Here is a 113,674-nt window from a genome sequence, read left to right on the forward strand (position 1 = left end):
AATTCCTAACTAACTCCAGTTGGCCAGGATGGATCACAAACTCCAGGCTATTTACAGTTGTTCAGAAGGCATTCCAATGGGACAGTATTGGGCCAGTGCATGTTCTGGCCAAATCCAGTCAGCTGGGTTAAATTCCCAGTTGATGATGATGACCTGGGACACCTACCATCCACAATATAGTGGGCCAGCACAGGTCCAGGGCTGGTGGCAGTTTTTTGGCATCAATTCTGAACCAACTCCAGTTGGCCAGGATGGATGACACCCTCCAGACTATTTACAGTGGTTCAGAAGGCACTCCAGTGGGATTCTATTGGGCCAGTACATGTTCTGGCCAAGTCCAGTCAGCCCATGTATTATGATCACCAATCCATGTGGTCTGGCACATATGCCATGGTCTCATGCACAACAAGCAAGCAATTTCCCAGTGTGCCATCTGACTGGATTCAGCTCAAGTTGAAGTGTTCTGCCAATTATGGGCCAGCCATAGTCAATATTTGGGAGAGGTATATGGAAAATAACTTGGCTTGGGATGGCATATAATACCTATAGAACTACCTTTACATGGACCCCCTATTGGATAAGTGTAGGTTATATGGAATGTCCCAGCAGACCTGCAGGCATCAACCAAGTCTGGACATTCTGAACTCTCATCAATCCCCACAGGGTATCCCTATCCAATTGTGTATGTTGTCCCTCATGTAGTAGGCAAACCAACATCAGTTCCCACCCACAGAACTAACCCCATTTCAAAGAAGCTGGCCAGAAAATGCAACTACAGTGCTGGGGTTGTAAAGGAACTGAAGGCCAAGTGTGGGGATACCCAATACACAATCTTCATAATTGCCAACCATGACCAGCATGTCATACCAATCAGACCATGAGTGTGGGTCCCAGTGAAAGGGTGTGGTCTGGTTAGAAATTACAGAGACATTAGTAAAAACCAATGGCCAGTGCTGCAAGGCATCCTGCATATCTTGGTTATGCTGACTTGACCATCAGGAAGAGGTTACTGTCCTCAAGTGGGAGAATGCTGACATGAGGTGGGAGATAGAAGTAACCCATACTGAGCTTCCCACTCTCCATCAGGTGGTAGATGCTATCTGTAATCACCTATTCCTGGCCACAGAGGTGCTTAACCATCCTCTGGTCCCATTTCACACTACTTCCAACCCTACACCAGTACCTCACATGCCAGTCATGGTGGAACTTGGCACTGCCACCAGTGTTGTAGAGGTTCAATCATCCTGAAGCAGCTTAAGACAGGAGTCCACTGAACCCCCCTGGCTTCATTCAAGGGAGGTGCTGGCTTGGAAGTACCTCCTTTGAATGTTGAACCTGTGCATGGACCTGCTGGAGGTTTGGCAATCTCTATTACTCCACCACCACCAGCAGTGAGATTAGTGCCTGGACAGGAAGGTAGGATGGAGGTCAACTAACATTACTGTGCATGTCATTTTGCAATCCATTCATGTTTTTTTGTCTTTGTACTTCTACTTTGTTAGATGCAGCAATATATTCTATATTGTCAAAATGTGATCTCCAGGAAGAAGTAGCTACCCCTGCTGATAGTTGTTATTGTATGATTCAGATACTGGAAAACCAATCTGGTACAGTGATGTCTGTACCAAGGCCATGGTATTACAAGCACTAAGGGCCAATGGAGTCATGGTTCACCTAGATGATTGAATGATGACTGGTCAGCATAACTCAATTGTTTTTGCTGTATAGCATGATGGTGACTTTCATGGTATTGTTCTGGCTTGCTGGAGGCTGTAAGGCATTGAATTCACAGTTTAAACGTACTGGGTAGTTGGCTAGTCTTCTGGTCATTACCAGAGCCACCATTGTGGTAATACATGCATCTCCAGCATGGTACTGGTACCAGTACATACATACACTGTGGACCTGCTCCTGGGAGGTCAGGCAGGTCAGGCATGGTATGGTATAATTTCTGGGTGGGCCTCCATGGCATTGGCACTGGGATTGTGTTCATGGCATTGGTGCTGGGACAGCTTGACTGATGGCCTCATGGCATTGGGGATGTGCTGGAACTCATTACAATGGTGCTGTGACAGCCTGCATAATGGCCTCATGGCATTGGGGATGTGCTAGGACAGCTTCCACAGCATTGGTGTTGTGCTGGAACACATTACAATGGTGCTAGGATGGCTTGCATGATGGTCTCATGGCATTGGGGATATGCCAGAATACATGGAACTGGTGCCAGGGCAGCTTCCATGGCATTGGTGATGTGCCAGAACACATTACAATGGCATAGGTGCCGGGATGGCTTCCATGGCATTGGTGTTGTGCCAGAATGGCCTGCATGATGGCCTCAGGGCATTGGGGATGTGCCAGCACTCATTACAAAGGTGCCAGGATGGCCTGCATGATGGACCTGTGGCATTAGGGATATGCCAGAATACATGGAACTGGTGCCAGTACACATTACAATGGTGCCAGAATGGCCTGCACTGTCAAGTCCAGGCCTACTCCAACTAATTCCAATGCTAGACAAGGTCTGGGGAGAGGTTCAGAAGAAAGTCTGACAGAAAGAACTGAACTCTGACTGGTGGAGTGTTGGCAGGAACAAAGTCTGCCAGGATAAAGGCAGAGCGAGGTGAGGGCATCATGTTTAGCTTGTGTGCTACCCCCTTGCATGATCTCAGCCCTCGTATTTCAGAGGGAGAGTACAGACAGACAATCAGAGGTAACTCTGACAGGCAGAAGACAGAGACAGAGGGAGTAGGAACTAAGTTGATATTCATACTGAAGAACAGTGGAGTATGATACATGCTTTTACACTACTATGGAGGTATAGTAATCAGAATCGGAACTGACATACAGAGACTCATAAAATTTCAAGTAAAACTTCCTAGATGACAAATGAAGGGTAGACAGAGGACACAGGAATGGGTAACACAGAACATCCCAAAGAGGAAACAGTCCAGGCACCAGAAAATGTGGTGCATGCACTGCAGAGTACCTGATCACATGCTGTCAGGGAGAAGTCCAAAGGGTAGTCACATGACTACTCAGAGAACAACCTGTGCAGTCCAGTAGGAGAGCAGTACAAGTCCAACAGCAGTCAGAGCAGAGATGACTTGTAAACATCAGGGGACAGGTGGAGTTGGTGCAGAGTGAGTGAATGACTGGCAGAAAAGGGGTGCAGAGTGAGTGAGGACCTAGGACAAATGCATGGTCATGACAGTGCCCCCCCCCCCCCCCCCCTTAGGGCCTGAACCCCTGAAGGCTGCATGTATAAGATGAGATCAACATGAGTTGATCATTTGAAATTATTTTAATGCCTCAAGGGTAATGGCTCTAGCCACAGCAGAGCTCTGTTGGAGTCTGAAGAACCACTTAAAAACACAGTGCTAGGGTTCTGAACCCTTATCCCTTCCCCCATCATCATGTCCTCCCAGCACCAGAGCACAACCCCCCAGCCAACTCCTGGCCATGTCCACAACTATTCCCAAGTTGCAGATGAAGAACTGGTCATCCTCACTGATGACTCCACTGACACCAAGTGGGAGAAGTCCACAGAGAAGGCATGCCAATGAGAGGAGACCAAGTGGAGAGAGAGAGCACAAGGCAGAGCACAAGGCCAAGTGCAAGGAGGCCAAAAGGCAGAAGGCAGAGGAGGAGAGGTTGGAGGAAGAGTGGAGGAAGAGAGTGGAGGAGGAAGAGGAGGCCCAAAGGAAAAAAGTGGCAGAGGAGGAGGCAGAAAGGCAGAGGCAGAGGCAGAGGGCCTCTGAGGAGAGGGCCCAGGCCAGGCAGGACAAGGCTGCACAAAGGTGAGTGGTGGAGTACTGTGAGTCAGGTGGAGCTGACTTGCAGTCTTATTTTCTTAGACTATGTGGTGCAGTGTACAACATCAACACCCCCCAGAGGGTCCCTGGGACCTCTGTGGTGGTCACCACAACCAGGCACCCCCCTGCACTCACTGTGTAGCAAGCCTGACAGTGGGGCAGTGCAAGCCAGGACAAGGCAAGACCAGGGCCTGCATGCCCTGCCACAAGAAAAAAAAAGGTGTGCAGCTGGATGAGGGAGGACATGGTGGCAGGACCATCACAGAAGAGAGCAGGGACAGGGAGTTCCCAAGGGGAGAAGAAGAAGAGAGCATGGGGGAAGGGGAAGGAGAGAGCAATGGAGACAGAAGAGGCAGACAATGAGTGGGAGGCAGGTGGAGAGAAAGACAAACCAGCAACCCCACTCAAGGGTCCCTCAGGTGCAGGAGTCCATACATGGTGGGTGGAGTGGGAGCAGGAGCAGCAACTGCAGGCCATGGAGAAGCAGGCTGAAGCACATGAGGCTGCTGTGCTGGCCTTTGAGAGGATGGCAGATGCAGCAGAGCAGATGGCAGTGGCTGCAGAGCAGATGGCCAACAAGTGGGTGCTGTACCATGCCTGGGCAGAGTGGGTGAAGATGAGGAGGAGGGAGGATGCACAAGAGGCCAGGATGGCTGAGCTTGAGTGCACAGGCAGTGGTTGGAAGTGTTGGAACATACTGCTGTTCTGTACAGCAAGCACTGCTTACATAATATTTCCATACATTTAGGCACTTCATTTTTCCTTGTACCTCAGACTTCATCCTACTTTGAAGACTGAGGTAATGTTTCTTACTGGTATTGCACACCACTTTTACTTACCAGCTTGAGTAGTTTTCACACTCTAGTTTGCCCTGCAACCTCAGTCCCTTCTCAAAAGGAAGAGGCCTCTGTCAGAGGTGGCAGAGGAGCAGTGCAAAGAAGCAGACAAAGGTGCAGAGGGGCAGAGGGGGATAACAAGGAAGAGGAAGAAGTTGGGGGAGAGCCGGAAGGTGGAGAAGGACAGGAGGGTGGCAGAGAGCAAGCAATGGAAGAGTAGTGTAGATTTCTTTTTTTTTTTTTTGTCCTCTGTTTTTAGTTTGCATATTTTGTACTACTACTGAAATAGACTTGTGATTCTGAGAAGTGAAATGGATAAGTGGAGAAAATTCTAAAGTACTTAAGGTAGTTCAATAAGGGGCAGAGTTGGCCCACAGAGGAAGGTTATGTGGGCAGAGTACTATGGCAGAGGTTGATATGGGCCAGGTTTGTGTGGATAGCATTCATGGAAAGCAGAGACTATGTTGGAAGTGTGATCTAGCTCAGTTGCAAGCAACCAAGAGGTTTCTTCATTGGTGCTCCTGTAACCAGCCCAGTGGACTAGATACAAGAGTTGACAGTGGCAGCAATGGTGGTCCACCTTAGAGTCAAGTATCTCCAACACTTCATACTCAAGGTTGCCATTAACATCTACTGGCAGAGGCAGAGGTTGTTGTTGACTTGGGATAGGGTTAGCCACTGTGGCTTCCAGTTGTGAGACATGGAAGACCAGATGTACTGAGCACATAGAGTCAGGGAGCTTAAGGGTGATGGAGTGCATACCTGGCCTGGCCAAGATGGTGAATGGACCTAAGTACTTTTTGGAGAGTTTTTCCAAAGGACAAGTGGAGTGGAAGTACTTGGCTTTGACATAGGCCTGTTCTCCAACCTTGAACTCAGGTGGAGGTATGCATTTGGTATCTGCTGGACCCTGGTAGTGCTGCTGAGTGGTGGACATTTCAGAGTGGAGGAAGTCATGAAGGGTGGAGAGCTCAACAACATAGTCATGAGCCCTTGGAGAGGTGAAGTTCTGGTCAGGGACCACAGACAGGTTTGGATGATATCCCTTGTTAGTGAAGAAGGGAGAAACTCCAGTTGTTGCACTTGGTGCATTGTTGAAAGTGAACTCTGCTAGAGGTAACAGCTCAGCCCAATTGTCTTGTTGGTAGTTACAGTAGACACAAAGGTACTGCTCGAGGGTCTGGTTTGTTTGCTCAGTCTAGCCATCACCTTCTGGGTGGTAACCTGAGTGAAGTGAAGATGCATATCCAGGGCCTTTCCTAGAGAGCAGAAGAGTTGTGAGACAAACTCAGGACCTCTGTCAGAGGTGACATTAGCTGGTACTCTGTGCTTGGAGAAGACATGGGAAGGAAGAGCTTAGTGAGTTCAGTGGAGGTGATGGAGTTGTGGGTGGGGATGAACACTGCTTGTTTTGAGAGGCAGTCCACTACCATGAGGATGGTGGAGTAGCCATCAGAGTTGGGGAGGTGTTCAATGAAGTCCATGGAGATGGAGTTCCAAGGTCTCTATGGGACAGGGAGTTGCTTCAGTAGACCATAGGGGCAGTGCCATGGAGTTTTGTTCTGTCCACAGGCAGTGCAGGACCTAACATATTCTTTCATGTCAGAGTGGAGGTTAGGCCACACATAGTCCCTGCAGATGAGTTCTAGGGTGCAGTTTTGCCTGAAATGGCCTGCCAGAGGATGGTCATGCTTGAACTGAAGCACTCAAAGGCAGAGGTCATCAATGTCAGGGACAAAGATGCAACCATCAAGGAGGAGTAGACTGTCAGAGTCCAGGGACCACTGAGGCTTAGTCAGAGTTGGAAGATGGCTGGCAGAGACAGGGTTGGATGGTAGGGCAGAGATGATGTCAGAATGCAAGCATTCAACATTGAAGACCATGGCAGCACAGAGCACAGGTGCCATGAGGGTGGTGGTATGGAGGGATGACACAAGTTGTTCCTGTGTAAACACAGGGTGGAGATTGTGAGGATTTACCTGTGCATAGTCCCTATCCCCCCCTTTTGGGTAGATGTCCCAATGTCACATAAGTGTGTCAGGTTTGGCTCCCAGGTGGCCAGGTCAGAAGTGGATGGAAAGGTTAAACTGTGAAAGGTACTCCAACCAGCAGGCCTGTTGACAAGTGACAACCCTAGAGGTGGAGAAATACTCAAGGTTTTTGTGGTCAGTCACCATGTTGACAGGTAAGGCAGAACCTTCTAGGTAATGCTGCCAATGGCAGAAGGCCTCAAAGATAGCCAGCAGCTCCTTGTCATGGGTATCATAGTTGAGTTCTGGCATGGTCATGGTGTGGGAGTAGAAAGCAACTGAGCAGAGTTCACCATTGGAGCAGGTGATCAACAGAATACCAGCAATGGCATAGTCAGAGGTGTCAGTTTCCACTGTAAGCAGAGCATCAGGAACCCAGTGAGTGAGGACAGGAGCAGAGCTGAAGGCATCCTTTAGGCAGAGGAAAGCAGAGCAGCACTCCTCAGAAAAGTTCCAAGGAGCACCCTTTCATGTGAGGCAAGTGAGTGGAATGATGATGTCAGAGTAGTTATTAATGAATTGTCTGTAGAAATTCATGAAGCCAAGGAAAGACTGGATGTCTTGCACCTTCCATGGCTCAGGCCAGTTGTGGACTGCCTGAACCTTCTCAGTGGACATGGTGAGACCAGAGGGAGAAAGAACATAACTGAGGTACTCAATGGAGTCAGAGTGAAACTTGCACTTCTCTGGCTTGGCATAGACCATGCTTTTGAAGGCAGCAAAGTACCTCTTTTACATGTTCATGATGTGACTCCATGTCCTGCAAATAAATTAGGATGTCATTGAGGTATACCATGACACAGATATCAAGCATGTCTGCAAAGATGCTATTAACAAACTGCTGGAAAGCTGCAGGCATGTTAGTCAGACTGAATGGCATTACCTGCCACTTGTAAGAACCATAACGAGCATGGAAAGCCATTTTCCATTCATCTCTGTCAGCAATGCAGATGAGATGATAGGCATGGCAGAGGTTGATCTTGGTGTAGACTTTAGCATGGCTTGGAGAGTTGAGTAGGTCAGAGATGAGCAGCAGCAGATAGTGATCTTTTTTCATGATTTTGTTAAGTCCTTGATAGTCTATGCAGAGGCAGAGTGAGCCATCCTTCTTCTTTATGAAGTGGACAGGGGCACTGTGAGCAGAGGTGGACTGCTTGATGAAACCATAGCCAAGATGCTCATCAATGAAGGTGCAGAGAGCTTCAAGCTCTGGCAGAGACAGAGAGTAAATTGTGCCAATGGGCAGAGAAGCTCCTTCCTCAAGGTCAATCTTGAGATCAAACAAGCAGTGTGGCAGAAGTTCAGTAGCCTTGTCTTTACTAAAGACATCAGTGAACTTGTGATACTCAGGAGGGACCAAGGAGAGGTCAGGAGGTGGAGAAGAAGTGGAGGTCACATGAAGCTTCACATCATCAGTGGAGAGCTGCAGGCAGAACTGTCTAGAGCCAGGGAGAACACAGCCTCTGCCATACACAGCAGCATTGATGAGTGAGACAAGTGGAGCAGAGCATGGCAAGTCTGTCAGAGGTGCAGTCAGAACTGCAGATGGAGTGGAGGGTGTCAGATCCAGAGTGGAGGTCACAGCAGAAGGTAACAAAGGCACCTGGGGTGTTGGCATTCCCTGTAATGATGGTTTGAATGATATACTGCCCAGTACCCAGTCAATTGATGGATTGAAGTGGGTGAGCCAGTTGTGACCTAACACCAGCAAACATGAAGAATCCAATGGAGTAACATAAAATGAAACAGATTTGACATCACCAGAAGAAAAGTGGAGGGAAAGATCTACTTCTTGGGAAATGACAGCATTTGTACTACTATCAAACAAGTGGAGCAGAATTGGCAGAGAAATGGAGGAAACAGGAATAGCATATTTTTTGATTATGGATGGGTCTACAAAACAATGAGAAGAGCCAGAATCAATCAATGCAGAAACAGTATCAACAGAATAATCAAGAAGAGTTACAGACAGAAGTAAAGAATTGGGACTAGAGAGAGCAGATGTGTTGAGTCAGATGTCCAGTGGTGCACAGTTGGGATCAATGCTTCCTCCAGGCTGTGCAAGCTCCCTGGAGGAGTGGACTAATTTTTTGGCTCTGCCTTCTCCACAAGTGGAGGAAGTGGAGTTCCAGCTGTAGCTGCACAGGCTTTGGCTCCACAAGAGGTAGACTTGGGACAGTCCTTGGCAGAGTGGCCAGCCTCACCACAGAAGAGGCAGAGGTTGTTTTTCATCCTGCACTGTCATTCAGCAGAGGTGAGTTTGCCATCCTTGCCCAGAAGATGGGCAATATCAGACTTGGATGCATCAGACTTGGGTGGGTCTTTCTGTTTGCCCTTGCCCTTGGCATCAGACCTTGGGGCAGAGGCAGAGGATGACAATTTAGGCTTGTTGTCAGAGTTGGAAGACTGTGCAACTTGTTGGTGGTGGACTTGGTGGTGCATGAGACCTCTGCTTTATGCTCCCAGTAGCATGCATTGATGGTCTGAGCAAGTTCACAGAGTTGTGTGAGAGTAGAAGGTTTTCTGACATGAGTGATCTCATCCTTGATGCAGTCTGGAAGTCCACTATAAAAGTGGTGGTGGAGTGCACTGACACCATAGTCTTTGACCTGCAAAGCCCAGTGATTGAACTCCATGACCTATTTAGTAATTCTAGAGCTATCCTTCATAGTGAGGTTCTCAAGTTGTTGGATGGCATCATGCAGACTGAAATTAGTTGTGAGCTCTTGTAAGAACTCATGATAGTCATCCATCCAGAGCAGACAGTCATAATTGTCAGGGTTTAGTAGGTCTGGCTCAAACCAAGCCAGAGCCATACCCTTAAGATAAGACTGAGCAAAGGTGACCTTCACCCTGTCAGAGTGGAATGCATGAGGGCGGTCCTTGAAAGTTTAGCTTGCATTGTATGAGGAACTTGCAGAGTTTCTTAGGGTCAGAGCCATTGAAGGTGTCAGGCTCACAGACTTTGATTTTCAGAGCAGAGTCCCCAGTGTGCAAACTAGACCACTGTGAGTCAAAGTGTGGTTCAGTGGTGACAACCAACCAAAACCAGCACAAAAGACAAAAAGAGCGAGTGGTGGTGTGCCTATATGGTACCTAGATTGTAGAACCTGTTCTTTGGGAGGGTTTTTGCAAGCTATAACACTCAAAGATGAGTGCTGAGGGTTGGGGGTGCTCCTGATGAAGAAGGAGCAGGAATGCGAGAGAATGCAATAGAGTAGACTGCTGTCAGCCTACAGAAGGATGGATGACAACTTAATTCAGTGCTCTGAGCTGCACTGAGCTCAGAGAGGACTTGGAGCAAAGTAGATTGATGATAGACAATAATAAGCAAAGTGGACAACAGTTAGACCCTTAATAAAGTCCCAACTATCAAAGCTGATGGAGGATTTACTGAGTGATGATAAAAATGTGAGCAAGAGGGGCTCTCTGACAGCTTCTTCTTTTTTTTTTTTTGCTATCTAAGTACAGTGATTTATATACAGTACAGGGGTGTTGCCTATGGAAAACAAGGTGCAAACACTTGGTAAGTGATTGGTAACTGATGAGTAAGGAATGTAAGCAATGGGTAATCATCTTGGAAAGCATTGGTAAGCATTGGTAAGGATAAGCAAGCCAAAAGGTAAAGAATCAGTAAGCAAAGTCAAAAGATTGGTAAGTATTGGCAATAGGTGAGTCAAAGACAGTCAGAACATCAAAGTATGAGTTAAGTAATGTCAGGAACTGGGAAAGTGCACTGGAATCACATTAGGGGGAGGCTGTGTATGTCACATCTTGAAGAGATCACTTCTAGGCCAAGGTGGGATGACAGAGAGGCAGTGCTGATCTGATGCTGATATAGTACATCCAAAAGTGGACAGGGTGAGTCAGATGTCAACAGGGATCAAGCTTTGGGGGTCTGTGGGGTGACAGGAACGTAGGGGATTGCAACTTTCCCCCCCAAACCATCCTCTCAGTGAAGCAAATAAAAACTTCATGGATGAGGCTCTGTTGGAAGAGAGGATGAAGGGGGGGTGTCTTCTGCTGTATCTTACAACAAGGAGGCAAGATGTGCATCATACTCATCATGGATGCAATCAAGGAGAGTGGAGAACAGTAGATTATACTGTAGCTGTTGCAATCTTGGAAGAATGATGGATGAGACCAGTATGAAGACATTGCAGGGAGCAGGGAGGAAGGATCCATATGCTTCTTGGACTGGGGAGACTGAAATGACCACATAAGACCTTTCCAAGTGAATGACAGACCTGAGGTGACCAAAGAACATCCTCCTAGAGGTCATACTGACAAAAAGAATATGCTGTCCAAGCTAGATGGGCTGAGAGGGTGCAGATGAGGGTAGGATGTACCAGGATGCTTCAGGACAGAAGCTGGTAGGAACTCCTGGTAGATATATGTAGCCATGGTCCCTAGCAAGGGGGACAACCAAAATGATTGATGTGGAGGTGGCCATATCAGAAGAATTAGTGAAATGAGTGTCTTTTAGAGGGAGTGCTGTAGAAACATGTGGAGTGCACAAATCCTTTCCAATCTTGGAAGGTAGGATCACATGGCTGAGCACTACAAGCAAGTGTGGGAATGGTCTCAGTATCTGCAGAAACAGCAGAGATATGTTGAAAACCAGAATGCCATACATGGGTGCTTAAGAATTTTAACCAGCACTTAACTCACTCGCTTTCTTTTTCTTTGGCACTGATGACTCATTCTTGTGTGAGGGATGACTGCTGACATTTCTGGCTGTCCTTCTTCACATGAGGGCTATGGTCTTCATCTCCATTCATCAGCTGTATCCATGTCCACTTCACCAAACACCTTTGGTGTGTGACACTGTGCAAGTGCATGGACAGCTCTGGCAAGAGCTATGAGGGGATCCTCTGGCAGCTCAGCCAGGTCTTCAGGGACATCCCCATCACTGCTGCCCCCACCATTGGGATCACCATCAGGATAACCAGGGTCAGGGTTGGGTCCATCATCTTGGTTATGAGGAGATGGAGTATGGAAATTTGTTGGGTGGAGGTCAGAGTGACCAGCTTGCAAAGTGCTTTCACCTTCAGTGTGGGAGCAGTGTTGAGCAGAGAAGGATTGGAGTTGTTCAACAACAGAAGGGAGTCAATGTGGATTAGCTAGCACTGTAGCAAGGTTCTCAGTGACCTCTCTCTGGGATTGAGCTTGAGTTCTCATAGCAGTGTAAGTTTTTTGGGAGACAGAGAATGAGATCATACAAGTGTGAGTATGAATATACTGTCAAGTCCAGGCCTACTCTGACCAACTCTGACACTAGACAAGGTCTGGGGAGAGGTTCAGAAGAAAGTCCAACAGACAGAGCAGAACTCTGACTGGTGGAGTGTTGGCAGGAACAAAGTCTGCTGGGATAAAGGCAGAGTGAGGTGAGGGCATCAGGTTTAGCTTGTGCACTACCCCCTTGCATGATCTCAGCCCTCATATTTCAGAGGGAGAGTACAGACAGGCAATCAGAGGTAACTCCAACAGGCAGAAGACAGAGACAGAGGGAGTAGGAACCAAGTCAATATTTGTACTGAAGAACAGCAGAGTATGACACATGCTTTTATACTTCTATGGAGGTACAGTAATCAGAATCAGAACTGACATATGGAGACTCATAAAATTTCAAGTAAAACTTCCTAGATGACAAATGAAGGGTAGATGGAGGACACACAAATGGGTAACACAGAACATCCCAAAGAGGAAACAGTCCAGGCACCAGACCATGCAGTGCACACACTGTGGAGTACCTGATCATGTGCTGTCAAGGAGAAGTCCAAAGGGTAGTCACATGACTACTCAGAGAACAGCCTGCATGGTCTGGTAGGAGAGCAGTACAAGTCTGACAGCAGTTGGAGCAGAGATGACTCATAAATGTCAGGGGATGGGCAGAGTTGGTGCAGAGTGAGCAAATGACTGGCAGAAAAGGGGTGTGGAGTGAGTGAGGACCTAGGATGAATGCATGGTCATGACATGCATGATAGGCCTCATGGTATTTGGGATGTGCTGGAACATATCACATAGGTTCCAGGACAGCTTCCATGGCATTGGTGTTGTACTGGAACACATCCCAATGGTGCTGGGATGGCCTGCATGATGGCCCCATGGCATTGGGGATGTGCTGGAACACATGGACCTGGCACTGGTGCTGGCTCACAATACATCAGTGCTGGGACAGCTTCCATGATGGCCCCATGGCAGTGGCAATGTGCCAGAGCACATGGCATTGGTGCCAGCTTGGCTTCCATGGCATTAACATTGTGCCAGTTCACATTAAATCAGTGCTGGCTGGGACAGCTTCCATGGCATTAGTCCTGGGTTGGTGTTGGCCTGGTTCACATTGCATTGGTGCTGGGACACCTTGAATGGCATTGGTATTGGGTCTGCCCACATGGAATCAATGCCAGGACAGCCTGCATGGCATTGGTATTGGGCCTGCTCATATTGCATTGGTGTTGGCCTGGCTCACATGGCATTCATCCCAGGATGGCCTGCATGGCATTGGTGGTGGGCTGGCCCACATGGCAGTGTTGCCAGGATGGCTAGCATGGCAGTGGTGTTGGGCCAGCTTGCATGACAGTGTTGCCAGGGGTGAACTCAGAGGCTGAGCCCATCCATACCTTCTGGGGACACCCAACTCTGGGCTTACCTGGGACTACTCATATTGCAGTGGCTACACCCTAATCCCACAGCTGGCTTGTACCCCATGATGACAATTCTAACCTCTGCCCAGCCATTCTCCATAATGACTCCTACTCTTGGGCTCAGCTGTATGCTATGGTGACACTCATTTATTGGGCTCTCCCATAGTCCATGATGGCACTTACTCCCCAGCCTGCTTGTAACTGACAATGACAATTCAAACCACAGCTGCACCATTCCTCATGACAACATTTCCTCTCAGGCTCAGCTGTACTACATGGTGACACTCATCAGTTGGGCTCTCCCATACTACAAGGTGACAATAGGTTCATGGCTCTCATGTAACACACATGCACAAGCCATACATGGGCTCAACCTCCACTGGCCCATCACCAACAGCTGATTGTCAGCCTCCACTGACTGTCTCATATGGCCTAACCAGGTGCATGGGCTCCTGCAGGAGGATGGAACACCATGTACTCAACCAGTCAAGCTGCACTATGATGACTGGATTAGAGGTCCAAAGGGTGAATACTGCTTTGGATACCAATTGCAATGAGGGCCCCAGTGTACTCAATGTGGACCACTGTTGGTTGTCAATGGTCACATGGCTACATGTGTCTGTACTTATAGATTTGTTTGTGTTACTTTGCACCTCAGTCATTGTGTCTACAACACTGAGGTGGGTGCTGTAGCCCCTGAGGACTTGCCTATGTACTCATCCTCATAGTGTGTCCTCTTGGGTAGAGTTAGTCTAGTCATTGTGTCTACAACACTGAGCATGTCCTCTCAGCTTCTACAACCACAACAGTCATACCCAGAGGCAGTTGTATAGAGTTGAATCTGAGCCAAATGGTCCATGGGAAGAAATGGCATCAATGTTACAAGCCAATTGCCAAGGTTGCATGTAGCTCATGGCATATGTAGTTTGTGGATCCTGTCCCTTGCAAGTGTGTAAGCTACTGCATTTTTGTTTTCTATAGGACATCAAGTCAGTAAGTGGAATCTGCTGAATGAGATGCTTGCTACAGTCAATAGCACACCATCAAGTGCAAGGGGACTTGCACAAAATGTATGCAAGTGTGCTCAAACAATTGTGCCAGCAAGTTGAGTTATTTATGGTTGGTCCCAGACTTCCAGTGATGAAGCCTGAAAATCTCAGACATGTGGAACTGATGCAGACAGAGCAGATGTTCAACCTAGTGAGTACCTTTTGTCAAGGGTATACATAAATGTGTAGGGAATATGTAATCAAGCTGCCGATGCAAAAGAGAAACAGTAAAGTGTAATGGAATAACGGAATGTAATCAAACGCGTAATAGCTAACCAGAGTTTCACCGTCGAGTTACCACAACTTTAATCCACGCCCCTCTCTCGAGTGACCAGTGGACCCAAAAGCACAAATAAATAACACAAGTGGCGGAACTGCTGTGACATAGCCTACCGTGCACGAATCATGAATGTAGGCTAGCTGCACTGTCCCGTGCCACCATTGCCTCTTCCATGGACCTGCATTGCGTAAGTAGCTGACGGATGACCGCACGACCACACGCGTTGCGAATGAATTGTGTCTGTAATTTGCATCGGTCAAATTACCGTCTCCCGATTGATTGCAGAGGTACGGCCAAACTACTTACGTTCAATAACTCCTCAGCATATGGCCGGGCAGCCGCGTCTGCCCCACAAAGCCTCAGAAATTCATGGAACCCCTTAGAATAGTGCTCCGGGTGCGATAACGGAGGCCACTGTGAACTGAGATGCTTCGAGTTCGGTGGTAAGAACGTGGTCTGCGAGCTCGGAGAGGCTGGGATCGAGAATGGTGGAACTGTTTCCACCAGCTCCCAGACGGTCGCACCGACGGACCAGACATCGACTTTCAGCGCATCGTACGGACCAGCTCTCATCTCTGGAGCCTATGTGTAGTTACATTAGTCTCGCGCGTTCATGCCTGGGCCAATTCGCAAGCCTCACCTGCCAATAGATAACACCTACAGCACCCGTAACCATCGGTGCGCTCTTCGTGACCCGAATGGCATTTGAAAAGTCGGCTACGATAGACGATCGTCACCACGTGTGGATGACAGACTCAATAGAGACGGACTCACCGATCTTCACTACACCTGCAGCGTTGAGCAATAGATTATCGCTCCTTATGTCCCGGTGTGCAATATGTTGCTTCTGCAAGTAATCGAGTCCAACTAGAACCTAGTATTTTTCAGTTGGATCAGACATCGCGCATATAGAGAAGAAGAAAAATAGCAAAGTTGCTAGGCTCTTACATCGCTCGTAAACCGTCCCACCATCCTCTCCTGAAGCGCAAGACCCTCCGCCACGAGTGCAACCACATCGGCCAGAGAGCGCTCCATCAATTCCATGCGTATCCAAAGTGAGGTATCGAGTGCAACCGCCGTGCTCGCACTTGAGCGTTCCGCTGAATTGTCATCTTCCCCATCGTTTACGTCGGCACTCGTGTGGACATACACGCCGTCGAGGAGAAGAATGTGCTCGTGTTCCAGATTCTTTAAAAGCGTGAGTTCGTGCAAGAGAGATGCGATCTTTATACTAAGCAAGGACTCGTCCTCCCCACTTAACGAAGCAACCGACGATGCTGGGGGTAGCACTATACGCTTGATAGCGACATGAGACGACTCCGCGGGTATCGGTCGCTCCATAGCGAAGCCACGCACAGATGGCGAAGGCTCCTGCGGTATACGCGCAGCGTAGACAGAACCGCTCTCCCCTTCTGCTATCTCCACAAGGTCTGTAAACCGAGTTGATGGGTCTATAGGGCTGATAAAAGTGCGCAGGGGTGCCAATAGCGGATGAGGTACAGTAGCTGAAGGTATCTGAGGTTCCGTTCGAGGCGACGATGTGATGGGAGACCATAACTGCGACTGCGACGCAACAGAACGTAAAGAAGGTGCAACAGAACTCTTCCGTGAAGGTGCCGAGCGCTCATACGGAGATTGGCCAGCCGTCTCATCTTCACTCTCCTCGTCGACTCCACCGAACTGTATCCGTCGCCGACACCATCATTCTTGCCTCAGGTGCGATCATGCCTTTTCCTTTCGGTGGTGGCGGAGGCGGGACAACAGAGCCCTTCGGCGTTGGAAGGGGTATACTGTCGCTTGGCGACGTAGTCTCAGAGCTGATATGGGGAAAGTGCGAAGTACGTGGCGATGCGATCATGCCGCCCATAAGGCCCGTTATCTGACTCAGTCGTTGCAAGGATGTCGTCCTGAACCGCGAAACGGGACGTGGGGTGGCATCTTTGTCCAATTCCGCAGGCGGAGGTGGTGGCGCAGGCCATGTAGGAGATGGTGATGAGGGTGGGCCAGAGCTGGTTCCCGAAATAAGCAAAGACTGTCCATCTCCATCGTCATCCTGACGATCAACTTGCAAGGATTCTTCTTCCTCGGGCTCATAACTTGTTTCTTGGTCAGGCTGCGCGTCAGAAACTGCTCGTGATATACCAAAGGCAGAGGCAAAGCTGTCGCGCTTGGCCGTCGACGGAGGAGAGATCAGGTCAGGGTCTATGACACTTGCTACCGCACGCCGTACCGCTTGTCCCTTGACCACGACGATCGTCGCCTGTGTGACGGTGACCGTAGACACTGCAGAATCTCGATCGCCCGCGTTCGACCTGGGAGCAAGGCTGGAAGACGATTCACGTCGGGAGCTACATTGCGACGACGAGGACTCCACCAGGCAGACACTAGGAACGGGTTGAGATTGTGGCTGCAACTGAGAATTAGCTGCTTGTGCCTGAGAAGACGATCGGCCGTGCTCTGATTTGGAAGGACGTAGTTGTGCCCGGATTTGGTCGGGAGGAATTGGAAGGGGGAGAGGTTTGGGTCCACAGCGGAGAAACGGAGACACTGGCGACTTCCCGTCCGCCCCAACGGTGCCACTTGGCTTGGGCGGCGCGAGGGATGGCAGAGATGGCTTAGGCTTCACCTTGGGTGGTGGTGGAGGGGCACTTTCTGAGTCGGGTTCACTGACGGAGGCTGAGGGTAATGTGACTGAGGGAAGTAGATCTTTGCCAAGCGAAGACACATTCAAGCCGAATGAAATGTCAGGAAGTGAAGGGGACAGGATCGATAATAGCTCACGGGGCTCGTCCGCATCCTTAGACACTACTTCCCTAGCTTCGGTCTCTGCAGCCTCCGCCTCCACCTTTTCCTCTTCCTCCTCCGGAGAGGGTGGCCTAGCTTTCCTGACATGTTCGCCAATAGATATGTTCCTACCAAACGACACGTCTGGTAATTTTGGTGCCGGCGACATGGGCGACGGTGTAAGTTTCGGTGCGGGAGGAGACAGCGGTCGTAATGTCAATCGCCGCTCTGCCTTCTCGTCCTCCTCACTTTCCTGAGGGGCTGCCAGTATCCTGCGAACCTTGACTGCCATACTCGACCGTTTATTGTCATTATTACTGGCCGTCGCGTCGTCACTGCTGATCGCACTAAACAATGATGACGTCCAGTCCTCCAAACTCCCCTCTTGATGGAATGAGATACGCGGCGCTTGCGTCATGAGACTTGCCACACGCGTTAGACGCTTGTCAATAACGAGAGGTGGCGTCGGGGAAAGCAACCGCTGCCGCTGAGTGGCAAGATCTATATTATCCTGCTGCCGCTCTGCATCGTCATTGTCGTCGTCAAGGTATAGGGATGAGTTGGCAGCTGATATGTCCAACACGTCTTCCACTGTTGCGGGTATGTCACTAGCATCGAATGGGTCGATATCAAACAGACCATCGTGACTGGATCCTTGCCCACTCGAACTCCCCACCGAAGTGCTGCACTTGCTTACTTGACTACGTTCAGTAGTTCCTGGTACAGGTATTGAGGGTATTGGGCGAGACAGTGGTAGGGGACTCGATGAGCCAGCAGGAGCTGCACCCTCGCGTGATACTTCTTTCTCGCGTCGGAATGTCTCTCCTCGCACAGGCGATGCATATGCCGGAGGAGGGTCACCATAGCTAGAGTCTGAAGACGCATTGGCAACATGATAAACCCGCCGAGGAGGCGTACGTGGTACAGAAGAGGCAGTTCGCTGGCCAGATTGTGAATGCGACGGGGATGGCGAGGGAGACGCACTGCCATGATAGATGGATGAGTCTGTGGTGCGGCTGGAGCTAGAATTAGCATGACCTCTTGGGGTGGGAACAGGCAATGAAGTAGAATGTGCGAAAGGTGAAGCCCCACGAATAGGAGTGCCCGGGCTCGGAAAGGGGACGTTTCCTGTCTCAGACTGGGAACGCTGAACTTGAGGTCCTCGAGGTGTCGTCTGTACTTGGGTCACCGCAAGTGCACTGGGCGACTGTGCAGAATGGGTTTGATGTGTCATGGTGCTAGCCGCATCATACGGGAACGGCTCGATGAGAGTCTCATCTCCAATCCCTCCAGCAGCATCCACGTTCCCGTCAACCATGACAAATGGCTCTGACTGCTCCCCAGCCCCAGATCCCGCACGATTGACACTACCACTGCGACTTCGACTCCCGCTCGCGGTGCTTGCGCTGTCCCCTCCTCTCGAACCAAGGAATCCATTTGGTATCAATGTCCGAACTCCGAATCCTGTTGTTCGCGGTGACGGGGTAGGATTGCTCCCTGTGGCGCTCGTAAGGCCAGAACCGGTCCCAACGGTAAGCGTTGGCGGGGGGTCTACACGGAGCCCAGCAAGACTTGAACTGCGAGGTACTGGATTGCGCAGTACCGGCGATGCGGGACGAGCTGAAGAGTACTGCGTGTGAGGACTCGGAGCATTAGAACTGCATCGGAGCATGTATTGAATCAACCAACATTCACCGAAGACTATAAAGACGTACCCGTTCTTCAAATTTGCGGCGGCGGCGGCCTTGCGACGCGCATGGATAGCGGCAATCTCTTCCTCGTCAAAGCCAGCGGTAGAAAGAGCGGTAGCCCACGATGGTGGGAGACCGATGTAACTAGGTTCCACCAATTAGTCGAAATCATACACTAGAGTAGATAGACCTACCCTTCGTCGACATGTATGTGGTGCTATGGTATTTCCAAATGCAATTATCGTCGGCGTATCGGTGTAAGTTCGATCGCAATTTCCAGGGGAGCCAACAGGTCGCCACTAAGTTAGCGCTGTTCTGGTCCCACACTGGGGGGTTAGTCATGCTTACCTGAAAGTTCCAAGGCTTTGATATTCCCTCGTCGCCTTCCTCTCTCCCGCTCTCCTCGAATTCACTCGCGCTCGCACTCTCGCTTAAATCTCTCCGAGACTTGTTTCTCTTGCCCAACGAAGACAGCTTGAATAGAGACTTTTTAGATTTCGGCATCGCGTTTATGTCTGTGTGTTGCGCAGCAAGTACGCCAAACGTGTACGGATTTGGATTTGGAGGAAACGAACCGCTCGAATCAGTCGATCCGTCTACAGACGGAGTCGCCACATGCTCCCCACCTCCGCTGACTGATCTTAATGATACACCTGAACCTGACGGGACAGGCGAAGCTGTCATGCCGCGTCCTAAAACCCCAGTATGTGGTCCCGCGGACCCATGTTGTGGTGCGCCAAAGCTGCCCGATGTCAGTGGTGTAACAGGGTTTGAATCTGGGCTCAAAGGTTGGCCTTGTGACGGTGCGCGACTCAGCGAAGGCGACAGTGAGCTAACTGAACGACTGAAAAGGGATTTGGTGTAGAATGCGGAGGGAGGATTTGAGGGTGAGTTGGAAGACGTGCTGTACACGCCATCTTTGGGTGGAGGTGGCGGAGGGAACGATGAAGAATCTGTTTTTTGGGGGGTATGAAACGCGTCGAGTGAGTGAGGACTGCAGTGCTGGTATGCTACGTTCGTAGACGTACCAGTTGAACCAGAACCAGACCCAGACTTGGGTTTGAACATCCTGAGTGAAGCAAGCCGCGACGAGAGCTTATTGGGACCCGCAACGCCGTCCGAAACGTAGTTTTGATGTGCCATTTAATGGTCAGAGAAGATTGCGGGCGAGAACGGAATTTGGTGGTTCGCCACAGCTGAAGTTGGAGTCAAGTCGTGTGCGTGCCTGGGGGTCGAACGTAGAAGACTTTTGTCTAGTGGCAGCTGGGTTGCATGCAATATATAGCAGTAACACGAAGGAGAGATAATTGGAGAGAGCGTATTTCGGTCTTGGACAGCACACGGTGGGTGGAGCGAGCGAACTGGTTGGTTGCACGACGGACTCTCAGTGGACGATCTAGTAAACAACAGAGCGTTGCCAGCGACGCGTTTGATCGGATGCTAGAACCACGGCAAAAGAGAAGGGGGAGGGCTTGTGTTCCGACTTTCTTCTCGACGACAAGCGTGGGCAGCCTCGAACGTCTGCTGTCGGTCTTTCTCTCCCGTTCGCTTACAGCAATCATGACTTCCCACAGCAATTCACACCCACTTACACAAGTACCGATGATATTAATACATGGTACTCTCGTCCCAATGGCCAGGAAGTAGCACAGTCACTGGTGCCTGAGATCAATGCGAACCCGTGGAAACGTCTGGTTCAGCTCAATTGACATCAGTCACGGAGGTATATGATCGTCCCCCATCTTCGTACCCAAGGATATCAAGCCTGAATACCGGCCTCGATATCACTCAGACCGCCTTTGCAGTCATCACACATATGATGACAATGTCCAAAGTCACTGTGAGTCAACCAGCGCTGATAGGAGTATGACAATGGGCACCCTGTAAAAACAAGAAATCCGTATATAACTCACACAGCAGCACTGCATGAAAAGCAGACGTACCTCAAGCACAGTCATATCAGCGCCTTACACGTGGGGGAAGAATCAGTGGTCCTGTATGCAGGCTATCAGGATACCAAGGTTACCTCGCAGTTCAGCCTAACAACGGGGTTGATGTGGTAACCCGCCCATCCGGTAGATGAGTTCGTATGCTTGCACCTTGGCAGCTTTGAAGTAGGCCTAATTGCAATTGAGGTTGCCAGCCAATCTGCTCACCAATATCTGTGCAGATCTCGGGGACTGTATAAAGTTTGGTATCTAATGAGCTGGGGTACTCGGGCAAGGGACGAGACATGCATTATATGATAATAGGCGTGCAGTACACGTATCCGAACTTATGAGCGAGGCAGTGGCGCTACAAGAGATAGCCACCGATACAGATAGGTGGGAAGAAACTTGAAACACACAGAAACACAACCTGAATGACCCAAAAGAAATTGAAAAGCATACAAATACACCTCGGAAGACTTTTAGGTCCACCGAGAATAAATGCGTAGCAACCAGCTAACGGACGAGAAAGGGAGAGAAAAAAACCGACCACGTGTCAGGAAACCTAGACCGAAGCGGTCACCGTGCTCCCGTCCTCCACCATGTAACCCTCTGGAAAGCGATCGTGCGTCGCAAGCCGTCCGATAGTAACACACACTGATTTCGGAGTCTGCGAAGGCCTACGTGGCATCAACTTCGGTCGAGTAAGAGTATACAAGATCGTGTTGATCAGGCCTGATGATGCGTATAATGTGGCCGCGAAACCTGTCACTGGAAACGGAACGTCATGGCCCATGAATTTGGAAAACCGAGCTGCTGATATAGGCAACACCTATCACCCATTTAGTATAACCATGTCAAAGATACAGAAGACCACACACGAGTATGATGTATACCAAGGGGTAACTGTAAAGTGATTGGTCCAGAAGCCACCAATTGTTGACCAGGAGCTACTTACAAGATCATTTGATTTGCTCTCACACTCTCTATGGATGTCCCCGCTCCATATGGGATTCCTCTCTCCTGCCGTCCTCTCCAGCGGAACCTGTTACCATCCATGATAACGAGTCGCTTGATGACAAGTATGAGGAACAGGTATGAGATAATGTTTAATATAGCAGCCAGCCACATCCATATATAATCGAGGCCAATTTGTTCCATGATACCCCTCTCGATCCAGCACCCTAAACGGAAGTGTCGATTCAAGTTGTCAAAGGTACAATCGAACTATGAACACTAACAGTGGCCGGTGGGACCGTTAATGTTATGTTGAATCACGTTCGGCGCGACCACCAGAATAACGATGACTACCCAAATTATTGCCAGTACAAAGAGCGCATATTTTGGTGGAGACCTCCAGTTCAGCACCAATACTTGCAGTATATGCAAGGCAATGGCCTATCTCGAATCGTTATTGCATCATTGCGATAGTTTATGTAACTGACGTACCATTGTACTGACAAGGGAGGTCTTTGGGTATGTGAAAGACATTTCTTTTCGATTTTAATACTTACCTGAGAGCAACCCCAACATCACCCACCTGCATGAAGAAACCTGCATGCGATGAACGACAAGCGTCCAGTAAAATGAAAGCGAAAATACCTTGAACTGTACAAGCGGCATCGAAGTACACCCTCTGGCGGTTAAATGAGCGAGCGAGCGACTTCACAGACGCGTTGAAGGCTCACCGTTTCTATGACCCACTTGATATCAAGAAATCCACCTGTACACCATCAGCAGTCAACAGGAAGCGCGGAATAGTAAATACCGACCTATAGCCAGGAAAAGGTCGGAAATCATCAAATTGAGGAAATAATAGTGTATGGGGGAGTCGGTGGACCACCTCCGCGAGGCATTTGGCTTGATGGTGATGGCGCTATACTGACGTGAAAATCAGCCAGCATGCCAGCGGCAAAGGGAGGAAACCCACAGCAATGTAAATCAGCACACCACCGACGGCAAGTGCTGACAGAGCAGACGCGACGGCTACGAAGGCCATCATCCTGAAGTCGAATTGGACACCCATGGCTAGCGTGTTGGAAGCAAGAGATATCTGTCCGTGGCAAGGGTTGGATTAAATGGGTTCAGAAGCTGTATATATCGCCGATGACTGGATATGCTGTGAGTTAATAGTCCCTATCATGGCAGGACGTGGCAGGTGTACCTGGCCACACAGCAAGTGACCAGCCTGGCTCCAGGGCAGGTGTGAGCAGTCTAACGTGGACAACGTTGGCAATATCAAAACGTTCAAGTACCTTGCTATGTGTGGGTTGGTAGCAGCTTGGTATGTACTAGCTGCCACTTCCAAATCGTTGTCATCGGCGCCGACGTCTTGTGTCTCGCACCACTCCCAGTCTTGGGCGTCAAAACCCTGTCGTAGCCGCCTTCATCATGATTACGCCCGGTCCCCTACATAGGGTACCATATTCCCACCAGACCCATCGCCTCTCACTCGTCATTCTCTCTCCATTAGGTGGAGTGGATCGCATCCCCTGCACTCTCTCGGTATCATAGGCATAGCGTCTTCTCGCGGCAACAGAAGGCAAGTGTTGCGACTTACAGTTGGTTTCGATGGCAGTCTGACGTGTCTCATCCATCCAGCCACCGAGTGGACTCTTTGCTTGGATGTCTGAGGGCTCGTCTGACCATGGGGAAGACTCCGAATTTTGACTGGGCGCCCGACAACCCCAAAGGTTGCATTCGCTGGGTTCTACGAGGATCGGCTCCATGGCCTTCAAGCTTTGCCCCATTAGCCCAGTACTTGTAAGTTTATTAGACATCCTGCACATGCAGGACGAAGATGGCCCTTAATTTCACATGGACGCACTGGCACTTTCAACGTTCTACCTTGTAACGAAATCTAAGCCAAGACTGGCCGACGATTGTACTCTCGAAAGCAGGTCGCATATTCTATTCGACCGCTATCCTGGTGGGCTAACGTGTTTGGTGGGAAGTCCTGCAGGGTCAGTAATAAACCCGATTATCGGCACAAGGAACCTTCCGAGAACGTGTAAGAAATCTGAAGACAGGCTTCGAGAGTATGGTCAATACTGAATTGCGTATCACGTACATGCTAGACTTACCTCCTGGTAGTTCGCAACTCACAGGTACGGCCCAGTAATTACTACTGCATACGGGTAACACAAGAATACCACAGCTGGCGATGATTCCGAGGAGGCCGGGATATGCGAGTGATCGCACGAACAGCTGGCACTGAAGAGGAAGGGAGCACGCGTGTTAAGGTACTCTGTCTTTAAGGAGGATGCTGTGTCCGTCAGTTGCACTACTCACATCGCCACACTTGGCAGAGGATAAGATTCGTTATCCTTAGAAAGAAGACAGTAAAATTTGTTAGAAGCACAGCCATGTGCGCGTTGGCATGGGGCACGAAATCCTGGTCTCGTAACCCGAAGTTTTAGCACGCAACGGGCTTGAAGCTTGACATCCTATTGCTGCCATGTAGTACCCGAGGTCGTCTGAGGCACAAACCGAAACTGTATAATGATGAAGAGACAAAGAGTATAAACGATAACGGGGGCCAAGTGGGGCAGCTGAGGTTGCATCGTGTCGTTCTAATGCGGTTTTGATTGAGTGCGTTAAACTTCGCCACAGCACCCAAGTGGGGGAGTGGGGAATGCATAGTCTCGAATATGCAGACCTTGGCTAAACCCTATGTTCCACCTCGAGTCGTAAGTGCGGGAGACCATTGGACTCCGAGGCAAAGCCGTTTTCCAAGACGCCTCCGAGTTCATGTCTGAAAATTGTTTTGCCCTGTGTGTTTTTGCCGAACCTGAAGTCGTGGAACACGGATTGGCTGACGAAAGTCACGAGACGCGTGATCGATCATACCCATGATTGGCAGGTACAAAACGTTGAATTCACTAGAAGCAAAAGATATTCTTCTTCCCTTGGCCCACGTGCACTGCTTGGTGCCGAGCTATATACTAACAACTTCCTCGCACATGAAACTATCGTACACCTCCTACTTTATATCTTCTAATCAATGCGCATGAATGGATGCTTACACAAATTCTACTTTGCATCCATGTACTGCATGTCATTGTAGCTATGGATGTTACGACAGCTTTGAACTCTTCACGAGGTCAGATCATGGTGGCGCCCGTGGCGTCCAGGGACGGCGCTTGGAGGGCGTGAATTCCTTCCGCTGTTGGCCTTTCTCTCTAGATCATCATACGGGGCCCGTTCGCTGACAACAACTATGACTTCCGATCAGCAAATGGCATCCATGCCATTTGGGCAAGTAACCAAGTGATGTACTACTAGTAGCCCTAATCACGACGCCAGAACCTGAGAGTGATCCCATCAAGCTGCTCATTCTCAGTTAGATGTCTAGTTCAAGAATAGATATGTAATTTAACGACTGGAGGTATACAGAACTGCGTAACCTATAATTTACTGTAAAAAAAGAACCAAAAATCTACCGATCTGCGACGGCATTTCCACATTAAGGTGTCACTGTATAGATACCAATACCGCCTGGCCTGAAGTTCAATGAACTCGCATTGATGTTTTGCCCAACCGAAAAGATACGCTGAACTTGTTGAGTTATATTCGTAATCTGCCCCAGTCCAACGGCATTCCATGGTACGATGACCTGCTCGTTGACGGTGCTCGCAACGAGCAGCAGATATGCGGTGCCGTTGTTCCATAGCCCTGCGTCAACACCCTGGTAGCTATAGACGGAGAACGCGGCCCTGGGACCAACAAGGAATGGCGTGATGATCTCATTTATGATACCTGTGAGATTAGTTGCGGTGCCCTCGATGGTAGTGACGTTGCCAGTGGTTGTGGGATATTGGTATGACATAGATCCTGTACAACGAAATAAGTGAAAGTCTTCATAAACCTTGAAAGATGAGACAAACCCATGGCACCGTGATTGAAGGAAATGAGACCTATAGCAGCCCATTGCTGACCAGTGGGCGTAGTATTCCAGTAACTGGAAATGGTGAGCAGACAGATTTACAGAGGAACTCGGCTGCGACTCACGCTCCGCTTCCAAAGGCTTGAGGAGTGGTCCATACAGTCTTAGTACGATCGTACCCAAGGATATCAAGCCTGTCCTTGTAAGTCTGCACACGGGCTTTGATATCGATCAGACCCCCCTTGCAATTGTCACATCCACAATGACCAAAGTCCGGTGTGCAGGGAGTGTTCCAGACCGGCGAGTACGTTGCATTGATGCCGATTGGGTAGGCATCCTGTAAAACGAGAAATCTGTATATCCGCACGACAGCGTCAAGGAAAGGAAAACATACCTCAAGCACGATATCAGCACCTTCTACGTAAGGAGAGAAGTTGTAGTCCTATGCGATCCTATTAGTATGCCAAGTTGCTAACACGCGCCCACAGGTCATTACCTCGCAATTCAACACAATGGAGATGGGATGGTAGCCATCCATCTGGTAGATGAGATCGTAGGCTTGCTTGGCAGCGTTGAGGGGGTCTGAGTTGCCATCGGGTTCATGCGCAGTCTCCCAGGTTAGCAAGTTTGGAAGAGACTTGTATGTGTTCACCATGCTTGCAACCGCTGTCAGGTTCTGATAGTTACTGCAGACAAAACCTGTCAGTAACGTGATCATAAGTACTTATAGATGTAAGAACTTACGATCGCATGTCAAGAATTACATAGAGGCCAAGTTCGATGGTCCTATTGAGCACCTGCTCGAAGATGGTAGCATTGTCGTAAGGAGGGATTGGGTGGATCTACTCTTGGACGTTAGGACACCTCGACAGCTTCGTCTCGAAACCACTTACAGTATTGAAACTACCGAAAATCGTTTAATACTCGTCTGAGCCACGAACAAGAACCAGACTCACCCATCCGCCTTTAGTTGATCAATGAGAGAAAGGTTTTTTGCAAGATATTGGTCAAATGAGACATAAAACCCCTGAGGAATGAACGGCAGGAACCCGCTGCTTGGGTCATTGACAGGTCGCACCCGCAACGACCCCGACCTCAAATCCATCTTCGTGACAGAACTGTTCGTATCGGGAAGATACAACAATGACGCGTTCGTGAAATACGTTTGCGTTTTTGAAGACTCGGTATGGTAAGACGCGATACAGTCTACATGGTACGGTGTCTTCTGCGCTGTCAGGTTGCTAATGTCCAAAGGAATCTTGTATCCGACGGCGCCAAGTGACACCGATTGTGTGGTATGGATACCGCCCACCTTGACGGTGACGGTAACGTTTCCGGCATTGGATGGGGATTCGGACGTGGAGTTGGTGTTGTTGCAGGGAAGAGAGATAGGGGATGCTCTATTGATCCAATCATACACGATCCGGGTATCAACGATGAATGCGGCAGTCTTGGCGTCCTCCTCTAGGTACGGACGGAACTCTGGGGCACATCGGAACGCGAGTAAGGGATCATTGCTCTGGGGTGGCAGAACGAACTGCCCGCCTGGCGGAACAACCGTCTGATTTGCCATGTAGTTCTTCCCGCACCTTCATGCCAGTACGTCAGCTAAACACTTCAATCATGAATCACTACGACATGGAACACAACGCACCAAGTCTGGCTTTGGGCGAGGGCGGAACTGATGCTGGTGGCAAGCACCAGTAGACATTTTTTGAACGACATGACAGCAGCAGTCTCCCGTTGCGGCCCCACGAACAGAGATAATTTATTGTGCAAGGAAATGAACGAGCGATCTCTTATACTTAAATACCCAATGCTTGGCGGGCATGCTGTTCACGTCATGACGGGAGACGGGTGTGCCAACGGATAATTGATTCCATACTGGCAGTATGGAACCAGTGTGGGAGCCAAGAGGGGCCAAGCGCCCTCACTGTCGCCGTCGTTTGGCAGATTGATCATGCAGATGGCCCTCTGGCGACGCTAATATGTCGGCTCTACCGGTAGGTCTGCAGTGTGACATGTACCCAGATCTGAATTTGCTTGCCTCTGTTTACTTGTCGTTATTCTACCGTTGCAAAACATACATGAAGCCCGAGGCCTGAGACCTGAGGGCGGATAAGTATCGTTTCATGGTTATGTCTAAGTGGGTCATCTTACTACGGCACGACTCCACGAGCAGTTTCTTGGCGGAGCCAGGCGTTGCTCATACGTGTTACGTACCGCCACGATACGACCGTAAAGATATGCGCACAGCCAGGCATCGCCTGAGCCAAAGTGAGCCGCGAGCTCCACGCTCAGCGCTCAAGTGCAGCCGCCCAACCATTTGGCAATCTGTTCCTGGTGTCCAACTTTAATTTCCTGTTATCGCCGATAATCGAATACGATGCATCAGTTGCATTCGGAGATCAATCGATCGTGGTGACGAGGTAGCTGGGTAATCAGTGAACCTTTCAACTAACAAGTGCCAGTGAATGCTTCAGTCCTTGAAACGTTTCGAATCTAAACGTCTATGGGTGTAGTACGCCGCCATGTAAGGCTCAGTACTCGGGGGAGATGGAGAGGATCATACTGTACACCGACGTGCCCTCGCACTAACTCCAACTTTACGTCTTCCCGTTCCTTAATTATGTAAAGCGCCCTTCTCCAGAACACTGAAAACTCAAACAGCCCATCTCGTCGGGGATCACAGATGCTCCGGAGTATCCAGACTTGGATGAAGACTCTAATAACCCAGGTAGCGTGCACGGAAGTGGAAGAAGAGTTTGCATGTGTAAAGTAGAAAATAGAGAGGAAGAACCGCCGTTTCTGGCTGGACAAACGAATTGGACAAGCTTGTTATTAGTCGGTCATCAAAGCTCCAGACGGTTCACTGAACAGAGCTACTATCGGCGGTACTGCGCTTACGAATGAACGACGAGAACTCCGCTAGCAAGAAACTATCGAATAAGCGGACTCGGAAGCCCGAGACTTCAGCGCCTCTTGGCTGGATCCTATGGCCGGAGATTCTGAGAAGTTATTCGCTCACGATCTCAGATCACATCTTAGAGATCAGAAAGCAAGGGAAGTTCCAACGTGGAGGCAGTCGACGTTCAACATGGCCAAGCACATGTACCGCGAGCCATTCGGTTTTCTGTGCAATGCGGGCAAGGGGATAGTTGGCTGATTACGTCTCGTTCAACAGAATGAGATGGGTCCTACCAAAATCATGTCTGATCAACCCGACAGCACCCACTGAAAATGTGTGGCAGAATCGTCCTCTATCCTTTGAAAGAATACTTGGCTGGAAACGAAAGGTTCGCGTGAGAACCGTTAGACGCGTCCTATCGAACCGGCGAAGCTTTCCTTGTAACGCCTGGTTTCAAGTCATCATCATCCGCTGGACTACTACCGGTGTCAAAGTGATATCAATAATCAAGACCAACAAACGCCACATATCAGTAGCAAAGGAAGAAGACTTCTAGAACGAGACGACAGTGATGCTACGAACCTGGCCGATCTCCCTGGCGTCCGCGCAGTCACTCGGCTAGGTTGAGATCGGGCTGGTTCGTACGGTCCGTACATAGACTCATAGTAATTAGCGCTCAGCGCTTATGAGAATGACACTGAAAACGTAGGTGCATCAAAGTGCCGTGTATGAACAGCAACTTTGTTGGCGTTACTGCAGCCCTGTCTCCCACGTCCACACCTTGACCCCAACCAGAACTTTGAACAGGATACTGATTCCTCAGTGGTTCGCAAGCAGTCAAAGAATAGAACGTCGGGCAGTACTTCCCAGAGGGCGCCCGGATGAAGCATATCTTCCATCAGTCAAACCAAGGTTCCATTGTAGCAGAGACTGCTGGCACGGGTGCCGGTAGGGTTGCTCAGGAGCAACGAGAAAAAACCCAAGCGACTCTATCCCGTTGTTCTGATGTCCTTGAGTAATAATCGTGTTGGACAGACTCAATAACCAACCGAAAACTCAGATACAGGACCCGTACCAGCTACGCATGGCAGGAATGTCGATGCTGTATTCGGGCCATTTGACGGCAACGGCGGGGGTACTGCTGACCTGGCGCCAATACCACACTCATTCCGGCCGTGACATTGGTAGGCAGTGAAGTCGACGCTGCTCGACAGGCCTTGGATTGCATGATACCCATACCACGCGTTGGCCAAACGGCCACCGAGCTCGTTGTACAGGCTGATGCTGCGACTGCAGGCATCCAAAACTTCAGCGACACATACCTCCAGCCTCTCAAGATCTTTAACTCCGTTGTTACTACTATCGCCCAGGTACGTGCATTGTCCTATGATCGCTCTAAGTTTTGGCGTGAGCGTGCAAGTTCACCCCTATGCCCAGATTGCGCTGGGGGTCGTGACATCTGCTGTTCGGGTACGTTCACACTCGGGCTATTTGCGCTGCCCACCCCACGCAGCCTTCCGTACCTGTACAAGGAGATATCCGGCCTCCTTGATGCAGTTAGGATTTCTTCTAGAAGATAATACCCTGCGGAACATAGATAATATGAGGGCAACTTTACAGAAGATCGCAAGGGTGATAAGCGATGTGGCCAGGTTCGTCACGAATTACTCGCAGACGCAAAAGTTCTGTATGTCGGTTATCCCTCTTAGTAAAATTCTGATTCAAATTATTCTCAGGGAAACGACCGGGGAAGAATACAATGTTGGAGATGCAGACCACGACTGATGGTTACATCAGCGTGCTGAATGACTTATTGTAACATCACCGGGACCGCAAGGTCCGGGATATTCACACCAACATGCGCCACGTACTTGAAGATCTGAACCTCGCGCGGGGAGAACTGGACCTCATGCACGAGGATCTGAGAGAGCTGAGCCTAGAAGGCATGGCTTATGCAGGGGGTGCGGGTGTCAATAAGAAAACTTCCCACGCATTCTCTGGTTGTACGGGCAGGTGGCGGAGGGAAGTCTTCCATCGCGCATACCCTTACTCTGTGGTTCAAGGATGCTGGTAGATTCCGGTCGTGCTTTTGCTTCGCTCGGGATGGGCAGGCGGAGCGCCGCAAGGAAAAGCTATTCACCACCATCGCGCATGATCTAGCGGACAAGGGACCCTGCATTCCGGCGGGCTTTGGCTGATGTACTTGCGGAGGACCATTCCCTCAAGACTACTACGTCTGATGTCACGCTACAATGGGAGAAACTGATTCTGGAGCTGTTGTCGGAGATGTCGGGTATTGTGATTGGAAGCATGGTTGTGGCGGTCGACGCGCTGGACGAGAGCTGTCCAGCAAAATCGCGGAGGCAAATCTTGTCGGTGCTTGCATCTCAGGCCGCCGACCTCTCCCATAGCTTCCGTGTCTTCGTAACATCTTGTCAATTTCCTGATATTGAACGTGTGTTGAGCACCGCTCCGCGTGCGCAGGCAACCGCCTCGGATGACGTTTCTGCAGAATTGACAGAACGTGATATCCATCCGTACGTTTCCAAACAACTTCGTCACCTCCCTGCCCAGAAGGCGGAGTGCCTATTTGAATGGGTTCGTCTGGCCTATGATCATATCGAACCTAACAGTGCTGGCACAATTGTAGCATTCTCCCCTGATGGCAAGTGGATTGTGTCAGGCCCAGGGGGCAAGACTGTGAGGGTGTGAATTGCTAATAACTATGAACATATGATCAGTATGCATAAGCAGTTGAAGTTTTACAACCTAATCCAAGCAATCAACTTGTTCTATGTTACTGAGTGAGTGGTAAGTACAATGCCCCTGTGATGTATTAATTACTGTTCTGGATACTTGTAACATTGAGGCATCAATTGTACTCAATGCATGCCACATTGGTCACTCCAAGAGGTTGTTGTATATGTTATGCCTGAGCGCAGTGACTTCTTCAAATGGAATAGGCATGAAGCATGTGAGGTGGGAGTCTATGGGCTGAACTTGTCATAACCCCTATGGCTGAGTTATCACGGTGATCTGGCAGAGGTTCTGTCTACTGGCGAGTCCCTGAGGTTGTTCGCGCAGAGAGAGAACAAGGATTAAGGCAAAGGGATGAAGCTCAGTTGCAAGCTATCGAAAAACTGCAGATACAGGATGAAGTACATAGGACTATATACCCCTAAGTACGAGTACTGCAGCAGTCGCAAGCGACACGTTGTGACATGTATCCACAGCAGTCAACAAAGTCATCAACGAAATAGAAAGGAGTCATACAGTGTCAGAGATGGGGATAGTCAAGGAAACGAAGGCTATACTGGCTGCGCAATCAATGTGCAGCAAGGAGCCAGACACTGGTTCTATAGTACAGCATAAAGGCAATGAAAGCGAGTCAGAAAGAGTTAACAGAGCAAGAAGTGAACAAGTTGTCCATCAGAGATGGCAGTGGAATACCGGATCACAGTGGCAGTGTGGTCTTGACAGGTATTGGAAATACCTGTACAGCAGGAGATCTGAAGGCTCCCTGGAGCATTTGAGCCCCTAGGATGGTGACGGTTATTAGGGACACAACGAGGCACATGATGCATGTGACTGCGAGAAGTTGAAAAAGGAAAGACCCCTGATGGAAGCGTAACATCACCCCCCCTCTAAGGTCCTCAGACCCTTGAGGATGGACCAGAAGTCATGTTGACAGGGTGAACAGATAGGGGTCTATGAGTAGTATAGATGCGGGAATGCGTCCGAGTGGCAATGGGCAATGGAGGCAATGGAGTCAGCAGTTCCTCGAGGGCTGGAGTAAAGTGGGAGCCACATCCGTTGCAGCAGGACCAATGTCCCAAGTAACGACACTGGTAGCATGCTGTGAGTCGAAGTGTGGTTCAGTGGTGAAAACCAACCAAAACCAACACAAAAGACAACAAAAGTGAGTGGTGGTGTGCCTATGCAGTACCTAGATGGTAGAACCTGTTTTTTTTTTTTGGGAGGGTTTCTGTGAGCTACAACACTCAAAGATGAGTGCTGAGGGTTGGGGGTGCTCCTGACAAAGAGGGAGCAAGAATGTGATAGAAAGTGATAGGGTAGACTGCTATCAGCCTACAGAAGGATGGATGGTGACTTAATTCAATGTCCTAAGCTGTACTGAGCTCAGGGAGGGCTTGGAGCGAAGTATATGGATGATAGATGATAATAAGTGAAGTAGATGATAGCTAGACCCTTAATAAAGTCTCAACTATCGAAGTTGATGAATGATTTACTGAGAGATGATAAATTGCGAGCAAGAGGGGCTCTCTGATGTCTTCTTTTTTGCTACCTAAGTACAGTGACTTATATACAGTACAGGGGCATTGCCTATGGAAAACAAGGTGCAAACACTTGGTAAGCAATTGGTAACTGATGAGTAAGGAATGTAAGTGATGGGTAATCATCTTGGAAAGCATTGGTAAGCATTGGTAAGGATAAGTAAGCCAAAAAGTGAAGAATCAGTAAGCAAAGTCAAAAGATTGGTAAGTATTGGCAATAGGTGAGTCAAAGACAGTCAGAATGTCAAAGTATGAGTCAAGCAATGTCAGGAACTGGGAAAGTGCACTGGAATCACATTAGGGGGAGGCTGTGCATGTCACATCTTGAAGAGCTCGCTTCTAGGCCAAAGTGGGATGACAGAGAGGCAGCGCTGATCTGATGCCGATATAGTACATCCAAAAGTGGACAGGGTGAGTCAGATGTCAACAGGGGTCAAGCCTTGAGGGTCTGTGGGGTGACAGGAGCATAGGGGATTGCAACTTTCCCCCCCAAACCATCCTCTCAGTGAAGCAAATAAAAACTTCATGAATGAGACTCTGTTGGAAGAGAGGATGAAGGGGGAGCATCTTCTGCTGTATCTTGCAACAAGGAGGCAAGATGTGCATCATACTTGTCATGGATGCGATCAGGGAGAGTGGAGAACAGTAGATTATACTGTAGCTGTCGCAATTTTGGAAGAATGACGGACAAGACTGGTATGAAGACGTTGCAGGGGGCAGGGAGGAAGGATCCATATGCTTCTTGGACCAGAGAAACTGAAACGACCACATAAGACCTTTCCAAGCAAATGACAGACCTGAGGCGACCAAAGAACGTCCTCCTGGAGGTCATACTGACAAAAAGAACACACTGTCCAAGCTGGATGGGCTGAGAGGGGGCAGATGAGGGTGGGATGTACCAGGACGCTTCAGGATGGAAGCTGGTAGGAACTCCTGGTAGATATATGTAGCCATGGTCCCTAGCAAAGGGGACAAGCGAAATGACTGATGTGGAGGCAGCCATATCAGAAGAATTAGTGAAATGAGCATCTTTTGGAGGGAGTGCTGTAGAAACGTGTGGAGTGTGCAAATCCTTTCCAATCTTGGAAGGTAGGATCACGTGGCTGAGCACTACAAGCGAGTGTGGGAATGGTTTCGGTGTCTGCAGAATTGGTGGAGATACGTCAAAAACCGGAATGCTGTACACAGGCGCTTAAGAATTTTATTGGCACTTAACTCACCTCCTCCTTTTTCCTTGGCATTGACAACCTGTTCTTGTGCGAGGGATGACTGCCGACATTGCTGGCTGTCCTTCTTCGCATGAGGGCTATGGTCTTCACCTCCATTCATCAGCTACATCCATGTCCACCTCACCAAACACCTTTGGTGTGTGACACCGGTAAAGGAAGTCATCTTGAAGCATGTCTTGACCCAGTATGAAGGGATCTTGAGTTTTTGTATGATTCACTCTGAAATGAGCGATACCTCTGCGCCAGAGTCGACGCAGACCATTACTCCTGCCATGTAGTCCAGCAACCATGCTCTTCCAAGAGGAGATCTGACTCGCATTGAGGATTCATCGTCTATAGAAGTACAGGTTGCAGACAACACAGAAGCAGGACCTACATTAGGAGTATCTGTGGTCCCATTTAAAAATTTATCCCATGTGCTTTCATCTCATCTGGGGTCACCAGACGATCTCCTGCATAGGCGGTTTTGGGTCCATCTTCAGACACAACAACCCGAATGCCAGGTAAGCTTTTGGGCTTGGACAATTTACAGTCATGCTTGTAGTGACCCTTTGCTCTGCATTTGAAGCACGTAATTTTGGAGTTTGAACATCTAACGTTCTGTTTGCGTTTATCGATGTCCATCACATCAGGATCTCGGGAACCTCCGTGGTAATGAATGAATTTGCATTCATACCGAGATTCCTTCCCTTCTAGGATGTGCTTGGTGGCAATTGTGGTCCTAGCTTCTCCTGTGCACTGGATCCACTCAATGACAGTAGTGGGGGCATGTCCTGAATTTAGGACCCAATCACGATATTCTTTGTTCAAGCCTTTCCTGAAGAAGATCCCTGCTTCACATGATTCTTCTTTAAGTTGAGCCTTGTTAACAAGCCCCGTGAATTCGGTGATATATGCCTCGAGCTCTTGTTTGCCTTGGCTGATGTCAGAGAGATGAAGGATGGCCAGAGCAGTTTGATTGCTGGACTCGAAAGTAGCTTTGAGACGCTCTACGAAACAGTGGAAGGTGTCAGAGTACCAGATAGTTCTGTCGAGAAGCTTGTTTTCATTTTGATAATTTTTGGCGAATGAAATGGCAGCCCCCTTTGTCATATACGTAAGGGCGAACGAGATCTTGAGTGATTTGGTGTTGTACACGTGCTTGTTCAGGTTCAAGTAACCTTTGACCTGTGTGATCCAGGTCTGAAGCCCATTGTGGCTTCTGTTGTATTCACCGGGATGCCCAACATTAAACTCCCTACCTCCATTGGGTGGGCGGACATCATATGAGTCATCAGGATCAGCTGGGGCCTTACCCTTACTGGACCCACCAATGGGGCCCTCTGGGGGAATTACCTTTCCAAAGTTCCTGGCATACCAAGCTCATAGAACCAAGTCCATAGGTGTACCTGTTGGGAACAGATCGTTCGACTGGCTACCGGCAATCTTGCGCCAGTCTTCTGCCAAAGAGCGCATCTGTATTTCCAACCTTTCCTTCAGCTCCTCTTCGGAGTATACCTTCGGCGGCATCTCAGGGGCTGATTCTCCATGACCAAGTGTCATGGACATAACAGGTGATTTGTGAGCTTCTTGTTCTTCTTTGAGGACTGATCCGAAAGAAGTATTGGACTTTTGATCATCTTCTTCTTCTGAACTAAGCACGACTTCTGATTCCCTAAAACAGGACAGATATGATAACTGAGGATTACTAGCTGTGGCTGATGGCCCTAGTCTTCCTGGTATCAGCAGTAAAGGTGGGTTCCTTCCAAGTCCTAGAGGAGTGTTGCAAGGAGGGACTGGAGGTCTCGACTTCTGGGGGTTAGACACTTTAACGAGAAGTGATAACGAAGGACTGAGGGAGGATTTATTTCCCGAAGGAAACCTGTCAGTTTAGAGGTAGTAGTGCACGAGTGACTTTACATGTAGGGAGGCATGAGCGCTGACTCTAGGGAGGCGATCTATTAAAGCCTAGAAGGCTGCCTGTAGAGTGGTGAACTGGAGTTAGGATGGGGAAGTGCTTCTCGACTTTGTTACACCTTGTGGAGGTGATTGGGGAGTACAGGGGTAGAGGGCAAGTTAGCCTTTACACTGAGGGAGGTTAACGAGCCTTTGTTGAACGAAGTGGTTTGTTGAAGTTCAGTAACCGAGGGACGAGTAGACTTTCACGAAGAGGTCGATGAGTCCTGAAAGCTGCACAGAGTTTTTCGATTTTGTTATGCCCGAGCACAGTGACTTCTTCAAATGGAATAGGCACGAAGCATGCGAGGTGGGAGTCTACGGGCCGAACTTGTCATAACCCCTATGGCTGAGTTATCATGGTGATCTGGCAGAGGTTCTGTCTACTGGCGAGTCCCTGAGGTTGTTCACGCAGAGAGAGAACAAGGATTAAGGCGAAGGGATGAAGCTCAGTTGCAAGCTATTGAAAAACTGCAGATACAGGATGAAGTACGTAGGACTATATACCCCTAAGTACAAGTACCGCAGCAGTCACGAGTGACACGTCGCGACACGTATCCGCAGCAGTCAACAAAGTCATCAATGAAATAGAAAGGAGTCATACAGTGTCAGAGATGGGGATAGTCAAGGAAACAAAGGCTATACCAGCTGCACAATCAATGCACAGCAAGGAGCCAGACACCGGTTCTATAGTACAGCATAAAGGCAATGAAAGCGAGTCAGAAAGAGTTAATGGAGCAAGAAGTGAACAAGTCATCCATCAGAGATGGCAGTGGAATACCGGATCACAGTGGCAGCGCGGTCTCGACAGGTATTGGAAATACCTGTACAGCAGGAGATCTGAAGGCTCCCTGGAGCATTCGAGCCCCTAGGATGGCAACAGTTATTAGGGACATGACGAGGCACATGATACACATGACTGCAAGAAGTCAAAAAAGGAAAGACCCCTGATGGAAGTGTAACAGTATAGAGTGGACTTGAGTCAAATGGTTCATGTGAACAAATGGCATATATTAATGTTACAAGCCAAACACATGATCTGGACATCTCCCATATAGTGTAGCAAGTACAAACCACATAGAGTAAGACAAATTCTCGAAGGTCAATTCATTTCCATGTCTTACCCCTGGAGAAGCTCTGTGCCATTGGTAACCCATGACTTGCAGTGTCAGTAATACTATCATTGCCTCACAGTGAGTTTGCTTTGTAGTGCTTGTCATGATGCACAATAATCTGCGAGGCAACTGCAGCTGTCAACAGTGGTCATGGCCATGGGTGGAGCATCAGAATGAATACAGGTCGATCTTCCAGTACTCATGAATTTACCTATGCAAAACTCTATATGCAACTCCAACTCACCCCTTTCCATTCCTTGATCAATCTAGTCATGATTTACATATGTCATATCAACCCCAAACCAGCCCGAAGTTGATCTGCCAAGTTAGCAGCCTCAGCATCCTCCCCACCAGCACCGCCATTTTCCCTCGCTTCTTCCTCCTCAGCGAGACATCGCTCACATTGACATAGTCCGAAACCCCACTCAGCGAGCCTCCTACGCCGTTCTCGAAAATTGCGACTGGGATCCGTATATGAAATCAGGAGCTCGTCTCCAGGGTTGATGTCGTTTTTAGCAACGACAGTGATACGTGAAAGTGCGTTCCGTTGATCGAGGTGACGTACGGAAGTATTCGGAGAACACGAGTGATTGAGATGGGAGTGAAGTCTGTACAGTCCTCCGTGTGCCTCAACGTCTATAGAGTTCCATGTCCGTCAGTCAACAAGTATATCAAACAAGACAACTGAGGATGGATGTACTTAAACTTATGCGACCCAGCCCCCGCAAAAATGCGTCATATCCGAAGAGCTCTTTCTGCAACGACTCAGGTATAGGCTTTCTCAAAATCTTTGCTAATTTCTTCTGCTCCAGTGCAGTTTTTGGTTCTTTGAAGGTTTGTAAATATAGCTCGAAAGCTTTTTGCCATGTTTCTCTGTCAGGTTCTACACCCTGATCGCTGCAAACGAAAGCCGATCAACCGAAGCACTCTGAGAATATCAAGAAAAACAAATGCACGAACATGAGCACACGGAACCGTTCTTCCATACCCAAGACAGCGAGACTCTGCACGACCTGTAGGTCCAGATTCAACGACTCATCGTCTGCCTGAGAAGCAAGTAGCAATCTGCTGGTGCACTGTGCCAGCGCATGTACCGCGAGCCATTCGGTTTTCCGGGCAAATGCAAGTAACGGGACAGATGCCGGATTACGAGCGGGGCATAGCAATGGATGGACTCTGTCCGATTGCATGCGACAAAGCCTGTTACAAAAGATGGCTGGACAAGAAGACGAGGACGTGGAAGCTCGACATGGCAGGTGGAGGGGAGAGTGATCCCTTATGATTGTCGAGCAGAAAGCACATGCTCTCGAGGAGACTTGCAAATCGTATATTTCCCTGCAGAGGAATTAATTGTACAGAAGACTTGGAGACCATCATGTCCCGTCACATCGCTACGAGGTTCAACTTTCAACCACTTACCACTCGGGTGCGAGTATGAACGGATCCTCTTTCCATATAACCTCCCCTTGTGATATCTTCTCCGTTGCGACGAGACCCTTGCCCTTGATCGCGTCAAAGTGCCGGACTTCAATCTTCTTGCTCCACTTGTTCACATCTAAGCCCTTGTTGAGACTGGAGGACGGGTATACTCTAGTACTCCCAGCTCGGTTTTGTTCTTTGCCGCCGTTAGCATTTTCGGATAGTGTGTTGGCGGTTCCATTGACGAGAAGCCCCTCTTCCTGCAGAATCTTGCGCACTCGTTTTTCGCTGACAGACCATGTTAAGTTCGTCTCTAGCAAGAGGGTATGTATCTTGGCCACGCCGAGACTCGGTTTTTCTCGTTTGAGGGTAATTAGGGCTGCGCGAAGTTCATCATCGGGAACGGGGTGCCTCGACATTTTGTATATTGCTCTGCAGTCCCACCCGAGATTAGCTTGGCCACAGACTGATAAAGCAATGGGGTTGAAGTTGGGACGAATCAGGCGTTGTGTCGTTGAGATGGATTCTGGATTTTGCAAGGGTCCTACTGAGACTCCGTCACTATATAGTCAAATCATGATCGTGTCTGATTGACCTGACACCAACACCCGCTGAAAATGTGCGGCAGTATCGTCCTCTATCCTTTGAAAGAAAAATTTAACTGGAAACAGGTGATCGCGTAAGTACTTCCACAGTTTCCTATCAGGCTAGGACACCCCAAAACGCGAGCAGGCCCCAATAATCTCACGAGGTGAAGAAATATGAACCCTGCGTAATGACGTAACGTACCGCACAACCGGGGACTTCTGTCCTCGAAGCTCATTGTTCGTACATACGAGGCAGACCTCCCAATATACACACGGGTGATGGAACGGAGGACACGGCGGCCGGGCAACTTAAAAATCACTGTACACGTGTGATTCTTCCTGATAAATACAAGGGCTCGATGACAATAATCCGAACTTAAGAGATACAAAGGCAAAAAAAAAAGCTGAAACCTTATCATCGTGCGCTACCCAACGGAAAAACCTACGGCTGTTACTCCGTTCTGGGTCGCTTACTCGATCGACCATCGGCAGGATCACCATCCCCGTTCTTTTCCACATCTGGTCTCGATTCCTCGTTGCTTCGTACCTGAACCACATTTTCCTGATGCTCAGGTGAGTGGGAACGTGGACCGGGTGATGGACCTGACTCGTGGCCTTGCGGTCGCTGAGCAGCCATATGTGCGGTGTTCGCTTGCGAAACGCCTCTCAGCAATTCTAATTCACTTTCGGCGCGTTGCCGAGCCATACGTTCTTCTTCCCACAACCTCCGCATCTCTTCCAGCTGGGCTTGAAGGTCGCCCATTGCCTGGTCCATCAATAGCTTCTCAAGGGTCCACTTCTCGATGTTGCGTGCTTCGTTCTCCTTGAGGTGATGAATGTATTGCACTGCGCGTGTGAGGATCGCACCCTTCGCCTTTTCACCGGAGCTATTGGGTACGATGCGCCCGAGTTCATCGATACCTTCGTTGATGTTGCCTCTGCGTCTGCGCTCAACTTCTTTCTTTGATTTAAAAACCGCATAAGTACATGCAAGAGAATGCTAACTGTCACGGGGCATACATGATTATCCTTTCTCTGGCGTGCCCATTCATCCGTCCCCATCGCAGGATTTCTACCTCCGCGGCTCGCACGGCCACCGGTCGTCGCATTAGGTTTAGCCTTTTCACCCTGGCCCCCTTCGTTCTGGACGTCGGAGATTTCCTGTGGTTGGGGCTGAGGTAATTGAGGACCTTGGACAGCAACCGCCGCAGCTGAGAGTTGACCCAAGTTAGGCGGACCACTGGGGTGAGATGATGGGCCAGGATCGCTAATGCCAGGGACTCCCGGAGCCGTCGTGTGAGGGACCGGTACTTGATGTGGTGCATGTGGTAGCTGTTGTTGATTTGCACCCTGGATAGGGAACATGCCCGCTTGTGCGAGCGCTTGAAGAGACTGTGCTGCATCTGTGGGGATATCTACCTGACCGGCGGCCTAATACAAAATATGCATTGAGTGAGGGGATGATCACGGGGGTTCACACATGCCAAGGAAAAGACGAGTAATGATCACGTGTTGCAGACACAAACCTTTTGGAATAAGCCCGGCAGGGATTTCAAGATGTTCTGCATCTCTACAGCATCAATGCGAGTCTGTTCCATCACGTCCAATAACCCCTATCTCGAACTCCCTGTTGACAAATACTAGTGCAGTGTGCGAGGAGCGACCAAGATGTCCTGAGCAGGTGCAGGTCACGGGGGAAGGAGTCGAGGTCACGAGCAAGTCACATGCCGCTGTTTATTATATTCGACGCGCGGACCAAACAAAAGTAAACTTCACTGCCACACCATGCAGACACGGTCATGTGACCGCGGGAGTCGCCGGAGAGGAGCGGATTCCGAGGCACCCCATTTTGCGGACACGGTGGTTACTGAAGTACTGAAAAGCCAAGACCTCGTGTTGCACACGCTTACTAACAGGGCGTGCCTTACCCTGCCTTAATACCGCAAGTACAGTGTTAGGCTGTCACGGGCGCCGGTGTCACTCCCTGCCGAGGCATGACAGCCAGAAGGTAAATTAAATCCTATTTTAGTTTCAGGGTGTGTAAAATAACACTGGGACACACACGAGCCCACCTTGCTACTCAGATGAGACTATCCTGGACAAGTATTGGTCTGGGTCGCCACGGGTGGCCCATCAGCGCCTTCTAATACAGCACCACATGCATTGAACCTTTTGTTTCAGTCCTTCACGTTCACACTAGTGACCACACCGTCATCCCGGACTTATGATGTAATCCGGTGACGAGATAAACATGTGTTGCACCCCTCAGGGTAGTGGTCAATCAAACGGGTTGCACAATGGACAGAGAACGGACCATCCGGGGCTGAAGCTAGCGCTGGAGTGTTAAACCATCCCATGTTTAGGGCTGCGTACTTAGTACTTTTTTCCCTTGATCCAAAAGGCAATATATACACTGATCAGTATTATTATATGTATTTCAAACGCCCAGCTAACCTGCCTCCAAACTTTTTGTTCTCCCTATGCTGTGAATATGGTGCGTGTCAGCCTGGACGACCCCCTCGCATCTGCCTTGTCACCACCTTCCAACGAAACGCCTGAGCAAAGAGCGGCCAGAGAACATGCAGAGGCTGAAGCCCGCAGGACCAGCGACGCCATCGACGAGCAAATCCGCCAGGAGAGGATCGCCCTCAAGAAGAAAAAGAAACCCATCAAGGTTCTTCTACTGGGTCAGAGCGAGAGTGGTGCGCCTCCCTTCTTCCGAGTCTCCATTCATTGTCTCACCGACCACTCCAGGAAAATCAGCTACTCTAAAGAGTTGGGTCTTCATGTCTGCTAGCAACGGCTATCGCTAATAAGCATTCAGACTTCCAGCTCCAGTACGCAAGAGACCAGTGGTTGGAAGAGCGTCTGGCATGGCGAGCTGTCATCTACCTCAACCTCGTCAGAAATGTCTTGCAGGTCCTTGACATTCTACAGCAAGCCATGTCCCTGACGAGTAGGGACAAATGCTTATCCCCTTCCCTTACAACTGCCGACGCCTCGGACTCTGAAGGAGAACACCGGTCTCACACCACGGTCTACAAGTTCACTGACAAACACCGTCTACTAAAACTCCGCCTTGCTCCCTTGCGAACTGTCCTAGTCGACCTTGAAAAACGTTTGGGTCCAGGTTCACAAGAGGTTTACGCACTCTCTCTTCCACCGTCCGATCCGCCAGAGAGGAATGTGCGAACTCGCGAGTTTGGTGTTAGCTCCAGCAACGGTTGGAGATCCATCCTGGACAAACTGCGCTCGTCCCGCGAAGCCAGCAGTCGCCCCAACTCAAAGCGAAGAGAAGCTGGTCATGACGAAATCACTGATGTCCTCGTAGGCTGCAGAGACGACATGAAAAGCCTATTGGAGGATTCGGTCATAAAGCAGATCCTCAGCCACAGGAGATCCAGGATCGAGGATTCATCTGGCTTGTAAGTACCACAGCACTACTAGCTTCATTCTTCACGTGTAACAACGTTGTAAATAAAGTTTCCTGGATGACGTTGATCGCATCGCATCACCGGATTATGAGCCGGCCGACGACGACATTGTCCGGGCACGTCTTCGGACCGTAGGCGTTCAAGAACACAGGTTTAACATGGAACTAGGTCAGTCTTTGACTTCGTCTACAGATCGACCGCCCCTAGATGCCGAAGTAGATCGTGGAAGAGAATGGGTCATGTATGACTTCGGGGGCACTAAATCTTCGGTATGTCCTCTTCCCTCCCTCATCCCCTTGACGATGACTCATGCGAACCTTTTACAGCGTGCGCTGTGGGCAGCGTTCTTCGATGACGTGGACGCCATCATCTTCCTCGCCCCAATCTCGTGTTTCAACGAGACCCTGCGGGAAGATCGCGAGGTAAACCGTCTAGAGGATAGTCTACAACTTTGGCGCACCGTATGCTCGTCTCCCATCCTTTCCAAAACGCAGATTATCCTCTTCCTTAATAAATGCGACATCCTGCATAACAAGATGAAGCGCGGTATCTCTGTAAGGGATTATGTTCCCAGCTTCGCCGACCGGAAAAACGATACGATTACGGTGATGAAATGTACGTGGCTCCATTGATGCTTCTCCCCCTTTCCGTCGCCATCAACAGCTATTGGTGATTCGACTAACGGCGGCGATCATTGGAATCTCGCAGATTTCCAGCAACATTTCAAGGATATATTCAAATCCTGTTCACCAGAACCGCGACCATTCTTTGTCCATTTTACATCAGTAATTGTAAGCCCAACATTGGCCAAACTGGGGGCTGTTAACAGACTCACTCATGGTTCTATCTTTCCAGGACACTAAAGCAACTGCAAAGACGCTGACCGTTGGTGAGTGGTGCAGCCTTTTGGTGACGAGACTTCAGCATACTTAACACCATTGCGTAGTACGGGAGTGTGTTCTTAGACAGCACCTGCAAAATGCCAGCCTCATTTTGTAGCGACAGAATATTTTCTCATTGTTGACATTATGCACATATACACGGTCTTACCATAGTTCTCCAGATTACGGGGGTGTTTATAAATCACGAATTACCCGGTACATTACTCTCAAACTGCAGCATGTAATGTCTATTTAATAAATTGATGAATCGTTGGGCGATCATGAAATAAGTGAAGGTCATCAAAGGCCAGTACTTAATGTACTAGCCTCACGTTCGCGGCGAACCAAGTCTATAGATGCCTAGTACGTATATATACTTCTCTTCGTATGTAGCTAATCACGAAGCACGACTCTGTCCGTCATCTCTGCTCCCATTCCGTAAAACCGGCGTACCTAGCCCTCGCTCAAACCGGCTCTGCTCCTCAGGGGACTGCGTTCGCGGGAATTCCTGCGTATGGGTAGTATTACTTGGCGCACTCAAGACAATCTCCGGGCCGTCTGGCTCGTCTTCGCTGTCGTGAGGGGTACCTGAGGCACCACGGTTGACGGCGCTTGTAGAATGCGAAGCGTTCCTGCGAGCTCTCCGTGCCTGGAACGTCCGGCTGGCCGTAGCGTTCGAAAACAGAGGTAATAGGTACCTCTCGTCCAACGTCTGGAACCACTTCCCATCCTCGCTTGCACCTCCCTCAGGTCCCTGACTTGCTGCCCCAGGATCTGCAGTATGCACGCCAGCATTCCCAGCCGTATTCGCCATCGGCAGAACTTCCACGTCCGAATCGAACGATTCAGACGACGCCGCGGAAAACATGTTCGTCGCTCCCGGCGATAGAGGTGGTTGCGCATGGTGATTGTAATTGCGGGGCCCATAATGCGTCCCTATCCGTGCCGCAGCACGGCTATAACCCTGCGCCTGAGAAATATACCCCGTCGGCTCATCCGTATACCTCGCTGCCCAACCACCTGAGTTGCGGCGAGCTGTCCAAGGGATGCGTCCAAGGTACTCCTCCTCGTCGCTGTCACTCGCAGCCTCATCTTCTACGCCCGTCCGAATACCAAGAATCTCGAGCATCCGTGCCGTCGTGCCCCCAAAGACGATGACAGTAAGGACAACTACAACGAGGACCGTCGTTCGTAGCGTTTGGGCATTTTCACCTTTAAATCCGGCAGCGAGTGCAACTCCGACTGCACCGCGCAAACCAGCCCAAAACAACATCATCTGATAGGAGTGGGGAAGTTCTTCGTGCCTCTGGCCGCGGAAATGTCGCACGAAAAAGTTGATCACTTCAGAAAGCGGGAAAACAGCCGCATACCGCGTAAAAACTACGGCCACCGTTGAAACAGTGATGAATAAAGGTTTGACATAGTTCGTGACACGTTCTGAGGAAGGGGGACTGGTGAAAAGTGAGAGTCCAAGATAGATGAAGATGAAGTTCTCGGAGAGTTGAGCGAGAGTCGAGAAAATGTATTTGGTGGTGCGCTGCGTTTTGTGCGACATGGTATGGTATGCGTAGTGCTTCAAGGTGATGCCACAAAACAGAAGTGACACGATGCCGGACATCGACAGACCATTGGAAAAGAAGTAGCAAGTATAGGCACAGAGTGCCACAAGACACGATTCAATGGAGGGATAATGGTTTAAGGAGGAATGTTTCAATGTCAAGGACATCGCAAGGCCAAACGTGACACCTAGAGCCATTGATACGCTGAATGAGAGTAAGAAAATACCAATCCCATGGAATATAGAAGAGAGATATATCTCAGTCCCGTGAAATTGGGACAGTGTCCTGTAAAATGGCATTTTTAATTCCCCTTTTTTGCAGACGAGACCACCAAATCAACCAATTAACACTTACTCATACATGACGATACTGACGGCATCGTTGAGCAAGCTTTCACCAAAGATGATGGTATATAGCTTGGGATCGACTTTGTACTGGTGGAAGATCGATAGGATAGTAACCGGATCCGTTGCAGAGAGTGTCGAGCCAAAGATCAGACACTCTAGCAATGAGACGTCGAGAGATTCCAGTCCCAAGAACGAGTAAATGTAGACGAGAACTCTACGCTTCAACCGGATCAGCGGGTACGAAAAAAACGTGACATGCAAGCAATGCAAACCCACCCCACGCCGACTGCGGATATCGTTGTCCCTACGAAGGCAAACACCAGGATAGACCCAAAATTCCGAAAGAAGTTCTCCTGAAAATTACAACGTTCCACAAGGGTCAAGTCCGCAGTATCCACGCAAGTTGGGGATATCTCTCACCTGTTTGAGCTCATAGCCGGAGTTTAGGATAATTGGGGGGAGGAGTAGATTAAAGAAGAGCGTGTGCTTGAAAGTCTGGAGATGAGAGAAGGTAAGTATCACGGCTTCTGAGATGCCACTCTATTATTCCGTAAGGACCGAATCATCTCCCAACTCTCCACGAGATGGATATTCCACGATCGCACCGTAGCCCATCTGGAACGCCTTAGATACTCACAAGCATTTCCCTGATCATAGTACCCGGCGCAAGACGAACGACAAGTCCAACGAACATCCCCGCAAAGATAGAAACCAGGGTTTCGTGGATAGCCCGTATCCGCCTTATTTGCAGGTAATATGATGTCCATAGCGAGACGATCAGAAGCAGGCACACGAGGAATAACGACCAGGATGAATAGTATTCCTCCTCCTCTGCTACGGGGGTGCTGGTAGGCAAGTCGGGAGAAGCTTGGACCGTTATTGACCCGAGTTCAAGAGCCATCATGCAATGATTGTGTGGGGTGGAAAAGGAACCAGAATTCAACGGCAGTAAACGGAGCAGCTACGCATATGGGGTTGTCTTGTCTGTCAAAGCGAGTCGAGGTCTGTTCCAGTGCTGTAGGCAGTTTCTTTTTGCGGCGGCAATTGGAGTACGTTCGCGTAGGCGCTTACATAATTACAACGGACCCCTGCCACCACAACCCTTGTACCAGATTCATCTTCGTTCGTTTCGTTCTATCTGAGTCCCGTTACCTGGGGCTGTATATATATTTTTCTGTCGAAGGGGGGGAACAGCCCGTAGATCTATGAATATAACTACGTGTTATCTGTATTTATTAAGTACCACGAAACAAATCTTTGCTTATGATAAGGATCTCGGCGAACACCTAGCAACATGGAAATTGGAATCCTGATAGGCGAGCGTGAAAAATGTATCATGTCCAGGGAAACGGCGAACTTCTGCTGTTGCATAAGAACTCGGGTTTCGGATCCTGGCGTAATCGGGGCCGCAGTACTAGTGCGGAAACTTGCCAAAAGTCGTATCTGCCATTCCAAATAGTGCCTCTACGATGATCTGCTTGGAGCGGGTACTCAATACATCTTCACAGACGGGAATGAAAACCACATTCCAAAAGAAACGCCAATATGTCCAGACGCTGAACAGATCGAGGAAAACCCGTCCTTGATTGTCGGACGCAATGCCAATGCCGATTCTGTGACTTGTATATACGTGTCGCTCACCTTCACAGTACTTAGCCGTTGGCATGCATCATTCAAATTCACCTGTCATTTGGTCAGATATATGAGTAGTGGTGTGCCCCCTAAAACACATCATTAAGATCTATGAAAACTCTTGTATGATATTGCGAATCACATCATCTTCTCGAAGCCCTGCCTGGCTTAGCTTTGGGCAGTCGTAGGGCCTGGGGCTTTCGACGGCCTGCCGAAAACTTCTTTTGGATATAGCGACTAATGAGTCGGAAGGTTTCTGTCGTCGGGACGGGTGGCAGCTTGTTGGTTAAAGGAATGATGCCCAATTTAGTGCTGATGCTTGGTATCTGCAGAAGCCGAGTCTGGATTAAGGAAACTGCCAAGCCCGCCGCTACGCTCAACCACAGACCCTATCCGAAGCGTCAAATTAGGGCGCTCCTATGAAAAGAGAACAGCTTACATCGGGGTATGCCGCCATGAAAGGAGTAAATGCAAAACTCATAACGCGGAACACGTTGAGTGCATGCGCCATTTCCGGTCGCGACGGATCCATATCTCGTTTTTGAAGCTAAAGTGGTCGCATGAAGTACCAAACACCGCCCGAGTGCACAGAACAACTCACACTCAACTGCACATTGGCCAACCCAGCGACCACCAGTGGCATGATGTAGTAAGGACCAGCCACTGTAAGATCAGGCAGAAACCAAACCCCGCTATCCCGTAACTGCTCCACAGGCAGCGTTACCATCCCCTTGACCCCAAGGAACAGTGCAAATTGCAAAATAATCTGTCCTAATGGTGCTCCCAAGCTCGAAAACACAGTTACACCAGCTTTTTCCGTTATCTGCTTCTTCTTCAGCAAAATTTCAAGTTTCTCTGCCTGGTCCGCCTTTTCAGCTTTCTCGTCGAGAGCTTTCATTTGGGTAGTGAATGGCCGGAGACGAGACGCGTTCCGAGTAGACATGATGGTCAATGGAATTGATGCTAGTCTCCATGCAATCGTTCCAGCCACAATGACATAGAACCATGGCATGCCGGTAGTAACATGCAGAACTTCCATGGAATACCTCACCCATCCTGCAGGCGACCACCAACTAACGAGTCCTAGGTCATAAAGACCGCCGTGTTGTAGAGGCTGTATGACGTTAGCCAGCTCGGACACGGCGGATGCGGGGTCTGTCGTCGCAGTGAGCAGGGAATCAGATGCTGGCGACGTCCGCGACTGCCTCATCCGCAGGAGTCGCAAAACTTTGCGTAGCTGTGTCGATCGAGATATTGTTGGACTCAGTCTCCAAAGGCTGGGCTGGAGGAACTGGTGACGCGGGAATCGCGGATGAGTTAGGCTCAGGTGCAGGTGACTTGGACCACCAAAAGCTGCGTGCACCCGCAACACCAGCTGGACCAGCACTGTTATTGAGCAAGGGAGAGAGCTGAAAGGCGGTCAGGCGCGTTCTTCTCGAGTGTGCTAGTACTTGCCTGGAGAGACACCCGATGAACCTGAGACCGGCGTGCAGCTAACGGGAGTAATCTAACACTTCGATGAGCACGGTAGGAGACAAGTAAGGGTCGCCAGCGTACCCATAGCTTGATGCACGCAGACCCAGTCGACCGCCCGAGCTTAGCATAGCCCGCACGACCATCTCGACTTGCCCAACCGGTTGTGTGTCCGAAAATGCTAGCAGCAACGAAAAATAGTGGTCCTGTCCCGGTATGGACCGAACCAAACCAGGTTTCTCACACCCCAGTTGAGCCGGTTTGCCTGTGAGCCTTGGCTAAACTCATGCATCAGCATCATCTGTACAGGTCAGTTGTGAGCTACTTCCTGTGTATTGGTAAACTAAAATGTACACAGAGGCCACCGCGCAAGCTCTTTCTCTGCAATAGATCTTATTGAGCTCAACGAGCTACGAGCGCGGCAGAGAACGTTCGACGGTGCATATCGTCGGACTGCACTTGCATGTCTTGGATATGCCTTGACTGTTCTCCGTCTCTTCGACGTCCGATTTTACAAGAGTGAGCTCGACCAAAAAGCTGTATGGACTTTGTGCTAACCCCTAAGTGTAAAGTCGGCATTCTCTACCTCGTACTCGCTATTCTCCTCTTCATTCTTTCCTACGTCCGCGCTCGGCACTCCAGGCATGATTTTGCTGACAGGTCATCGGAAAAGTTGAGTACGTTGTACAAGCAAGCCATCCCAACCGTTGGCCAAGAAGACGCCCGAGAGTTTGGACGTCCTTTTGTCACTGCAGGTTTCGATGTTGCTCTCATCGCAGTAGTGGTGTTTGCAGTGGAGATTGCAATACTAGCGCTCATCATCGAGCTCTGATCCCTCAGCTTACTAGCTCGCGAGTTCTATCTAAGCACTCCAAATGGCTAGGAGCCTATCAGCATTTCGGCGATGCTGAGTACAATTACCAGAAGGCGTCAGTAAACTTCCGTACTCGTATTAGAATTGCTCGAGGCTGCTCAAGACACTGAAAATGTCGCAGACACAGCGAACATGACAGGTAGTAAATCTGTGCTCTGTATTGTGCCGTTCAACAGCAAGTGAGATAGATCAGTAACGAGAAGACAATGGTAACCTGCACGAAGAATGGTTTAAATATGTAAAAGGGGTATAAAGTATTGCACGGAAATGACCATGCGCCCAACAAGATTGTGAATGTCCTGATCACAATGCAGGTAGGTATCGTATTTCCAGACGTCCCCAGGTCCTTTACTCTCTAGATAGACACTGCAGCGAATGCGGCGGCACCGAGAATCGCACTGACTGCGACGGAGACATCATGGCTGAGGGAACGTGGAGCATTGCCACTCAAAATGCTGCTAGACAGTCCGCCAGCAGCCTGAACAGCTCCGCTGAGGAAGTTGGTACCGCAGGTCGACTGGATGCTATTATACAACGCAGTTTGACCCGCCATGATGAGGCTGTTGTTGATGCCAGGGGCATAGGGGGTATTGGACTCGAAGGTAATGAAGGGCGTGAGGATATTCCTCGTGCAGCTGACGCAGAAAGTGGTCGAGTCGGTGGATGGTTCCAGGAACAAGAAGACAAGATTGGTATCTTCGTAGGTGGTGACGTTAGGAATAAGAGCCTCGGATGAATCGCGGCGGGTGACGGTACTGCCCGACTGTGTCGTATATAGGTATTGCCCCATTGACGATGGCTTGGAACCCTGCGTAACGATATCCACACTGCCGGATGCCTTCGTGTTCAGTCCGGCAGCACAGTATTTTCCGCTGTCGTCCTTTGCGCAAATAGCCTTCCTCAGCGGAGGGAGAGCATATATGGTATCGTATATTCTCTTGACGTCTTCATTGGGGGAAGATATCAATTCTTGTGTGCAAGCAGCGTAGAACGAGCTCAGCTGAGCACTGATGACATTGTCAGGGCACCCAGCTGTCACGCTAGAAGCGCAGACGTTGTTGAGCGCAGTGTTGATGTCGGAGAGTGAAGTGCTGGCATTGCCACCGGGGGTATACTGCGCAAGCGCAGAGAGTATGGGACCAGTGCAGGTGGTGAAGTTCGAACTGTCCAGCTGCGTAAGATAATTGGTGCAGCTGGTAGAGATTCCTTGGGGAATGAGTGGATTAGACTGAAGACACAGATTGTGACGATCAGCTTTTCAAATCAGTGAAAACACGTTCCTTGGAAACCGCACCGAAGATTGGGCCAGAACAGCCGTTAAGAGCACAGACAGAATGGCAAAAGCTCGCATCGCCATAAAATTTAAGCTAGCACTACGGTTTAAAGGAACGGACGAGTTCTTCTGCTCCCTGCGACGGGGTATGTGACAATGACAGTGAAGAAAACAAAACAACCTTGTGTGGTGTTGCCAGCAATATTCTCGTGAGAGCGACCCGTCAAACACCAAACAAAGACAAACATAATGGTTGGGCTTGGTAGCAGGGCTTGGTAGTAGGGCTTGGTAGTAGGGCTTATTTGTTCAGGCAACCTAGGGTTGGTATTCCCTCTGGACTTTGACTTCCATGATGTTTTTTTGACGCTCATTCCTTCTGTTTTCTCACATGGCCCTGCACAGAACCCCCTCTGAAACAAGGCCCAGGTACTGATCGCCGTTCATAGAGTGTATCACGATCGTATTGGAGCCATCAAGCCGTCCCTTGTGGAGCGCCAGCCTCTTCATGATGTGTAACCACTCTCTTGTTCTTTCTGAGGAAAGAAAGTACCCCAACCAGCTTGCCTGCACGCCACCCTCCCCTTGATCTGATGGAGAATGATGATTTGTGGCCCAGTAGGTTTGTGGGTCTTAGTCTTCTCAACATTTGTACGTCGTGCGTACACTTCATGGTTCAAATGCTCATCGGAAAACCGCTGCGAACACCGTGAACAGGGCCGGGGGGCTGATTCTTGGCCTCCCCCCTCGGCATATTTCTGACTGACCGAACGTGATTGTCCACAGTTATCACACAGATTTGCCAGACTTCATACACGTTGGACGGACCTTAGTGAGGGTCGAGATACTCCGGCGTTCGACCTGACCGAGAAGGCGGTGGTTCCGTGACGGAAGGTAATAACGAAGGAGCAGAAGACACCTTGTTATCGACCAACGTCATCGAGTACAGACGTATCGTAACGGGGTAATGCACAGAGAAGACACCGCACCCGCCTTCTTACGATGACGTAGTGGACTTGCCATCAGAAGTCCTCCCAACGATACCTACAGAGAAGACGAACCCCCTGTCTGTTCTTGCACAACCGCAGTGAAATTCTCGACTTCCTGTGCAATGCCCTATTTGTCAGGTAGGTACCTACATTGCAAGCCTTGGTTGTATCGGTAAGTTCATTAACGGGACGTCGCGCGATACGATGACGACGGGCACCCAAATCTCCGCGGATCAGATACACACTTTGCATGTGTACAGTATGACAAAGTTCCGACCCATCGCAGTTCTCCGCTGACCCACATCATTGCGGCGGTGCTGGTAGGTGTCCGGCTTCGGTCTTCGCGAATAACCCGGCGATACCCTCACTCCGATTAACGACTCATCTCAGCTGGCTACCCCTACGCGTTGACTCCCCGCAGTCGTCACATCTACATCTGACAGTAGAGATCTTCCTGCCAACTGTGTACGTTAACCTCACACAGATAAGTCATTGCTGATAAAGCTTTTTTTTCTTTCATACCACGTTGCCCGATCACATTCACAGGTCACATTCTGTCGCCACCATACGTGCACCCCGTTTATGACAGGTGTCGGAAAATTCCGTTGATTGGCTCTGTCTCAAGGCAGATAGATATATTCCAGTAATGATATGGTGGACATATATGCAATACACCGCTTCCTCTGTGGTGCACAAAATTACCCATCATGCTGTACGGAACCTTCCAGCTCTCAAGTCCCATGTGACTGGGTCCTGGTCCAGTCTTCTCTATGGGGACATTCTGCTTATCTCAGTTCGTGCTCGCTTCACCAAACGTTGCGAAGTTTACGGATGCGGTCATCTCACCCTCGCGTTCAGATTAAGTAGTACCTGAATCGTTGCATACGCACCGGTGCCTTTAACAATGCCCCTTTATACATTCCCTTCACGGTATCACCGCTGTCCTTGGCGATTCGTAGCATGCATAAAGTAATCTATTCTCGTCGGCTCCGATCGCATAGTGAATGCGACCAGGCTGGGCCCTTGGAGTGCCCAATATCGCAGTTCACATCGCTGCCACCTTGCGACCGACCGTAGTGCTAAGCTCGGTGTCTTGTAAAAACACCAGTAAGGGACCCCGCCATGGATGTGGCTCTCCCTCCTAAACATGCCTCTGAGGTCCCAAGGCAGTGCCCACTCTGCAATGCATTCCGTAATGCGTGGAGAAACCATACACATCATAGGACGAGACCTTCCATTCCGGGCTTGCCATCAGCTTTCAAAGTTAACTCCAAGGTTGCGCGCGGCGCGTCCAAGGAGGCCGTGTGTTCGCCTTTACTGGCCCAACTGTACTTAGTACACGCATGTACAAACCATGTTAGTTCCAGGCATCACTGTCTCAGCAATCGTACTATACTATAAGTAATACTGTATGCATGTACATTATTAAATAATGCTGTTTAATGGGAATGTTGGCCGTGCTAGTAACCAACGTTTACACTAACCATTCGATCGTCCTATGAGTCCGAAGTCTTGGAAACACTAAATATGCCTCCTACCCCTGGCTCATCTGTGCTCAGCGAGTTCCACCTACCAACGAACGTGCGTCTGCTTTGGAGGTACCCCTCGAATACCCAAATCCCAGACCCGTCTTCTGAAGCTGTCAGCTAAATATAAAACGGAGTGAGCACGAATAAATCACTCGCAGGGAGATTGGCATGGACTCACCGGTTTCCGCGTTAGGCTAATTAATCCGTCCGATAAGCGAACCCGCCCGATGTACTTATACGCACCCCATGCAACCTGGAACCGGCGTGGAGTCTGCCGGATGGGCGTGAGCACAACGTGCCTGGGCACGGACAAAAAGGGGCCTCTTACTTCACCAATGATGACGACATCCAAGGCGTGCCGAGCGTTCCTGCCAGACTTGGGTACGCCACTTAGGCGAAGGGGCTCGTAATCATAGCATTTCCCCGTGTTGCCATCGATAAACTGGACAGAAAGCTGTATCAGAAAGTTCGGGAGTTAGTATGACAGCTGCATCAATGCTAGTGTGCCCAGAAAACACACCGAAGGGGGTTCATCATTTCTGTCAGACGGATTCTGCAACCCGTGATTGTCCGTGGATGGGCTGGAGTCGATCGGCAAGGGAAGCCATGGAGCGAAAGAAAGAAACTCTTCCAGCCGGAATTGGATGGGCTTCCGACAGAGGAAGTCCTGGTTCTCTTCAATGCCAAAAGGGTGCGCGGCAACCGACGGCGCCACCTGGGACGCGCAAGTGTCAGCAACCGTGCACATGCATCTTCGATTACCAATTAAGCAACATACCATGTAACTCCCTTCCCAAATACCGGTAAGTAGACCAGGTAGATATGTCTCAAGCTCCTGAGCACAAGGGAAAAGATCCAGGCGCCGAGCTACGCGAGAGAAGTCTTCATCATGTATCGTGCTTCTTGATGGCCGTCGCTGTTCTTGAGAAAGATCTGAGACAGATTCGCGAGACCGACTTGGCTGGAATGAATCCGCCAGAAGCGGCGTTCTCATCGCTGTAACGGCAAAGAAATCTTCCTTCGTCGGCCCATCATTTCCTACAGCAATCGCTTCCGCCCTCGTTGCCGGAAGATGAGGGGGAACTTGGAGAGGTATTGCCTCTTTCAAAGCAAATGTCAGGAATATGGAAGATGACGAAAGACTCGGTGGAAATATCGTCAGTCCGTTGTAGAGAGTGCCATCGCTTGGCCCCTGACCGAAATAGTGAGAACGCGCAGCCTGTGTCGGGAACACATCGGTTGATCGTGAAAACTAAGAAGACAACAACGCCACTTACGTCCTCATGAAGGTGCTGTCATACTGCTGGTGAGAGAGAGATCACATGATAGCGAGCGGCTGTACTCACGAGAGGTGTGTACGTTGCGAATGGCCGTATCGAATCGAGTATCCGATTGTAGGCCTCCGGCCGCAGCGCGGAAATATCATCTGATTAGAATCATGTTCAATTAGGATCCCTACGGGCCAGGTACAGACTCACTCCGTGACAAGACCAAAGACGTCACTACAATAGCGAGTGCAACAGTTTGCTGATCACAGGAACCGGTCGCGGGACAGAGGTTCTCCAGAACGCCTAGTATCCATTGGGAAACACCAACGGAATGCAGATGCATCTCGTTGAGAGAATCACTCTCGAGAAGCATGAAATATATGCCCCAGAGGTCCGAAAGTAGGTGTTCGTGAGTCATATGAAACCGACGAATCCGGCGCAGTAAACCTGCACGCCTCCGGAGTTCCTGCGCAAGGTATGACGTTGTCTTAGCAGACTGCCCTGACTTGCGAAGATACCCCGACAGGTCGAAAGTTACGCGGAAAATGTCAGCGTATAGCTGAGGGCATGTCCGAATCGACAAGAGACGATAGAGTGTACGGGAGGTGAGGAGAAGCTGAAGTAGACTATCGAGCGACGTCAGTGGCGCGGGCTCCGCGCTAAAGAATGCGATTTGCAAGAGGACATCAAGCGGGATGCGTTCCAGAGACGACATCTTGAGTTTGGGGGGCAAGCAGCTGTCAAGGTTGGGCTGCTTTAAATACGGTGGGGACGGAAGAGAGAATGGCCAAGTGCCATCCCTAGCGTAACTTGATCACCGATGCTAGCAAGTGAGACTTTACCATTCCTGTTAGGAATCAGACTGGCTGACAAGTTCAGAACAAGTGGGAGACACACCGGTGAGATCAGATCTTGATTCACACCACGCCCCTCACTTGTTGCGCGTGCCTGGTTGGTTTTTTTTTTCATTTAGCTACTTCACACCCATCTATTCGGGAACGCAAGTGAGGGCTGCGAATGGGAGAGGGAGGTTGGGAGTTGTGAAAGAATTGACCGAAAACGCCGTCAATCAGCTCATGATTACGGTGACGTTCCTACAATAATAGCGGCAGAAGCCATATGAGCGGGAAGGCCGTGGTCAAGTCACCAATACGACATCCCGAATTCTCCTTCACGAGCATCTCGTAAAGGGAAACACGACCAGAAAAGCCGTCCATGCTTGCACAGAGCGCACGATATGCGTGATCCGCGAGGCTTGCCAAGGTTCGTCTTTCCGTAGAGAACGGGGCTGTTAAGACCACTGCCTTGCGGTCGCAGAGATCTATGGAGTCAAATGACCAATGTATATACATGAAAACTCACATACAAATTGGTAATGCTTAAATGAACGCGTTTCGGTGCCATAATAACGAACTGGAAGTGGCCGTGATTTATGAACATCACCGCTCAGTTGCGCGCGCTCGCTCACTGACGCTAAGAGAATGGCACGAGTCGTTGATGGGAGCCGACCAAATGAATTCTTCTTTGGGTACTATCGAGAGTTAACCTTGTTCCATTGATCGGATTTGACGCATTAAGCCGAATCTTCTGCCAACATTTTCATGCGCTCACTGCACACAGCAAAAAGATTGACATGCGGCGGGCAGGCCAAGATGTGTCACCTTGTTGTCCGGTATTGGCAAGTTGTGTGACTGCGAGTGGCTGCGGCACGCAACACCCGCGCTGCAAGACCTCGTTGCCTATCAAGCCCGTTGGGCAGTGACATGCTATACACACTAGGCACCACCAAGGAACAAGATACACCTCCATTTGACTACAAAGTTCTTCTACATTCTTCTCTACATATTCCCACATCATACAGCATCCCCAAGAGTTCCTCACAATCACTACAGGTATCGTCTACAGCTCTGGAAAAGGTCATCTGTCAGATCAACAGCACGCGATCACAAGGCACGGCGACACCTACTCTGCATCGCGGCAACATCCGTGCTCTGGACGTAGTCATCAAATTCAGCGATCTTCTCCTGAAGTTCGTCCAAAGAAATAAGCTCATCCTCTAAGAAAGAAATTTAAATAAGTAAGCCGAGTCATGGGCTGTTCCAAGTAGGGAGAGAGCGATACCAACCGACAACGAGCGTGATTTGCAATTTCTTGATACCATATCCGATTGCCACCAACTTGCTTGCACCCCACACAAGTCCCTCCATTGAGATGGACCTTACAGAGTCCTCTAGGGCCTTCATGTCGGTTTCGTCATCCCATGGCTTGACTTCCAAGGTTACAACAGACTTGTAAAAAAAACCCGCGTGTGAATGACAAAGAATACCAAACCAGAACGGATGACAACGCTTACTTTTGCAACCGTCTTAGGTTTGTTCGCCTTGCGGGCATTGTAAGCGGCAACGCGCTCGGCCTTGAGCCTTTCAGCCTCAGCATCTTCTTCTTCATCACCTGAGCCAAAGAGATCAATATCTTCTTCCTCCTCTCCTTCTGCTGCCTCAGGCTCGGCAGTAGAACCAACGGCAGCCTGGACGAAGGCTTGACCAGCATTGCTAGTGCCAGGTAGGGTATCGTGCTCAGCAACATAGGATCTGATGTGCGTGAACCATCTTTTGATATGAGGATACTTGGAATCGATCGGCTCAGTGACCAGCTTGAAAACGTGGACATCGGCTTGCGATGGAGCATACCTGAAACGTGGAAATGAATGTCAGAACCACACGAAGTTAATCGGACAGAGTTTTGAGGTCAGATTGCTAGGTAAAAGATATCGGCATACTGAGCAGCGGTGTCTAGTCGCTTCTTGGAAACACGGACCATAGCATTGTGTACTCATCCCATTTGATCGAAAAAAGACCATCGAAACAGATGACGACTCACCCTTCAATGTATGACCTAGTGACGAGGTGGCCCTCGAGAGCCTCCAAATTGAGAGACATTTTTTTGTTGAGAAAGTGGTCGAAGTGGAAAAAAAAAAGTTGCCTTCACTAGCTTTTTTTCACTGTGGCGAGTTTAATGATTACTTAAGGGCAGGCTCAGCTTGATCAATAGGGTGATCTTGATCGTTCAGTTATTAGTAGTATTACGATCTCAGGGTCGAGCGACGGTCTCAGGTATTGCCCGACGGGCCTCCTAAGTAAGAACGCGTCGACGAAGAGCTCGATCGCATTGACCAACACCCTTCACCGCCTTTTAAGTCACAGCACTTACGCAGAGAGTGGTCAGTTTGTGGCGTCTGACGTATTCTCGAGGCTGTTGGCACTCGGGGTTACTGCCAGTTCAAACTACCGCTGATCTTTCTATATCATGCACTGTCGGCGGACTACAGGTCTCTGCATCCAGTCTATTGAAGGTATGTATTATAGGCGTCTGAATTGTACGCTCGCATATCAAATGAAATGGAATACACCGATATCAGAGGGTAACCTGTCGCTCTCGTAACGACAATCGTGTTCTTACGACTGATAAATAGACTGAGTTTCTTGCTCTGGACTAGCGAATTCCGGAACTTCCTATCCGATGCGGGCTTCGTTTGGGCTGCGTACGCTAATTCTGCTACCAGTGCGTGGTTCACTGTCAGGAGACTTACACGCAGACAATGTAGCCATGCCGCAATCGGGAAAACGTACATAATACTGGGGACCTCCTGTGGGAGTGCCCACCGGGATCACCTCATGTTCACGGGAGTGGCATACTGAGAAATGCACCTCATGCCCGATGACTCAAGAGTGTGGGTTCGCCATTCATTCCTGGGATTGGATACTTGTAATTTGTATTTCCATCACGGTCAGCGTTCGGCCTCTTCGCTACCAGAAACTTAACAGGTGAATGTGACACAATCTGCGACGGAAATTGCTTCCACGCTGTGTGGATAAGTTCACGTCCTTTCGTCTCAAAATGTTGCTCCATAGAAATGACAACTTCGGCTTCATCACTAGGATCTGGCTGTCAGCTATAGTCTGACCACAATGGAGCCAAGATATATCCGTACAGCGCAGTCTTGTCTAATGCTGCTTATGAAGTGGTCGAGATGAGTCTAATATCAGTGCACTAATCGGAACACTCACTAGTGGGGACAGTAATTTTTTCTCGGTTTCAGCGGGCAGATTCAGATAACCCCAGCTTTCGCCGTCGATAATACACACTACCCCAACTCTCCACGTATTTATTCCATCGGAAAAACTACAAAGACTGGCATATTATCACAGGCTGATCAGCTCGGCGGGGGCGACCCATGATGCCGAAGCACTTGTCGATACTTTCCTTTTTTGGCGTGCAAATGAAATCTTCTATCATAGTACTAGTCATCCGATGAGCGTAAACAGACCGAACGACCATTAATTACGGCTGCAGAGTCACGGCAGTCCCCGTCCGAAGAAAACACCTCATAGGCCTCACTGGTTGCAAGCGAGGCGAAATAACCTAGTGGTGAGTTGCGGCGGGCATGCCTAATACTGTAAACAGTGGGTTCTCACAGATTTATGCCATTCGCTGGCTGGCGAAACAACGATCAACTTGGTCCACAGCTCGGCTCAAAGCTGCGGAGGTGCTAATACTTTGATCACCGCCTTCGGCCGTTTCATGAGGTTTGATTGGCTTTGATTAGCACGCGGAACAATGAAACCCGCTGACGACACCCGAACTACACCGTGGCACTGCACGCGTTCATATACGTCGTAGGCCGGAGGTGAACGGAGATTCGTAGCCTATGAACTTTGTAGGTTCACACTGCCACCGGAGAAACGGCCACCCCACCACACAGGAGTCAGCTCACGGCACTGAGGGGGCCCTAAATAAGAGTATACAGGAACTATACAACCTTTAGATATGGGCCTTGAACGGCAGTGCTCCGAGTCGGCGGCATGCCTGGTGTGTTGCTGTGCGGCTGACGCAGCCCGTCAAGGGCAGACCCCGATTAGCGCCCCCCTCATTGCTGGGCTGATTTCGATCTTCCATTTTTAGCAGGTAACGCGTCGGAGGCTCCACCGCTTCGGCTACGATCATATACGGGGCATGTCTCCGGGGCTAACCGGCGCCTTTTTTTCTCGGGTGAGAGCATCTTCCGTCAAAAATTGATGAATGCCGCTCCGATCAGCAAGTCTGCTTGGCTGCCACTGGCCTCCTATACGCCATTTGACGAGCGCTCCGTGGCGAGGCGATGAAGGTTGTCGTTTGAGGTCACTAACAACCGTGAGAAGCGTCATGCGGTGACAATCTATCCATTCCGCATGCCGTCTTTCCAGGTTCCCGCAACTTAGATGCGATCTGGAGAGACCCACCTGTCTGTACATATTATATGTAGGTATCATAGCCAGATGAGCACCGTCCGCAAACATGCCTCCCTCCCTCCTCACAACCCCCTCAGAGATACTGGAACATGTCATTCTGTTGGCTGTCCGTGACGCTCCTCATGGCCCACCCTCTGTGCTGCGATCCCTTCGTCTCAGCTGCCGGACATTGAATGAAGCCCTCTCTGTGGAGCACAATCCCCACCTATATCTCATGCTTTTTCTTCACAGCTTCGACATATCTTCTCCTAACCGCCATCTACCGTCTTCGAGGCTCTCTGTCCTAGCTCTGGAGCAAGAACTCAAAATGCGGCACATTGCCCTCCAATGCATCCGTCGCAGAGACTTCAACCATCCTGATCTGGCGGTTATACTGGCTACCGTGTACATCATGTTTCTAGAGGACGACGGCCGCAATCAGGGACAGGTAGTCTGGGCAGATCTCGTTGGATTCTTGGAGCTTCTCCTCCATAAACGTATCACGCAAGACACCGCGGGTGAGAACGCGTGGCCTTTGGAGAATGAGGTCAACTCCCTGGCTGTTGCCTTACTCTGGTTTATCACTTCACATTGTAGGGTCTCTCCAAATTTACACGTGTTGTCATTTTCATCCCGCCGAGTAGGCGGCCTTCGCCAGGAGACACAACTCCGACAAAGAACCATTGATATTTTATCATATTACGCGTATGCAGGCTTCCGAGTACGTACGTACGCTTCCCTCATGCATGCATTACTCACTACTCCCAGTATCCGTGTTTCACGGAGCCTGAAACTATGTTTTATCTCTCCGACAAAATCGAGCTAGCCGTATCGAGTCATGGTGTCTACCCTCCGGCTCGACCTGTCTCGATGACCATAGAATACTTCGGGGTTCAAACCCAATTTACTCTTCCACCCATAGCCCCCTTCGCCATCCTCAGTCAGTTCGCTAGGGCGGAGGAGTTCCCCCTCAAAGTACCCCCTGAACTACCAGCTAATCGTCAGGAGGCCTTGTCGAGGGGAATTCTGCTCGGCCCTACCAAGGAGGACGTCGATCACTTTAACACTCATTGTAATACTCGCTTAATTTGCTCCCGTTCGGACGACCCGCAGGTTGATGGTTATCTCAAGAGTCGAAGTCATGATGCGGACTGGTCTCGGTCGTTGGCTGGCACTCCGCCCACGATGTCGGGTTATTATATTCCTGGTACCTTGACCGGTTATTGGCAAGGTTCCTCCATGGTTAGTTATTTATCGAGGAAACTTTCCGGAACTCATTTCTCGAAGACGCCTTTCCTGGACGTCTACAAATCGATGATGTCGTCCCCTGAGGCACCATCGGCCCTTCCTTTCTTTGGCCGGTTTCCACTCTACGTCCATTTTCGCGAGTACTACTGTTATCCGCCAACGACGCCTGTACCCGTGGAGCGAGATGGGAACACATTCTTTAATGCTTTCATGCCTCAGGGTTGCCGGTCGTATAAAGTCGAGGTGGGTTGATTTTCTTAAGTGCTGTCAACATGCAAAATCTGACTCATCTGGCATTTGGACAGAATGGAATAGAATTTATTGGAAAAAACAACTCTTTCCGGACTACCTATGTGCCACTTCGGCGGCCACAAAATTCTCCCCAGTGCAGTGATGTCCAGGACCCATCCCACAGCGGTGAAATTCGCGACGTTATTATTGTGGGCGAGGTATGGCGTTGTGAAAAAAACCATTGCTATTTTCTGATGCAAGGTATCTCAGACGGAAGAACCTTACGCCTCGGCGTGGCGTGGATATAAGTACGTAGGAAGGGTTCGACCGTCGGACGGGCTGATCGTTCTTGTGCGCGAACCTGTGAGCGTCCTTCGTCATCTTGCCTTGCTAATGCTCACGATGAGCACAGGCCGAAGATCATACAGACCAGCTTGGCCGTGCGCTGTTTAGGGGATATGGCAAGTAATCTGGCTTTTTTGTGGTACCTGTGTCGAAGATCTGATCACTGCGTTGCCTGCGGCCCCCGACAGTGATCTCCTCTTGTAACTTTGTTGGCAGGTGGAGAAGTATATCAGTTGGCGAACAACCGGCTGAGTGGGAATCCATCTTCAGCATGTCCAAGTTGGCGGCGACTCCCTAAGGCCCCATCATGAACGTCGATGACATTTATATATTGAGCCACTATAGTATACATACATCTCTTACTAAGTATTGCTACCTAACATATTGGCCTTCGTGGTATCACCAGCCCCGTTACAACTATCCGCTAGGAAGTATATCATCCGAGTGGTTCACTGGTCATTAGCTATAGGCTACTACGTATTTACAGCTTACTAGGTCACACATGAATCAGGAAATCCTAATGCGCCACTGCTAGGTGCCTAGTGGAATTCCACAACACTCCAGCGCACGGCCTCAAGGCCTCAACGTTCAACCCTCTCAACCGGAAATGCTTTCGTTTTCACAACTACCCCAGGAAGTCCTTGAAGACATTGCTTACTTTGCAGCGACGGAATCGCGGGTTGGCCCACCATTGGATCTTCCACCACTGCTGAGAACATGTCGGAATATCTATCAGCGCCTGTCATTCGAGAACAACCCCGTACTCTACGCTCGCACATTCACTTTCAAATTCGACACCCGAGCTGCACTTAGGCGTTTAGGTTCATCTATAAGCTTTCCAAGGACCCTTGCCATCGAGCTGCGGAAGAGATTCACGCATTTGAAGTTAATCCGAGCAGGAGCCGGAGCCAGAGTTCACTACCACTCGGCGGAACATGGTGAATCTCCGAGTTATTTGCGCGACCTACTCTGGTTAGCCTATTTGATGATGCTGGAGAACGATGGCAAGAATGAACGGCAGCTTCGGGAGTATGCGAACATGGAGACCTGGTTGATAGACTACTGGTTTGACGAGAAAGGCGCATCATTGGCGTCGCACCGGATCAGTCGGGACCAGTGGCCTCTGGAAGATGAGAAAAACTCGTTGGCAATGTGGTTGCTATGGTTCCTCGTTCGTCCAGGTGAGTCTCGTCCTCTTCTCCCAATTACCGTCACATGGTCAATCCTTCAACTCAGATTCGTTGCCTCGGACCCCAACTAACTATCGCGCCCTGATAAGTACATTGAAACTTACAGCTTTAGCAGCCAATCGTGTTCGTGTAACTCCCAATCTGTAAACCGTGGCCTCCTCTGACGGCGTGTCGTCCAGTACGCCATATGTGAGCCTTCGTGGGCGGAATTTACTTTAGAATCGAGAGCGACGGCTTCAAGCTTTACTCATTTTTCCGAGACATACTTCGTAGCAACTCCAACACTTGCTCCGGCAGCCATACTCGCCTACTTCACATTCGCCTTGCAGTTGCTTTCGCGCGGCGCCACAAACCACTTACCCAAGGCTCTCTCCAGTATTCCACTGGACTCGAGGAAAAGCGAGGACTGGGATGCTGACTGGCAAAGGTGTATCAACCTAGCTCAACCCAGCGTGCCGTTGGCACTGTCATACATACCCGGATCACTCGAAGGCATATGGGAAGGCCTTTTTACAGTCAGCCCAATCACCTACCTTTCCAATTCATCTGTGACACTCCAATAGTATACAGAGTTCGACGTATACTCGTCTCTATTATCAGGCGGTCTCCCCCCTGTCTTGCGCAATTGCCAGGTTGCACAACACCGTCAGACATGGAAATTACGCGAATATCACTTACTGGGCTCGCCAGAGTCTCTCGAGAATATTCAACCCCTGGGACTGGGCGATGCTCTCAGAGCGTTCTTTCCATCTGACGTTCGTCTACGAGAATTTTCAGAATTTCTGGAGGTTTACACGCCAGGAATGGAAGAGGTCATTCATTACAGGCGATCATTGCGCACTAGAACGCGCGAGCAATTAATCTGTGATATCATAGTTATCGGCGAGGTAAATCTACGTTGATGTGATCAGGCAACCTTGCTGATGTAGCTCAAGGGTCATTCCGCTTGGGGTCAGTTTAATTTGTATGGTCGTATTCGTCCGCTGGATGGACTGGTGAGCCTGTTGAAGGAATACGTACGTCATCTTGTGCTATTCTTTGACTGTATCGTTCATTCATCGTGCAGGTCGGTGGTGATCGGGGGAGATGGTTGTATCGTGGGTTTCTTGTTGGGAATAGCGACGGTCATTTGTCTGGACGTTGGCGGGACGCTCTTAGTCCCTCTCACGTCCAAAGTTATGAGGGTTGTTTCGTAATGAGCAGGCGGTATTAGATTTATCGAGATATTCTGTCCTCAAGCATATAACTGGCCCGTTACATGAGTAATGTCCTTCTAACTTGTTTTATAGGTATTCGGGATTTTTCCGCGGATTTTGATCGTGCTATGTATGACGATTGACGAATAGTGTCCCAATAACCGAGTGCAGCCTAACCGGTATCGGTCAAATGGGCCTGCGGTGGCCCGCAAGTTATAAGTACATTGCCGTCACTAATAGCCACAGTCAGTCACCCATCCGACGGACTACTGCCGCCGATGGGGCTGGATGACAGGTGATATTTCATGCCGACCGCGGCGTTTACTCACATACGAGGCAAACCCGTAATTAATAAGGACTTAGTGTGCATGAACGCGGGGGATTTACCTTTCCAGAGTCCACAGCGATGGTAGCATTATGTTACTGCAGACAAACCCCTTTGACATCATCATGGATGGGAGACGATTCATGATGCCTCTAAGGTATGTATACTAGACCCACTCGGTGTATGTAGAACTGGAATTGAACGATAAACCTTACTGGTTGCCATCCGCCCACTGCGGAGATAGTCTTGCTTGGTGCAGGCCGAGATTAAGTATAGCCCCTAGAACTGATCGGTGAGCCATGATCCAGGTGCCCGAATAGCTGAGAACCATCTGTTAGTGTGTATGCGCGGGAGCAAACGGGCTTACCCCTGCGCCACACTTGAAGGATCACTTACTAAATGATCTCACACACTCACGACCCTGATACCGTGTGAAACGGCATATACGCTCCACCGGGGGAACCTTGTGGCTACGGATAGCGATGCAGAGAGAAGACGCCAACTGGATGGATAGGCCGTCGTCGGGGAAAGATGCGATCCAGCGGTCAAACACATTGAACGGCTGATTCCGAGTTGGATGCGTCTGGTTTATGAATACTGTGTAGGTTAGCAAGCGGGTACTAGAGCCCTGAGTTAACACACAGATATTGCTATGTAATAGAGGAGAACCTTCGGGGATTAGGGTGATAACTCGTATATGCGGTCAGATGTCCATCTGCCCAACTTCCCGAGGGGATGAGCAGCGTATGGGTGCCTCCGTTTGGAAGTGACTTGTCGCAAGACTTCTTGCGCGCTTGGTAAAACACTTCTTGGCCAATGAGAGGGCTTGCTCAAGTGCGGGAGAGTTGTCAACAGCCGCGCCGCGTAGCTGTTTCCCAGATGGAGGAAAAGTTACCTGGCCTATCTGCAGTTCTGAACCCAATGGCGTATGAGAAATCTTGGTGGAAACCGGCGTCCAATGCAAAGTCCTGAGTGATTCTCTTGTGAAGGAGCCGGCGCTTGGAACGCATTTGAATGTATTATGCGATCAATACTATTCGCCCAATTCTCACTTCGTTCCATTGGGAATCCGAAGTTATGAGAACGGACGTCTCAATGGGTTCAACGTTGATTGCTATCGCGCGTCGCTAGAGGCAGTGGACAGATGTGGCTGATATCTTTCCATGTTCGTGCCTTCGGATCATGAGCTACCCGTGGTGAGCACTTCCCTGCAGGAGTCTTACGGAGAACCAACGAATCCTTACGTGGAAAGGGATAGTAATTTTAACGAGCCTTGTGCCACGGTGAATTAGAAACGGACTCATCAAACGGCCTGACTTCTCCGCCAGTAAAAAATCATGCTGGTAGGGGAATGTTCTCCGTTCTAGGGAAAATAACGATTTGTCTTTCCCTTGATTTGGTGACAGGTAATGCAATCCAAGGAGGCCGGACTGTTCCGCGCCCTGCAGACGGGCATAATACTTCTGCTATTGGAAGCAATCCAGGTTCCCTCACGGCACTGCGAGAGTAACTTGACACAAAAAGATCGCACTCACCGCCTGGTATGTTATTTCATAGTCGTAACAGTGCGACCATATCGGCATGGTCGTTTCGGAAAAAAACTTAAAAAATTAAGTTCTAGCTATACGTACCTCAGATGGACCACTATTGGTAGACATATGTAACTTCTATTATCAGGGGTAGTGGTCCAGCCCTAAACCTCCACAACACCTCTCATGCACACAGATCACGCAAAAACTGCGGCGCGATACAATACAGGGTTCTGGACGGATCTTCCAGGAGTGATCGATTGATTTCTACCATCACAGAAGAGTGGTCAAAGATTCCTAAAATCGCCGCTGCACGTTTACCGTGACTTCGACAAGTAAGGGGTGAAACTGTTTGAAAAGTTTTATCAGGGTATCGGTAGAACCGCAGGTTCCAGACACGGGTCCATTACCTTCTATATAATTTCCCGCCTGCCGACGCCAAGCCGTGCCATGAACAAACCCCTCCCCCGAGGAAACTGCGACGTATGAAACCGTCTCTTTCTTTCTTTCTTTAGGGGTGGGCCTCAGCACGGACACCCGAGATGAACGACTTCAGAGTAGCTCATCTATTTCCCAGTGTGAGTAATCAGCTCCCACTTGCGTCCCTGCACCTGTTCAGCTCCTAGGCGCCCATTCCTCACGATTAGACTGACATCGAGCTAACACGGACGCCTACTTTACTCTTGTATTGGTGGACTCACATATATTTCCCGTTCGGGTAGGCTCCGTGCGTGCTCAATACTGCACGAGCGATCCCCCGTGCTCGAACGGTGAAATTTCACCATGAGAGGCACGCGAATTATTTTTACTCTTCGTCTTGAGTCCGGCGGGGCGTCCCAGTTGCTTTGGTGACATGTAACGCTCCTAGGCTACATTACTCCGAAGGAAACTGTGAACTTACCAAGTCTACGCTGTACAATGCAAGATGACGACACTCGGGCTAGAAAGATTCAGCGTATGATAACAGTGTATGTAGGGATAACAACACAAAAAAAAGAAGAAAAGTGCATTGCTACATTGATCGGGGGGAAGACTCTCTGTACTTCCACATCATTTCCAGCAGGATAGGTAAGGTGCGTATAACTTTGCATGATCGTTTCGACCACGCTGTGCAAAGCGATGCGCACCTTACTTGCCGGGTATGATGAAACGATAGTTGGTAGGCGAGTCTCAGCTGAACTCGCAGCAACAGAAATGCAATATTCTTCTAAACACAAGCCAGTCAGTCATCGATATCCATCATCGAAATGGTTGTGTTGGTCAAGGTTTGCGCTTGCACCGCCACTGTCGCCTCGGCCCGTGTGTAATCAAAAGACAGTGGCACGTACTCCTCATCACATTATCACTCAGAAGTAATGCAAGGCAGGTCTAATAGCGCACAACAGAATATGCTATCGTTGAGTATCATGTACTCTTCTTAGCGCTGTTACACTAAACCCTGTCCAGGGATCTGTATCCTTTGACGCCTCAGCGCTCATGTAGCCAGACGCCACTCCTGAAGCGGACACCGTCGAGGGCTACCCTCTCGATCAGCCAATCGAGCAAGAAAAAACGTCGTTTTTCCATTCCAAACTTCGACTTCGAGGCGACAGAGCTCAGGGCCTCACCTGCCTCAGAAGCGGCCGTGGAGGAGACTGACGTCAGTGGCACTCAGTATATTGCCCTTGAAATGCTCCTCAACCCCTCAAAATTATTCAGGCAGACCGATTTCTTGCAGTGCGGGGGTCTACAACGTTACCACTTAATACCACTCCCCGCACGAACCGCGTCGCCAAGTCATTTGGTCTCGTCGACGATCGTGTTTTGAATTGTGGCGAAACCTCTGCAACACCAGCACAGACGAAGGTTCGGTCTATCCTCAGGAGGTGTGCGTCAGAACTTTTTAACACCCCACGGACTACATCTGCTATATCTGCCAAGTCCAACCTGGCGGTCCGCAAACAGTTTATTATGGCACTTGATGGGCCTGGAATATCGCTCAATTTGTTTGCATCTCCTATGGCTTGGTCGCATTCGAACTGCATTGGTGTAGCTTTCAAGCTGAACGTGTATTTCCAAAACCTTGACACTCGTGTTATCGTACGTTTGTGTGGGGTGCCGGCCGCAGATGGTATGGTTCATAGCGTGGATTGGGGTGGCACAGCGAATCCACACATCTTGGCACTGGGTACCACGTGTGGTATCGTCCAAACATGGGACAGTTTGACCCAGATGCAAATTACCGATTGGTCCGACGACGATTCCCCAGTAGGGGGCATTCATTGGAACGGGAACATGCTGGCCGTTGGAAGGAAGGATGGGCGCGTATCACTTTTCGACATCCGTTCTCCGAGACAGGTTGAACGAGTTGAGGGTCATAGGCGACATGTCATCGGTACCAAATGGTCTCCAGATGGGCGGTGTTTAGCGACAGGAGACCAATCTGGAAGTGTTCATGTTTGGGACATGCGGGCCGGGGGTCACGTTACAGTTAATGACAGGAAGGTTCTGATGAAGCATGAAGGTCCAGTGAAGGTGGGTCAAGTCTTCCGCGGTTGACTACGATATCTAAGCGACCCACAGGCCATCTCGTGGGCTCCATGGCAGAATGGCTTGCTGGCTACTGGCGGGCTATTTCCAGATGGGAAAATCCAGTTGTGGAATATCAACAAGTCCAATTCTCCTCTTACCATCCCCACGGAAACGAACGTCACGGCTTTGCACTGGTCTCCACACTGTAAAGAGATATTAAGTACCCATGGCTTGTCGTGGGAGCCATGGCATGTCATACGTCGTGCGGAGCCACCAGCAAAGCAGGCCCCTAGAACACCGTTCAGTAATTCGATGACGGTACATGCATACCCATCAAGTGACAAAATTGTTTCCGTCAACGCACACAGTGCCCCGATCGGGCATGCCTGTATAGGACCGGACGGGTGCTCTATCTTTACCGTGAGCCCCGTGGAAGAGACAATCAAGATGTTTAAAGTATGGTCTGTGCCGGCAGGCAAAGGAAAAGATGATGAAGGGATGTCTTACAAATGTGCCATTCGATGACTGATGGGCCTCACTGCCATTATTGGCGTTTGCATCCTTCCGACAAACCACTATCACAATTCACTGCTCGGCAGTTTTTGACGGCCGCCCTCATAGCATAGGACATATTGACTTGCTTTGTTGCTTTGCTTGTATACTGCTATTACTCCAACTAGCTACACTGCCGTCCCTGTAACCGTAGACACAACTTGTGCCAGATGTACTTATGGCTACTAACCGGACATAAAACGAATGCTGAGGTAGAGCACTGCGCCGTTGGCGGGTCTTATAAACGTGGAATAAATTTAGGCTTGGCCGGCAAGTGTCGGAATGTGTTTTTTTTTCGTCGCTTTCTACTTTTCTCTCCCGCTCTGGTTGTCTACGTTTGTACCGGCGCAACGTTGGGCCCTCCCAGGTAAGATGACAGTCCGGCAGCAACGGAGTTCAGCTAGTAGCTGATGTGGATGATGAAACACTTGAGACATCAGTTCGGACGGATTTCCCGTCGCAACGCACGCCCGACTATTCCGGGATTATTCCCTTCCTCTAGGGACAACGAATATCAGCCTCCGCCAGATGAGGAGGAGAAACGGACGGACGCAGCATGTTCCTGGAAGGTACACTACACTTCGGTCTATGGCACGGATTGCAACGCTGGTAAATTACACGCCTTCAATATCGGCTGCTTGTCAACGCCACTGGTGTAACTCACCTTTGAATCATCGCAAGCCGTGGCATTCTCGTGTCACCCATGCAGTACTCGGTCGTAGCTGCCGGGAAAACAATTAATCACACCATGTGCAATCCTCAGCGCAAAGTTCCTTTTTGGGCATTGTTAATCACCGTGCACCCGATGGAATGATTGGGATTAATTGTCGAGCGAGGCGACTGACGGGTTTTAACTTCTCTTCTCACTTCTAAGATAGGCCCCGAGCGTCAGGTCTGTACCCGTAGAGCCTTTGTCGCATTGTCAATCTTGCTTACCTACCTTCGGACCCGTGCTGACCCAAACATTCGATCATATGCAACCCACAGTATCCGAGACTTGCACGTCCGTGTCGTATCGTATGCGCCTCAATCAGATTGTCGTGTCTACTGAACAGAGAAGGTACGTAACTAATGAAGGAGTTGGTGTCGAGTTTCCCATGATCACATATACTGGTGCCTCCCAGTGGCTAATTAGCACAGCTTGTACGCCAGCCGATTACTACGTAGAATCCTTGCGGTACCACCACAGCGTATCTAGGTACCCACCGGAAGCCAAGCTATATCTGCCAGGCTGCTCGGAGGGGGTGTCGGCAACCCAATTAGCAGCCAATGACGTGTTCAGGGAAGAGAGGGATGAAGGAAGATGAGTAAGAAAGATGTCTTGGTAACGAGCTCGGCGTAAGCACCAGTGATGCGAAGTGCCAGAGCGGGAGGGTTCCCCTTCTGCGTGTGTATGGGATGGCATGAATAATTCCATCGTGATGTGGTACGATATGGAACATGAAGTAAGAGGCAGGTAAGATCATGATTTGGCGGATATAATCGTGTCTGTTTCATTCCAGGGCTGATCCGATCAGACCACAGTGCCGTGGATAACGGATGCGTTCGGCGGAGGCACCTGATGTACGAACCTGAACTGGTACTTGCCAATCTCAAGTGTCGAGACACTATCGGAGGGTTAGGGTAAACGACTCGAATCTGGCCTTCCCCCTGTCAAGATTAGGTGGCGTGCTGCGATTATGTCTGGACACCGTACCTGGTAGCTCCGTCATATGATGACGGTGTGGGGAGACGATGATTCCATCGGAGCTCTTATCCATTCGGGCGTGCGTCATTGCATCGGCACCCCTTATCTTAAATAGATTCTAGATTTTTAATTCGTTAAGGCACAACGGTGTGCCCGGAGGTCTGCTTTCCTGGTGCCAGGACGCACAAGACGGGTACTAGGTTCATGAAAGGCTGTGAGCGCAGCTACGACGGTGTCATGTGCGCGCGCCATTGTGTGCAGCGCCGAGTGGTTCGGGCAATCAGAAATCTGATAACACGAGAACGAGCCGGCAACTCAAATGATTTCCCTTGATCGTACGACCCCGCAGGTGATTACCATATATGGGTGTGCCGACGGAGACATTCCATCGGAGGACCTGTCGGAGTTGACCGAAGTGTTTCCATATAAGGCAGCTGGGGTTAAGCGATGAGTGACATAATCACGAAACATATACAACTCGGCTTGGCAGCGTCAGACTCGACGACCCGTCTGCAAGGGATGATGCTCTCGTCGCTGTCGCTGGCATCGTTCTTGCCTTCCATCCTTCAGCCGAGTAGTTATAATAACAATCAACAGGATCAGCTACGCTCACCCATACCAGATACTCCACCGCCAACGACCAGCACCATTGGCTTGCCAGATGACAAGAATGGCACCATGACACCCACTACAGACGCCCCCAATCCAAGGAAAAAGAGCAAGAAAGACAGGCCACCAAACGAGGTGTGTTGCTTGCTCTCTTCCTCTCGACGCTCACCTGAACCCGCCTTTGTCAGACGTTCATCGTCGTACGACCTCCCCCTTCCAAATCAATCCATCCGCTCAATCTACAGGTCCAACTCGTCCCCCCACAATCTCGTGTCGCTAGCTCCTCTTCAACTGTACAAGCACTTGACCCTTCGCATCAGAATGGCACCACAGACTCTTCCGACTTGGCTCGAACATCATCTGATAGGTCTGACTACTCTGGATACACCTCCGCAACTTCCGTATCTTCGTTTGCATCCACTTCCACGACGTCTTCAGGAAGACGCACGATCATCCCTCTCTACAACCTCCAGGCCCACCACGTCATGACAAACACCATAGTCGACGCTGGTACGGACGCGAAAGTAGCCAAATTCATTAAGCGCGGTCTCGAAATCGTTGGGCTCGCCATCCTGGAACCAATTGAAGTATGGGGGTCTGCACCACTGCCGCGAACGATGCCACCGGAACAGACCACCACCAACATCGCACGCACCTCCATCGATGACCCGCAGCGCGAATTTGGCGCAGTATCTCCACGCCTTAGTCCACGCACATATCCCACATCTAAAGACCGCCCATCGACGAGTTACTCTACTGTTTCTGCACTGGACAGGGACCCCCACCATCGGCCGCCGCCGGCCATCAATGTCACGCTTCCGCCCACAGACAACTCTCCACTTTCCCCAGGTGATGTGCCGCAGTCAGGCCCTCGCCGGAAAAAACTCTTCACAAGTATGTTCAAGAAGAAAGATCCATCGCGTACCTTATCAATCGCAGTCCCCACCTCAGGCACGGATCCCCAAGCACCCCCATCCGCGCCTCCACGCGTAACCAGTCACAACGTGGCGCGTGGAGCTCCCTTGCCTCTGCGCGATCCTTTGCATTCAGGCGTACCGGAGTCTGCTCCATACGCTCAGCTTGGGTTTGGAGATGATAGTTTAGCACCTACCCCCATGACCGGTACGACTCCATTCACCTCGACAGTGTACTGTTCCCCCGTGCTTGGTGTGCAGGCGGCTCTATACCCTTCGGTCCAACCCCCTCCTGGACGTCCGACGAAGTATGTGTGGGTGATCCGCAAGTGGCTCAAGGGTACAGAAACGGGTCTCTTGAACGGCATGATGGGGAGACTGAATATCAATGGACGCACGGGTGGAAGTGCTGGGAACACGAATGCCAGTATGGGCGCAGATGGCAGTGGCAGTGTTGAGGTTCGCTTTGAGTGGGAAAGGGGGAAGAAGAAACAGCGGGAGAAGGACAGAGTGAGAGGAAAGCGGCAGGTGGGCGAGAGCTATAACGAGACTGGCCAGAACAACAAACAACAGACGGCTACGGTTGGTCGGTGGCCCAGCAAACCACTACTGTCGACACCCTCTCCAGTTGGATCTATCCGTCGAGCTGCCGTCGATGCTGCTGTGGGATTAGAGGATCAACGCCTCTCCATTGTTTCCCAGCATAGCAATTCAGACACAGTCACAGACGAGAGCAGCATTGCGCCCCACAACGCCCGATCACAACAGCAACATCGACGTTCGCCGGGGACCGACGAGGACTCTGGCGATGATAGCGACCCCGAAGACTCTGAGACGCCATGGATATGTACACTCACAATCCGGCGCGTATGGTCTCATTCATCACCTTCGTCATCTTTTCGCCATCCTAGTGTTGCCGCTGAAAACCATCACTCGCAACCCCAATCCGTCTGTCTCAAAGTCGCCACGCTCTCGCCGACACCCCACCATCCTAAAGTCGTCGGCCTGCTTAAAGTGCCATTCCCCCTCCCCGATATAGAAGTTGAGCAGATGGCCGTGAGGAAGCGTATCCTCACGGCACATGGCGTCTCTCGGACGACGGCAGAGACCCCTGCTACCTCTGGTGCGACAGGTGGGAGTGGTTACGGCGGGTTGGTGCTCACTGCGGAGGAGATTAAGGATACGATTTCGTCTACGGCGCTCTGGTTAGTTGTCCGCGAGGCATTTGGAGGTATAGGCAGGGATCGAAAACGAGGCGAGGGCGGCGGATGGAGGATGCGGCCTTGAAGGCTTGGGTGTCTCGGTGGCGCGTTTTCGATTGGTTCGTCGCTTGTTTTCTTCGCTTTGTTGTCGATCACCGGCATACCCATTTTTTTTCTATGGTACCCTTTTTCGTACTTTATATCCACTATGTTCCATGCTTTCCCCCCCTTCTGCGGTCCCCCCTCCTCCCTTTCCACGCCCGGTCTAGACATCTGTTGAAACCCCCTCCCCTCCCTATCTCCACACTATCCGCCACGCACTGCTATCTATGATGATTGTTATGACACATTATGATGGACCCGCCCATATATAATTGATCGTCTTATCCCCCCCATCTTCTATCCACTCTCGCATCCATTTCATCTCACGCTCACGCTCACACCTCTCCACAACTCTACTTGACTTCGTTCGATGCTCTCCGACCTCATCCTGATCCCTCTTTTTTTCTTTATCGTATCTCTTTCACCCCACCCACTTGGGTGAATTCGTAGGTAGGTAGTCAGAAGATTTATTTATTTATTTTGGTCAATGACACACGAAATGCCATACTATCCCATTCCAACCTGTTGAATTTCAGGTATATTTCTCGGAATGACGGAGTTTGATTGTAGAATTTCTGCAATTGAATCCCACTGATGGGTTTGTTCACTTATACTCGTGCATCTCTGTACATACATATTGAGTTTTAAAACATCTTGCTCGAGGCTGTTGCTCGATATACATACCTCAGTCTCGCAGGTCATTGTCTGACGTGTGTCAACAGCTTCAAGTGCCGCAAGAATCATATTTTGCCCAAGAGGGTCTTATCACTTCACCTGATGCATCAGGAAATTAACACTTTACTATTTTTGACCTTTTTGTGACTTTTTGGGAAGGGACCTACTATCTGTACTTTTTTTTTGGCCATATACAGTATTTTGAAGAATGAAAAGAGAACAGAATCTATTGAGACAACTAAGTGATGATATATCTAAGCCAAGAAGACTAGAAAATGTCTGAAAATTCAGAGATATTGAGCCATTGGTGTGATGCACACTGTCTGAGAGAAAAATCACAATATCTCTTTGGAACCTCCATCAATTTGAATGTATGTGGTATCTACTGAAAGCTATGAATTAGGTGGTTTGAACAAGACAAAAATCAGCAAGAAAAGTGCAGCCATGCCTGCAGGACATGGGTAATGATAGTAGGTTCCTTCCCAAAAAGTCACATTAGTCACAAAAAGTCAAAAATAGTAAAGTGTTATTTTCCTGATGTGCTGAGAGGGGTAGTTGTTGTGATTCTCCTTGGAGTTCTCTGGGCAAGTGCCACTCCCATCTTTACTCACTCACCAATGTTTGTAAGTTGTGTAGGTTCCATGTCTACTGATTCCCATGTTGTTCTCCATGCCACCTAGCCACCACACCAGAGACCACTGGGGTCAAGGGTTCTGCTGTTCACACCACTGGTGACTGCAATTGGTGTCACACATGTACTACAAATAACTTTTTCTGTTATTCCCTCTTGACAGACTTGGCAAATTTCCAGTTCCTGTACCACCACCACTGATGTGATGCTTCTACCTTCAGTTGGCAAAACTCCTTGCAGCTGGGGAATGGTCTGATCCATTAAAACTTGTAACTAACCTCAAACTGGACTGTTCATGATTCAGTGCACACATAAGGTTGTATATTGGGATATGCATAGGCAAGTGTCTTTATAGTGCTTCGTAACTCCTTTGACCTCCAGACATGCCCACCCATAGAACCCATAGCAATTCATGTTTTCCCAAGAAACCATGAGATCACTGGCTTATAACACCTATAGTTATGATGGACACTACTCACAGTCAATCTTGACTCTTTGGGGTTTCAGGGTTCCAGCAAGGTTGAGAACTGGTTTTCAGGGCAAGGGGCATGTGATACACCACAAGGAAAGGTCACATAAATCATATTGAAAGGTTAGTTTACAAGAGGATATAGAAGTGCATACATGGTTTAGATATACAGTTCATTGAGGAGGTTACCTGTTGACTACATGATCCATTGAATCCACATGGCCAAAGTCAAAGTCTTCCATTGCCAGGTTCCAGTGTTACTAAACAACTGATGTGGAGGGCACTTCACTTGTACTCTGAGGGGCAGTCTCTTGAGTGCCAAGAATAGAGTTGATTCCCAAAACTCTTGACAATCTAGCTTGTCATGCAGTCCAAGCAGCAAGCCACAGCTCATATCTTGATATGCCTGCACCTGCATCAAGCATGATCCTTGAACAATGCATGTTCAGCAAATTGCATTGACACTGCAGACTAAATGACTACACTTACCTCTGCAAATGAACTGTACCATTGTCCAGGTCCATATGTGGAGATCTCATAATAATCTCTGCAATCTCATGCAAATCCTGCTGGGGAAGAAATTTCTCAGAGTTCATGACCTGAACAATGTCAAGGGACATGAACAGACAAAATCACTGGCTTACCTGTGCTAATAGTTGGCCCACTTCTGAACAGATCCCACACCAATAGAACCACAGGATCTATAACAGACAAGCAATCAGCTTCAGCCAGGTTACAGCTTGAAGGTATCCTTGCCTTTCCTGTTATATCCTCCTCCAGTGCTTGCTGTTCATCTTCATCCTGTGTGGCCTGGAGTTTTGCCTGTAGCACCTCAACTTCTTGTACCATTGAATGGACATTAGCCTGTCCCAGTATCAGGACCTGCACCACTGAATGTCAAGGGGTGGTACCAACCATATGATGACTAGAGTGGCCTATTTGACCTGTTCCTCTGGAACCAGAGCACAAAGAACAGTGCAGTGCAGAAAAATACAAGAAGAAATGAGCACTCACTGATTGCCACCAGATGCATTGAGGTGAGTGGTACAGATCTGTTCAAGTAGCTTTTCATGGCTTGAATCAGCTTCAATTCCTTTTGGCTGACAGTGACACTTACCCCAACACTGAGAGTTTTGGATATAGACTCTATTTGGTGCTGGGTCTTTTGCATCTCGAAAAAGGGACTTTCTGTCACAGCCTTTGCACTTCTCAAGGGAAAAGGGTATCACAGCTTCACAGCATGTGTTCTGCCATGCTTTGGGTCAGCATTCAAATAGATTCTGTGTCACTGCCCAACTAACAGATGTCTGATCCAATGGGGGCACTGATAATCCATTTCCTATACTGCAGCAGAAGTTTCCCAATAAATACCTATGGTGTATGCTGACCTTCTGTCATGTTTACACAGGCATTGCAGGGTAGCTGAGTTTCCATTATTGAAGGGAGCCTCTCAAAAAATGTTATATCACCAACCTACATTTCAAAGGTATAAACAGGCTGAGATATCAAATGATGAACACACACAAAATTCTTCAGGTACTCTAAACCAAACTTGGCTGATAAGTTGACTGCTCTGTTCAGCATTTGTTTGTTCTGTGGTCACCATGAGGGTGTGTTTGTGAGTGATACACAATTCTCGCTCACAGCCTGGTCAATAGGAGTAGTTGCCAGATTTGTTGAGGCATAGAAGTGTTCCCTGTATTTCAAACACAGTATCAGTGATGCTACAAGCAATGTGATTGCAAACAGATCACCTAATATTTTTGTGTTGTTCCCTTTTCTCAATGCATGCCAGTTGACCATGCTGAATCAATGGTCTTACAAATTTGCATAGAGGGATAAAGATGCCTGCTGAGTCTGCAGACCAATTATCACCCTTTGATGCTGAATCTGACATGCAAGATCAAAACAAAAGTAGCAATCATCTCCTGAGTAAACTTACCACTTTCCACATCCATCCATTTTCCTTCATTGACTTTGTGGAATTTTGAGCATTGTATGACTGCTGTCACAACACATTTGCCTGAAAGACAGGGTGATAAACATCAGGAAGCAAAAGAATGGTTTAAACCTGTTTAAACCTGTCACTGACTGGTCGTGACCGCGATTCCGTCATTCCCTGTCTCTCTGATGAAGCTTCAAACAATAACCTGAATTCTTCATTGTCTGGAAGCGAGAGGGCCTTGGGTTGATGTAATGCCAAGGGTGTGACAGTTTCCGTGGCGCCCTTGACCATGACAAAGCCGACAGGAGGCGACTCCACAATGTCATGCTGAGCCTGCACGCAACGCCGAACACGCACTCGTTTACGGCTGGATACACGAGAGATGACTAGGTGATAAACTAAATCCCTGGGATTGATACCAAGCTCCTGTATATCTTCGAATATGTTTCCATGGCGTTTGAAATGGCCCAATCTGGAGTCGCCGTAGTTGCCATAGTCGCCCAGCTGTTTGTGTGAGACTTGGCGTAGGCCAAAGAGATACATTATGACTTACTGCAATCTCTTCATCGGTCCACTCATATAGCTGTGTAGATTCCCCATCCAATTCCAATTCATGCAAAGGCAGCTATGATTGTTTAGATGGTTAGATCCGAACGCATACATGGGAGAAAGTACCGACAAATATATCTGTATATTGACGTGACCCAGTACAACAACCAGGGCATTGCTCGACGTTGATCATCACGTCGGTGTAGCCACCATAGTTGTTGCCGCGAACAATCCTTGCATCCCAAATGGATCGGGGAAGGTGAGCGACCTCAATAACGATGTCATCGGAGAATAAAAAGGAGTTGTGGATAGATGCACTCCATAAGAAATCATATACCTGCTTAGCAAAGTCAAGGTACGATGACCGGGCCTCGTGGTCTACAGGGCATTCGTCACAAACAACGTGTCCATTCCCAACCAAAGCAACATCCAAATCCAACTGCAAAGCGAGATTTGGTGTTGTCATTGGCATAGACTAGCACGACGAGTGTGTTTCCTAGTGACAATGTGAATGCGTCCCCTGCGACGTTGTACGGGAAAGCACCGCAACGGGAAAAACCATGCCACAAGGCACGCTTGTCATTGAGCCTGAGAGTGTGACAGATCTTCTCACCGTCTCAAAAGCAATCAAGATAAGGTGACTTGCAAAATTAGATCGTGTTCATAATCGATGTAGAGGGCCGCCGCCTGGAAAAGCAAAGTCGATTGTAGCAGAGGTCAATGGTGACCAGGTTTCCATAACTGTCAAGACATGGCAGTACAGCCTTGAAACAACAGTCGTCGCCATCGGACAGGACAGGCAACGACACCTGGATGCCCAGATTGGTGATGTTGAATCTGAAAGGTGGAGGGTCCACACTGTAAAGCAACGATCGAATATTCCGCGGGTCTGCGTCCACATCAATCAAATTCTGGAGCAAATACGCCCCTAGTTCATCGACGAACTCTTCGCGTCCCAGTTCTTTCATGTCATGACAGCCCCGAAAGTAGCTTGGGTCATCTGCAAGGACACTGCCGCCACTCACAAGGCATCCCTTTGGATTCCATGCAAATATAGTATGATCGCTGGATGCCCGGATGATTTCGAACTGCAACCGCCGAAATGCTTTCGAGCCTTCCCCGTACAGAATCGGCATATTCACGTCAAATAATCCCAACAGTGAATATGCTCGGTCCTCCACTCGCGTTGTTTTGCAGTCAGCGGCCCAAGACAGAATTTGAGCGATGTTGGGTTTGGGTCCTGACCGTGGGAGACCCCACCGCAAAACAGAGGATGAAATTCCCGTTATCCTCGATATTGTGTATGTCAGGTCCCGTTTAGTGCCGATAGACACCCAGTCCTTGTTAAAGAATTCGACTTCAGTAGGAGCGATGAGTTCCTGGAGTGTCCAGCCTCGCGAGAACCACTCCGGCCAACCATTGGATCTCCCAAACCTGTCGAAGTCTGGTTCAGTAGGAAAGGCTAATTCGTCGACATCGTTGAGGTACACATAGCACAGCTGCGAGCTGCGGTACCATCGATACATAGTCCCGATTGCCTCTGAGAGTTCCACACTGCTTCGTTTGTCAATGCAACATGTGTCAATCCACAACCATGTGTAGCCGTCCGTCATGGCCTGTTCGCAACTCTTGATGATCTTCCGGTAACCGTCGCGTTGCCTGACCTCGTTCCTGTCTTGTTCGTCCATCTTCATGAGTCCAGTCATCTCATCGTAATCAACCTCTTTTCCCCAGCGGTGCGACAGTATCGCATATTCCGTAGTCTTTTCATCTAGTTCCTCCAAAACCTTGGTCTTGGATCCAGCTTGCTGAATATTCTCTTCGCGAGGGATGACCGCTCTTACATCCAACAACCGCATCTTCCTAAGAGGCAAACCATAAGCTCACACAGTTAATGCTAGATCAACAATCATAGGCATATCTTATGTTATCACACGTACTGCCTAGGGGTCCGAAACCGCGGATGATTCTTCAAAGGGTGAGCGCTATGCGCCTGGCGACGAGCAACAGAGAGCTTGAAATAACACGTGACACGGGGTTGGAGCAACTCGATAGAGCACATTTACGCGCCCCTTCCTACTTCATATGCCTGCTCAACGTTACTGCTTCGTCTTCCCGGTGCTAGCCATCCTGCAGAACCCTGAGATTCTTGGAGTATGAAGGTGCTCGGTGGCGCGGACCACAGGAGCGATAATGTGATTAGCAGCTTCCAGCGTGTGAGCTCCGTGAGACGTAACAACACTCGAAAAGGCGATCAGCGCCACCCGTGCTAATGTCCTTGAAATCAGGTTTTGTGTAAGCACTTCGCAAGGTCTGAGAAGCATCCCCGGGCCGTATCTGATTTTTCCGACGTGCTGTTGCTGGTCCCTTGTCAACCGTATTGCTCATTGGGAGTGACCTTAGTCCCCTCTGATGTGCCATGAATACCTTCAGCGAGCAAGGTGGTACAGCTTCAAATAGATGGGACCCCTTCCCTGTGCGCATCCGGGTACTAGGGCTTTGGACAACGTCACCGACTTTGATCCCTGCCTCGACATCTATTCTTTGGAGACAGAAGCAAATAACTTGATGCTGATTCAGCCTACTAGAATGTATATCCCAAATCCACAAATCCTTAAATCCCCACCCTCCTTTCTTTTATGTCTGAGCACTGGGTACTTTTGGCCCTCCTATCACGCCCGCTCGCGTACGGGGGCTAGTTCTCTGAGTGTGATTGGTGCTGAGCGGACAACAAGCGATCGCCAATACCTACTTCATCAACGGACGGCCATACAGTGCGGGAACGGTAAGGGTAGGTTTATCTGACAGGTATACCACACTTCTAATGTCGACCAGGCCCATTCATCATAGCTGACTTCGTTCTCGCCACACGTAAGTCACCTATATCACCTATTGTATGCGATACCTTTGCTAATGTTTCACCTTATCTGTCTGGGCATATTCATCGTTTGCATTCGACTCGCAAACACACGCGATATCAATGCAAGCCCAGACAAGAGGACGATCTTCCTACATGGCCAGAGTAACTTTCGTACCGGCTCTCAAGCTACGCGATAAACACTTGATATATTCATTTTCTGTGTTTTTCTCCTCATCTGCCGCTAGATTGTGAGTGTATGATCGTGAATACCTCGAGAAAGCATTTTCATCTGCGGGTTCCACATACGACGTTGATGTCAACTGCCTGCAGTCAACCTCCAGTAAGAAAACAAAACGTGGGCCAAGAACACCCTTTTGCACCATCGGTTTCACCTTATGGTCGACGGGGAAACGCCGGAAGGCACGGATCACTAAGTGGCCATCGGACGCGGATAACTGGGTACTTAGGTTCAGTTGTAGGATCGTTTTTGACATTCGGTGGGTCGCATGTCCTTCGATAGCCGTATTCGGGGGAAAATGACGGTAGAGATGGGCGCCGACCTCCGTCTCTGATGCTTGTTGTGCCTGCGGACGCCATTGAAGATATTTTCATTCGTAGAGCGGGTAAGGAACTGACAGTACATGTGAATGACGAGAAAGATATAGCGAAGGAGCAGCCTATTGTGGAAAACAGCTTGGGAAGTAAAGGTGTAGATAATGCATGCAATGATCTCGTTTCGGCGCCTACATCAAAGACTACAGCGCCGGAGTAGCGTGATCACCCAGTGTCCTGTTAGGTAGGGTATGACAAACGATCTGGGGGAACCAAGTGTCTCAGTCAGGTAAGGCGGGGAGTAATACTCACTCATAAACCAAGTTTCAAATTTCACCCTTCGCCCATCAACACATCGCGTCCAATGTAGGCATTGGCTCACCTTATTCTCTTGGTTATTGTGACCACTGAGCACGCAATAACACAGAGGCGTGCGTGATATGGGTCAGCTATTACCACTCCTGCCATAAGTCATGTGTCCCTTACTTGCTAAGGGGACTCATATGGAGGCTTACAGTGACGTTAAAGAGAGTCCACTACTTGTCAGTGTAGAGACAAGTCTTTCTGACGTACATATTGCCAATAATTGGATTTCAGAGAAAGCAGTGTAAGATGTCGATTAACGAAGTGTAGAAATCATGCGACGTCTGTACTGAAAAAAGGTGACTGGTACATACTTAGTGAATAACACAAAAGGATATTATCCGGTGTATAGATGAGGGGTAGTCAATCCATTCCGTTGTTCCGTCGGACTGCAAGGGCGCCAAGTATGTATTCGTAAGGGATCCGGAAGCCTGTACACCAATCCTTGAAGCGTATTATTGAATGTACACCGTGCACAGAACGGCGAAACTTCGGTGTAATAATGCGGACCAAATCTATCTGACTAGACTTATCGAACGATACATGGAGATGGTCGCTGACATACTGCTGACCACACATCCCACGTCGGTCGGGAAATGTAATCGGCGTGGGCTCTCGAAAGATCTAGTACCTGACAGCTGGTCCCAGATAGAAGAGTAAATAGACTGCCCTTGGTGTCGGTCATTAACTTCGAAAAAAAGTCTCGTGGAGTTCCTGAGGTACCAGTATCCGTCCACAACGAGCATTATTTGGTATTAGACATTATGTAACCTCTGTGAAACATGCTCGCTCCGCAAAACGTGAACGAAGTACCTCGGAATTGAACAAACTCACGGTACAAAGAGAGATGAAAGAAGACAGGTGTTTGTACCACATCTAGGCACGAGTGTAACAGAGATCTTGACGCTACGGACCGGGCACCCAAAGCGTGGGCAAAGACGCATTCAGATACGAGACCCCAGTTCCTGTGTATGAGATCATGTAGCACTCTTCTCTAGGCACATCTTACCGTAAATTGAACCAAGATGGTCCGGTATTACACTGCTGCTTCTAGGTTGTCTGGGATCCGGCCGAGAGGGGTGCGAGCGTCCGATCGATGAGCGAGAGGGCGCAAGTGTAAAGGGATGTGTTTAGAATGGCAGACAGATAAGGGGCACGATGCTTACTGCACGATATCTTGCAAAGTCGCGCCGGAAACAACAGTACGGCATGCGGAAAATTATTGAGACATCTGATAAGACATTCGAGAGTCCTTCCGGCAGTGATGCAAACCAACGCAGATCATAACGAGTGCGGAGTCATTAACCAACTCTGTATCGTCGGCCACAGGATTTGTGGCTTCGGTTGAAAACCGCCTGCAAAGTAAGTTTTTGATTCATCTTCTAGGTGTTAAATAGTGGCACCGCAAGCACTCGATCATTCACCGGGACAGCTACGAGCCAAGTGGAGGCAACAAGTGATTTGATAGTAATAGTAATGTTCGAGATGTTCCCTTTCTGGAAGAAAGCCGGCCTGCCTTGTGCAGGAGCCAGGGTCACAGTGGCCATTGATCCGACTTCTGGCCCGGTTGGTGGCAGTGGTACGAGCAGTCGGCCTTCTCCCAAGTTTACACCGTGCGTCGTCCTTAGGAGCTCGGTTCCTTCCGTAGTATGTAGACGCCACCACGTAGAGAGAAAGCGAATATCTGCATTGGGAACAAGCCAGACATCAGTGATGTAGCCGCCAACAACTGAGACTTTTTCTTGCAGATCATGCCCTCAGCTGGCTCCGGGAAGTAGGAACTTACAACCTGCTGACTGCAACTTCAATATGTCATGGATCGGAGTTGAAAGGAACGAGTCACAAATTGTGACAATTTATCAGGAGATGGAGGCGTCCGACAGAAAAATCCAGTAGTTTCATGTATGGACGCAGGGATTCCAAGTGTGAACGTTCTTCGAGCGCGGCATCCAGAGAAGGAGCTACCTGATACGCCGCGGTCCTCTGGCTTCGGCCCAGTTTGTAATCGGGCGCACTCCGGCTGCCGGCACAATGTGGATGCATCAGGACATTGTAGTGCTTTCTTTCCACGGTCACAATGGCCAGCTCGTAGCGCTCTGGCCATCAGATACCGCTCTTGGGGTCGCTGAGCTTCGGCACCAAGTCATGTATTCTCAGAAGAACCTGTGGCATCCCGGTACGTCAGAAGTAAGGGCTGGCCCATCACATCAAGAGAGGACGGGAACGTCTTCCTGTAGGTGATCCGACTGTGCCAATCAGCGGCAGGGACACTGTACAGGCTGGAAACACTGCTTTCAAGCTCACCTCCAAAAGTAGTAGGTAACGAAACGGTCGACTCCGGACACGTGTCCAAACTTTCAGATTGAAACCTTCAAGGCACTAGGACACTTTCAGCTGCTATGGCCGGACCAAGCTGTGGTCGGTTCTGCGCATGTAAGTACTTCCATCATTCATCATGTGACAGCCTTAATTCAGCTTGGGTGTGTTACGAGTGTCCATCGATAAACCACCTACTCATCTTCCCCAAGGTTTATGGGTTTCTCCTCGCGTCCGCGCCTACGGCCCGGGTTTACCTAGCCTTTTTCCCTTGCCTTGGCGCAGACCACGGTACTCATAAGTAGCTCACGATTAGAGAAGTCCAGAAACTGAATGGGTACGTACATCCAGTTCTAGTCGGCGCATCTAGTTCGATTTGATTTAGAGCCACGCAGGTCACAGCGTGAGGCTGGAATGGCCGCGTGGCCCATCGAAAACTGCCGCGGCGCTATGCCCGTGTAGAGTGCGACCCTACGCCCGACCCTAATGTTACAGAGGGCTGGGCACGCCCTAATAAATTCCGTATGTACATACATACCCGTTTACAAACCGCCTTGCTTTATGAAAACGAGAACGGGATCCATATTCCCCTCACGGTACATTCTAGTCTTCCGAAGACGCTGTCAAGTTCGGCACCGGCAGAACACGGACTAAGATGTCCAATTTCCGCACATAGTCCGAGGCAAAGTTGTTTATGAAACCGATTGGCACTAAAGTTGCATCCTTGACTCGACTAGGGTCAATGTATCACAAACCTGGACTTAAACTTTCCTCGCTGAAAGCCGGCGCGTGGCACTTCCAAGAGACGGTGCAGAAGAAGGTCGTTTCCTTGATATCTTCTAATCCGACCAATACATGGTGGCGTTTTAAAATAACAACTCGCAGCCGACATAGCGGAGATCTACTACTTTTTCCTTTGCTTGGATGATCTATATCTGAGAATGGCGAATTTGCCAAACCTTGATTGGGGCTCATGGTTCATTTGGCGCGCTTTCCCTCATAGGGTGGGCACCCATAAATTGGTTGCATTGAACCCAGCTTTTTCTTGCTGATACATCGCCCCTTCATTATATTGGCTTTCTGTTATTCACGCCCTCCGTATTCACCAGCTGTTCCATCATACCCATAACTTTATCCATGTCTTCCCAAGTATGCTTCAAAGTTTTTTAAGAGCTCGTATTGAAACTGAGGCTCGAATCAGTCTTATGACCAGTATAGGACATACATTGATCATGACGCACCGAGAGTCCCCCGACGGACTCCCATGGCATGCCAATTCTGTCGAGGTGCTTCCCTTGTTTACGCCACCTGCACACATCTCTTATGCCTCTCCAGGCCGAAAGTTAAAATGTGACGGAGGACGTCCAAGTTGCGGTAATTGCAATCGGCGAGGTTACCCATGTGTCTATGTACCGGTGTACGCACGGTCATCCTCTTTCGTTCGACCTCGGGATGCTGAATAAATTTACAGTTCAGAACAACAAAAATAGTTGCTTTTTTCGATCCCGCGCACTTGCCGTTAGCGTCATCATTTCTCATCAATATACATCGTCACCCCCCTTCTATCAGCTTTTCGCCCTCTCTGATAAGTAATATTATTGCTCGCTTCTCGTTACGTACACGGTCTCAGTGCCCGACGGAAAATTCTTCCCCGGGGACTCCGTACATATTCCCATCTAATAACCCTCGCGGGGCTTTTTGAACAGAGTTTGTGGTGACAATGGCATAGCTGTTAGGGGGAAAGCTCTGGCAGGAAAGATGACTGGATAAGTAGATAGCCTTGTTCGTTTCGCGCATTAAAAACCAACACGAGTACTTATGCCCAAGCGTCCTTGCAAGTCCCATGAATACCTTATTCGCATCGCCTTCGGTGGCCTCACCATGTGACGATATTCCCTGAGCGCCCTACCATTTGCTCGGACGCGAAGAAAATTCTCTTCCTGAACTCCACAATGCTTGGTGCATACCATGTGATGGCGGCCGATTCGTTCCACGCAGACGGGGGTGATCGTTGGCCGTGGATGCCGAAGGGGCACAAGCAACGAGCGTCAATCTGGATTGCCTTACCAAACGGTTCAGTTAATACGACTTCTGGATGATTATCTCCTTTTTAGCTCGGGTCTGTTCGCTATCCCACTCTCATCCGCGGTATCAATATAGCCTTTCAGCGTTCATTGAATCACTGACTAGATTAAGTTCGCAGGCTAAAGACCAGAGGTTGCCAATAATGAATGTATCGCGCCCCGACCATTCTTGCCAGCGGGGTCCGGGTTTCCTAAGCTTTCCCGTAATAAGCGGTGCTACAAAATTGAAGTCAGGCCTTTGTTCGCACCTGCTTTGTTCTCCATTGTCGGTTCTGATCTGGTCATCTCCTCGTGATATAATATTCTAACCCTCCTCGGCTACCCTACACCCTTACCCTGGATCTCCGAATGAGACAAATGATTATGCGCCATTGTCCAGGAAAGGGGGACCCTTTGAGTTCGAGGCGCACTCCTCCACAGGCACTAGATCGTTGTCTGTAAATGCAAAAATGCATACTACGTATATGAAGGGGGGAAAACCACATCTCACTTTAGGTAACTGACTACCGATCAGGACTAGATCGCTGCGAAATGCGCGTTCGCGGGTACCGGTACTTAGGGACTCACCTCAAATAACACAGGTCCAGACAGGCGGAAATCAACTTGATAACTGGGTTTTTTTTCTGACGTAATTACCCATGATGGCTGAATCAGTTTTTAGAGAAGTCATGAGATTAGAAGGTTGACCTGGCTAAGCGGCAGCGGCAGTGCGATGCGCCGTGAAGTGATGGGAGATTCCCACTCAGATCACACAAGCAAGCAATCAGGGGCCTGAGTGGACATGACCCCAATTTCCCAAACGGAAGGCCCCGCGATAGTTGTCCAGAGCCATCTGATCATATCTGAATGAGCTCGGTATGCCTTAGCTATCCGCAGGGACGGAGGGACGGCCGCCTGCGGTACGAAGGCTGTCGGAAGATCTTGCACGTGTTCCGCTCCATTTATAAGCTTCACATCCTTGGGACACGAATTTCTTTACTCAGATCAGCATGTTTGTTACATGTGTGTCCAACCCCCCGGTGGTCTCGGGAAGCGCACGGCAGATGGAATTTTTGAAATGTCCCATTCAGGGAAGGGCCTGAACCACATAAGTCTGCAATAGAAATGTTGCAACGTGCGTCGTGCGAGCTCGAAATGAGGACTTGGTATATAGCAGACGAGGGAGGAATGGTATAGCCAGTTGACTCAATACATACGACATTGCAAGCCGATAAGAGTGCCTGGCACCTTCGGTATGTATGTATATTCTGTGTCGCCGGAGATAATTAGCTTATCACGGAATCGGAGCCCTGATTCTGACCCTGCCAGGGTCGCAGTGTATGTTGCAGTACTCACCCGGGTTCATGACAAGTTCCCGAGGGATTAGAAGAGTACTTCCTTAGAGACGAGTGACACTTCCCAGCTACAAAGGTCGTGGAAAGGCCAATCAATCTGGGGACTCCCTGAAAACATCCGATTGGGAAAAGTCAATGGAACTTACAATGAGGGTTAGTTGGAGGGTGCAAGCGGTCGAGATTAACGACGGTCTCAGTGTCTTGTGACAACTGATGTCATAAATTCATGGTGTCCCCAAGACGCAGACCGACTAACCAGTTCGAGAAGTCCGAACACCGGCGGCTCCAGCGTGAATAGATGTAGTCTAGCATTCCTTTGTCCTTCAGCGTTTCAACGATGCATGCAGTTAAAGTTGGACTTCCGCTCGTATGCACTTACAAGTGCTTCGGAGGCCTGGAAGCGACTGCTGCGCGTGGGACTGCATCCATCACCATCAACGTCGATGTTCTTAGTCTGTTCCGATATTCTAATTCAAGTCTGAGGACGATGCCGGATGAAATAAGTCTATACGCCTTCCAACACGATATCGTGGGCGCCTACTATATCCCAGAGTTCATATCTAGAGAGGAGGAAGTTCACCTACTACGCAAGGCAAGTGCCCCCCAACGCGATGTGCTGTTATCCTGATCATAGAGCATTTGTGCGAGTGATCAGATCGGCGAGTCTCCAAAACACAGGTGGAAGACTTTGTGCAATCGTAGGTGCGTACATACCACATGCGTATCAGCCGGAGTCTGTACTTCCTGGCACATGTGCCGTAGGAAGACTCTCCTGGTAACATCACCGTTAAATTTCTAGCCACTTACGCACTGCTATGCTATAATCGTGCCAGATTGCAGTTGTGGGGTGAGACACTTTTCCCGACGCCGTTAGCATGGTTCTTTCTGATGTGGAGAGCTCCTATCTCAATCAGGTGGACAAGTATTACAGAACACCCTGCTAAAAGAACAGATGCCTGCTTTCTTGACGTCCTTGTGAGCTCAGCCACGATCGTCGTGACTGAAGTCGAAATCCTTATCTGTCTACTGCATAGCCCTGACATTTTAAGCCGGCTGAGGGGAACGAGGGCGTTTGAGCGTTCCCCACACCGAGAACCAAACCATATCATTCTTAATGAAGTAAGCGAATCGGACACCCCGATCACGGTCAAGGTCCTTTAACACTATTCATTGCAGTATCTCCCTGGCCAAGGAATCATGGTGAGCTTCTGTGTCCCACACCAATGAGATTGATGTGATGGCACTGAACCAGCTGCTTTGGTCTAGCCTCACGAAGACGGACTATCATATTACCCCGTTGTCGCGACAATTTCTCTGGGATCCCACACCATCTTCCACTACTTTAGATACAACCCGGGAGGTGAGGTAATGATGGATTCTACCATCTCTCAGCAGGATGGCAAAGGTAATGGAAGATCTATCGACGCGAAGCCTGTCTTGTCCGTCCTTTTGGAACCGAGGAGCGCTATTATCACGACCGACGATCTCTACACGTCTCACTTACATGGTATCGATGAGACGTTGCCAGACACGTTCGTTGGACGTGGGTGGCTCAGACGTGCTGCGGGGGAGGACGTTCTCATCGCCAACTGGCAGAATATTGGGGACGAAAACATGCACGAGGTTGTCCGTCACGGAGGAACACTCACTCGCGCGATGCGTTATAGTCTAACGTGTCGTGATGTAGAGAAGGTGAAAGAAGCTTTCGTAGTGAATTGAGTGCGAGTAGATAAACAAAGACTAATACCTCTACCTCTGAGTACCATGAGGAGGCGGGGAATGTAGATACTAACGAGTGGCGGTTGTTTGGGCCTGGTGGCACCACTTTGTTACTTCACACCAACCAATTATTAGCTCTGGCGAGTTGGCTTTTTCATTATTCACCACTCATCCGTCGCGAAATGTCGTCAAAACCACGAAAAGATGACACCCTAGACCCACGAACCATGACGTACGAATTTCTGGGGCCACCGGGAGCGTTCTTGATCATTCTTGGCGTCCCCGCAACGGCGTACGCCCTCTACTTTGGCTGTTCAGCAACTTCCGGCGGGTGCCCTCCGTCTCTGGACATTATTCCTGCACGCATCCAAGCCGCGGTAACGGATATAGCATGGTGGGTAAGCTTATGGGACACACAAGCATTCCTCATGTACTTTGCCTGGTACATGTACTGTGTCGTGGCTTGGGCCGTCCTCCCGGGTGATTGGATTGAGGGTGTTCAATTACGCACTGGAGAAAAGAAACAGTATAAAATCAACGGTGCGTACCCAGTTTTGTCTAAATAACTGGTGTTCTGATGCTGGCATGGTCGGCGCAGCCTTTTCGACTTTCTTGCTCACCCTGGGTATCACGACTGGTTATATCATGCGGTTCGGCCCTGAGTCCTTCACATTCATTTATCACAAGTGGGTCGGTTTCATGACCGCTGCATTGATGATGTCGGTCGTGCAAGCGCTCGCAGTGTACGCCGCATCGTTCCGCAAAGGTGCCCTTCTCGCTTTAGGCGGCAACTCTGGAAACCCGATTTATGATGTAAGTCCTTACTATCGTTTTTGGTCCAAGTTCGATTCTCACGTGTGTACGCAACCAAGTTCTACATTGGTCGCGAACTAAACCCGTCTATTGGGCTATTCGATATCAAGTCATTCAATGAACTCAGACCTGGTCTCATGCTTTGGGTTCTCGTCAATATCGGCATGCTCTGCGAGCAGGCAGTGCGTCGTGGAGGTCTACAGAACGTGACTTACTCGATGTGGTTGGTCCTCGCTTTTCAATCGTTCTATGTTGCAGATGGATTGTACAACGAGGTAAGCCACATGGGCATCTTTCTCGTAGCGGCACCTGATCCACAATCATGCAGCCGGCTGTCTTCACTACTATGGATATTACAACTGATGGTTTTGGATTCATGCTAGCCGTTGGTGACCTGCTATGGGTCCCATTCGTGTACTCCCTACAAGCGCGGTATCTTGCCTTTAACCCTGTAGAATTCGGACCCCTCGTTGCTTTGAGTATCTTCGCGGTAAACGCATTGGGTTACTATATCTTCCGGGATGCAAATGGGGAAAAGAATGATTTTAGGAACGGACGTAACCCCAAGAGTGAGTTGTAGACGTGCTCCATGTTGCATTGGATTTTTTCTGATGGAAGCCACAGACCTTCAATATTTCACGACCGAGAGTGGATCCAAATTGCTTACTTCGGGATGGTGGGGGCGTTCCCGGCATCCTAATTATTTGTATGTGGCAGGTTGAATTAATGTCATCATGCAGTACTGATCTGGATGACCTAGTGGCGACCTCGTCATGGCAGTTGCCTGGTCTCTGCCGACTGGCTTCGAAACACCTATCACGTACTTCTATGTCATCTATTTCGCGGTGCTTCTTATTCACAGACAACGCCGTGATGACGAGATGTGCGAGAAAAAGTGAGTTCACACCTTGTCTCGGTCGAGTTTATGCTCACAAATGTATATATTAGGTACGGCAAAGACTGGGAGAAATACAAGAAGCTGGTTCCGTATCGTATTATTCCATACGTGTATTAAGTTCGTAATATTCGCTACAAAATCCATTCGATCTTCAGAAGGAATGATGTTTCTTATTCTTCGTTTACGGATTGCAGAATTTTTGCAATGCGTTCTTTGCGCAAGGGGATCCAGAGTGTTTCACCACCGCCTGATCCGCCCTGATTTACTGAAAGGATTAAACCATGATCCATGAATTCTCCAAGGAGTGATCTCAGAGTGGTATCATTAGTTGCGATGAATTCGGCTCGGGCAGCAGAGAAAAGGGTGTCGTATGTGAGACCGTACTGTTGGAGGTCGGTAGCATTTTCTGCGGGTGCAGTCTCGATGTTCTCCAACTGTTTCGCGGCAAGGAAGGCGAAGAGTTTTTTTGCTTTGGCAGTAACGGCTGCAAGGACGTGCGCTACTGCAGTCTCAGAGAGCGGACCACCAGACGCGTTGCCTCCTGCTGTGATGCCTTGACGTGCAGTCCGAGTGCCAGTACTCAGTGCAGCAGCACCGGAAGATTGAGGATCGATCTGCATACGTGAGTTCGAAGTCGTAAGGTGACAAAGTGGTGAGGTCGTGCCACAGCCATGCGTAACCGCGTCTCAGCACACTGCTCTTCATATCTCCGGGATTATGCGCGGGAGACTTTCGAGAACTGACATCAGACGCCGACCAAAGTAGGGGGGCATTCAGCCTATCGATGGAGGCTACCAGATGTACGTTGGGGTTGAGTGCAAGGAGCGAGAGAAAGTTTCTGATTTTTTGGGAGCGCACTGGCAGGGCTGTCAATGTTGTGCACGACGAGGTAGAGATGGGCACGTGGTTCGTCCTGCGAGGATTCAGCGAAAAAATCGTATATACGTTGTTCCGCTGAAAGAGGGAGCGACGAAGAGTGGGACAGCACACCGGGCACGCGCTCGATGGAGGCTAGGATATCCTTGAGCGTGGTATTTGGTTGGAAACCGTTCACGACGACGACGTGGCCTTTCTTGGCAAGGCATTCCGTCGCAAGCTTGTTTAGGATGGCCCTCTTGGAACCGAAGCCATAGAAGAGCAGGTTGAAGCCCTCGGCGAGCTCCCGTGCGTACCGACGAAACGCGGTGGCCTCGTCCCATGGGCCGGTCCATCGCGTCTGCACCGTCTGGCCCTGTGGGCGTGCCTTGTACGCTGCGATGGCCGCCGCGTACTCGTCTGCGCTAAGGGGCAGGACGCGCGACGAGAACACGTTGGAGGACGTCGCAGACCGCGACGACGCCTGCAAAAAATACGCCTCAAACGACGGCGTCGACGCAGCCACCCCGGGTGCACCCAGCTCGGACTCATCCCACTGCTGTCTCTGCTCGCCGTCTGACCTGTCGTCGCTGTCCATGGCAGGTGAGCAAAATAAATAAATAATAATTGGGGGTTATCAGATCGATAACGCCTGCCCTAAGCTCTGATTAGGGTCGATTATCTGACCCGCCAATACGATGTGACTTGGAGTGTTTCCGTGCAAGAAAAAAAAAATCAGATATCGATCGCTTCTTGTCTTTTCTCTTCCATCTTCCCATTCGTGAGCTCAGAAAATGGCGCCCATTGGAAAGCTTTACTCTGTCCCCAGCATGAACCAGACCACCATCGTACGTGTTTTCTCGCATTTTCTGTTGTCAAATCTAATCTTCGCGTAACAGATCAAGGCTACTGCTGCGGTCGCTGGCGTGGAGTTTGAGGAACCAGAGTACAAGCACTACGAAGACAACAAAAAGCCGGATTTCCTGGCCAAGTTCCCTCATGGAAAGATCCCTGCTCTTGAGTGCGCAAACGGTCTTAACCTGACCGAAGGCGCCGCCATCGCTCAGGTATAGTACGTATCACACGCGATGCTTGTCAGGTTATTGGGTGGAAGGAAGAAAATATCTTCAACAGTTATCCCTGTCGGAATTTGATGTCGACAGATAGTGGTATTTCTGACCGCCATCATCCCTCTTTTCGTTGCACACCTGTGAAAGCGAGCGATACTTACGGAGAACCCATAGTTGCCTCCATTCCACCTAATTCGGGCCTTCTCGGTGGCACCCTCGAAGACGCCGCTCTCGTCGACCAATATATGCACTTCGCGGAGTCGGAAATACACTTGTGCACCGAGTTCATTTATCTGATGTTAAACGGATATATGCCATATAACAAGGCTGTAAGTCTGGCAACCGTCCCTTTACTTTTTTTTTGCGGCGATTAACACCAAACAGATCCATACGACAATGACCGAGCGTCAGATCCGAGGATTTAACTCCCTCGAGACGATCCTCCTCACTCGTACCTACCTTGTTGGCGAGCGCCTCACCCTTGCTGATATCACCGTTTCCTCTGTCATTTTCCTTGCCGTCTCATACACCCTCGATGCCCCGCTGCGTGCTAAGTACCCAAATATCCTCCGCCACCTCGACCTCATCATCAATCAACCAAAACTCAAGGAGGTCTTTGGCCAACCCACGTTCGTCGAGAAGGCCGCACAGTACACTCCACCCGTAAAGGAGAAGAAAGAAAAGGAACCTAAGCAGCCTGCTCCTGCACAGGCTCCAAAGAAGGAGAGACCCAAGAAAGCAGAAGAAGATGAGGAGGAAGAGGAGAGCCTTGTCCCTGAGGAGCCCAAAGCCAAAAACCCTCTCGATCTCCTACCAAAATCGACCTTCAATCTCGAGGACTGGAAACGCGCTTACTCCAACAAAGACACTCGCGGACCCGGTGGCTCTCTTGAGTGGTTCTACGAGAAGTAAGTTTACCCAAATGTAGTCGTCTCCATCGACTTGACACCTACTCCATCGTAGCTTCGACAGAGAGGGTTTCTCAGTCTACCGTGTTGACTTCAAATATAACGAGGAATTGACCCTCGTCTTCATGTCCTCAAACCAAATCGGCGGTTTCTTCAACCGTCTGGAGGCTTCACGTAAATATCTTTTCGGATCCATGGGCGTCCTTGGAGAGGCCAACAACTCGATCATCGCCGGTGCTCTGATCCTGCGTGGTCAGGATGTTAAACCCGTTGTCGAGGTAGCACCCGACTACGAGAGCTACATCTACAGGAAACTCGACCTCGAGAACGCCGAGGACAAAGCTTTCTTCGAGGGTGCTTTAGCCTGGGACTTGGAGATCGATGGGAAGAAGTGGCAGGATGGGAAGAATGTGAGTTGGCGTTTTTTTTTAAATGTGAGGAACCGATCTTTGACATCTTGCTTTCTCGTTGCAGTTCAAGTAAACGAAAGGAAGTTTGTTTGTTGTATCCTCACGATTCACGTGTATCACGTTGTCACTCTGTAGTTTTTTTACGAGGTTAAGATACAGTACTGAGTTTACTCATAGCGGGTGAAACTTGTGCAGTACATAGAGTCCCAGGGGTTTTAGATGTCGCAATGGCGAATGACCTACTCCAGATCCGCTGACATTGTGAGGCTGTTTGTAGGTCTCAGCTACAGCGTCGGGGTACGAGGATAGACTCCGCATCCGATGAGGACGTCGTCGAAACCTCAATGGCATGACGATTCCTGCGACGTGTCTACAACACTGACCCTGATGAGGGCGAATTTACTAACATCAAACCTCTAAAGTCTAACCCGTCTACCTTATGTAACCCAAAATGCACCAAGTAAACCCGTTGCACGATGGCAAGGAGAGGTCGTCTGTCTGGGCGTGAGAGGTCATCCGGTTCTATACCTGCTGGTAACCTCTCGGTACGCTTCAATTCTTCCAAGTGACATGCGAAGTGAGACGAGTTAATCAATCGGAAAAACAGTCACAAGGACCGTCTCAGGGTTTTCCTCTGCACGTCTCCTTGAACACTGGACCCTGTGGAAACGTTTCCAGAAGGCATTCGTTCGGATGGAGCACTTGTTTCGTCGATCAAATAAAAGTCATTGAACAGGTCCTGTCACGGCGGGGACAGCTGGCACAAGTACAGGTGAAGGAGTGAAGGAGCAACGTAGTCAATCCCAGCTAATTCCGGCCCAGAGCGTACGCACGTCCCGTTATCACGATATACTACGATTCCCATGGACAGAAACAGAAGACAGCCGGCAGAGCGGAAGGAGCCACGCCCGGTTCTTTATTAATTGCTTCCTCCCACTTTGACCAATCAGGTCTCACATGAGTGTCTTTGATCATGATGGGATCTGTCATGCATCGTAGACCTAGCATCGACAGGTAGTGGAATCAATGCCGCTCAACAGGCACTGGATCAGGTGAAGCCCATTCCACGGATTGGTCAGACAACCATCGATGGTGTCCTGAAGGCCGGTGTTGTAGTCACAAACATTCAGAGTATCAGTAATGCATATCTAAAGCCTCTGAAAACCTTTAATTCCATTGTTAGCACTATTGCAAAGGTATGCAATTTACATTCCTGTCGCTCGCAAGCTCTGACATGGGTGTGCAGGTCCACCCCTACGCTCGGATTGCGCTGGCGGTCTTGGCCGCGGCTTCACAGGTACGTTTCCTACTCGTGTATATTTTCCTCGTTTCTTACCTTATCCTCGGTAGGTTCTCATCAATCAAGTGGACCTTGACAATGAGGTTTCTGGGCTCTTCGATAGTGTTAGAGGAGTCTGGTTTCCTCAGAAGAGGACACGATTCAGAACATCGATAGCATGGCAGAAACTTTAGGGAAGGTTGCGCTGGTCATAAGTGACGCTATGCAGTTCATCAAGGATTACTCAGAGGTGAAGAGCTTCTGTAGGTCGATTTCATCTTTCACTACGAAATCTAATTTGACACACTCCTAGGGACGAAATTGGAAAAGAGCATAATCTCTGAGAAGCAGGTCGCCGTCGATAGCTACGCCAAGACGTTAGATACGTTGATGCAACAACACCGAGACCGTGCGGTTCGGGACACTCAGATCGATCACGGCACGTTGCGTACTTCAAGACCTCAACCTCGATGGCATCGCTTATGCAGGGGGCGGATCTCAACAAAACAAAGAAGTGTCTCGACGGCACTAGAACAGGGATCCTTCCGGAGATTGTCAGTTGTTTTGTTCGTGATAGGCAGGCCGAGCGTCGGGAGGAAAAGATATTTACCACCATCGCGCGTGATCAGGCGGGCCGGGACCCATCATTCCGGCGGGCTTTGGCTGATGTGCCTGAAAAGGACCATTGGCTCAAGACTGCGTCTGGTGTCACGGAACAGTGGGAAAAGCTCATTTTGGAACCGTGGTCGATGGTGTCAGGTACGATGATTGGAACTGTGGTCGACGTGCTGGATGAAAGCGGTCCGGAAGGATCGAGGCATCCTGTCGGTGCTTGCATCTCAGGCCTGCAATCTCTCCAATAACTTCCGTGTCTTCGTGACATCCCGCCCGTTGCCTGATATCGAATGTACATTGAATGCCATTCCGCATATGAAGGCAACGTCCTTGGATGATATTTCGAGGGAGTGGACGGAGCGCGATATCCGGCTATACGTCTCCAAGCAACTTGGCGACCTTCCGGACATCGGAGATACTGAAGTGCAGAAGATGGTCCGCAAGGCGGACTGTCTATTTGAATGGGCCCGTCTGGCCTGCGATTGCATCAAGCCTAACAGAGCTGGAGCAACTATGAAGGAACGTTATGATGAGAGGAGGGAAACTCCTGGATGCAACTTACTCTGCGATCCTGGAAAGCACCATCCCGAAATCTGGGAAAGCCCTTGAACAATACTGCTCCGTAATGCACGAAGTCAGTGGTGTCGCTTGAACCCCCGTCTATGGCGGCCTTGAACTACATCTGCGAACAATTTCCAAACAAGCAGGATCACTATGATATTGTTCTCATCCTCTGAGTTCATGCCCCCAGTGCTGGGTGGTATTTGTTGACCAGTCTTGATGCTGATTCAGGAAGGGACTCTAACCTCTTTGACTCAATATAGATGCAAATGTTCTGTTACTAGAAAAAAAATGCATAATTGATCAATTGAATGCTTTCTTGATTGATATAGTACATCAAGCAATGTTGTCTATGTTGACCTGCCAACCTACAGAGTGGACTCCAACCAAGCCATATACATATAAAGGCCTGCTACTCATTGAACTGATGTCCCATCCTCTGCAGTATCTTCATCTCTCATGTTCTTGTTACCACCATGATGGATCCAGTAGTTCTGACCATAATCCAAGAACATCTCTTCCCCAGCATTCACACTCCTTTCTATTGTATTCTTCTCAAAATGATCCATGTTGCTGGGCATCAAAAAAAACTTACTTGTAAAAAATCCAATCTGATGCTCTCCATTGACAAGCATAGCTGCATTTAAGCATCAATAATCAGTCTGCATCTGCAACAATCTCACTCACAACTTGCATCAACATTGTCCATTCCATTGCCTTGATGGTTCAAGTACCTTGTCAGGTTCCCAACCTGGGCTGCATCAAAGATTTCTGCATCAGGAGAGAACTCAAATAGATAATTGTGACCATTGTGTGCCAAAATTTCACTAAAACCAGTTATGGAAAGTTATCCAAGGTCCTTAAGAGACAGATCAACTTACCTTGTACTCTCAGCAGCATTGTTGGACAAAATGTGGCCAACATATGCTACATTAGCAGTTACTACCAGAGAGGTAAACCATGTACCACATTGCAACTTACTGCCAAGAAAGGCATCAACAGCCATGTCTTCTGCTGCAAATGCACCAAGCCCATATGATCCAGTTTTGACCTCAAGAAGCTATGCAGTATCATCATTCATGTTAAGATAGGTGCAATTGTAGCATCCAAATATTTTGCTTACTTTAGTGTCATGCCTCTGCATTCTAGTGTTTGTACATGGATCCTTCTTGCTACCTGTAAAAAATAAGAACCAGTTGGAAAAGGACTGAAAAATGAATCCATATATTTGTACCTCTGTTATAAATTTTAAGATGTGAACTTGTCTGGAATGGGGAACATCCAAGCTTACCCAGCATCACATCTTACACAAAGCCCTGGGATACACTCCCTTTTCCCCATTGCACAAGAGCAGGTGTGGTCTTCACACTTTTGGCATGTACAAGGTGGCCATTGTCTGACACCTAAGAGAATATAGGCATGAATGAAATATCCATTTTAGTTTATATGGTGCTTGAGTTACTTACATGACAAACCACACCTACAAGCTGGGTTGCAATGCATTTTGTGGGAATAACACTGGCAGGCAGCAGTTGTGCATGTACCTGGGTGTGCACAGGGATCAAGACTAGGTACTCCACTCCTCAGAAAATGGTGCAATGGAAACAAAATGAAAGCTGACACAGGGAAATCTTCATGGGAATGGTCATTGACTGCTAAAATGTTAGATAGTGTAATACTCCATTGGAAGAATACATACAATACTGCACCAAAGGCCTGCTCTTTTTCTTCTTCCTCCCCTGCATTACTCCTCCTTCAGTGCCACTCTCACCATCTGTGGAGAGTGCAGCAGAAGATTCTCTATCAAGTGGTAGGATGGAGTTATCTGGAAAAAGTTGTAATCGCTTGACAAAAATCTAGGTAATGTGAGTGGTAATGTGGGTGAAGCAGCACCTAGTATGACACACCTCCTTGCATGACATGAAGCAAAGTATTGCTAATTGACAGGGAAACAGATCTGGGGCAATCCCAAGCATGACTGAAAGATTGTCAGCTAAAGACATTTGATCAACTTCACTTGGTGGTGGAAGAGATTCCTGAGGGGATGTGCAGAGTTAAAGAATATTAGGCATGATAAGGTCTTACTGCATATCTCTCAATATCAGGCACCAATCTGAAGCAATTTTCTCCACATGGGTTTCCTTCAGAGAGTCTCATGCTTTCTCCAGTAATCTGAGGTTTCTTTGAGGGGAGATATGAAGAGAAGGGATAGGCTAAATGCAGAGTCTAGAAGCATGGACTAATTAGTAATCAGAGATGCCACCTACCATGTGTATGGCACATGGGGGAAAGGCAATTTAGTATAGGACAAAAAATCCTGAGCATTGATGTGAGCCTTCCATGCAAGTCATCTTGCTGAGGTGCCTGGCTTGTTGGTAGACCATCTTTTGCATTGGTCTGAGAAGCCCCTGGCCAGTGCAGAAAGTCCCTTGACAAATTATATTTTATATGAAACAGTTTAATCTCCCTTAAGTGCAACAACAAAAGTACCTTTGGCAACTATCCCATAGAAGCCCTGAATTATGGGAAGTGTGGATGCCTTTGACAATATTCATCCTGTTGACATCACTGAGAGAAAGCTTGTCAACCGCATGAAGCCTCCATGCAGTTTCTAGTTGAATCATCTCCACTGTCGGGTATGCAGTCAAGCATCAAGCTGAAGAAACATAGAGAATCTTACAATCAGGATCAAAGTTCTCCTCCCACTCAAGGCGTGCAAATTTTGCCAGGTGTGTTTTCGCTGGAAAGGATGGCTCATCTGCATATGGTAAAAACTTTGCAGTGTCACGGTCCCCCTCGCTGACCGAAATACTTCTGGATGCCGGCGCACAACATTCGTATGGAGCATGGGGTGGAAATTGGGTCGCATCTAGGACAACAGTGGGAATCATCATCTTGGCAGTTGTCGCACCATAAGCAGTGTGTTTAGTGAAGGAAACCGAGCAGGCCTCTGAATCACTTTCGCTAAGTAAGGCAGGCGAGGGGATGCCATCGGCGACTTTCTTGACCAAGCTCCTCGCCATCTGAGCAGTCCGCGACCTCACCGGAAAGAGCGGTTGATTTTTTACATCTGTCAGTACATGGGACGCATATCCAGGCTCCCACTCATAGAACTCTTGCCAAACTTGCCGGTAGGTTTTCACTCCGAAGTCGCGTAGTTCAGCTGCAGAATACCTCTTGTCTGGTTGGAGACGAGGACCAGGGGTAACGGTGCTACGAGTAGGAGAGTCAGGTTCGACGCGATCTACGTTGAACGCTGAAGATTGCATCGGTAACCTCGCTTGGGCGAGATATTCGGGGTAAATGGAGGTGTAGCACGATGTGAGAGTTGAATGGAGCAACCGTCAAACAGACCAAGGTTGTACATAGTAGGGACATTTCGTCGTTTCCCTCCGTGCGACGCTTCTTTAGCGCCTAACTTCGCCTTATCCAGTCCTCCCCGCATCATCACCCATACATAACACGATTACATTCATATAGCACACGTTTCCTCGACCCAATAAATAGTACAGCACCGACACGATTCTACCATCAAGAGCCACTCCCTATATCCGATCCCCACTCAACTTTCAGTGTCGATCAATGGTGCTCACCTTTGCCAGTGTAGATTCAGGTTTGCTATGGCATCCCAATCCACATCCCTCGGAGCACAAAACCATGAGCCGAGCGAATAGCTCAACCTCCAGCCCAACGAACACACACCTCCACCGAGTAACCGCACATCGACCAAGCAAATCATTAGATAGTATACATAAGTCAAGTCAAATGGAGGCTCCTTGGCCTGTTGTGTGCCGCCTGCCGAGTCCAAAGCTACACCGGAACGACCACCACCTCTTCACGCCCATGGAAAGGATGGCGCCATCCACAACGCCACTTTTCGGGACTGTAAACGCGGCCGGCGGCGGTGCTCTTGTCGCTACCAACATGGTCCATGACGAGTCTCGACGTGATGACCAGATTGCCACTGCGGCCGCCGTTAGAACTAGACGTGGGGTGATTATACGCAGGGCAGAGAGGATCGATGCCGAGAAGGCAATCTTGGATGATGATGTCTGGAGGACGTCGGGGGATATTTGGTGGTAGAGGGGAGTTAAGGGACGCATGGATCCGGAGAATGTGGGTGAGAATAGGCAGCACCGAACGATGTATGATCACACCACTTAGAAAGACGCCCACATATCAATATCCATGACCAGAAAGCAACCAGAGAGCATGAGGACACACCTTCCACCTGTACCTACGAACCCGCCCCATCTCCCCATGGATGCTGACGGCGTTCGCTTGCTCTCCAGCATCCTCATTACACCAACTATACCACTCCATCCCCATTCCCCGCATAACGGGAAATCGTCTTCGACCAACATGACCCACTCCGCTGGCTTTGCAGGATTCGGATAGGTATCATCATCTCGCTGATGGCGTTCGTATACCCACTTGAATGCCTCTGCAACATGCAAATACTGACCCTCTCTGTCATCTGGGTGCAAATCTCGGTCTGTGTAAAACACCACGGGAGTATCTCTAAACTCTTTCTTCGCAAGCTCGAACGAAGGGTGGTGCGCTTGTCGGGCATGTGTGAACACGGACAGTGATGTTGTACTACTGTTGTTGACGTAGGGCAGATAGGATGATATCGTGCGAGAGAGGACGGGGATGGCGCCTGCGTCGTTCGGACGAGGGAAGGACAGAATGAGGATTTCAAGAAGAGGATGATCAATCCCAGAACTGGACGATGGTGCAATATCAGGGATAGGATGGTAGCCAAAACTGAAGAGGAATCCGACAATATATGGAAGGGGTATAACCAACAAAACCAATAAACTGGTCCGAAAGCCTGTGGTACGAGGGCGTCGCGGGTGGGGAGAGCTGCTGTTCGAATACTGTTGGTCGAGTCCACCAAAAGGAACATGCGAGCTTTCGCGCAACGGGGAAGAAAACAGTGCTCTCCAGATCGTCAACGAAATAGACAGCAACGTTGACATTGCATATGTCCACGGGGCCCCGTCTAGCCAGCATAAGATCGTACACATACATACCACCAGGAAAACATCCCCGCGTGAGCTGTTCTCCCAATAACGACCCTTGATGAACGACCCTCGAACCAAGTCGAGGATTGGTCGTGTCCCAGAAGTAAGAAGATAGGTCACAAGTGGAGGTCCTATCCCACTCGATGTCTCGTAGAGGGCCCAGTGGTTAAACAATCGGGGGTATGCCCATCCTACACTACGAGTGAGCAGAAACCCGGTGAGCGTCCTCGCAAGAGCGATGGTGATCCAGTAGACATAACACGGTAATATTGCGGTTTGTGGGAGACGCAGGGACAGCGCAATCTGGACGAGACGCGATAACGACCGAGTATTAATATCATTGGCGTGGGGGCTGGCCCATGGTGCGAGTAGAAGTGGGAACACATTCTTAGCGTATATGATTTGTCGAGGGGTGAATTCGGGAATGCGCCATGCAGGTACCAGGAAGGAGGGGAGCAGTGCCAGCGACAGGCTTGCAGCGAGGACTGCACTTGGGAACGACGTCGTGTCCCAGAGAGATGGCATTCGACAACCCGTCAAGTTGTCCTCTCCAGCGTCGCCAGACGAGGGCCTCCTTCGAACGTCTCTGCTCAAACTGCGAATTTCAGTCCTTGCGATACAACAGATACATTTCCGAATTGAAGTTATGTAATTGGTTTGGGTTGGGTTCGATCACGAGTATGGGTACGTCAAAAATCACCACAAGCACAAACTATTCTAAGTTGGATTGATGTACTTGGGGGACAGCTTGCTCCCAAAATTCCGATCCCTCATCCTCCTCTGTCGGGCGCAATGCTTCTCCGCCTTTCTTCGGCAACGCCTCCTCCCCAACCCACTCTGTAGTCAGGTTCTCCAACCGTCTACATTCGCTATATCCTCCCTTCTCAGTCCACTCTTCGAATATCGGACACGCAGCCCTACCTCAGCCCAGAACACCAATGCTATAGAGAGCATCTGACGACAGGTGACACATCCATGCTAGGGCTAGTGGTATCTCGTGTGTATGTGAGGGGGAGGAAGGCCGAGGGGTTATGTATGCCAAAAACGCAGACGAAGACGGGCTAATAGGCAGAATTTACCCGGGCCCCAGAATACTCTCGGCTCGAATTGCGAGATTGTGAATGGTACCGTCTCTCCGTGCGTCGGTTGCTACTTTATCCTTCTGGAACGTGGTCGTGCTCGTGACCGCCTCATGAGACAGACCAACCGACAAGAATCTTCGCCAGCTCCAAGATCGGTGTAGTGGACGCACCCTCCTTGCCAGGTGGGCGCCTTGACACGTTGCGCCTGTGGCCGATTTCCAAGGACCATACCCCTGAATATCTCTCGGGCCACATTGGTGGCAGTCTTACCCCTTCGTATCCCGATAACCAACGGACGCTTGGGTGATCCCAGAGAATCCATGACATCCTTCACCACTGTAGCCCGTTTACTGTCCCCGCTGTCTTCGAGCACCGACGACCGAAGGGTGTCTATGAAGCAAAAACCGCTTACGTTTTCCCTGCCCATCTGCAACATGCTCTTGAGAAGACGGCCGGGGCGGTACGTGTGAAGCTGGAAGCGGTATTTGGCGGGAGGTCGTAGTCCTCGGAATGGTCGTTGCTATTAATTTAGCAGCCTCTTCCGACCTGACAAAAGGGGAGAGGGGGTAGAGGAAGTGAAAAACACAGGACTCTGTTGCGTGGACTAGGAACAGATCTACTAGGAGTCGCGTGGAAGCGATTATTCCTAAATGTGCGAGGGAGAGGGTAGTGAGGACAAGGAGGGGGGGGGGGGTCTGTACTGGGATTGGATGGCCTCGTTGAATGTCAGTTTCAACGGATGATACTGGGCATCCGACGGCGTGCAGATCCTTGTGGCCTCCGAGCGCCAAGAGGACCCATGCAGGTACCTTGGGTTATCGTGCGACGCTGATCCCAGGATTTGTATTCCTGACATCGAGTATATTTAGTACGACAGTCGCGAAACTGAGTGATGGGGGCAAGACTCCCACTGCAAATAGTCGTCGCAACCTCTGCCACACCTCCGCAGCTGAACCTAGTCGTCTGCATCACTGCTGTCTGTAGTCGCTCAGACGGCTACCACCGCGGCGTCATGACGTTCAAACCCGAGCATGTCAATTTTTACAGTGGTCTACATATCTCATTCGCCCGAGTACGAGCCGGCACTGCGACGGCGGAAATGTGCACTGCACACCCTAACTGGTCCGATTATCTGATCCGTCAAATTAGGGTGTTTCCGTGCAAGACCTGTTCTTCACCTAGCAAATTTGGGCGTTTATCTTCGCAGAATACTCATTTATTTCGTGCATAATTACTAGCATTGAAAACGGGCAAGGCTTGCGTTCAGCCCCCAAGTTGCCCGACCCTCACTTTCTTGCACGCGCTCCCCCCGCTTAGTCAGCGGGCTGCCCATGCTTTTGCAGACAATGATGAGCATGGCACGACTCTTGCCACTCAGTACTCAACGTTCAACGTTCAACCTCCCGGCTCCCATCACGACACAACACTAGTGCCCATCTAACGTGAATCTTTACCTGCCAGTGTCCATGTCTGATCCCGGCGGCGCAGCAGTGGAAGGTCTTTCCCCGCCATGCGCATGCACCACTCCAGATGCCAACCTATTTCATTCGACTCCAAGCAACCAAAGCCTCTCTGCGGCGAGCGAACAGTTCAACACCAATAGCTCTTTGTGCATTCGTCCACTTCTGTCCTCATCAAAATAAACCTGACTCATGGCACCAATCAAGTACTAACGATCTGATGCCTTCGGTCGCGGAAGACGTCTGCAAAGCACAGCAATGCGAGGCAGATGACATGCTCGAGTACATATTAAGCCGGGCTTCAAAGACGCCAGATGACCTTATCGACTTGAATGGCCATGTCCTATTAGACAGATGCATCAACAAAGTTTTGCCCATATGTAATGGGCACACCCAAGATATTGAGGGATTTCTGATCTCGGATATCAGGGAGGCTCTCATAGATTAGTAAGTTTTGTGACTTGCATGCTGGTGTTGATGTTAGCATTCTTTGCCAACGTCTTGTACCAGCATAGCATGTAAACAGGAGGATGACTTGTATCAGCCCTTCGTCCTGGCGTCCAACACTGCTCTTGCACACCTGAAGAGGCTGAAGATTGATGGTATGCATGAAGAGGAAAGCAAGGAAGTACAGATGTTCTTTCAAGAGCATAATTTGAGACATGAACCAGATATCATCATTCTTCCATTCATGAACTACTCCAAGTATTTTACAGATGCTAGACTTGGCAGCTGGGATGAGCATGTATTGATGATAGGCCAAGATAAGACACCCATGGTGAGCTTGTGGAAGGATGTGCTTGGTGTCTTTGAGTTGAAGTGATCCAAGTTGGAAATGAGGCCTCCTCCCAAAGTATACTTTGTGTCAAGGTACCAAGCTTCTGAACCAAAGTTTTTGAGGATTGGCAAAGATGGAAATGAACTGGAAGAAACAGAGCCACAAGAGGCCCCTGTTGCTGAGTGAGTGACACTCACAGAACAGGCTCCATGTAAGTAATGGAACTACACTGTTAAGTCAGGCTTAACATGCAGCCAATAGTATGCAGATCAGCTCACAAGCCCACTCAGGAAAGCACTCAAATGGCATCCAGGAAATGCACATTGGAGACCAATTCTGAGTCTTGCATGAGCAAGCAACCTGGGATGGAGGAGCCTGGGGGATATGTAATAATTCAGACAGCACTGTATGCTGCTGAGATGCAGTCTGCCAATATTGTGGTGAAGCATGCCCTCAATTGTATTGTTATAGGTGTGTATTTTTTTCTTGCTAGTGAGTGAATTGTGCTGGACACCTTTCAGGCAACAACATTTGGATTTGGTATTATGACCACCAAGGCCTCATCAGTGTGGCAGGGTTCAATTTTGTTCAAGATCTCCCTTGCTTTCTGGTGTTGTTATATGCTCTCCAGCAATTCAATTTGGAGGACTGGGGTTGAAACACAGCCTTTACACCATGTCTAGAAGGTGACCACATTGAGTCTCACACTATCAAGGTTGATGGAAAAACACTGAAACTGGACAACAGGGAGAGAGACACCAGGTATAGGGTGAAAGGATGTGGGACTAGTGTTATGGAGGTCACCTGCAAAGCACTAAAGCAGGAGAAGCTGGTGGAAATGGTCAATGGCATGGTGGCAAAAATTTACTGGGCAGAGGAGGCATGAATCACAGGGGAAGAAGTTTTGGAATGCATCAAGGAAGCCAGGAACAAATTCAAGGACATCCAAGGACACATGTGTTATGCTTCCATCAGGGGTCTTACCTTTTTCGACTTCTAGCGGTCACGTGCATCACGTGCCTCGTCGCGTCCTTAATAATCATCGCCATCCTAGGGGCTCAAATGCTCCAGGGACACCTTGGATCTCTGGCTGTCCAGGTATTTCCAATACCTGTCGAGACTCGTTACCTTTGATCTGGTGCCTTACACCGCCCGTTGACGGACGACTTGTTCACTTCGTGATCCTTCCCCTTTCTCTGACTCGCTTATATTGCTTCTATGTTATGTTGTAGATCCGGTGTCTGGCTCCTTGCTGCGTGTCTGATTGCGCAGCCGGTATAGCCTTCATTTCCTTGCCTACCCCCATCTCTGACACTGGATGACTCCTATTTATTTGGTTGATAGCATTGTTGACTACTGCAGATACGCGTCGCGACGCGTCTGTCGTGACTGGTACGGTACTCGTACTTAGGGGTATATAAACCTACATACTTCGACCTGTATCTGCAGTTTTTCGATAGCTTGCAACTGAGCTAATTACTTTGCTTCAATCCTTGTTCTCCCTCTGTGCAAACAACCTTAGGGCTTTGCCAGCAGGAAGAACCTCTGTCGGATTATCGCAATAACTCAGCCATAGGGGTTACGACAAGTTCGGCCCATAGTCGCCCACCTCGCGCGCTTCGTGCCTATTCCATTTGAAGAAGTCACCGCGCCCGGGCATAACAAAATCGAAAAACTCAACGCAGCTTTCAGGACTCGTCAACCTCTTCACGAAAGTCTACTCATCCTTGGTTACTGAACTTCAACAAACCAATTTCAATATTTCAAAACAAGGCTTGTTGGTTTCCCTACGCGTAAAAACTAACTCGCCTTCGTCCCCCTGCTTCTCTGTTAACTTGGAAAAGCACCCCTCTACCCTCAATCAAATCCATCGTTCTACAGGCAGCCTTTAGGCTTTAATAGATTGCCTCCCTAGAACCTGCGCTCGTGTCTCCCTGCGTGCAAAGTCACTGGCGCACATTCCCCCTATCTAACCGACAGGTTTCTTTCGAGAAATAAATCCTCCCTCGGTTCTTCGTTTTCACTTCTCGTTAAAGTGTCTAATCCTCTGAAGTCGAGACCTCCAGTCCCTCCTCGCAACACCCCGCTAGGACTAGGAAGGAACCCGCCTTTACCGCCAATACCGGGAAAACTAAAGCTGTCAGCCACAGCTAGTAATCCTCAGTTATCATACTTGTCCCGCTTTAGGGAATTGGAAGTCGCGCTTAGTTCAGAAGAAGAAGACGATCAGAAGTCGGAGACTTCTTTCAGATCAGTCCTCAAAGAAGAACAAGAAGCGTGCAAATCACCCATTATGTCCATGACAATCGGTCACAGAGAGTCAGCCCCTGAGATGCCACCAAAGGTATACTCTGAAGAGGAGCTGAAAGAGAGGTTGGAAAGACAGATGCACTCTTTGGCAGAAGACTGGAGAAAGATATCTGGTCAAGGTCAGTCGAGTGATCCCTTCCCAACAGGTACGCCTACGGACTCGGCTCTACGAGCTTGGTACGCCAGGAACTTCGGAAAGGTAATTCCCCCAGAGGGCCCCATTGGTGGGTCCAGTAAGGGTAAGGCCCCAGCCGATCCTGACGACTTGTATGATGTCCACCCACCCAATGGAGGAAGGGAGTTTAATGTCAGGCGTCCCAGAGAATACGATGGAAGTCACAACGGACTTCAAACTTGGGTCACACAAGTCGAAGGTTATCTTAACCTCAATAAACACGTCTACAACACAGAATCTCTCAAGATCTCGTTCGCCCTCACGTATATGACCAAAGGGGCCACCGTGACATTCGCTGAAAATTACCAAAATGAAAACAAGCTTCTCGATGGAACTATCTGGTACTCAGACACCTTCCAGCGCTTCGTCAATCGTCTCAAAGCTACTTTCGAATCTGGCGATCAAACTGTGTTGGCCATCTTATGGCTCTCTGATATTACCCAAGGCAAACAAGAACTCGAGGCATATATTGCCGAGTTTACCAGACTTGTGAACAAGGCCCAACTTAAAGAAGAATCGCGTGAAGCAGGGATCTTCTTTGGGAAAGGTCTGACTAAAGAGTATAGGGATTGGATCCTTAACTCCGGGTGCGCCCCGACCACGGTTATCGAGTGGATCCAGTGCGCAGGAGAAGCAAGGACCACAATCGCTACCAGACATATCCTCGAAGGAAAGGAATCTCGGTATGAAAGAAAATTCATTCATTACCGCAGAGGTTCCTGAGATCCTGATGCGATGGATGTCGACAAAAGAAGGCGAAACGTACGCCAATCAAACTCTGAAGTAACGTGCTTCGAATGCAGAGCAAAGGGTCACTACAAGCGTGACTGTAAATTGCCTAAGCCTAAATCCTTACCCGGCGTTTGGGTCGTTCTTTCCACCGATGGATCGAAGACCGCTTACGTGGGAGATCGTCTGGCGACCCCAGAAGAAATGAAGGCACATGGGCTAAATTTTTAAATGGGACTGCCGAGACTCCTAAGGCAGGTCCCGCTTCTGTGTTATCCGCAAAATGTAATTCTATAGAGGATGAAACAAATATGCATATCGGATCTCCTCTTGGAAGAGCATGGTTACCAGATTACATGGCAGGAGTAATGGTGTGCCTCGATTCAGGTGCAGAAGTATCGCTCATCTCGGAGCGAATCGTTCAAACCCTCAAGATACCAACTTACCATGTCAAGACGAAGTTCAAAACGACCTCGTTTACCAGAAAAGACGTTGAGTGGGTTACAAGAAAGGTCTCGATTCGGCTAATCATCAAGAATCAGGTCATCCACATCAAGTGCTATGTCAGACCATTGGTAGGAAAGGAACACATCCTACTTGGAATGCCGTTCCTGCGAACCTTCAAGCCAAGGATGGACTGGGAGCACAACAAGATTACATGCTGGGATGACAGGTTTGTGCCGACCCAAGATACTGACGTTTATATTAAGGAACAGGTACCTTCTTATGAAGGGTATGCCGTCAAGTTCAACAAGGATGGTTCCATACAAGAAAAGGTAGTGGGTGACGTAAAAGTTAACAAAACTACTCTTTCCACAGAACTCAAAGCCGCCCTCTTGTCAACTAAAGAGGAGGTTAAACTTCCCACTGAATATCAAGAGTTCGCGCAAGTCTTCTCCGAGGAAGATATTCCGCTTCCAGCTCATTGACCCGGGTTGGACCATGAGATCCGACTCCGTGAAGATTTCAAGCCAAGGAAAGCTACGGTATATCCTATGTCGCCGGACGAACTAAAGGTTCTCGATGAATTCCTCGATGAAAACTTAAAATGCAAGAAAATTCGGCCTTCAACATTGCCTCAAGCGGCTCCAGTGTTCTTTGTTGCCAAAAAGGATGGAAAGAAGCGGCTAATTCAAGACTACCGCTATCTCAATTCGTTCACCATCCCAGACGCACATCCGCTCCCGAATGCTCAGGCACTGTTTGACAAACTGGTCAAATCAAAATATTATGCAAAGTTTGATGTTTGATGGGGTTTCACCAACCTCAGGGTAAAAGAAGGAGACGAGTGGAAAGGAGCGTTTATAACTCCCCAAGGGTTGTTTGAACTGACGGTGATGTTCTTTGGCCAGTGCAACTCACCACCATCGTTTCAGAGATATATGGACCGAACCTTTGAGTCGCAAAGAGGAAAACAGGTCAGGTACATGGACGACATGGCAATCCACACAAAAACGAAGGAAGAACTCCAAACCCGTGTTCGGGAATTTTTGAAGATCTGCCAGAAAGAAGGTCTTCGCCTCAAGATCAGCAAGTGTGTCTTCGAGGCCGAAGAAATTGAATTCCTTGGAATGATTATTGGAAAAGGGCGTATGGAGACTTCGCCGATGAAGACCGACGCCATTAGTACCTGGGAGGCTCCGGACAACCTAACGGGCGTTCGTCGTTTCCTTGGATTCTGCAACTTCTATCGCAAATTCATCCCTTTGTTCTCAAGCGTCGCACGTCCCCTCCACGACCTTACGAAGAAAGGAGTATCCTATGTTTGGACCCCAGAGCGCAACGAGGCCTTTGAAAGGCTAAAGTCTTTGTTATGCTCCACCCCGGTCCTCACTATTCCTGACTTCTCCAAACCCTTCGCTCTGTTCACCAATGCCTCAAAACTCGGAACTGGGGCCGTTCTGGCTCAGAAGGGATCCGATGACGAGTGGCATCCCTGCTCCTACCTCTCCCAGTCCCTCGTAGGTGCAGAGCAGCGTTACCAGGTTTACAACCTGGAGATGCTTGCCGTAATCCACGCACTCAAAGCCTTCCGCCCCTATCTCATCTCCCCTGTTTCCCCCACGGTGGTCTTTATGGACCATAAAAATCTCGAGTATTATTGCGAGCCGCAACAGCTAACCCCACGGCAAGCGCGTTGGGCTGCAATGGTGCAGTCATACCCGGTTCAATTCTCTTGGCAGGCCGGTCACCTGCAGGTCCCCGCCGATACCCTCTCGCGTAAAAGCGAGGTTGTGGAACCCGCCCTGGTAGCCACGGTCCTTCCTCTGGACCTTTGGCTTTCGAAGGGGGTGGCATCCCAAATTCGTCTCGTTTCCCCTACTTTTTCACTTACAAAAATACAAAAACAACAGAAAATTAACCATCTATGTCGAATCGGATGCATTCCCACACCCGCTACACGGTCACGCACCAACACCAAGCTGTATTCCCACCCACCTGAGGTACAGTCAAAGGGGAATCGGCTGCCTGACGCTCACCCTTCTGAGGAACAAGTCAAAGGAGCCAGAGGTGTTTACGCCGTGTCAACCGAGCTATATGAATGGATCAAAAATGATGCTTCTCAAAGCAAAGAAGGTCCGGAACCAAAGGAGAATGTCGCAATCATGGATGACGGAACAAAACGTTACGGAACTACCCGGTTGTATATCCCCCCCGATCATCACCGGCACTGCATGCGGTTGTATCACGATCACGAGTCAGCCGGCCACCCGGGACAAAAGGCGATGTTCGCCAAAATGAGAAAAGAAGTCTGGTGGGAAGGTATGATGAAAGACATCAAGGCTTATGTTGCAGGATGTCCGGTGTGTCAGACAACAAAGGTCATAACCCATCCCCCGACTCCTCCAGTTGTTCCACATGAAACCCCAAAAACCACTTTCCCCTTCCAGCAGATCTCTATGGATCTGATAACGGATCTCCCTGTCTCGGGAGAAAACAAATATGACTCTATCCTTACGATCGTCAATCAGGGGCTTACAAAGGCTGCCCTGTTTGTTCCTTGCCACAAGAGCATTGACTCTGTCGGACTCGCGAAATTGTTTCATCAATTCGTCTATTCCTGATATGGGTTACCGGAATCAGTAATCTTAGATCGCGGTCCACAGTTCACATCATCATTCACCAAGGAACTCTACAAGGCTGTAGGGGTTAAAACCAGGTTGTCTACCGGATACCACCCTCAAACTAACGGAGAAAGCGAGCACGTTAATCAGGAAGTTGAAGGATACCTTCGGATGTACTGCTCCGAGTTTCCCAACTCGTGGGCCTCCAAACTTCCCTCTGCTGAGTTCGCTCACAACTCCAGGGTCCACTCCGTACACCAAATGACCCCCTTTTCCCTGCTCCTCGGATACGACCCATCCCCTTACCCCGAAACCTGACTCACTCCCATCCCATCCGTAGAAGAACGACTGGAACGATTGGCCGCTAGCCGAGATGTTGCGATCTTGGCACACAAAAAGGCACAGGAAGTCATGAGATCCCGCTCAAAAGGGACTTATGTTGCACCGAAGATAGGAGATATGGTACTCCTGGATACTGGCCATCTGTGCGTGCAAAATCAATGTGACAAGATTGCGCCCCAACGACTCAGGCCCTTCAAGGTGACTCACGTCGTGTCACCTGTAGCTTTCCGATTGGACCTTCCGGCAACTTGGAAGGTTCACCCTGTGTTCCACGCCTCTCGGATCTTTCCCTACATCGAAAATGAGGTATATGGAGCTGCGCCCGCAGCACCCTTACCAGAATTGGTTGACGATGAGATCGAATGGGAGGTCGAGTCCATCCTAAATCATAAAACTGATGGTCGCCACGGTAAAAGGTGGTACCTGGTCAAATGGAAAGGGTTCCTGCATTCGTCAAATACGTGGGAGCCCGAAGAACATATAAAAGAACATGCTGAAGAAGTCCTTGACCGGTACAAGCTCGCTCGACATCTGAAAAACTAAATGGACTCTCCCCACTCTGTGAATACTGAGAACAACTATGTCGACCTCCCCGCCCCCGCAGAATCCTTTTGTCACACCGACAACAACGGGCTCGTTCCCCCTGTCGCTGTCTATGCCCCAACCTCACCTCCAACATCCCCCACCAGCTTTCATATCTCGGGATACTCCTCGCCTGTCTCCCAACCCCGTCCGGTATCGCCCCCTCTCGCCCGCTCTCTCTGCCCGCGCCCACTTCCGGGCATCACGGTCAGGCACATCCCCACTCCCAAGGTCAGAGTCCCCCTCAGTGAGGACAGTAGCCGCAAGAGAAGCAGACTGTCGCAGACTGGCTATGACGCCAATCGTTCAGCAACTGCCCCCAGTGGCTCCAATGCTGCCGAATCTCCCGACATACGCCCCACCTTCGCTACCTACTCCAACTGCGCTCAACACGCAGCCCTCGATGTCCTTGCCTCAGCCGCCTCTGCCAGGACAGACCAGCAAAGATTACCAATCCCAGCAGCTGACTACCTGGACGTTGTGCGGGCACTTGACGTCTTCCACCACGGGGACGACATTAACGGGTGCTCACCAGAACAGGTTTCGTATTTTGGGATGCTGTCTGAGATCTACAGAGCATCAGACGTAATCAATGGGCTCGTGTCCAAGATCCGCACTAGGAAACTCAGTGGCATTGCGCCACTGTCGGAGGTAATCATGATTGACATGTTGGAGAAGGCCTCATGCGATCTTACCGAAGCCATAACAGGAGGGGCTTACCACCACTTACGTCAGCAGCAGATAGGAGAGTTGTTGGCCCTGCCAGCTTCCCGTATCTTGGACCGGATTATTCCAAAAGAAGTCGTCCCAGCTTCCACCGGAAAATTAAAAGAAGATATCCCAGATCAGGAGAAGGAGAAGCAGTGGCAAGCCATGGAGTTAGGGTTTGTTGACTCTGGAGAACTGTTTAAAGAGGTTGGTGCCTGACTCGGGACAGGGACTCATAATTCCTCTTGGGAGGTACTTCTACAGGATGCGTCCTGGGCCGGAATGCACAAACAATATCACAATGCCGTCCATTCCACCGATCCTATCCCTTCGACTCCCTTCGTCCCCGTCCCTATCGATCAACTTCGGTACTACCTCGGAGGACAGACCCCGGTACCCCCAAGTCACGTCCTTTATCAACATGCATGCTTCCAGTGTCATTACTTGGGACATTGGTCTTGCCGCAATGGATGCGGCTCCCGCTATACTCTGGCCCTCGAGGAACCGCCATCTCCATCACCATTGTCGCCCGTCGCTTCTCGAACGCGTTCCCGCATCTATACTACTCGCTGACCCCTATCCGCCCGCCTGGGTAATGTGACTTCCGGTCTGTCCTCAAGGGTCTGAGGACCTTAGAGGGGGGGTGATGTTACGCTTCTGTCAGGGGTCTTACCTTTTTCGACTTCTAGCGGTCACGTGTGTCACATGCCTCATCGCATCCTTAATAATCATCGCCGTCCTAGGGGCTCAAATGCTCCAGGGACACCTTGGATCTCTGGCTGTCCAGGTATTTCCAATACCTGTCGAGACTTGTTACCTTTGATCCGGTGCCTTACACCGCCCGTTGACAGACGACTTGTTCACTTCGTGATCCTTCCCCTTTCTCTGACTCGCTTATATTGCTTCTATGTTATGT

General features: G+C 49.5%; 30 protein-coding genes across 30 annotated transcripts; 13 read left to right on the forward strand and 17 right to left on the reverse strand.

Moving 5' to 3' along the window:
* Positions 1–746: 746 nt before the first annotated feature.
* On the reverse strand, positions 747–977 carry F5J12DRAFT_723249 (uncharacterized protein; the record flags this gene model as incomplete). Its single annotated transcript, XM_051741440.1, has 1 exon — positions 747–977. A coding segment is annotated over one exon (231 nt), but the record flags the coding sequence as incomplete, so codon positions are not given.
* Positions 978–14,508: 13,531 nt separating this feature from the next.
* On the reverse strand, positions 14,509–20,670 carry F5J12DRAFT_841670 (uncharacterized protein). The gene is given in 12 exon segments (XM_051746139.1): positions 14,509–14,894; positions 14,961–15,236; positions 15,295–15,371; positions 15,429–15,528; positions 15,603–16,334; positions 16,354–17,360; positions 17,436–19,096; positions 19,154–19,273; positions 19,324–19,346; positions 19,478–19,644; positions 19,705–20,082; positions 20,158–20,670. The coding sequence occupies 12 exon segments, from the start codon at positions 20,270–20,272 to the stop codon at positions 14,778–14,780; spliced, it is 4,773 nt and encodes a 1,590-aa protein (XP_051598436.1). The 5' UTR covers positions 20,273–20,670; the 3' UTR covers positions 14,509–14,777.
* An 823-nt stretch (positions 20,671–21,493) lies between these two features.
* F5J12DRAFT_224173 (uncharacterized protein) lies at positions 21,494–23,451 on the reverse strand. Its single transcript, XM_051738468.1, has 11 exons — positions 23,313–23,451; positions 22,988–23,245; positions 22,830–22,938; positions 22,746–22,780; positions 22,660–22,693; positions 22,572–22,611; positions 22,507–22,513; positions 22,299–22,455; positions 22,016–22,241; positions 21,939–21,963; positions 21,494–21,889 (listed from the first exon to the last, which is right to left on the reverse strand). The coding sequence occupies exons 2-11, from the start codon at positions 23,081–23,083 to the stop codon at positions 21,623–21,625; spliced, it is 996 nt and encodes a 331-aa protein (XP_051598437.1). The 5' UTR covers positions 23,084–23,245; positions 23,313–23,451; the 3' UTR covers positions 21,494–21,622.
* A 466-nt stretch (positions 23,452–23,917) lies between these two features.
* On the reverse strand, positions 23,918–24,809 carry F5J12DRAFT_783976 (uncharacterized protein; the record flags this gene model as incomplete). Its single annotated transcript, XM_051742963.1, has 5 exons — positions 23,918–24,013; positions 24,163–24,270; positions 24,349–24,357; positions 24,547–24,551; positions 24,716–24,809. The coding sequence occupies 5 exons, from the start codon at positions 24,807–24,809 to the stop codon at positions 23,918–23,920; spliced, it is 312 nt and encodes a 103-aa protein (XP_051598438.1).
* Positions 24,810–25,396: 587 nt separating this feature from the next.
* Positions 25,397–27,667, reverse strand: F5J12DRAFT_948641 (uncharacterized protein; the record flags this gene model as incomplete). Its single annotated transcript, XM_051749773.1, has 9 exons — positions 25,397–25,890; positions 25,944–26,017; positions 26,068–26,279; positions 26,337–26,384; positions 26,439–26,628; positions 26,687–26,739; positions 26,836–26,845; positions 26,899–27,531; positions 27,597–27,667. The coding sequence occupies 9 exons, from the start codon at positions 27,665–27,667 to the stop codon at positions 25,523–25,525; spliced, it is 1,659 nt and encodes a 552-aa protein (XP_051598439.1). The 3' UTR covers positions 25,397–25,522.
* A 9,948-nt stretch (positions 27,668–37,615) lies between these two features.
* F5J12DRAFT_770682 (uncharacterized protein) lies at positions 37,616–39,620 on the reverse strand. Its single transcript, XM_051742245.1, has 4 exons — positions 38,844–39,620; positions 38,385–38,759; positions 38,125–38,321; positions 37,616–38,060 (listed from the first exon to the last, which is right to left on the reverse strand). The coding sequence occupies exons 1-4, from the start codon at positions 39,260–39,262 to the stop codon at positions 37,711–37,713; spliced, it is 1,341 nt and encodes a 446-aa protein (XP_051598440.1). The 5' UTR covers positions 39,263–39,620; the 3' UTR covers positions 37,616–37,710.
* Positions 39,621–39,722: 102 nt separating this feature from the next.
* On the reverse strand, positions 39,723–41,258 carry F5J12DRAFT_841743 (uncharacterized protein). The gene is made up of 3 exons (XM_051746140.1): positions 40,957–41,258; positions 40,451–40,861; positions 39,723–40,391 (listed from the first exon to the last, which is right to left on the reverse strand). The coding sequence occupies exons 1-3, from the start codon at positions 41,026–41,028 to the stop codon at positions 39,882–39,884; spliced, it is 993 nt and encodes a 330-aa protein (XP_051598441.1). The 5' UTR covers positions 41,029–41,258; the 3' UTR covers positions 39,723–39,881.
* A 585-nt stretch (positions 41,259–41,843) lies between these two features.
* On the forward strand, positions 41,844–44,042 carry F5J12DRAFT_744381 (guanine nucleotide binding protein, alpha subunit). Its single transcript, XM_051742062.1, has 8 exons — positions 41,844–42,132; positions 42,185–42,205; positions 42,255–42,855; positions 42,914–43,133; positions 43,191–43,479; positions 43,573–43,655; positions 43,720–43,753; positions 43,811–44,042. The coding sequence occupies exons 1-8, from the start codon at positions 41,922–41,924 to the stop codon at positions 43,861–43,863; spliced, it is 1,512 nt and encodes a 503-aa protein (XP_051598442.1). The 5' UTR covers positions 41,844–41,921; the 3' UTR covers positions 43,864–44,042.
* Positions 44,043–46,767, reverse strand: F5J12DRAFT_841757 (sodium/hydrogen exchanger). The gene is made up of 5 exons (XM_051746141.1): positions 46,289–46,767; positions 46,072–46,146; positions 45,928–46,004; positions 45,659–45,865; positions 44,043–45,589 (listed from the first exon to the last, which is right to left on the reverse strand). Exons 1-5 carry the CDS (start codon positions 46,553–46,555, stop codon positions 44,143–44,145), a joined length of 2,073 nt encoding a protein of 690 aa, XP_051598443.1. The 5' UTR covers positions 46,556–46,767; the 3' UTR covers positions 44,043–44,142.
* Positions 46,768–47,014: 247 nt separating this feature from the next.
* Positions 47,015–48,902, reverse strand: F5J12DRAFT_948661 (60Kd inner membrane protein-domain-containing protein; the record flags this gene model as incomplete). The annotated part of the gene is made up of 5 exons (XM_051749774.1): positions 47,015–47,672; positions 47,723–47,830; positions 47,885–48,438; positions 48,512–48,669; positions 48,841–48,902. The coding sequence occupies 5 exons, from the start codon at positions 48,900–48,902 to the stop codon at positions 47,427–47,429; spliced, it is 1,128 nt and encodes a 375-aa protein (XP_051598444.1). The 3' UTR covers positions 47,015–47,426.
* A 130-nt stretch (positions 48,903–49,032) lies between these two features.
* F5J12DRAFT_224405 (uncharacterized protein) lies at positions 49,033–49,787 on the forward strand. Its single transcript, XM_051738469.1, has 3 exons — positions 49,033–49,065; positions 49,115–49,275; positions 49,329–49,787. The coding sequence occupies exons 1-3, from the start codon at positions 49,043–49,045 to the stop codon at positions 49,586–49,588; spliced, it is 444 nt and encodes a 147-aa protein (XP_051598445.1). The 5' UTR covers positions 49,033–49,042; the 3' UTR covers positions 49,589–49,787.
* Positions 49,788–49,985: 198 nt separating this feature from the next.
* F5J12DRAFT_783982 (uncharacterized protein) lies at positions 49,986–51,410 on the reverse strand (the record flags this gene model as incomplete). Its single annotated transcript, XM_051742964.1, has 3 exons — positions 49,986–50,858; positions 50,925–51,039; positions 51,292–51,410. The coding sequence occupies 3 exons, from the start codon at positions 51,408–51,410 to the stop codon at positions 49,986–49,988; spliced, it is 1,107 nt and encodes a 368-aa protein (XP_051598446.1).
* Positions 51,411–53,210: 1,800 nt separating this feature from the next.
* On the reverse strand, positions 53,211–55,805 carry F5J12DRAFT_224490 (uncharacterized protein). Its single transcript, XM_051738470.1, has 9 exons — positions 55,584–55,805; positions 54,897–55,533; positions 54,765–54,844; positions 54,696–54,710; positions 54,197–54,637; positions 53,939–54,133; positions 53,747–53,872; positions 53,597–53,689; positions 53,211–53,535 (listed from the first exon to the last, which is right to left on the reverse strand). Exons 2-9 carry the CDS (start codon positions 55,399–55,401, stop codon positions 53,386–53,388), a joined length of 1,605 nt encoding a protein of 534 aa, XP_051598447.1. The 5' UTR covers positions 55,402–55,533; positions 55,584–55,805; the 3' UTR covers positions 53,211–53,385.
* An 824-nt stretch (positions 55,806–56,629) lies between these two features.
* F5J12DRAFT_894313 (uncharacterized protein) lies at positions 56,630–57,625 on the reverse strand (the record flags this gene model as incomplete). Its single annotated transcript, XM_051747731.1, has 4 exons — positions 56,630–56,742; positions 56,812–56,974; positions 57,040–57,376; positions 57,567–57,625. 4 exons carry the CDS (start codon positions 57,623–57,625, stop codon positions 56,630–56,632), a joined length of 672 nt encoding a protein of 223 aa, XP_051598448.1.
* Positions 57,626–59,901: 2,276 nt separating this feature from the next.
* Positions 59,902–62,306, forward strand: F5J12DRAFT_841791 (uncharacterized protein). Its single transcript, XM_051746142.1, has 8 exons — positions 59,902–60,546; positions 60,598–60,674; positions 60,722–61,195; positions 61,241–61,444; positions 61,507–61,650; positions 61,703–61,795; positions 61,845–61,893; positions 61,966–62,306. Exons 1-8 carry the CDS (start codon positions 60,021–60,023, stop codon positions 62,073–62,075), a joined length of 1,677 nt encoding a protein of 558 aa, XP_051598449.1. The 5' UTR covers positions 59,902–60,020; the 3' UTR covers positions 62,076–62,306.
* Positions 62,307–64,292, forward strand: F5J12DRAFT_841794 (uncharacterized protein). Its single transcript, XM_051746143.1, has 6 exons — positions 62,307–62,958; positions 63,014–63,090; positions 63,147–63,482; positions 63,531–63,854; positions 63,903–63,983; positions 64,034–64,292. The coding sequence occupies exons 1-6, from the start codon at positions 62,385–62,387 to the stop codon at positions 64,178–64,180; spliced, it is 1,539 nt and encodes a 512-aa protein (XP_051598450.1). The 5' UTR covers positions 62,307–62,384; the 3' UTR covers positions 64,181–64,292.
* A 2,972-nt stretch (positions 64,293–67,264) lies between these two features.
* Positions 67,265–69,053, forward strand: F5J12DRAFT_783986 (WD40-repeat-containing domain protein; the record flags this gene model as incomplete). Its single annotated transcript, XM_051742965.1, has 4 exons — positions 67,265–67,320; positions 67,464–67,656; positions 67,716–68,531; positions 68,580–69,053. The coding sequence occupies 4 exons, from the start codon at positions 67,265–67,267 to the stop codon at positions 69,051–69,053; spliced, it is 1,539 nt and encodes a 512-aa protein (XP_051598451.1).
* A 2,236-nt stretch (positions 69,054–71,289) lies between these two features.
* Positions 71,290–73,577, forward strand: F5J12DRAFT_906359 (uncharacterized protein; the record flags this gene model as incomplete). Its single annotated transcript, XM_051748780.1, has 2 exons — positions 71,290–71,511; positions 71,565–73,577. The coding sequence occupies 2 exons, from the start codon at positions 71,290–71,292 to the stop codon at positions 73,575–73,577; spliced, it is 2,235 nt and encodes a 744-aa protein (XP_051598452.1).
* A 3,857-nt stretch (positions 73,578–77,434) lies between these two features.
* On the reverse strand, positions 77,435–78,329 carry F5J12DRAFT_894317 (uncharacterized protein; the record flags this gene model as incomplete). Its single annotated transcript, XM_051747732.1, has 3 exons — positions 77,435–77,818; positions 77,868–77,939; positions 77,994–78,329. 3 exons carry the CDS (start codon positions 78,327–78,329, stop codon positions 77,435–77,437), a joined length of 792 nt encoding a protein of 263 aa, XP_051598453.1.
* Positions 78,330–78,513: 184 nt separating this feature from the next.
* On the reverse strand, positions 78,514–79,722 carry F5J12DRAFT_723326 (heterokaryon incompatibility protein-domain-containing protein; the record flags this gene model as incomplete). Its single annotated transcript, XM_051741444.1, has 2 exons — positions 78,514–78,721; positions 78,809–79,722. 2 exons carry the CDS (start codon positions 79,720–79,722, stop codon positions 78,514–78,516), a joined length of 1,122 nt encoding a protein of 373 aa, XP_051598454.1.
* Positions 79,723–79,867: 145 nt separating this feature from the next.
* On the forward strand, positions 79,868–81,362 carry F5J12DRAFT_224806 (uncharacterized protein). The gene is made up of 5 exons (XM_051738471.1): positions 79,868–80,079; positions 80,152–80,648; positions 80,699–80,734; positions 80,851–80,971; positions 81,054–81,362. The coding sequence occupies exons 2-5, from the start codon at positions 80,324–80,326 to the stop codon at positions 81,241–81,243; spliced, it is 672 nt and encodes a 223-aa protein (XP_051598455.1). The 5' UTR covers positions 79,868–80,079; positions 80,152–80,323; the 3' UTR covers positions 81,244–81,362.
* A 1,301-nt stretch (positions 81,363–82,663) lies between these two features.
* On the forward strand, positions 82,664–84,416 carry F5J12DRAFT_783990 (uncharacterized protein; the record flags this gene model as incomplete). Its single annotated transcript, XM_051742966.1, has 10 exons — positions 82,664–82,717; positions 82,968–83,000; positions 83,025–83,251; positions 83,387–83,412; positions 83,502–83,635; positions 83,685–83,814; positions 83,876–83,953; positions 84,022–84,071; positions 84,260–84,291; positions 84,350–84,416. 10 exons carry the CDS (start codon positions 82,664–82,666, stop codon positions 84,414–84,416), a joined length of 831 nt encoding a protein of 276 aa, XP_051598456.1.
* A 593-nt stretch (positions 84,417–85,009) lies between these two features.
* On the forward strand, positions 85,010–85,767 carry F5J12DRAFT_841854 (uncharacterized protein). The gene is made up of 4 exons (XM_051746144.1): positions 85,010–85,103; positions 85,156–85,240; positions 85,290–85,371; positions 85,426–85,767. The coding sequence occupies exons 1-4, from the start codon at positions 85,092–85,094 to the stop codon at positions 85,442–85,444; spliced, it is 198 nt and encodes a 65-aa protein (XP_051598457.1). The 5' UTR covers positions 85,010–85,091; the 3' UTR covers positions 85,445–85,767.
* Positions 85,768–87,706: 1,939 nt separating this feature from the next.
* F5J12DRAFT_913964 (uncharacterized protein) lies at positions 87,707–89,192 on the forward strand (the record flags this gene model as incomplete). The annotated part of the gene is made up of 7 exons (XM_051749110.1): positions 87,707–87,964; positions 88,028–88,074; positions 88,206–88,219; positions 88,287–88,347; positions 88,407–88,491; positions 88,549–88,572; positions 88,639–89,192. The coding sequence occupies 7 exons, from the start codon at positions 87,710–87,712 to the stop codon at positions 89,089–89,091; spliced, it is 939 nt and encodes a 312-aa protein (XP_051598458.1). The 3' UTR covers positions 89,092–89,192.
* On the forward strand, positions 88,963–90,946 carry F5J12DRAFT_225289 (ERG4 ERG24 ergosterol biosynthesis protein). The gene is made up of 7 exons (XM_051738472.1): positions 88,963–89,631; positions 89,690–89,904; positions 89,964–90,179; positions 90,233–90,473; positions 90,529–90,610; positions 90,665–90,799; positions 90,853–90,946. Exons 1-7 carry the CDS (start codon positions 89,274–89,276, stop codon positions 90,917–90,919), a joined length of 1,314 nt encoding a protein of 437 aa, XP_051598459.1. The 5' UTR covers positions 88,963–89,273; the 3' UTR covers positions 90,920–90,946.
* Positions 90,947–90,972: 26 nt separating this feature from the next.
* On the reverse strand, positions 90,973–92,255 carry F5J12DRAFT_906377 (origin recognition complex subunit 2-domain-containing protein; the record flags this gene model as incomplete). The annotated part of the gene is made up of 3 exons (XM_051748783.1): positions 90,973–91,381; positions 91,425–91,659; positions 91,748–92,255. The coding sequence occupies 3 exons, from the start codon at positions 92,253–92,255 to the stop codon at positions 90,973–90,975; spliced, it is 1,152 nt and encodes a 383-aa protein (XP_051598460.1).
* A 93-nt stretch (positions 92,256–92,348) lies between these two features.
* F5J12DRAFT_841872 (uncharacterized protein) lies at positions 92,349–94,203 on the forward strand. The gene is made up of 5 exons (XM_051746145.1): positions 92,349–92,505; positions 92,557–92,729; positions 92,879–93,056; positions 93,112–93,635; positions 93,691–94,203. The coding sequence occupies exons 1-5, from the start codon at positions 92,452–92,454 to the stop codon at positions 94,178–94,180; spliced, it is 1,419 nt and encodes a 472-aa protein (XP_051598461.1). The 5' UTR covers positions 92,349–92,451; the 3' UTR covers positions 94,181–94,203.
* A 2,569-nt stretch (positions 94,204–96,772) lies between these two features.
* Positions 96,773–99,886, reverse strand: F5J12DRAFT_841896 (uncharacterized protein). The gene is made up of 15 exons (XM_051746146.1): positions 99,181–99,886; positions 98,991–99,129; positions 98,768–98,928; positions 98,586–98,713; positions 98,408–98,536; positions 98,200–98,356; positions 98,122–98,152; positions 97,967–98,067; positions 97,792–97,903; positions 97,624–97,678; positions 97,482–97,560; positions 97,382–97,427; positions 97,188–97,327; positions 97,096–97,137; positions 96,773–97,041 (listed from the first exon to the last, which is right to left on the reverse strand). The coding sequence occupies exons 1-15, from the start codon at positions 99,767–99,769 to the stop codon at positions 96,917–96,919; spliced, it is 2,034 nt and encodes a 677-aa protein (XP_051598462.1). The 5' UTR covers positions 99,770–99,886; the 3' UTR covers positions 96,773–96,916.
* A 353-nt stretch (positions 99,887–100,239) lies between these two features.
* Positions 100,240–102,206, reverse strand: F5J12DRAFT_225387 (uncharacterized protein). Its single transcript, XM_051738473.1, has 2 exons — positions 100,725–102,206; positions 100,240–100,659 (listed from the first exon to the last, which is right to left on the reverse strand). Exons 1-2 carry the CDS (start codon positions 102,050–102,052, stop codon positions 100,311–100,313), a joined length of 1,677 nt encoding a protein of 558 aa, XP_051598463.1. The 5' UTR covers positions 102,053–102,206; the 3' UTR covers positions 100,240–100,310.
* Positions 102,207–103,990: 1,784 nt separating this feature from the next.
* F5J12DRAFT_928239 (uncharacterized protein) lies at positions 103,991–105,733 on the forward strand (the record flags this gene model as incomplete). The annotated part of the gene is made up of 7 exons (XM_051749433.1): positions 103,991–104,516; positions 104,580–104,671; positions 104,786–104,847; positions 104,962–105,029; positions 105,116–105,318; positions 105,369–105,500; positions 105,531–105,733. The coding sequence occupies exons 1-7, from the start codon at positions 104,140–104,142 to the stop codon at positions 105,731–105,733; spliced, it is 1,137 nt and encodes a 378-aa protein (XP_051598464.1). The 5' UTR covers positions 103,991–104,139.
* Between the last annotated feature and the right edge of the window lie 7,941 nt (positions 105,734–113,674).

Source organism: Pisolithus orientalis (assembly GCF_024613125.1).
Source record: "Pisolithus orientalis strain OTSU chromosome Unknown F5J12scaffold_22, whole genome shotgun sequence".
Lineage (NCBI taxonomy): Eukaryota > Fungi > Basidiomycota > Agaricomycetes > Boletales > Pisolithaceae > Pisolithus > Pisolithus orientalis.

Excerpts from the sequence above, each read along its gene's own strand:
- F5J12DRAFT_841670 (XM_051746139.1), bottom strand. The coding sequence starts at position 20,272 with ATGGCACATCAAAACTACGTTTCGGACGGCGTTGCGGGTCCCAATAAG. Across the intron at positions 19,347-19,477 it reads CAAAGCCTTGGAACTTTCAG|CACCACATACATGTCGACGA; the intron begins GTAAGCATGACT and ends GAAATACCATAG. Across the intron at positions 15,529-15,602 it reads TGGGACGGTTTACGAGCGAT|GTTCTAGTTGGACTCGATTA; the intron begins GTAAGAGCCTAG and ends GAAAAATACTAG.
- F5J12DRAFT_224173 (XM_051738468.1), bottom strand. The coding sequence starts at position 23,083 with ATGGGTGTCCAATTCGACTTCAGGATGATGGCCTTCGTAGCCGTCGCG. Across the intron at positions 22,939-22,987 it reads GTGTGCTGATTTACATTGCT|TATAGCGCCATCACCATCAA; the intron begins GTGGGTTTCCTC and ends TTTTCACGTCAG. Across the intron at positions 22,781-22,829 it reads CGACCTTTTCCTGGCTATAG|GTGGATTTCTTGATATCAAG; the intron begins GTCGGTATTTAC and ends GATGGTGTACAG.
- F5J12DRAFT_770682 (XM_051742245.1), bottom strand. The coding sequence starts at position 39,262 with ATGTCGAGGCACCCCGTTCCCGATGATGAACTTCGCGCAGCCCTAATT. Across the intron at positions 38,760-38,843 it reads TTCATACTCGCACCCGAGTG|GGAAATATACGATTTGCAAG; the intron begins GTAAGTGGTTGA and ends ATTCCTCTGCAG. Across the intron at positions 38,061-38,124 it reads GCTGGGTCGCATAAGTTTAA|ACGTTGAGGCACACGGAGGA; the intron begins GTACATCCATCC and ends GGAACTCTATAG.
- F5J12DRAFT_841743 (XM_051746140.1), bottom strand. The coding sequence starts at position 41,028 with ATGGAACAGACTCGCATTGATGCTGTAGAGATGCAGAACATCTTGAAA. Across the intron at positions 40,862-40,956 it reads TGCCGGGCTTATTCCAAAAG|GCCGCCGGTCAGGTAGATAT; the intron begins GTTTGTGTCTGC and ends ATTTTGTATTAG. Across the intron at positions 40,392-40,450 it reads GCCAGAGAAAGGATAATCAT|AAAGAAGTTGAGCGCAGACG; the intron begins GTATGCCCCGTG and ends TTTAAATCAAAG.
- F5J12DRAFT_744381 (XM_051742062.1), top strand. The coding sequence starts at position 41,922 with ATGGTGCGTGTCAGCCTGGACGACCCCCTCGCATCTGCCTTGTCACCA. Across the intron at positions 43,480-43,572 it reads TACGATTACGGTGATGAAAT|ATTTCCAGCAACATTTCAAG; the intron begins GTACGTGGCTCC and ends GGAATCTCGCAG. Across the intron at positions 43,656-43,719 it reads TCCATTTTACATCAGTAATT|GACACTAAAGCAACTGCAAA; the intron begins GTAAGCCCAACA and ends CTATCTTTCCAG.
- F5J12DRAFT_841757 (XM_051746141.1), bottom strand. The coding sequence starts at position 46,555 with ATGATGGCTCTTGAACTCGGGTCAATAACGGTCCAAGCTTCTCCCGAC. Across the intron at positions 46,147-46,288 it reads CTATGATCAGGGAAATGCTT|ACTTTCAAGCACACGCTCTT; the intron begins GTGAGTATCTAA and ends TCTCATCTCCAG. Across the intron at positions 45,866-45,927 it reads ATATCCGCAGTCGGCGTGGG|AGTTCTCGTCTACATTTACT; the intron begins GTGGGTTTGCAT and ends GTTGAAGCGTAG.
- F5J12DRAFT_224405 (XM_051738469.1), top strand. The coding sequence starts at position 49,043 with ATGCATCAGCATCATCTGTACAG. Across the intron at positions 49,066-49,114 it reads CATCAGCATCATCTGTACAG|AGGCCACCGCGCAAGCTCTT; the intron begins GTCAGTTGTGAG and ends AAATGTACACAG. Across the intron at positions 49,276-49,328 it reads CGACGTCCGATTTTACAAGA|TCGGCATTCTCTACCTCGTA; the intron begins GTGAGCTCGACC and ends CTAAGTGTAAAG.
- F5J12DRAFT_224490 (XM_051738470.1), bottom strand. The coding sequence starts at position 55,401 with ATGTCGTCTCTGGAACGCATCCCGCTTGATGTCCTCTTGCAAATCGCA. Across the intron at positions 54,134-54,196 it reads TTTGGGAAGGGAGTTACATG|GTGGCGCCGTCGGTTGCCGC; the intron begins GTATGTTGCTTA and ends TGCGCGTCCCAG. Across the intron at positions 53,873-53,938 it reads GAAATGATGAACCCCCTTCG|CTTTCTGTCCAGTTTATCGA; the intron begins GTGTGTTTTCTG and ends TTTCTGATACAG.
- F5J12DRAFT_841791 (XM_051746142.1), top strand. The coding sequence starts at position 60,021 with ATGCCTCCCTCCCTCCTCACAACCCCCTCAGAGATACTGGAACATGTC. Across the intron at positions 60,547-60,597 it reads CTGGTTTATCACTTCACATT|GCGGCCTTCGCCAGGAGACA; the intron begins GTAGGGTCTCTC and ends CCCGCCGAGTAG. Across the intron at positions 61,445-61,506 it reads GCCGGTCGTATAAAGTCGAG|AATGGAATAGAATTTATTGG; the intron begins GTGGGTTGATTT and ends GCATTTGGACAG.
- F5J12DRAFT_841794 (XM_051746143.1), top strand. The coding sequence starts at position 62,385 with ATGCTTTCGTTTTCACAACTACCCCAGGAAGTCCTTGAAGACATTGCT. Across the intron at positions 63,855-63,902 it reads ATATCATAGTTATCGGCGAG|GGTCATTCCGCTTGGGGTCA; the intron begins GTAAATCTACGT and ends ATGTAGCTCAAG. Across the intron at positions 63,984-64,033 it reads TGAGCCTGTTGAAGGAATAC|GTCGGTGGTGATCGGGGGAG; the intron begins GTACGTCATCTT and ends TTCATCGTGCAG.
- F5J12DRAFT_224806 (XM_051738471.1), top strand. The coding sequence starts at position 80,324 with ATGGGACCCCTTCCCTGTGCGCATCCGGGTACTAGGGCTTTGGACAAC. Across the intron at positions 80,649-80,698 it reads GGCCATACAGTGCGGGAACG|GCCCATTCATCATAGCTGAC; the intron begins GTAAGGGTAGGT and ends AATGTCGACCAG. Across the intron at positions 80,972-81,053 it reads TCCTCATCTGCCGCTAGATT|TCAACCTCCAGTAAGAAAAC; the intron begins GTGAGTGTATGA and ends AACTGCCTGCAG.
- F5J12DRAFT_841854 (XM_051746144.1), top strand. Across the intron at positions 85,241-85,289 it reads GGCATGCCAATTCTGTCGAG|GCCGAAAGTTAAAATGTGAC; the intron begins GTGCTTCCCTTG and ends ATGCCTCTCCAG.
- F5J12DRAFT_225289 (XM_051738472.1), top strand. The coding sequence starts at position 89,274 with ATGTCGTCAAAACCACGAAAAGATGACACCCTAGACCCACGAACCATG. Across the intron at positions 89,905-89,963 it reads CTGGAAACCCGATTTATGAT|TTCTACATTGGTCGCGAACT; the intron begins GTAAGTCCTTAC and ends TACGCAACCAAG. Across the intron at positions 90,611-90,664 it reads TCCCGGCATCCTAATTATTT|TGGCGACCTCGTCATGGCAG; the intron begins GTATGTGGCAGG and ends TGGATGACCTAG.
- F5J12DRAFT_841872 (XM_051746145.1), top strand. The coding sequence starts at position 92,452 with ATGGCGCCCATTGGAAAGCTTTACTCTGTCCCCAGCATGAACCAGACC. Across the intron at positions 93,057-93,111 it reads ATATGCCATATAACAAGGCT|ATCCATACGACAATGACCGA; the intron begins GTAAGTCTGGCA and ends AACACCAAACAG. Across the intron at positions 93,636-93,690 it reads CTTGAGTGGTTCTACGAGAA|CTTCGACAGAGAGGGTTTCT; the intron begins GTAAGTTTACCC and ends ACTCCATCGTAG.
- F5J12DRAFT_841896 (XM_051746146.1), bottom strand. The coding sequence starts at position 99,769 with ATGCAATCTTCAGCGTTCAACGTAGATCGCGTCGAACCTGACTCTCCT. Across the intron at positions 98,714-98,767 it reads CCCCATGTGCCATACACATG|CCTATCCCTTCTCTTCATAT; the intron begins GTAGGTGGCATC and ends CTCTGCATTTAG. Across the intron at positions 97,328-97,381 it reads AATGCTGCTGAGAGTACAAG|TGAAATTTTGGCACACAATG; the intron begins GTAAGTTGATCT and ends AACTGGTTTTAG.
- F5J12DRAFT_225387 (XM_051738473.1), bottom strand. The coding sequence starts at position 102,052 with ATGCCATCTCTCTGGGACACGACGTCGTTCCCAAGTGCAGTCCTCGCT. Across the intron at positions 100,660-100,724 it reads TTCGTAGGTACAGGTGGAAG|TGGTGTGATCATACATCGTT; the intron begins GTGTGTCCTCAT and ends CGTCTTTCTAAG.